This window comes from Salminus brasiliensis, chromosome 3, assembly GCF_030463535.1.
Source record: "Salminus brasiliensis chromosome 3, fSalBra1.hap2, whole genome shotgun sequence".
In the NCBI taxonomy this organism is placed as follows: Eukaryota; Metazoa; Chordata; class Actinopteri; order Characiformes; family Bryconidae; genus Salminus; species Salminus brasiliensis.
Genome location: NC_132880.1, coordinates 663,189 through 807,367, shown reverse-complemented (window position 1 = coordinate 807,367; position 144,179 = coordinate 663,189). Strand labels below are relative to the sequence as shown.

Genomic DNA, 144,179 nt, shown 5'->3' with positions numbered 1-144,179 from the left:
AATCATGCATATTAAAATGCATATTTCTATTAGAATTACCTCACTCTGGATACTGTAACCGGGAGCAATCTAACCCCTGACTATCCCTGAGATGCACAGAATAGAAAGCAGTACTGACTGATGAGGGAATTCCTAGTTATAGAATATTCACATGATCATGTTAATTAGCTAGGTTGCTAATGCTAGCATAATTAGCATGTGCTAACTGGTTTTGGTATCAACATTACTGTCTATCTGAACTACAGAGCAGGAATCAATTTTGGGATACACTACATGGACAAAAGTATTGGGACGCCTGCTGATTCACTGTTACTTCTGAAATGAAGAGTATTTAAACTCTATATTGCTTTTGTTGAGTAATTAAAGGCTGCAGATTTGCCACCTTTAAAGGATTTGCAGGCCCAGTTGAAAGGACCTGTCACAGACGATGGCCCGGCCCTCACCTTTTTGAGTGGTTGTTTACAGATGGTCTGCTGTTGTGGCTCAACTTCACTGCTAGATGCTGATTGGCTGGGTAACTTGCTGGGCGTTGACTTCAGTCTCTGGAAATCACACAGATAGGGATGTCACCGGACCAATCAAAACACTAAACATATATTTTTTTTTAACTGAGTTCGACCTCTGCCTGCTACCTGCTGAGGGACCCGATTGGCCACTTTGTTGTGAAGGCCCACGCTGGCTCGGTTATTTGTGCTGTGATTGGTCGACGCTGGCAGGAAGTGGTTTCTGTTGGCGTCCGTCAGCAGTGTTGGGTCAGAGTGAGATTTCAGACAGTGCTGTGGAGGGTGTGAGGAGGGAGGGGTGCCCAAGTGCTGGCTGATGGACACTTGAGAAACCTGTGAAGAAAATGTCAGAGGAAAATGATTAGGTGGAAAACAGAATAGAACAGAATAGAAAACAGCAGAATAGAGTTAAATAAAGCAGAAGAGAAGAGATTAGAACAGACCAGCCCAGAGTAGAATAGAGCAGACAATAAATGAGAGACATACAGTAGAATAGAGCAAAATAGAATGGAATAAAATACAGCAGAATAGAATAGAATTCAACAGAACATAATAGAAAACAACATAACAGAATTTTATAGAATAGAAGAGCAGAATGGAATATTATAGAATAGAATAAAGCAAAAAAGAATAGAGTAGAAAACTATAATAGAATAGAGCAGAATAGAATATTAAAGAATAGAATACAACAGAATATAATATTATGAAATAGAATATAGAAGAATATAATATTATAGAACAGAGCAGAATAGAAGAGAATATAATATAACATAATAGAATATTGTAGAATTGAATATTATAGAACAGAATAGAGCAGAAGTGTAAACATGTGTAAAAGTAAAGTATTAGAGAATAGAGTGTATGGGCTGACCTGTTGAGCGTTTGTTTGTTGTTGTTGTTGTTGTTGTTGTTTGGGCTGTTTGTGTGTTTTTTTGCGTCTGTTCTGGGTTTGCTTGTTCAGGTTCAGCTGGTTCTGCTGAAGGATGAACTCCTCCAAGCTGTTCTGGAGCTGCTGCTCCACCTGCATCTCCTCCACGCCTTCCATGGAAAGGTCCACAGGCTCCTCCTTCACTGTGATTGGTGGGAGGGATATGCAGGCCACCGTCTGCTGGTCGTGCAGCTGTACGCGCAGTCGCTCCACCAGCCGCTGTTTCTGCTGCAGCATGCGGGTCAGCTCTGCGATGCGCTGGTCCTTCTCCTGCAGCATCTGGTCCTTATCCACAGGAGGCGCTGTGCTCAGGGGGAGGAGGGAGCTGCGAGCTGCTGGGGGCAGGGGTGGAGCGGTTTCATCTATAATGTGGACGATGGGTGGGGTGGGTGGGGAGTGCTGGAGGGAGAGCTGGGTTAGAGGAGAACTCACCTGGAGGGGGAGAGAGAGAAAGAGAGAGGGAGATGAGTATTCTGCTGTTCTCTGTTCTATTCTGTTATGTTATATTCTATTCTGTTCTGTTCTGTTATATTCTATTCTATTCTGTTCTGTTATATTCTATTCTGTTCTGTTCTGTTATATTCTATTCTATTCTGTTCTGTTATATTCTATTCTATTCTGTTCTGTTCTGTTATATTCTATTCTATTCTATTCTGTTCTGTTATATTCTATTCTGTTCTATTTTATTCTGTTCTATTCTATTCTATTCTGTTGCACTTCTGTGAGCGTGGCTGTATAAAAGTGAACGTACCGTTTCCCCAAAGCTATCTCCGTTACAGGTGTGACCATCCGGACTCATCCCAGCCAATGAATGCTCAGAGTGGGAGGGAGATAGAGGAGGGGAGGGGCTACAACTCCCAAACTGCATCATCTGAGAATGAACAGCTGGTGGAGCTCTACCCCCGCCCACAGTGGCAACCAATGGAAGAGCTGCCACCACCATCCCGTTGTGTCCTGGTTGGTGGAGGACGGCGGTGGGAGCTTGGGATTGGACAGTCTGCTGCTGATGCAGTAGGGGTGGAGTTGGTTGGGGTGTGTTGGTGGTAGAGGCTGCAGGCACACTAGTGCCCCCTGCAGTGCTGGAGGGTGCATTGCTGTCGTTTTGCTCGTGAAAGGTTCTCAGGCGCTCTATTAGGTCATTTTTGGTCCCAGAGACGGGGAGGGCCCGGATTTTGAGTTGATGCTTCAGCTCTGCCACCTGCAGGACACAGTTAGAAATACAGGCCCTTTCATAAAGTGTCTGGTCATTAATGATCATGTTAAAAATTATATTCAGGTTTAATATAGACGAACAAGAAAATCAAATAGAATATAGTAGAGTATATCAGAGTAAAAGTTTTAATAAAATAAAAATAAAATACAGTACATTAGAATTCAGTAAAATACAATACAGAAGAGTAATAGAATAGAATAAGACCTTTAGCTCCTCCAGGTTGGGGGGCAGGGGTGGTATAGGAAAGTTTATGATGGCGTGATGACTATTTAGATTGGTGGATAGAGGCTGAGAGGGCGGGGCTTTCTTTGTTGATGAAGAGCCATTGGATGATGAAGCCTGCTGATCTCCTGGAGGCCTGAATGAATACAAATGCTTTTAAAATGCCATGTTCAATCAAATTCAGCACAAGCAGTGATGCAGGTGTAGCTCTGTTCATTAGGGAGGAAGTTAGTGTGGTGGTGTTCTTCTGTAGAGTACCTGGGTGGGGCCGGGAGGATGGTGGGGTAGTTTAAATGCTGTTGCTGGCTGATGATCTGCAGCTGTAGGTAAAGCTGCTGTTGGTTGAGAAGTCTGGAGTAGGCGGAGTCTAAAGGGGGCAGAGGGGGCAGAGTCTCTCGCTCCACTTTCTGATCTGGAGGGATGTACTGATGATACTTGAGCTTCTTTACCTTCGGCTTACTGTCTCTCTGCTTCCTGCTGCGGTCAGCGGCAACTTTACTGCCCTGAAAGAGAGAATTTACAAAACACACTGTTACACCACTGACCCCTAACACACTCCACACCGTTACACCACTGACCCCTAACATACTCCACACACTGTTACACCACTGACCCCTAACACACTCCACACACTGTTACAGCACTGACCCCTAACACACTCCACACACTGTTACACCACTGAGCCCTAACACACTCCACACTGTTACATCACTGACCCCTAACACACTCCACACACTGTTACATCACTGACCCCTAACACACTCCACACTGTTACACCACTGACTCCTAACACACACTCCACACACTGTTACACCACTGACCCCTAACACACTCCACACACTGTTACACCACTGACCCCTAACACACTCCACACACTGTTACACCACTGACCCCTAACACACTCCACACTGTTACACCACTGACTCCTAACACACACTCCACACACTGTTACACCACTGACCCCTAACACACACTCCACACTGTTACACCACTGACCCCTAACTAACACACTCCACACACTGTTACACCACTGACCCCTAACACACTCCACACTGTTACATCACTGACCCCTAACACACTCCACACACTGTTACACCACTGACCCCTAACACACTCCACACACTGTTACACCACTGACCCCTAACACACTCCACACCGTTACATCACTGACCCCTAACACACTCCACACACTGTTACACCACTGACCACAAACACACTCCACACACTGTTACACCACTGACCCCTAACACACTCCACACACTGTTACACCACTGACCCCTAACACACACTCCACACTGTTACACCACTGACCCCTAACTAACACACTCCACACACTGTTACACCACTGACCCCTAACACACTCCACACTGTTACATCACTGACCCCTAACACACTCCACACACTGTTACACCACTGACCCCTAACACACTCCACACACTGTTACACCACTGACCCCTAACATACTCCACACCGTTACATCACTGACCCCTAACACACTCCACACACTGTTACACCACTGACCACAAACACACTCCACACACTGTTACACCACTGACCCCTAACACACTCCACACACTGTTACACCACTGACCCCTAACACACACTCCACACACTGTTACACCACTGACCCCTAACACACTCCACACACTGTTACACCACTGACCCCTAACACACTCCACACACTGTTACACCACTGACTCCTAACACACTCCACACACTGTTACACCACTGACCCCTAACACACTCCACACTGTTACACCACTGACTCCTAACACACACTCCACACACTGTTACACCACTGACCCCTAACACACACTCCACACTGTTACACCACTGACCCCTAACTAACACACTCCACACACTGTTACACCACTGACCCCTAACACACTCCACACTGTTACATCACTGACCCCTAACACACTCCACACACTGTTACACCACTGACCCCTAACACACTCCACACACTGTTACACCACTGACCCCTAACACACTCCACACCGTTACATCACTGACCCCTAACACACTCCACACACTGTTACACCACTGACCACAAACACACTCCACACACTGTTACACCACTGACCCCTAACACACTCCACACACTGTTACACCACTGACCCCTAACACACTCCACACACTGTTACACCACTGACCCCTAACACACTTCACACACTGTTACACCACTGACACCTAACACACTTCACACACTGTGACATCACTGACTCCTAACACACTCCTAATACAGTCGTGCAAAACCAAACTGAGCTGAGAAGAGAAGAGACAGGGAGACAGAGAGAGAGAGGAAGTGAGTCCTCTTAATCACACTGAGCTCGCTGTTATAGAGGTGTTAATTTTATCCTCACTCTAATCGTGTGAATTTTCACCTCTAAAATAAACTCCACACTTTTCTCACAGCTTTGATTTTCTTCCTGCAGAAACTAAAAGTCGCCTCTGTGTCTTTAAAGAGCTACAGCAGGACTCAGCTCCGACACCTCGAAGCCTGCTGCTAATGAAGCTGAAGAAGCTCAGAGAAAACCTTCAAATCCGCTCACCTTTAACTGTCCACCCGCGGGCTGTTGGGCTGCTGGCGTCCCATTGGTCGATTTCTGCTGAGAGTCCGGGCTGGCGGTCGCTGGTAATGGAGGAGGCGGGGGAGGAGGTGGAGCCTAGAGGGAAATGTGAGAATGGGTCAGAATTTAGCAGTTAATATGTGTGTAGGAGAACATGCTGGTGAGTGTTTGTGTACCTGCACAGGTGAGGGGTCACTGGCAGGTTTGTCAGGTGAGGCAGATGGAGGGGTGGAGCTGAGAGAAGAGTCCTGATTGGCAGGATCCTGATTGACAGGCTGATCAGGAGATGAAGCATCACTACTGTCCTCACCACACGAAGAGTTCTCTGCATCTGAGAGAGAGAGAGAGAGAGAGAGAGAGAGAGAGAGCGAGAGAATGAGCAAGAAAGAGCGAGCGAGAGAGAGAGAGAGAGTTGAGTCTGAAGCACATGCGAGTCCAAGTATCAGGGGTGTGAGTCTGAGTTGAATCTTGAGTCTTTAGGATGGAATTAAGACTTGAGTCTTAAGTCTTTAGGGTGCAAGTCAAGAAAAGTCGAGTTTCAAGTCTAAAGTGTGAATGTGTGTGTGTGTGTGTGTGTGTGTTTGTTGCTGTACCTATGAGGGCCTGTTTGATGTTGCTGGGTACTGGGATGATGTTTTTCTGGATGAGCTCCATGGGTCCGGGTCTCTGAGACAGTTTATCGTTCAGATCATCAGCCAGACGAGCTCTCTTCAGCATCAGCTGCTTCACCTGCAGAGATGCCTCGGCACACGTCTCTACACAACACACACACACACACACACACACACACACACACACACCACATTTAGGGTAAGAGTGAGGTTTAGGGTGATGGACAAGACTTTTTTTCTCAAGTAAGCGTGAGTTTGGATCGGTAAGCGCTTACACAATATGGGCAAAAGTATTGGGACACCTGCTTATTCATTCTCTTCTCTCATATCAAGGGCACAAAAGAGTTGATCCTGCTTCTGTTGGAGTAACTGTCTCTACTGTCCAGAGAAGAAGACTTTCTACTAGATTCTGGAGGAACATTGCTGTGAGGATCTGACTGCATTCAGTGACAAATGCATTAGTGAGGTCAAGATGCTGGATGGTGATCACCACCTCATATCATCCTCAACTTCCCAACTCATCCCAAAAGTACTGGATGGAGCTCCTCCACCATCATTCCAGAGAACACAGTTCTTCCACTGCTCCACAGCTCCTCAATGCTGGGGGGGCTTTATACCCCTCTAGCCCACACTTGGCATTTTTAGGCAGCATGGAGCCAATAGGGTCATGATGTTGATCTGCTCCAGAGAGTCCTATTCTATTGGCAGTACTTCTTCTCTACAGATACTAGACAAGCTGTGGGATTAATAATGGAAAGAGGTTAATTAACTGTAAAATAATTTTAATGGCAAGGTTTAACACACACACACACACTCACACACACACATATGGTCTCATGGTCAGCAGGAAACAGTGTTTTAGGCACACACTAGGCACATTCCATCTTATCTACAGCGCAGTGGAGCTGCAGCTTCAGCAGGTCGGGGTTTATTGTATATTATCATGATTTCAGCAGCTGTGGCTTTACCATGTGTTCTCCTACACCTAAAGGAGAAGCTGCTGAGCTACAGAATCTACACTCAGGGCTTTATACAGAGCTTAGAGAGAGAGAGTCTTAAAGTCCTCATTCTTTTAAAGTGAAATTGGCATGTTGACACTCTCTCTCTCACACACACACACACACACACACACATGCATGAGCACCATCAGCAGCTTTCTGAGCTTTATCTGCAGACTGGCTAATCCAGGTGTCAGGTGTGTGGACAGGTAGTGGAGCTTCCGCCTCACACACTCTGCTGGACCAGAAAACTGGGACGTGACTCAGGACTGGACGTTATTTAGCGCTGAAACTGTTGTGTTTAATGAAGAGGAACGCCCAAAGAGGATCCGATCTTACCTAGTCCTAGAAAGCTCTCGATAGAGCTCATAGCTCTCCTGTGTGAGTCTTAACCTGTAATAATCTACATTAGTGTAAAGAAAAGCATCAGCGGAACCCTCCAAGAGGTTCTGCAGTGTTACACCATCTGTTAAACCATCAGTAGATCTCTCTGTGTGGTTCTACAATCTGTTAGCCTGTGTTACATTATGAGTAGAACCCTCTAAGAGGTTCTAAAATCTTGTCGTCTTCGGTTTCATCGCCAATAGACCTACAATCTGCTAGCCTCTGCTACAGTGTTACAGTGCAGTGTTAGTTAGAGCCCATAGGGGGCGCTGTGATAGACTCACCCTCCAGAATGTGCATCCTGACCAACTCTGAGCGAGCGGGACGATTACGGATCTTACGCTTCAGATAGTCCTCAGCCTGAGAGAGAGAGAGAGAGAGAGAGAGAGAGAGAGAGAGAGAGAGAGAGAGAGAGGGGTACAGGGTTTAGACGAGGTTCACAAGACATGGCGGACTGTTGAGGTGCATTATGGGTGATTGTCACTGACCTTGGCTCTCTCTGAACTGCGTCTCTGTTCATGGAAGGCAGCTGGACTCTTCAGCGCTGAGAGAGAGAGAGAGAGAGAGAGAGAGAGAGAGAGAGAGAGAGAGAGAGAGAGAGCTTCAGTTTCTTACATTACATTTCTTATATCAGCCATAACATTAATACCACCTGCCTAACATTGTGTAGGTCCCCCTCCTGCCACCAAGAACGAGGTATGCTGCTGTGGTCCTGTAAGGTGTGAGGTGTCCTTCCTTGGAGGACTTTTGGCAGGTGCTGACCACTGCATACTGGGAACACCCCACAAGACAGACCTGCTTGATGTTCTGGAGATGTTCTGACCCAGTCATTGTCTAGAACATCACAGCCAGGTTCTTGTGGAAGTGTCTCAGATTCTTACGCTTGTCCATTTTCATCAAAGAGAACAGGAGTTTGGGAACAGTGTAGTTCAGTCCCTGCAGTCCATATCTAGAACCTTAGCTGCGGGTTTAAAACCCGTACTCATATCAGAAGGTTCTGTACATCAGCCGGGTGGGAGAGTGTGTCCTCACACAGCGTCACCCCAACCCCAGTGACGAAACACAGTGCAGGAAGTGAAAGACGGAAGAAAAGTGAAAGCGGAGGTCAAGGACACTCTCTGAGAGAACACACACACACACACACACACACACAAAGACTGGTGTACAGTAGCCGGGGGGTGGGGGGTTACCAGTGTTGTGGTGTAAAACCATAAAACCATTATTGTAGGACACTGGATGAAATTTGGCCTCTATGCAGTGAACACACACACACACACACACACACACACACACACACACACACACACACACACACACACACACACACACACACACACACACGTCCGGGGAACAGAGAGGGTTATGGGCCTTGCTCAAGAGCTCAACAGTTGCAGCTTGTCAAACCCACAACCCTGCCATCAATGGCCCAGTTCTAAAGGTAATACATTCTAGAACCACAAAGAGGGTTCTACGGATGACTGTAGAACCACAAAGTGTCCTACTGATGATGTAATAAAGGTTAACGGGTTCTAGAACCACACAGATGGTTCTATTTCCAGTCTGAGCTCAGCAGTTTTATTAGGGACTAAGTCCAGTTACGGTTCTGCTGAAGTGCTGATGGAAAATAATACGGAAGCATTTAATTAAAACAAGAACGGTGTAAAAGTGGTCCAGCTTCAATGCGACCATCAAACACACACACACACACACACACACACACACACACACACACACACACACACACACACACACACACGACTGAACACACAGACAGAAGGAGTGAGGTTCTCTCTGCATGATTGGACTAACACTGAGCCAGCCACAGGGCCTTTTCTCTCTTTCCAGGAATACAGTGGACAGATGCCACCAAACACACTGTAGGGGACATCAGTGTAGAACTGCATGCACACACACACACACACACACACACACACACACACTTCATTGTAAAAGATTCAAATGTAAATAAAATAATACAGTGTAATGAAAGTTAAATGTAGATCAGACTAATACTGTTTAATAAAAGTTAAATGTAGATCAGACTAATACTGTTTAATAAAGTTAAATGTAGATCAGACTAATACTGTTTAATAAAGTTAAATGTAGATCAGACTAATACTGTTTAATAAAAGTTAAATGTAGATCAGACTAATACTGTTTAATAAAAGCTAAATGTAGATCAGACTAATACTGTTTAATAAAGTTAAATGTAGATCAGACTAATACTGTTTAATAAAAGTTAAATGTAGATCAGACTAATACTGTTTAATAAAAGTTAAAATAAAAGTTAAAATAAAAGTTAAATGTAGATCAGACTAATACTGTTTAATAAAAGTTAAATGTAGATCAGACTAATACTGTTTAATAAAAGTTAAATGTAGATCAGACTAATACTGTTTAATAAAAGTTAAAATAAAAGTTAAAATAAAAGTTAAATGTAGATCAGACTAATACTGTTTAATAAAAGTTAAATGTAGATCAGACTAATACTGTTTAATAAAAGTTAAAATAAAAGTTAAAATAAAATTTAAATGTAGATCAGACTAATACTGTTTAATAAAAGTTAAATGTAGATCAGATTTAATACTGTTTACATACTGGTAAATGTAGATCAGACTAATACTGTTTAATAAAGTTAAATGTAGATCAGACTAATACTGTTTAATAAAAGTTAAATGTAGATCAGACTAATACTGTTTAATAAAAGTTAAAATAAAAGTTAAAATAAAAGTTAAATGTAGATCAGACTAATACTGTTTAATAAAAGTTAAATGTAGATCAGACTAATACTGTTTAATAAAAGTTAAAATAAAAGTTAAAATAAAATTTAAATGTAGATCAGACTAATACTGTTTAATAAAAGTTAAATGTAGATCAGATTTAATACTGTTTACATACTGGTAAATGTAGATCAGACTAATACTGTTTAATAAAGTTAAATGTAGATCAGACTAATACTGTTTAATAAAAGTTAAATGTAGATCAGACTAATACTGTTTAATAAAAGTTAAATGTAGATCAGACTAATATTGTTTAATAAAGTTAAATGTAGATCAGATTTAATAGTTGAATAATGTTTATGGATTAAGCTCAGGGTCGCAGTGAGAACGAAAGTGTTGAGCTTGTTGCAGTTATCAGACGTGCTGCTGGCGTGTTCTCTGTTCTCTGTTTAACACAGATCATAGAATCGCATCATTAGATCAGATCTCATCATATTAACCCACTTTCACAAGGCTGTAGCTATAGCGTCAGATACTGGCCTAGTCACCAGTCACCCTCTAATAATCGCATACAGCTACTTTAAGCTGCACTCATTGCTGACACAAACGTGCAAATGCACACACACAGCTTGTCTAGTCCCTGTAGAAAAGTACTGCCAATAGAATAGGACTCTCTGGAGCAGATATTAAACATGACCCTATCGGCACCATGCTGCCTAATGCCAGGTGTGGGCTAGAGGGGTATAAAGCCCCCCCAGCACTGAGCTGTGGAGCAGTGGAAGAGCTGGGTTCTCTGAAACACACTTTGGCACGGGGCTGTAGATGAATAAATACTCTAATAAATGGGTTGCAGGGTTTTATTGAACACAGGAAAAGGTGCAGCGAGGTTAGAAACATGGCTGCAACCACATGCAGAAAATCTGCAGTAAAAATATCAATATTCAGCGAGTGGCTGTGCTTATTATAGCGTGTATGAGTGTTTGTGTGTATGCACCCGTCTCCAGTTCACCCTAAACCCAAGCTTGACCGGTCATGCAGTTCTACAGAGGTCCTGAACAACAGCCCTTACATGAAGCTCTACAGAAGAACACGCGGCACTGTGAGAAGGTCTTGCAGTCGGAAGGACCTGTATATGAACGCTCTCACTGCTGGGATACACAGCGCTACTGCTCAGTTATTAACTCATACAAACACACACTATATTAATGAACTCATATCTAACAGCTAAAGCCAGTCTGGAGACCCCTCTGATGTGGTCTGGGCCGAACGTGTAGGGTCTGCTCTTTCTCCACAGTTCCTCCACCTTCTGCAGTGAAACCACAGTCAGAGAGAACTCATAGTTCCACTGTCGCTGGCGATAAGACTTCTAGCATCTTAATAAAGCTCCGCAGTCTGTGCTGGGCTTCCCCGTTTGTTCCTCTGTGTTTATCGTAGTGCTATCTTTAACATGATGGGTTGGTGGGGGCATTTTAGAAAGTCTGCATTAAAAAAGTCTGGAATCAAACAAACCTCTTACTGAAATTAATGGAACTACTCAGTTAAAACAGCATCAATTCAGACCAATTATTAATACAAGTGAATAATTAAATGTTAAAATCTATAATTTTCTAGCCTAAATAAAATTCCTGGCTGTATTTAAATGTGAACACCCCCCCCTCCCCAAAAAGGGAGGGCTTTTATTGTGTATACTTTATAACACTACTGTATAAACCCTTTTCCACTAACTGAATTTTACACTGAACTGGTTTCTAGAAAACTACAGTTTAATTAAAGTTAAATGTAGATCAGATTAATACAGCATAATAAAAGTTAAATGTAGATTAGATTTATGCAGTGTAATAAAAGTTAAATGTAGATTAGATCTATGCAGTTTAATTAAAGTTAAATGTAGATCAGATTAATACAGTGTAATAGAAGTTAAATGTAGATCAGATTAATACAGTTTAATAAAAGTTAAATATAGATCAGACTAATGCAGTTTAATAAAAGTTCAATGTAGATCAGATTAATGCAGTTTAATAAAAGTTAAATGTAGATCAGATCTATGCAGTTTAATAAAAGTTCAATGTAGATCAGATTAATACAGTGTAATAAAAGTTCAATGTAGATCAGATCTATGCAGTTTAATAAAAGTTCAATGTAGATCAGATTAATGCAGTTTAATAAAAGTTAAATATAGATCAGATTAATGCAGTTTAATAAAAGTTCAATGTAGATCAGATTAATGCAGTTTAATAAAAGTTAAATGTAGATTAGATCTATGCAGTTTAATAAAAGTTCAATGTAGATCAGATTAATACAGTGTAATAAAAGTTCAATGTAGATCAGATCTATGCAGTTTAATAAAAGTTCAATGTAGATCAGATTAATACAGTTTAATAAAAGTTCAATGTAGATCAGATTAATACAGTTTAATAAAAGTACAATGTAGATCAGATTAATGCAGTTTAATAAAAGTTAAATGTAGATTAGATCTATGCAGTTTAATAAAAGTTCAATGTAGATCAGATTAATACAGTGTAATAAAAGTTAAATGTAGATCAGATTAATACAGTGTAATAAAAGTTAAATGTAGATCATATTAATGCAGTTTAATAGAAGTTAAATGTAGATCAGATTAATACAGTGTAATAGAAGTTAAATGTAGATCAGATTAATACAGTGTAATAAAAGTTAAATGTAGATCAGATTAATGCAGTTTCTAATTTTTAACTGGTTTCTAGAGAACTGCATTTATAATTAAATGTAATTGGTGTTGGAAGTTAAGCGCCTGACTAAGCAGAGGAGAGGATCTGAGATCAGAAAGGCAGGCCCAGGGTCAGTTCTGCTTTTTAGTTCACGGTCTCTGAGTTTAGAACACAGCAGAACCTGATCTCTACCTCTAAACACTCTTCACATGACCATAAGGCCAGGGTTCAGGTACGCACTGCTCAGAGAGTGCTGATCTAGCATCAGTTTATTCAGCATTAAAATGCTATATAATAAAACATGACAACATTAAAAAGTGACCAAAATTATTTATACATATAAATATACATAAATATTTATTTATATTTCTATACGCTTGGTGGCTGAGCTGCTCTCTGTGAGCTGTTCCTCCTAAACTCTTCCACTGTTCAATAATAACACCACTCACAGCTGATGGAGGAAGATCTAGGAGGGAGGAAATTTCACCAGCTGACTTGTTGTTGTTGGTGCAGCGGTGTCTCCTATTACATACAGAACCACGCTGGAGTTCAGTGAGCTCTTCAGAACCTCCCGTTCTTTCACTGATGTGTGGAGGAAAGACAGACTGCAGGACTAGAGGCTGGAGTTTATACACCTGTGGCTGAATAGGACTGAATCACACACCTGGATTTAATGATTAAAAGAAGTGTCTCAATACTTTTGTCCAAATAGTGTAAAATCCTTATATTTCCAAAACAGCAGCTTCACAGGAGAAGGAAATCCTTCTTAACTTTCAGTGGAAGTCAAAGTAATGAAATGATTAATTCCAAGTATTTTTAGAGCATTTCTATTGGTCCCATCAAATCGACCTACCGACCAATATAATAGAAACACTCCAACATGTAATGTCATTTTTTGCTTCTGCTGTAAAATTATGATTTTGGAGATACAAGGTTTTCTTCAACAGTGATGATGGCTCCCAGTGAAACAGCTTAAGAGAACGGCAATAGTGTGTAAACCTGCACCAAGGCTCAGAGCACTGTAATGAAGTCTACAATAGAGGTTAGATTGGATTTGTGTAACTCTGCTTGAGTCACTGTGTAATTCCAGAAGTGTCATTTCATAGCTCTGATATTTAGTAGAAAAATGTTCAAAAAAAAGGAACTATAGACTGGGATCATACAGACGGACTCAGATCAGCACCCCGATCCACCAGAAGCAAGAATCTGAGTAGCACAGACTTTACACCGTCTAATACCGTACACACACACACACACACACACACACACACCGTACAAGCTGCTTCAAAGCCGAGGCCAAAAATCAGCTATTTCTGCTGCCTGGAAACTCCAGCTCCACATTCTGATCCACGATACTACCACCACCAAGACATACAGGTCCAGCTCTGCTCTGAGTGCGGACTGTAATCAGACTGTAATCAGACTGTAATCAGACTATTATCAGACTATTATCAGACTATTATCAGTTAAATCAGATACGAACGCAAGAACGCAATAAAACGATCACAGACCTCTACCTTGGCCAGGATGGGGTCTAAAATCTACAGAAGGCCCGACCGAAGACCCTCCAGTAGTGTCTGCACCGTGTTCAACATGGCCGCCGCATGGTGAAGATAGCTAATAGGAAACGACGCACTTCAAACGTGTCGTCTTGCTAAAGCTGACAAGCGCTAGCCACCTCCGTCAGAGCGGAGTGTGAGGGTGTTCTCCAGCGGGCCCCCTGCCCCATCACCGCTAACACAAGACGATCTCAAATTAGCCTCGTCCTAAACGGCGGCACAGTGAGCCGACAGTCCTGCGTTTGACTCGCTCAGCCATGAAAACTCCTTTATGAGATCAGGTCCAGGCGTGCAGGCATGAGGGCACTAGTTCTGTTAGCATACGCTGCTCTGAACAGAGTCCGACTTTCATTCCTAATAGAGATGTAATTAACATCAATGCACTGAATTTGAATTCATTTAAATATGCAAATGACTTTCACATTAGAGAAATATTTGTTGATTTAAATTCTGATTATTTAGCAACACAGTTTTATAACTCTTCTCAGTAACTGATTTGGTATAGACTATATGGAAAACAAAAGTATTGGGACGCCTACACATTCCACCTACAGGAGCTTTTCTGACATCCCATCTAAACCCATAGGCATTATTAATAAGGAGCTGGTCCCCCTTTGCTCTAAGCTCTACCAGCAGCAGCAGGTCTGGAGCTCTGCTGCAGTTACTGAGTCAGTTGGAGGCTTTTCTGCACTCTGCTCTGAGCTCAGCACTCGGCCCTGACCCCGCTCTGTAACTTTACGTGGTCTGACAGACACTCGGTGGCTGAGCTGCTCTCTGTGAGCTGTTCCTCCTAAACTCTTCTACTGTTCAATAATAACACCACTCACAGCTGATGGAGGAAGATCTAGGAGGGAGGAGATTTCACCAGCTGACTTGTTGTTGTTGGTGCAGCGGTGTCTCCTATTACATACAGAACCACGCTGGAGTTCAGTGAGCTCTTCAGAACCTCCCGTTCTTTCACTGATGTGTGGAGGAAAGACAGACTGCAGGACTAGAGGCTGGAATTTATACACCTGTGGCAATGGAACTGAATCAGACACCTGGATTCAATGATGAATAAGAGCTGCCAATACTTTTGTCCATAGAGTGTATTTTATTAATGAGGGATGATTTAGCAGACTCTGGCGTGGTGATGCACTATTCTACTGTGCAGCAACATCTCCACAAACATGACATTTATGTATGTGAGTCATCAGATGAAAACCTTTCCTGTGTTCCCGTATTCAAAACAAATGAATTCAGTTCAGCCACAGCCAGAATGAAACCCCTGCTTTACTGATGTCAGTTCCTTCAGCTAACACTCAAATACTGGTCCCTGAGGCCTGCAGCTCAACCTGGACTCACCCGTCAACGTCTAACTCGTCCCCTGCGATGCAGAAACACCATCTTCTGGGTTTTTCGTCTAGAGCCAAACATGAGGGAATCATCCTCTGAAACCCAGTGACCTACTTTACCCCTATGTTCACATTTTTTTAAGGTCAGCAGAACAAGAACCGCAGCAGTTTAGCTTAAGCAGTTTAGCTTCAGTGTTATTTAGCTAAGCAGTTTTGATTTGAATGGGCAGGTATTTACTCTGAAGCAGCGGAAAAGCAACCCACAAGCAAAGGAAGTGAGTTTCACTCAATCTTACGATCTACAAACCAAACCGGTGCCAGAGAGGCAGGATGAGCTCCTCAACCTAAATCTGCTGTTTTAACCACTTGTGCACATGCATTTACCTCAGTTTAGATAGTGATGTAGATTATACAACTAGATTGTGAAAAACATATACAGAGACATGCTAAATTTCAATATCATACATTTGAGAAGTGGCAATCAAAAAGATCCTCAGAAGACACAGTTATTAAAGATCTAGAGGCCTTAGAATACACCCCTGAGGCTTTAATTATTGAAAATTGCAAATGAACACAGACAAACCAAAGACTGAGACAGTGCTAAAAAATATAGAGGCCTTAGAATACACCCCTGAGACTTTAATTTGTACACTATTATAATCAAACATAGACTAAAACAGTGCTAAAATGGGCTAAAAATGTAGAGGCCTTAAAATACACCCCATGGGCACTAATTTTCACACTATCAAAAACTAAAACTGAAAAAACTGCAAAATGAAGACTAAAACAATGCTAGAAAAAAATGCAGAGGGCCTCGAATACACCCATGGGGCACTTTTCACACTATCATTAATGAATAATTGCAAAACAAAGACTAAAACCATGCTAAACCATCTACAAGCCTTAGAATACACTTCTGTGGCACTCATTTGTACACTATTATAAGCAAAACCAGCAAACTGAAGGCTGAAACAGTGCTTAAAAAATCTAGAGGCCTTAGAATACACCTCTGTGGCACTCATTTGTACACTAGTATAAGGAAAAATTGCTAAACAAAGACTAAAACAACGCTAGAGAAAGTGCAGAGGGCCTAGAATACACCCCTGAAGCACTAATTACCTCTGCAATGAACATAGGGTAGACTATAGTAGACCAGTTTGTGGCACAAACTGCAACATACAGCACTGATTGTGTAGACACTGTGGACAGTTATGGTTTGTGGTGTGCTGTGGTACATACGTGGCATGATCCCCTGGCAGACCGGTTCCTCTCGGTTGCGCCTCTGCTGCAGTTTCAGCTGGAGCACTGCAAGAGAGGACGAACAGAACAACTCGCTGTAGTTAAACTCAGCAACAGCAACACCACACTTGAAGGTGGGGACATTTCTGCAGCATGGTGATGCAGAACTGTGCAGGTTCTAGACTCAAACTTGCTATCTGAAGTGCACTGAGACGAGAAGGAAACACCAGCAGCTATGTAAAGTCACCTATGCTCAGCTACACAAACCTGCCGTGAGATTGAGATTTCTAGACGAATTACGCTGTATTTTGCTGTTATTAGGAGATCTTTACCTTAAGAAACACTCCATTCAAACACTGCAGCGAGTCAGCAGCTCTGACCTGCTCTCATGCCTCTTCCTACACATTCGTGAGGGCGAGAGAGAATATATCACAGAGAGAAAGAGAGAGAGAGAGAGAGAGTGCAACAGACTTCCTCTTCCTGTTTCGTCTCTTTTTAAGAACAGAACTGAGCGGGTGAGATGTTTCAACAGCTCGTCGGCCTGCTGGCACGAAGCGAAGTTCCACACTGGCTCTGCCCCGACTCGAGGTTCAGCTCTCAAGCCAAGAGACTTCAGGATACCCTTAAAATTCTCCACTCCAACCCCAGAGTCTAACTTGAACCAATTAAGTGTCCATTAGGCCTATTATGGATTATATGATCTAATTATACAAAAACACAACACTCCCATAATTCTTCAAACATCCATCACCATAATTCATGCTGACCTCCAGAAAAACAACAAAAAAAACATGGCCAGGGGTAGCAGTGAGAGCTGGCAGCCAGAATCGGACTCTGACAGGATGACAGATTGTGTCCGAGACCGTGTTTGATTCTAAAGAAAGCAGCGTCTAGAACATTGCTGTTACGCAGTTCTAGGTAATAGGTCGTCATTTCAGGGCCTTCATCCCCAAGCCTCTAAGAGTAGGTACGTATGTACCAAATATCAGGAGTAGTCTTTGCAATTTTGGTACAGCAGCTTTTACAGATGCTTATGTATTTAGTGACATGACTAGAAATGAAAGCATTATTGGGATTATAGTGACATGCAAAAGTTTGGGCACAGACTGGTCAGAAATTTCTGTTAGTGTGAATAGTCAGGTGAGTCAAAAATGAGCTGATTTTAGAAAGGTCAAACATGAGATATTTTTGGGTAGTTGAAGAGATTTGAGCTCTCACTTAACTTTGACCGAGGTCTCAGACCTTAATTAACTCGTTAGGGCTAAGGCTTGTTCACCATTGTTAAGAAAGGTGACCAGGTGAAGCAAATTTCCAAGCTTTGTAAAACCTCCAACTACTCCAACAATCAGCAGCCATGGACAGCTTCACACAACCTGACCTTCAGAGAGGTCAGATGGTTGAACCTTTCACACTACACAATCGGTTGTCCTGTAATGGGGAGTCCTTTAGTGGGTGTGGTTTGCACACTACACAACTGATCAGCGACAGTAGAGTCGCAAATTACAAGACCTTTGACCAGGAGGAACCCACGAGGAGTCTGCCTACTCTCCAAAAACACCCTTTGTCACGAAAACGCAGGTGAGAGCTGATGCCTTGAGTGAGGCTCAAATGTTTTCTTTCAATGTTCGTACGAGACGAGCGATACACGTTTGCAGTGAAAACACACCAGAGACGAACCCTTCCTGAAGCCGTCCCTGATGATTTCGCATAACTCCACCCTCGGGTTCTCCTCACCCTTTGTCTTGCTCTCATTGACTGTAGCTTGTTGCTACACTAACCTTCAGCCCCAACACTTTTCACACTACCAGATTCTGAGACGCTGACAGGTCCAGATGTTAAACCTGCTGGATATTTGTTGGGGGCTTGTGAGGCATTGGCGATCATTCTGTGAGCTCTTGAATTGTATCTTTCAGCAGTTCACGCATAGTGACCGAGCCAGCGACAGAGCCAGCGACAGAGCCAGAGGCCGAGCCAGCGACCGAACCAGCGACCGAGCCAGAGGCCGAGCCAGTGATCCAGCCAGCGCTGAGTTTGCCTACAACCTGAGGCTTTTGTCAGCAATCTCCAAAAACAGCCAGCGACTCAAAAATCTGAGCTCAAAAATGTTGCCGTAATTAAGAAAGTGGAGCGGAGGTGCACTGTTCTACTGTGCAGCGACTCCTGCATGAACATGACCTCCACAGACAAGCAGAGATACAAGCAGTGATACTTGTCAGGAGGGTTACTAAGGGCTGACCATGTCGGATGCTCGACCCTTTACCTCTCTTCGTTTGTGTTGTTTGTTTGTTTTTTTTGCAGCTGTAAAAGATCTTGCTTGAAATATTAATCAGCTCATCTTTTACCCACCTAATTATTCACAGTGACAAATATCTTGACCAGGGGTGCCGAACTTCTTTGCATGCCACTGTATGTACACACACACACTGTAACAGGGAAGTGAGCTGCTTCCTCTAAAAAGCAAATAACCCGATAAGAGGCTTTGGTCTGAGGAGTGTGTGTGAGTGTGTGTGTGTGTGTGTGTGTCAGTTGTGTGTCCTGTGGTTCACAAGTGTGGCGTTCAGTAGCTGAGTGTCGGACTATTTTGACACTTCTGGTATGATAGTGCAACTTCAGTTTCTGCTTAGCATATGGCGTGTGTTTCTGCACAGCACTGCTGGGCCAGACTGAAAGTGATCAATGCATTAACAGGGTCCAGATACCAGACAGAGAGCAGTGTAGAAACACTGGTAACCAGCCTGTATAAACCCCTTAAACAGCCTGTCTAACTTCCCCGGTTTGTACAGAAGTCCCTGTAGTTACTGAGTAATGCACCTTTAGTGTGTGATGAGCCTTTCTTAGGGGTTAATGTATAACATGTAGCTAAAACATCACATCTATTCCCCACAGCACGTATCTGCGTATTACTTTCACAACCTTCGGGCGGTCACAACTGTGAGTAAATACACTTACACATGACTGCCCATTCAGCCTGCACTGCTACACATATCAGATCAGGGAAGAACCTTTTGAGGTTCTTATTGTGCTTTAAGGTTTTTAGAAGAAACACTTCCAAGGTTCTTCAAAGCACCTTAAAATGTTTCATCTTATACTTTTGACAGTATACAGCAGTTTAGCCCCTCCCATTTAGCCTACAGCAGTTTAGCCCCTCCCATTCAGCCTACAGCAGTTTAGCCCCTCCCATTCAGCCTACAGCAGTTTAACCCCACCCATTCAGCCTACAGCAGATTAGTCCCATCAATTCAGCCTACAGTGGTTTAGCCCCACCCATTCAGCCTACAGCAGTGCAGCCCCACCCATTCAGCCTACAGCAGTTTAACCCCACCCATTCAGCCTACAGCAGATTAGTCCCATCAATTCAGCCTACAGCGGTTTAGCCCTTCCCATTCAGCCTATAGCAGTTTAGCCCCACCCATTCAGCCTACAGCAGTTTAACCCCACCCATTCAGCCTACAGCAGTTTAACCCCACCCATTCAGCCTACAGCAGATTAGTCCCATCAATTCAGCCTACAGCAGTTTAGCCCCTCCCATTCAGCCTATAGCAGTTAAGCCCATAGGGCTGGATCTATTCGACAGCAGGTGAACAGTCAGTTCTTGAAGGTGATGAAGCACGAAAAATTTTCAAGTGTAAGAATCTGAGACACTTTGACAAGAACCAAACTGTGAGGTTCTAGATAAACGACTGGGCCACAACATCTCCAGAACATCAGGCAGGTCTTGGTGTGGTTGAAGACCTATTTAGAGAGAAATAATAAAATGCAAGCCCAAATTCTAGCAGCCGTGTGTGTGTGAAACAGTCGGGGGGGGGGGGGGGGGGGGTGACTCCTCACAGTCATGGCTGAAGACCAGCACTGTAAACACTGTAAGCTCTTCTAAAGCAGGAGGAAGTACGGAGCTGTTTCTGGACTTGGCTTGTGCTGCTGAAGACTGAACTTGTGTGTATATTTAATCACAGACAGCTCACAGCACCTGCTCTGGTGCTAAATGTGTGTGTATGGTGGGGGGGGGGGGATGAAGTCACCCCAGCACCTGTTGGGTTACTGGACCAGGGTCCGCCGTTGGGTCACAGCAGCAGCTGCTGTGTTGCTAAATTGTGAGCGGGTATTAATGCACTGGCGCGCCTGATGGGGGAGCTAAACTGTGGCCTGGGGCAGGATGTGTGCTCGCTTGTTATTAAGTATACAAAGTTTCTGGCTGTGAAGAGGATTTGATTGCACCCAGCCTCATGAGACCATCAGTGAGGTCAGGTTCTGATGCTGGATGTATTGTTCTGCCACTCCAACTCATCCCACAAGTATCGGGTGGAACCCCACATCCCCAAGCTTTATACCCCTCTAACCCACGCTCAGCATTGGGCACATTACCTGATTAGAGATGCTGTCTGAATACTTTTGGACATCAGAAACAAACTGTTGCTGACAGCTTCAGCTTGGTGTGTGTATGTAGGTGTGTGAAGACTGTCTTTCAGTATCAGTCATGCAAAATGACTGTAGCTTTTAACAACTTTGACTAACGCCACACACACACACACACACACACACACAACCACCCACCGACCCACCCACACACACACACACACCACCAAACCCAGCACGTCTGATGTGTTAAATGTCAGTGCACTAATTTCACTCCTCAGACAGAAGCAGTCTGGCTGGACTCGAGCATCAGAGACTCTGAGGCCTCAAGATCATTCACACGCCAATTATCTCTCCACTGTCTGCCAGTGTCGCTCGCCCAGGTGAGAGAGACACACACAGCACCAGGATGAGCAGGATGGAGGAGTGTGTACTCTCAGATTCAACAGCAGAAAAGGCTTGTTGAGGGTTAGTGAGGGAGGTCTGCAGGCACACCCACTGCTGTTCACCATCACTTTAATGATGTTCTCCAGTCCTTACAGTGTCATCTGTCAGACAATCCGGTCTGTAGCTAGTCCCTGTAGAGAAGTACTGCCAATAGAATAGGACAACATGACCCTATTTGCTCCATGATGCCTAATAATGCCAGGCGTGGGCTAGAGGGGCATAAAGCCCCCCAGCATTGAGCTGTGGAGCAGTGGAAGAACTGTGTTCTCTGGAATGATGGTGGAGCTCCATCCAGTACTTTTGGGATGAGTTGGGGATGATGAGGTGGGGTGGTGATCATCATCCAGAATCCTAACTTCATAACGCTCTTGTAATACAATCACAGCAAAGCTCCTCCAGAATCTAGTAGAAAGTCTTCTCCTCTGGACAGTAGAGACAGTTACTCCAACAGAAGCAGGATCAGCTCTTTTTATTTCCCGTGATTCCAGAAGAAGCGTTAAACGAGCAGGTGTCCCAATACTTTTGTAAAATAGACTATAATAGTGCAACCCCCCCCCCCCCCCCCCCCACACACACACACACACACATACACACACACCAGGGTCTCTGAGTTCATGTCCATTAGGCCAGGGTCTCTGGCGCAGTTAAGGGGTCAGTGGCTATCTGAGGGTCCATGCCTGGTCTAGAGCTAAAACTACATCTGATATTCACACACACACACACACACACACACACACACACACACACACACTGTGTGACTGGGGATTTTTGGCAGGTTGCACTTTGAAAGGGGTCATAATTTACATACATGCACTTATTATAGAACATAAATAAAAGTACAAATAGAGAGAGGGGGGAGGGCAAGAGAGGGGCCGAGAGAGAGGCCGAGAGAGAGGCCGAGAGAGAAAGAGAGAGAGGGAGAGAGAGAGGGAGAGAGAGAGAAAGAGAGAAAGAGAGAGAGAGAGAGAGAGAGAGAGAGAGAGAGAAAGAGAGAGAGAAAGAGAAAGAGAGAGAGAGAGAGAGAGAGAAAGAGAGAGAGAAAGAGAAAGAGAGAGAGAGAGAGAGAGAGAGAGAGAGGGAGGGAGAGAGCGAGAGAGAGAGAAAGAGAGAGAGAAAGAGAGAGAGGTATGACTTGGCCAGTACAACCAGTATGTTGAGGTCCACCAGTATGACTTAAATGGGTTGACCCAGAGCAGAGCTCAGAGACCAGCGAAGGAGGGAGAGCTAAACAGCAGAAGAACCCAGAGAACCCTGAGAGAAGAACCCTGAGAACCCTGAGAGATGGTTCTTCATCTAATCGTTCATGAAGTTCATTACCGTGTGTGTTTGTTAGTGTGTGTGTTTGTTAGTGTGTGTGTGTTTGTTAGTATGTGTGTGTTTGTTTGTTAGTGTGTGTGTGTGTGTGTTTGTTAGTATGTGTGTGTTTGTTAGTGTGTGTGTTTGTTAGTATGTGTGTGTATGTGTTTGTTGGTGTGTGTGTGTTTGTTAGTATGTGTTTGTGTGTTTGTTAGTATGTGTGTGTTTGTTAGTATGTGTGTGTTTGTTAGTGTGTGTGTTTGTTAGTGTGTGTGTTTGCGCACAGCATCTCCCCACCTTCTCTGAGGTTCTGGCAGGCTCGTCTCTCCAGCTCCAATCCGACCCCTTGTTTCTCCAGGCTGCTGCTGATGATTGGAGGAGAATCAAAAGGGGTGGAGTCAATGTGTAGGTGTGGGCTGGTGTCCAGCATGACCTCTGTTTATGAACAGAACAAATCAGACCAAACTAAACAATCAACTACTGACAAATCAGACCAAACTAAACGATCAACTACTGACAAATCAGACCAAACTAAACGATCAACTACTGACAAATCAGACCAAACTAAACAATCAATTACTGACAAATCAGACCAAACTAAACGATCAACTACTGACAAATCAGACCAAACTAAACGATCAACTACTGACAAATCAGACCAAACTAAACAATCAATTACTGACAAATCAGACCAAACTAAACGATCAATTACTGACAAATCAGACCAAACTAAACGATCAATTACTGACAAATCAGACCAAACTAAACAATTAACTACTGACAAATCAGACCAAACTAAACGATCAATTACTGACAAATCAGACCAAACTAAACAATTAACTACTGACAAACCAGACCAAACTAATGGATGGGAGTGTGCAGTCAGTACCTGCTGCTGGACAGACAGAGGGATGTAAGGGTGGAGAATCTACAGGTGAGTGATGGAGCTGAAGACACCAGCAACCCCTGAAGAGCCCAGAGACTAGCAGGAACCTCAGAGGAAGATGAGGATTAGGAGGAAGATGAAGAGAAGGAGGAGAAGGAGGAAGATGGTGGTAAGGAGATGATCACTGAATGAAGAAGAGCAGGTAGATCTGAGCTCCTGCACCAACAGCTCACACTCACACCAACTGAGCTCTGACTGTGTGTGTGTGTGTGTAAATGTGTGAGAGCAGCAGCTGCTGTCACATTTAGCTCTTATGTCTCTTACAATCTCAGTGACACACACACACACACACACAAAGAGTACCATGCCAACTGTGAAGCATGGGAGTGCATGTGTCATGCTTTGGGGTTGTGCTGCTGCCAGTGAAATCCACCAAGAAGACGAAGAGACACAGACAGAAGGGTCTGTAGCAGAGCTGTCGCAGAGCCACCCGGGCAGCTGGAGCACAATCCTGGGCTGGATGTTTACTCTCTGGACCTGAATATTCCAGCTCTAATGGATAGACGCTGAACCTAAAGCTGTGCAGCAAGACGGCCCAAGAAGATCCCAGTAATCGAGACCTTCTGCAAAGAAGAACTGCAAGACCTGAAGGTGTTTAGCTACAGAAGGGTTTACACGTCTACAGGATTTCTGCCGGAGGGGGAGTTACTAAGTCCTGACTCTGCAAGGTGTCCAAACTTTTGCACAGGCCTGGGGGGCAGAGTAACAGTGCTCTGGGATTTGCTATTATGGTACTGTGTTACACACACACACACACACACAGAGTACACATGTACATGAACTATTGCTTACACACACACACACACACTCACACATGTGAGCTTCCTGCTGTGGATGCAGTTTTAAATAACTCGCCTGTAGAACTAAATACAGCAGCATATCACCTGCACCATCAACAGCTACAGTTACACACTCACACACACACACACACTCTTTCCATCTTGCAGCTACACTACATGAACACACACTCACCTCAGTCGCACACCTTCCCCTCCCACTCCTCTATTTCAGCTCAGTTACTGAAACACTGCGGCTCTGTCCCGCTAAATCCTCACATCTCCATTTCTGACGTTCCTCACTTTTCTCTATAGTGTGAATCAGGCAGCTGCTCTTTACACTATCAGAATGTGATGATGGATCAGCCAATAGAAACGCTCCAAAATAAAATGACCTGGAGTAAAATCTTTTACATTGACTTCCACTGAACGTTCTGGTGAATTCTCCCCCTGTAAAGCTGCGGTTTTGGAGATACAAGGTTTTCGTGGTTGACCGTCATTCTGAAGTATTCAACCCCCCAGGTCTTCAGTCGTCTGGATCATAAGCAGCACACAGAGGTTCCAGACTGTGGTCGTGGTTTTAATGAATGAACGGTTACATAAAGCTGAAAGTGCCGCTTTCACATGACTGTCCTGCAGGGCCGGCCCAAGCCTTTATGGGCCCCCATACCACAGCCTCATCACCAGATGCTTCATCATTCCATAGGCCACACTGTGTGTGTGTAACATACCCACTGTCATTAGCATTAGCAGAGTGGGGTATTAGTATGGCATATTAATTTCACTGTTTAAGAAGCAACATCGGCTGCATTTACAGTAAACAAGTTAACCAGTTTATTTTCTTTAGATATTGTGCAATACGCTGAAGCGCCCGGGCCTTTATCGACCACCCATGTGTTCATTCATATCTGCATTTGCCAACAGTGGCAGGAACTGATTAACCTGTTACAATAAATGAATATAAAAATAATACAATTTCATCTTATTTTACAAATATATCTTTTAATCATGATATCTTGGTGCTCTTGGGGCCCCCCTGGTGAAGTTGGGGCCCTAAGCGGGGGCCGGCTCCGCTGCACTGGGAGGAGGGTGACCAGACACGGTTCTCTTTTGTTGGGATTTGTAACGCTCCGATTTTACATCAGCGTTTGCTTCTACGGTCGCCACAAAGCGAAGGCTGCGGCCAAGGCAGGCCGGGTCCTCAGCGGGACTGTCCTGTGACACCCATGGGTCAGTCAAACCAGATTAACCTTATCAATGTCTGGGTAACCTTTAGATACACACCCTTAGATACATTTACTATAATTCTAACTGTGATTAGTGCGCTCTGTGTGTGTGTGTGCAGGAAGTGGTGATGAGATTTTTTTTTTCACACTGGAAAATAACACACTGCACATGTGGTTAGACTCCAGAAATACACACTTCCACACACACGCCTCATCTTTTCAGCCTCTCTGCAGCAACTATTAATGAGCACAAGATTAAAGATAATCAAACTGCAGGAGAGAGAGAGAGAGAGAGAGAGAGACAGAGAAAGACAGAGAGAGAGAGTGTGTCCAAAGTGCTCACAGGGGGCGCTCATCACTTCCTCCAGCCCAGCTCTGAGTAACGGGACAGGGCCTGAGAGTGCAGCCAGAGCCTGAAAAATGAGGCGTTCATTTACTGCCACCTGCTGGTCACGTATTTAATCCCCGTACATGCAGTGAACTCTGCCTGAGTCTGTATATAACACACCTGTAACACACCTGCAGTCTGCTAGTGTGACTGCACTCAGATTCGGCACCTGAAAAGAGTCTAGATCACAGAGAACGGAGGTTAGCCAAGTTTACGAACTCCAGCACAGACTAAAGTCTAAAGTGGCCAAACACTCTCTCGTCTTTGTGATGTCACAAACAACAGTGCATTTACATTTATCCACATACTCCGCCCACAGCAGCTTAGCCCCTCCCACATGCTGTGAGTTAGTTGCTGCATTCCAAAACCCAAGGCTAGAACCATCCCGTGTGTGAGCACTCCATCTTAGCAGCCTACTGGTCGCACAGATGCGACAGTCTAATGAGGAAGCGTGGTGATGTCACCAGCTGCGCTGTGCCGCTCGCTTTTTTCATTTCTAGGGAAAAAAATATGGGAATAAAATAAATAAATAAATAAATAAATAAATAAATATGCATGCTCTGGGGACTTCCCTCTGTGTTGTACATGTGCAGAGAACTGTGGGTAAACCAGAGCTAGCTATGATAAATCAGTTGCTAAGAAGTGGGGCAACTAAGGCAGCCAATCAGAACAGAGCTCATTTCCTTAGATCAGCTTTAAAGGCACAGTAACAGAAACACTCTGCTTAGCTCCAAGGAATAAAGACCAGAGCCTCATTTGAGCCTTTTCCCTTCCTATACCTCACCAGCGAGTCAGAAGGAGGCAGAAGACTGTGGCTGTAATTTATTTATTGAAAATCAAACAATCCAACCATCATCAACCATCTAAACACCTGCATCAGCCATTATACGCCCTCCTGGCATTACAGCCACCCGCTAATCACAGCTGTGCACCTGCTTCCCGACTTAATTAAGTCACATTCAAATACACTGAGAGTTTTATTCAAGGTACTGATTCCAGATTATAGGTTTACATCCAGTACCAGAACTGTACAGTTCCACTTATTCACCATTCAGCTCATACCACCCACCCCCCCATAGTTCAATATCAGCCTGCTAAAGTAAATTAGCTACAGTGATGTAAACAGCAGAGGCTGAGACAGATTTAGATGTAATTGTTTAGAGAAGACCACTTCACTGACCCACTTCACCTCTCCTAGGTTTACTGACTTTACTTTCTGCAGTTCCACATCTGTGATGCTGGACCACCACTGTCCGTTATATTAGCAATTAAGTCATCTACTGAGAACGTAAATAAATTAATAGTCAATTATTTAAATATTACATTCTTTAAAAAAATGGCATGAACCTATAGATTCATATGCAAAAGTTTTGGCACCCTGCAAATTACATGTATAGTTAATGCGGTAAGTGCAAATTAGTCACATGCTCTACAGAGACTCACTTCTGTAAATTCTGAAGCACAATTAAACAGTAATCATGGATTTAACAGACTGGGGGAAGTACAAGATATCAGAGTTATTTAATGACTTATTAACATTTGAATACGGGGTGCCCAAACCTCTGCAGGATAGTGTAATCTTGATACAGCAGTGCTTACAGTACAAACCTTCACTCTGCAAGTAGCCGGAGCACCACTGCTACACTGGACCCTTCAGTAAAGCCTAGCTGAAGCTTATTATCCTGCTAGTTGACCGGCTCACTGTCCTCCGTTATCAGAAACTGTAGTTAAAACAGAGCCAAACCAGCTCTGCCTGGGCAGCTCCAGTGGGTTTTAAATCACCACCACCACCACCACCACCACCATCATCATCGTCATCATCATAGTCATCATCATGATTTTAATTCCAGTCTAGCTCCAGAGCTCAGCGGGACGCCAAAGGCTGCTTGACCCCCATCACCCTGAAGGTGGCAGCAGCGATCTTCTCGTACAGCAGGAACATGAGGGCAGCAGTGAGGACCGTTTGGAGCAGTTTAGCCTCCAGGCCTTTAAACAGCCCCAGTATACCAGACCTCCTAGAACACAGAACCAAAGCCCAGTTATCCAGGTTCTCACACAGATGTTGATAAGTCTGGAAACTTCAAACACTCCACCGGTTAGCATGATGGTAACTGCAGGCCTAAATGACCTGCTTACTGTCCTCAGTGTGTGTGGAGGTGTTCAGTAAGTGTTCGGACAGTGTCCGATGTGTGTGTGTGTGTTTTTACCTGACTCTGTTGATAAGCAGGTATGTGACGCTCCTCAGGCTACTCAGTAGTTTAGACTGTTCTCTCGGCTGCCTGTGCTGACCAAACTGACCAACACACAGAAAACAGAGACAGGTCACCAACACACACACACACTCACTCACACACACACACTCACACTTAACCTATAATCTTACCCGTAGGATGGACTGTACTGTCTGCAGTGGGTAGGTCATTGTAGTGGCCACAGCCTTCGCCACGGCTCCAATAACAAACACCTCCAATGACGACAGCTGTGGAGTTAGAACCCAACCAGACGTTTAACCAGGTTTCCTTTGATGAAGACACTGAACACAAGCACTGATCAACAGATCCAGGATATTAGATTTAGCATAATTTAGCTTACATGAATCACAATCACTTGATCCATAATAATAAACATTTAAATTCATGTGTAATTTAATACAAATCAGATTTAATTAATTCATATCTACACTTCAAACACGTCCAGTGTTTTTAAAGAAATCTGACATGTGGAAATAAATTGAAATAAAGAGTGGACGCTAGTGGTTTTAACTGGAGGACCATGGCACCCCCCAGTGGACCATGGCGGTACTGCTAGAGAGCAGTTTCCCATCCGTGGTTCTTTCACACAGAAGAATTCCACACAGACCGTGGATCGATTTGGAACGCCACTTGTCTGAGCCCATTTTTACGGTTCAAAGATAGCTACTAGAGTCGAAACCCCAGACCACTGATTACGGGAGGACCAGAGATTGGTTCTCTGGACCACTCCCAGGCTCCAAAACAGATTTCATGCTTGACCAAGCGTACCGAACTCTCAGAGCAGGCGCTCTCGGCCCGGAAAAACACTTTACATCCAGTGTGCTCCTGTTCTTGGTAGTGTGTGTGTGGTGCTGGTAGGAGCGTATGAGGCACATCAGGGGGGTTCATTACTAAATTGAACAGATTGGACAAAAATGACTTTAATAGAAACTCACACTCCACTGTACAGAGGGTTTGTGGTGCACAGTGGGACTGCCTAAAATGATTCAAACTGGTCACTCAGGGTGGTCTGTGGTTAGTGTGTGTAGTAGCCCCACCTCTCTGAGCACTCCTCTCCGTAGCTGCCTCTTCAGAGCCTCGTAGATCATGAACTGGATGCCGGGGTTCAGCACCAGCAGCAGAGAGGGACACGTCCCGTTCCACAGCGCAGACACTCCCTCCCTCCGCACTATCTGCACTAATGCATCTGTAAATACACACACACACAGTGTTTAGGTTTGTGTGCCAGTTCATATGAACAGCAGGAGTCCGGTTTGCACTGGAAACTGCAGCACCGACACACACACACGCCTCTTACCCGTAATTCCCCGGTAGTGTGTAGGTTGTATGTCTGCGTTTCTGAACTTCACCCCCTGCAGTTTGAGCCTGGTATTGACGACCCAGAGTGGTGTAGTTACAAGAACATTCACAACACCTGGACACACACACACACACACAAAATAAGACATGAGTGTGTGTCTTTTAAAGCAACATTATGTGAAGATTAGTATTTCTTGCTCCCTGACTCCCCCTTAAAGCATAAGATCCTTGAGGAACTTTTTAAGGTTCTTCAATTTCAAACTGTGGAGGAACCTCCTGCTTTGGTGCTTTGAGGAACCTTTAAGAAAAGGTTTATAGAAGAAAAGTTTCTCAAAGCATCTAAAGATGTTCCTCCACAGACTGAGGAACCTCCAAAAGTTCCTTGTGGAGCTCTTTATACAGTGTGTGGACTGAGGCGGAGGAGTAACACTGTTCCACAGTGCAGCAACAGCAGAGGCACCATTCTCCTTCTTAAAGTTAACGAAGCAACAGCATTTAAGACAGTCCTACAGAATCCTTAAGGGATAATGAGTGGGCTCCCCACCTTTTTTCCAGGTGTCCTGCGCCAGGGATTAATAAAGCTCTGTCTCTCTGTCTGCCTGTCTAAAGTTACGCAGAAATTCATGTAGAATGACTTCCTCAACAGCTACACTGGGCTGAACCGCGGACGGAGCTGACCTGCGGCAATGCCGATGATAAGGTCTTTCCCTGGGGTTGGCCTCTGACCCCGGAGCCATGTGGCCTTCAGACTGTGGAAGCAGTAGAAGTAGACGAAGTTGGAGCAGCAGAGACTGCAGATGACTGGAAACCAGCCTCTGTAGGGAGCCAACCTAGAGAGGAGGAGAGTCAATATCTGGTCATTTTCTCTTTATGATCTGAATCTGCAGTTGTTCTTTACACCATATCAGAATTTCATGAGGAATGGACCAATAGAAATGCTCCAAAATGACCTGGAAGTTGTTTTTTTTCTTTGAAAGTTAAAAGGTTTTTTCCCCTTTTCCTGTAAAGTAACAGAAACAACATATCGTAGCTGTTCAATGAAAACCACGTATCTCCAAAATGGTGATTTTTTCCAGGCTCTGAATGGAAGTCAATGTAAAATAAGAGTTTAATCCAGGTAATGTAGAGTTTACAGATCCCTTCTACTGGTCCATTCATCCAAAATTATTAGAAAACTAAAAATTGAACTTTTCATGGGACAACAGTGACTATATATATAAATTCCTTGACACTATTTGGTGCTATATATAAATAAATACTACACACCGTGTCTGAACTTCATTTCCAATAGCAATAGTGTGTGGGTGATTTTTGTGGGACAGGCAGTAGAACCCTTGCTGTTCTAGACAGCGAGACACTGCTTATGAAAGGACAGCACCTTTACTGTGAGCTGTGCAGGTGCTCCCACTAATAACCCTGCAGTGTGGATCTGCCACAGTAGCACAGGGACGAGCGTTAACGTCTGAGAGAACCTCCCCACACCTCTCCAGATCTGGACCCCCACACGGTCAGACTTACAGCCCCTCTTCCTTAACGATCTCGACCAGGATAGCTGGAGTGGACCTGGCCGTCCGCTTCTCGTCCACTGCAGGACAGAACAGCAGACAATCACAGTAAAACACTGACACGCATGGCTGAGGCGACGCGTTAGACATATATGGACATGGATATATGGACATATGGACAAAAGTATTGGGACACCTGCTCATTCTTAGTTTCTTTCTGAATTCAAGGCTATTAAAGAGTTGATCCTGCTTCTGTTGGAGTAACTGTCTCTACTGTCCAGAGAAGAAGACTTTCTACTAGATTCTGGAGGAGCATTGCTGTGAGGATTTGATTGTGTTCAGTGACAAGAGCATTATTGAGGTCAGGATGTTGGCTGATCACCACCCCAACTCATCCACTGATGGAGCTCCAGAGAACACAGTTCTTCCACTGCTCCACAGCTCCTCAATGCTGGGGGGCTTTATACCCCTCTAGCCCACACCTGGTATTAGGCAGCATGGTGCTGATAGGGTCATGATGATGATCTGCTCCAGAGAGTCCTATTCTATTGGCAGTACTTCTTCTTCTACAGGGACTAGACAAGCTGTGTGTGTGCATTTGCACATCTGTGTCAACAATGGGTCTTCATTTTGGAATTATTATAGTGAATCACACAGTTTGGGGGACAGTTTAGAGGGACAATTTTGGGGACAGCGTGTCAGTATGAGCTGAATCACTGCAGTACCTTGCAGCCGAAGCCTCGCTGTGTCCAGAGGAAAGAAAACTGTCATTGCGGTCACACTGCCCTACACACACACACACACACACACACACACACACACACACACACACACACAGTGATGATAGTGACACAATAGTGAATCAACACAAAACAGTTCCACGCTGAGTGCAACCACAAGGTGGGTGTTTCTAATAAAGTGGCCAGTGAGTGGAAGCACAAGGTGGGTGTTTCTAATAAAGTGGCCAGTGAGTGGAAGCACAAGGTGGGTGTTTCTAATAAAGTGGCCAGTGAGTGGAAGCACAAGGTGGGTGTTTCTAATAAAGTGGCCAGTGAGTGGAAGCACAAGGTGGGTGTTTCTAATAAAGTGGCCTTTAACCCCAGCGATACAACACACAGCCATACTCTTAAGTGAGAGTGAGTGAGTGTGTGTGTGTGTGTGTGTGTGTGTGTGTGTGTGTGTGTGTGTGTGTTTACCATCGCTCCGGCCACTGCATGAACGAGACTTTCGTAGGAAAAAACCTCCGCGAGCTGGAAGCCCTGTGAACCCATCTGTGGACCGGGGTGTGAAGCAGCTCCTCGGTGTGTGTGAGCTGCAGTTCAGTCGCTGGAGGATCCGGTACCTTCTCTCTCACACACACACCTAACACACACACCTAACACACACCTTACACACAGCTACTGTTTCAACCCGGTCACTTCTGAGCGCTGCACGTTCACAATTGTAGCCAATGAGAGCGCGCCATCAGATTCTAAAGCTGATTGGACAAAGGATCGAAAGCTCGGAAATACTGACACGTGATTGGCTATTTGATGGATCAGTCATTTAAATGCCACGCCTTTCAAGCAGCAGTATCAAAGCTCATCTGCAGAGGGTGTGTGTGTGTGTGTGTGTGTGTGTGTGTGTGTGTGTGTGTGTGTGTGTGTGTGTGTGTGTGCGCGCGCGCGCATACTTTTATATATCAGCCAAAACATTAAAACCACCGCCAGGTGAAGGGAATAACATTCAGATGCTTAAAGGGGTCTTTACCTTTCCAGGGAACCTTTTGTAGATGACTCTAAAAGAATCTTTGAAAGAAATGGTTCTAAACAGCACCAGCAAGGGTTCCACTATTATTACAAGCCAAAAAAAACAGGTCCATAAAGTCTAAACCAACAGAGTTTTTTATCATACTGAACTGTTTTTATTGCTGCAAAGAACCATTTAGAACCAATTAACCAGGCAAAGACCCGTTGAAATGGTTCTTTGGGTTGGCATGGTTCTCTATAGTTCTAATCATTGTACTGGCTCCTGGAGAACCACGTTTTTGAGGATGTGGGTGTTTTTAAGCTTTTGCACAGTACAGACATGTTCTAGATCGGTTCTGGAGGATATTTAACATCATTTAATGATGATCCATCCAGGTGTGAGCGTATCTCAGGTATCTCAGGTTGGGTTTTTTGATGTTAGTTTATCAGTGCTTATATAAAGTCCTTCTCCCTGGTCTTCTGCAGGTGTGTGGGTGCTGGTTGACCTTTAGGCTGCTGTGTGTTTCTGAAGGTCAGCTCCGTGTTGCTCTCGGTGGCACTCTGTAAACAAAATTTCTTTAATTTCCGTGTTGCTCTTATGAGGAAGAGATTCTTCGGAAGATTTCCAGGTTAGATAAACCCAAACTTTTCTTTAATCTGATAATAGAGAATCCTGGTGAACGTTTCAGATGTTTATCTGCTGGTACGTGCCACCAAGCCTGGAGCCATACACCCACACTTACACACAGGTAACATGCAGAGGTCTTAGACACCTAATCCCATTATTCCAAGCCCTGTCTCTCAGCGGTGAGAGAGTTTTTACTGTAGAGACTCCAGATCCCATTAAAACAGAGACAGGTTTCTCATTCTGAAGAAAGTGGAGATCTTTACATTTTTATTAGAGGTTTCATTCATTAAAATGATATTAAAAAAGCATGAGCATACACAAATGAGTGTAAAGCAGGGTTCTTTAGGTCCGGTTCTGGAGGGCACAGTTTGGGGGTTTGTCTCAAAACACCTGATTCAACTCATTGGTTAAACTAGGACCGCTGTTTTCCTGTTAGACTGCATGCCACTGCAATCAGCGCTTTGCTGCCTAACCCATAAAAAGCAGTTCAGCCAACTACCCTTTATTCACCAGATCAAGGACTGCACAGAAAGACTACAATCCAGCTGAAACATCTCATTTAATGCAGCGCATTATCCTCAGTGAGCTTAAAGTGTCTCCACGGCTTGCCCAAAGCACCTCCTAGATGTCCATGTAGGGCCTGTATGGGTAGCCCAGCTGGAAACCAAAAAGCTTTGTCCATTGGTCCATGTAGGACCCGCATATGTATGCCCACCAGGGTCAGTGATGGGACCAGGATTAGGCCTCATATGGGTTGTACACTCCACATGGGGCCTAGATGGGACCCATGTGAGATGGGCTATAAAATGATGGAGTTTATTTGGGAAGCACAACTGGGTCCCAGTAACAACACAAGTAGAAATCCACTCAGAGGCCATGACCACCTGGAACCCATCTAGCCCAAGTTCCACCCATTTGAGCCCCACATGAGCATGTCGGCTAGGCTATGAGCATCCTCTGACGTACTCTGATGCAGTCTGAAGGTGACAATTTTAAAAACAACAGAAATGATGTGCTTGAACTGGATTTTAATAGAAGTTAGTAGTAATTCAGCCCACTGTTTAGATAAAGCACCTTCAGTGTATATAAGTAGGTATATACGTGTTTACAGGTACAGGCGGTTTGAGTGACAGAGGTGTCCTTAAGATCTAAGAGTATAACAAACTGAAAGCAGTAGGTGGGAGGTTAGAAGACAGCACTAAATTTAGCTCTTTGGTCTGGTTTCCTGGATCCTGCTGATTACAGCCTAAAGCGTAATGATAAGTGCACAGATTAACTCCTCACACTGTCCAACACCAGGCTGGAAAGAAGGCTGAATATGAAGATTTAACTGGTAGAATGAAATTAAACGCAAGGCTTGTACACTGGGTTTGGTGTTCACTGATGTTCGTTTATTATTCTACCTTCATCTCCCTGAAAAAACAATTTCTAACATATTGAAAAGACATTTATTATTAATACTAATCTCATTTAAACAGACTTTACATTAAATGTTAAATCAAAAAAGTGCTGCAGCTCTGGAGATAGACAGGCTGCTGTTATGTGAAATCACTGCTTTTTAAGGTTTTAATACAACAACAACGTAGTAGCAGGAACTTAATAAATACTAAAACCCCATAATAATGTGAAATATGGCTTTACTTGATTTTAACTATGCTTTACATGACTCGTCATCATTGGCAGGAAAAAACGAACACAGGTGTTGAGTGAGGAGCAGGTTGTCTGTAATAGGGTAATGTAGTTGCATAGGCTGAGTTCTGAGGTGGGAGGTTTGCACTGTATTGAGGATTCTGCTGTATATCAGTAAGTCTTGTCCTCGGGTACTCTACCCACAGAAACTCAGACAATCTGCTACCTAAACCTGCCTGCTAAAACTGCTCTCAGCTCTCAGAACCTCACTGAAAATTGAGTTATCCGCGGGTCTGTGCACCGTGGCATCAGTCTGATGAAAACAAACTATTGTTTCTGAAGCTAAATTTATGTTTTAGCAATGGTGACCTGAGATACGCTCACTGAACTGGAAAACAATCCCACTCCCAGATTTAAAAGTGACTGCCGACTATTTAGTTTGATAGTCTCCAATTAGCATTAGCAATAGCATATGCACCATGACATTAGTTATATCAGCCATTATATTGGCACCACTGACAGGTGGTGTGAAAAAAAATGGTTTTCCATGGTGGCATCTGGCAAGAGGAAAATCCATAGGCTGCGAGTGAACGATCAGTTCTTGAAGGTGATGAAGGTCAAGCATAAGAATCTGAGACACTTTGACAAGAACCAAACTGTGATGTTCTAGATAAATGACTGGGTCAGAACATCTCCAGAACATCAGCGGTCAGTACTTACTAACATTGCTCCAAGAAAAGGACAACCAGCGCCCCGGGCGCCCATGGCTCATGGATGTCCCACCTCACAATTTAGATGACTTGCTGGAACTGGACAGGATCTGCTGCTAATGTTAGTCTTGGTGCCAGATAGCACAGGAGGACACCTTTAGAGGTCTTGTGGAGTCCAGGACTCGGGTCTGAGCTGTTGTGAAAGCATGAGGGGGACCTACTCAATGTTAATGTTGGTGCTAATGTTATGGCTGATAAGACCATGCAACTAGGTGGCAACTAGACACTTTATTCACTACAAATTGAATACTGTTTTAACCGAGGCAATAACACATCTGGCGAGATGTCCACTCCTTGATTAAACATCTAATGAAGGTCGCTATAAGACTGCTTCGCTTATGACCCGTCCACTACTAGATAAACAGAATCGGTCACTTTGTAAATCACAGAGACAGAAAGACCATTTTTCACAACAGTCATCATGGGAACTGTAAACCTTTGCATTCAGAGGAGCATTTAAAGATTAGCACTGTTTACTGAACCCTAGGCCAGCGTTCAGCCGGTCAGTTTAGTGAGTCAGTCTGTCAAGGTTGAGGAATGTATAGAATTCACCATGTGTACTTCCATGTGTGTTTGTATCCAGCAGTGGCCTCTCAGTACAACACATATTTAATGTACACCCAGAGACCATTATGGCTGCGTGGTCTTTCTGTAGGCCATGTCTCCTGGATGTCACTGGATATCCTCAATTAGAGGTCATTAATGAGTTAATTAGGAGCGTTGCTACATGAAAAGACCACAATGTCCCAAACAAGCCAGCAGACCTTTTCCAATGTGGTAGATAAGCCTCTTTAGCAGCTTTAGGCTCCAGCTTGTTGTTAAGGTGTTAAAGCAGTGTTAACCTGCTTGTTGCAATGTTAATATTAGATAATGCTGGATGGATATGGTCACCACCCCACCTCACTTCCATCTCCCCAACTTCTCATTCCCGAGAACACAGTTCTTCCTCTGCTCCACAGCTCGATGCTGGGGGGCTTTATACCCCTCCTATAGCCCATGCCTGGCATTATTAGACAGCATGGTGCCAATAGGGTCATCATGTTGATCTGCTCCAGAGTCCTATTCTATTGGCAGTATTTCTTCTCTACAGGGACTAGACAAGCTCTGTGTGTGCATTTGTACATCTGTGTCAGCAGCAATGGGTGCAGCTTAAGTAGCTGAATACATTCATTAGAAGGGGTGTCCACAAACATTTGGACATTTGGAGTGTATCTACCCCTGCCTTCAAGGTGCTTGTGGGTTGTCAGTAGGTCCTTCACACCTCATCAGAGGCTGTAGGCAGGGAGAGTGTAGGCCTGATGGTAAGTGATAGAAAGTGATGTCCGGAGTGCTCCTTCCTGACTGGCTGACTCACTTTGAAATCGCAGCTAGTTTAGTGGTGCTGAAAGAGTGAGCCTTCCCTAGGCTGACCTTGCGCTTTTGTTGAACCTCTGCTTGGTTCCTTGCTTCCTCCTCTTCCTCCCTCCACAACTCCTGCTTTTGCTTCTCCAGGTCTTCTTTATCATAGAAATTCTCTGCCAGCTCTCGTTCTTTCCTCAGGATTTCCTCCTGCCTTTCCTCCAGGATCTTCTCCTGCCTCTCTCGTATCTTTCTCTCGGCTGGTGGGTACAGCTCTGTGGTGTAACAGCCCCTGCCGTTGATGGCCACTAAAGTCTCGATCTTCTCCAGGAGTTTGGTCACCTGCGCTCGGTCCTCCATATTCTTGTTGTTGAAAAACAGAAACCCACCGCTGCACTTGCGGATAAAATCCCGTAGGTCCTTGTCGGAGCTGGCGATGATGTCGTTCGGCGTCTTCCCCTCCAGGCGGTCTCCGTGCGTGAAGAGGACGATGGTGTACATCCAGATGCTCTTCCCAAACATGTTCTCAATCAGCTTGTGCATGTCCTTGTCCTCTTTGGTGAGGTTCCCCACAGGAAGCACCAGCAGGAACACGTGGGGTCCAGGCTTGTACAACGAGACAGACTTCAGGATGTCTCGGATCACCTCCTTCTCCATGCACTTGGCCTTGTTCAGCCCGGGCGTGTCGATCACGGCCACAGGCCTGCCGTCGATGTTCCCCTGCACCTTCTCACAGAACTGCGTGACCCGGGCAAGCTGCATATCGGTGTTGAAGGTGTGGCAGCCCAGGATGGTGTTGCCTGCAGAGCTCTTCCCTGCTCCCCTGCGGCCCAGCAGCATGATACGCCACTCATCCATATCCCCTAAGATGCACAATGCAACAACAAACAAGGTTTTGGCAAAAAAACAAACAAAAAAAAAACAACAGGGCTAACTAAAATGTCGGGTTGTCACAATACCAGATTTGACCAGAATTTTAGTTTTTGATACAAATAGCAAGTGTCAGAAATCTCAAAACCAACCCCAGGGAGAGGTTGCTGAAGCACTGTTTAAGCATACCCTCTTAAAATGTGGGCTCTTTATCAAAGGGAGGGATTTGCATTGACACCACGATCCCACTGGAACACGCCCCCTTTAGTCAGACTGAGTGGCAAAACATTCTGCAGCTATCTGCTGAAGTTAAAAGCAGCTGGACTCGACAGCTATCCATCCACATTACTAAAGAAGAAGTGGTGCATGGACAGCAAGGTGTAGCCAGGAACGTCCGGCTAACTGGGGCTCAAACCACACTCATTTAGAGGATAAAGCCTCATACCTGAGAGCACAGGGAGTCCAGGGAACGGTCTTAGGAGTGTTTTCCACCGTTTTCAGGAACACTTAGTAAACTGACTCATCCAGGTTTTTGCTAACTTTCGCTTTTAAGGGAACTTTGGTGAGCTTGTTTTCCCCCACCTGTGTTATCAAGTGCCTGAATTCCAGCAATCCATTAGTTTCTCTGGTCTTTAGCTTTCAGCGGTCTGTCAGTCGCACAACAGCTCAGGCATTCACACCAAATCGGGCATCTTTATTTGTGTAATGAACACATCACAAACCCACTGCTCCACAATTTAACGCTCTATACGCCTCTATCCCACGCCTGGCATTAGGCAGCATGGTGTCAATAGGTTAATCTTGAGTCCTATTCTATTGGCAGTACGTCTCTACAGGGACTAGACAAGCTGTGCAATGGGTGCAACTTAAAGTATATGCATGCACTAATTAGAAGGTGTTCACAAACATTTGGACATGGAGTGTAGCCACAAAAAAGCATTCCTTTCAAAGAACCCCTTCAAAGATGAGTAAGTCAGCCTGGACCATAAACTGAGCCTCAATCTAGGTCTTGGAAACCGACTCCAAGGGCCAGTGTCCTGAACAGAGATTGAGCCTAATCCCTGCCTGAGACACTGGCCCCACTATAGACAGAAGCATGTCCAGTTCATTGACAGGCCTGTTTTCAGCTCCTCTAGCTCAATAAACTGAAGTCCAGACAGTTCAGAGAGCGTTGATATCCGGGGAGCTCTACTTGCTAACTGTCACTCCTCACTGGGAACAGGTTTCGTCTCAATCACTCATGGCCTGAAGCTTTCAGCCCGACAGGAAGACATGCTTCCGTCAGTCAGCTCCACTGCTGTACTCACCCTGAGAGAGCGACGGAGATCGGGTAAAACCGTTCAGGGCTTTCACGTTTTCATAAATCTCTCCATCTGACCCGGCTGGGGAGGAAAGAGGCATGCAGTTGTTTAATCCTTTAATAATTTATTTAAATTAAACATGATGTACGTTAAAAATGTTCAACAGATAATAAATAGGAACAGCGTAGAAGTTTGAGACGAGAGGGCTTTTGCTCCTCGGAAGTCATATCTCAGAGTTTTGGAATGCAGTCAGGAATGTTAACCACGAGGGGAAGTTCAAGTGGCTTCATTATTCAGACTGGTTATGAGCACAAGTGTGTAGCGTAGCCAAACCCAAAACAGTGTAAATGAGAATAATTTGTCTATATATTGTTGCTGTTGCACAAAAAAAAACAAAAAACTCTGATCTCAATAGAAATGCTCTAAAATGACTCGGAATAAAACCTTTTTCACTGAATTTGTCCTTCTTCTGTAAAGCTGCCACACTTTACCTCAACTAAAATCAATTTAACTTTAACTTTAAACAAATGTGATTCAATTTGCTAAGCAAGGAAATTAGTTTAACAGCTTGTATTCACACTTTACCAGGGTATTGCAGCGTACACAGTCCCAGAAAGGTTTCTTTTGGTAAAAAAAGGGGTAGTAAAATATTACATGCATGTTCTAAATGGTTCTAAAGTTTTTGTTATCAGAACATTTAATAGATCAAATGTCTTTATTTTTTGCATGTATTTGTTTATTCTCACTGTTGAATCCAGGCTTTTTATTAGTATATTAAGCATATATAAAAGTAATGAAAGTTTATAATTTATACTATTTTATTGTATAAAGTGATCTACAGTAAAGCAGCAGCTCCAGAGTGAGAGGAGGAGTGATCTACAGTAGAGCAGCTCCAGAGTGAGAGGAGTGATCTACAGTAAAGCAACCCAAGGAGCTTAACCAACAAACCCAGAGAAGAGTCTCAGCAGCTCAGTGTTAATGACTGAAATGACTGAACTGAGGAGAAGGTCCTCGCTGATAGGCCCGAGTAGAGGTGTAGGTTTGGAAAGGCTCAGGAAAGTATAAATTCATCAACATTTAAACCGAGTTCGTGAAGCTTGGAGTTGAGTAGTTGAGTGCGTACTGAACTAGGCCTGTTATCAACTTGTCTATTGACATGATCTCATGATCTATTTTTTGCTGACTTCCATATTGCCCATTGTGTTTACTTAGCATTGAGAGCTCAATAATGTGAAATAGCCAGGATGTCAACTTTGTCTAAAAACAGTGGTTTTATTTTTTTAATTTAGTTTTATTTATTTAGGATATTTAAACATGTTTGTAATCCAATTCCAGTTTCTGAATATTCTTAATAATTCATGTTAAAGTTCATAACTCATAACTTAAAAATATTGAATTGCATTATTAATGAAACATTTAGCATTTACATTTTTGTAAAACAAGGTGTTTAGCAGACACTCTTCTCCAGAGCAACTTACAAAAGTGCTTTACTGTTTATTCAGAAAATACCCTTAAATAGTTTAAGCAGCCTAGGATCCAAAAGATCCCTCTATGCTTAGATACTACTAAATACAGGAGTCAGTGTGGAGACCACAATACTCAAGCCCAAGTATTCTAGGACGAGGTGGGTCTTCAGCGAGCGACTTTGCTGTTCGGACACCCAGGTGAAGTTCGTCCACCACTTCGGTAAAGTATGATATCTCAGAGAACTCTAGACCTGACTGTTCCTTTGAGCCAGTCAGTAAAATCTAATATGAAAATATGAAAACAGTACAGATGTATAATTTGCTCAGTTTACTAGCAGGTGGTGTTGAGTCAGTGTGAGATGTTGAGCAAGAGTCTGACTCACAGTTGATTGGAGTGGCTGACAGAGAGTCGACATCTCCCACTTCAAACTTGACCCCGTTCCACACACTATACTCTTCGGTCATTCTCTCCTCTTCTAGAAGATACTTCAACAGTGTGGAAATGAATAGCTGGTTATTCCAACACTGGTTAGTCCAGTAGTTTCCAGTCCTGTTCCTGGAGAACCCCCTGCTCTGTTATTTTTACTGTTTATCCTGCTCCCTATGAGCTAATCAGCTCATTTACAAGCCCTCCCTGGGTTGAAGATGGTGTGTTAGAGCAGGAGACCATTGGGGGTTCTATAGGACCAGGAATGGAGCCTCTGGGTTAGTCCATTCACATTGTAAAGAAATAAACACTTACCACAAGCACACTCCTCTGGTCCACATCTGAAATACTCTATTTGGGTTCCTCTGTTGTGTACCTGGAGTCTCAGCAGTGTCTACAGTGCTGCCGTCCGGCTGAAGGAGAGCATGCTATCCTGAATCTGTTGCCCAGCATGCAGCTGATAAAGACAGGTGTGTGTGTCAGGTGGCAAACATGTGGACGAACAAGTGAAACGACTTAACAGTTTCTGAGTCTACAGTGGCAGAAGTACAAATAGCTTATCAGAGAGGGGGTGGGTTTAGTGTATAATGCAAGCGACTCCCTCCACAGGGGTGCTAGTCAGTGGTACGGAAGTCCCGGCCTGAAGCTCAGGTCTGCTGTGACTTGGTATGTGTGGTATGCAGACTTAGGAAGAATGACCCTGAAGAAACACCTGCATAAAGTCTGTGTCCTGCAGCCGTATCACACAAACAAACAAACAAGCTCTACCACAGAAACCACCTGAGACACCATAGAAACTGCATGTCAACCACTTAACAACTCAATAACAACCACCTAGCGGCCACTAAGCCAAGTCCATAGCAACCACTTGGGAGACCACCATAGCCAACCCCTGAAATACTCCAGTGACCACTTCGTAACAGGGTGGTGTTACACACACACACACCATTTGCATTAAACCACATTACTGGGCCAATCCTGATGACATGACACCATCTGACTGTTAGCATTACAACTTGTTTTGCTTTCTAATAGGAATTGGCTTAGTGGTCACCATTAGAGACCACCAGGTTTCTGCACGACCCAATCAGAAAAGCATTAAAAGTGTCTAGAATCAGTCGGGGGTCACTGGTTCAAGCTTTAGCATTGTTTACACTTCATATCAGCTCATTAGGAAAAGCATGTGGAGTATACTGGTGTATATAAGTGTGTAGACTTGTAATTTCTCCTAAATGGCCACTGCATGCTGTGCAAAATGAGGGACATCTTGTGGTCATATGCTGGTACCACATCATTCTGGCAGAGATTCAGCAGATTTTCTACACATTGTTTCTTTCTTTTTAACTGTCCGGACAAACTGGAGGGCTGTTGTGATCCTAATCACTCAACAACCTGTTGAGTCGTCAATGTATTTTGTTACATATACATCAAAGCATTTAGCGGATGTGACTTACAAAAGTGCCTCACTGTTTACTCAGAAAATATCCTTCGATAGTTTAGCAACAGAGTTAGTTTCACATTCATGGTTTGATTTGAACAACTTTTGATCCAAATTGGAAAGTCTGAGATGTTGGAAAGACAGACTGGTCAAAAGTGGAGGTACATTTTCACAAGCCACTTGTGAAAAGGCTAGTCCTAAAGGAAGTGTAAGGTCACCTACAACCCTGGACTCACCATCAACACACTGTTGCACTGCTGCAGTTCCGATTCAAAGATGAGAATTTGAGCAGAAGAATCTTCCCCAACTGCTGCACAGCCTCCAAGACGGAGGTCTGAGGGGTTTATCAGCTCTCCACTTCCAAACAAATCCTTCTGAACTTCCACATGCACAGCGCTCTCTCCACACTCAGCTGCAACACTGCTAACTCGAACAGGCTGCCGCCTCTCAAAATGCACCACAGGCTGCTTAGGCCTCTCTGGAGCTTGGGGGAAATGCCAAGTGAGCTTCTTCATTGGACCCTGCATCAACTGTTTGAACTGGACAGCCAGGGAGTCTTCAAGAGGATTGAAGAGCCCTCCTAAAGCAGGGTTCTGCACAGAGCCCCTTCTTGGCGTTTGTCAAGGCTGTGCATTACAAAGTCCAAACACAGCAAGCAATAAAATCCTCAAACCAGTTTTGTGTTTCAGTTCCATGTAAACAACCACCACACAGTCTGGGAATTACTCAGGTGCTTTGACAGATGTTTATATTTAGAAGTAGGTGACGGTAGCTCCACCTCCTTTTAGGCAATTAAATGTGCCTTTGGACTGCCTCACAGGTAAGATCAGTTCAAGCGTTCCCTCTTGATACAGTAACGTGATGTTCATCTCATAGGTTTACAATTTGACAATGAAGTCCTAGAAACAACAAATATCATCAATATTCAATATATATAATATCATCAATATGTATAGGTGGTGCAGGACATGGCCCATAAACAATAGGCAGTAGGGCAAGCGGGTGTGTGGTGTTGTGACTAATACACCGTACTGTTTCCTTATACAGAAATAAATGGACACAGATGTGGTCTTTTATCACACATATTATTAATTTGATTGGATGCAAAAATAAAATATATGTTTTAACTAAACCAATTTATAAAGATTTTTAATGAGATATTTGTTTGTTTAAAGCTTGATATCTTGATTTAGGGCAGAAGAATCAAATTTCACTAAGCAAAGTCAAATTGTAGGTGACTGGGGTCTGCATTCACACCTGTATTCACCTCAAAAGGTGTTCCAGTCAACATCTTAGCACAAAGATGGCCCTGAGTAGCAGGAATAGTGATCTAAGTTTTTTTTAGAAGGTTTCTGATTTAAGATCAGCCCTCGCTCTCACTACTGCTCCATGAATACTCCCACTAGCTATTGCTTCAACTGATCTCACCTGTGACACTTACCCAACAGGTCCAGAGGCATATGTAACCTTCGTAAATGAGGGGCGGAGCCACCGATGGTGCTGTGATATAAAAGCCATCGTCAAGTAGCATCACTATCTTTCAAAACGTCAGGACTGTGTCATGGAGCTAAGGCAAGCTGGGTTTGAGCTTTTACTGCTATGTTTATTTGGACTTTGTAATGCACAGCCTCAGCAAATGCCAAGAAGGGGCTCTGTGCAGAACCCTGCTTTAGGAGGGCTCTTCAATCCTCTTGAAGACTCCCTGGCTGTCCAGTTCAAACAGTTGATGCAGGGTCCAGTGAAGAAGCTTACTTGGCATTTCCCCCAAGCTCCAGAGAGGCCTAAGCAGCCTGTGGTGCATTTTGAGAGGCGGCAGCCTGTTCGAGTTAGCAGTGTTGCAGCTGAGTGTGGAGAGAGCGCTGTGCATGTGGAAGTTCAGAAGGATTTGTTTGGAAGTGGAGAGCTGATAAACCCCTCAGACCTCCGTCTAGGACGCTGTTCAGCAGTTGGGGAAGATTCTTCTGCTCAAATTCTCATCTTTGAATCGGAACTGCAGCAGTGCAACGGTGTGTTGATGGTGAGTCCAGGGTTGTAGTGACCTTACACTTCCTTTGGGACTAGCCTTTTCACAAGTGGCTTGTTGCTCTACAAAATCTCTCCCTCACTCTTCTTCCAGTTGACTGATTATGAGCTGGTCTACACCTTCGCTCTCCACTATACCCCGAAAACATTAGATGGGATGCCAGTTGTCAGGACTGGTAGTGCTGTGATTGCTGTGGAGTGCCACTATCCAAGGCAAGGGCCAGTTTGTGGTACTGGTGTTGGCTCCTGCTTCAGTCTATGACTTGCAGCTGTCTGGAAGGTGTGTTGTAATGTGGTGTCTTTTCCAGGTTACATAATGTAAGCAGCAATGCCCTCCTGCCCCTCTGGATACCTTATGCTGCTACCATGGTTGCTGAAGAACGTCTGGTGTTCTCCCTCAGGCTCATGATGGGTTTGTAACATGATCATGTTGAAGTAGTTTAAGGCTTGGTAAAGTGTCTACCTGACCTGGTGCACTCGTTCTCGCCCTTCAGATGACTGGCAGTTCGAAAGGCCGTCTAACCAGTATTTCCTGGGTGACGTCATGAACATTGAAGCATCTGTGATGCAGTACAACCATGTGCCTCTAAGGATATTTGTGGACAGCTGTGTAGCCACGGCTGTGCCTGACATGAATTCTGTCCCGAGATATTCCTTTATTGAGAACTTTGGGTGAGGATGCCTCCTTCATGACCTTGTCCAGCTTGTTCAGCTTCAGCCTAATCCTGTGACTGGTTCTAGGTGCCTGGCGGATGCTAAGCTTACAGACTCCACATCTCACTTCATGCCCCGAGCTCAAGGAGACAAGCTCCAGTTTCAGCTGGAAGCCTTTGTATTTCAGGAGCAGAGAAGTGGCTTGGTAAGAAACAGCTTGCTTTCGAAGCTCTGCAGTTGTGTTGTGGTCTAATGGTTTTTGCTTTGCTGTGTGTCAGATCTACTTCACCTGCTTCTTGAAGGCGACTGCCGCTTCTGTTCCCACTGATTCTGTGCACAAGGCTTGTTCCTTCGCTGCAAATCGGTCAGTTTCTGTTCTCTAGGTTGAAATGCTTGGGTTCTGTGGTAGTTGAAGGTATTAACTGAGACTTTACTTCCTCAGGTGGACTACAGCAGACGACGATGACCGGGTTTGTAGCTGTTGTGACTCAAACTGTGGTCTCGGGGATGGTGGACGTATGCCCCCTGTGCCAGGTAAGTGTGGTTGGTGTAAAGGGTTTCTGTGTGAGGTTCTGAGGTCTCTGTGGCTTGTGTATCTAAATGGCTTCATCTTGCATGGTTTCAGGTCCTCAGTGGGAAGGAAGGGTCTCTTTTGGTCCAGTCTGGGTTGAGGAGAAACTACCGGTGTGGCAGCAAGGATATGTAAATTAGGCTGTGACAAAATAAAAAGAAATATTAAAAGTATTGATTTCTTTTATTTTTTATTTATTTAATTGTGTTGTAATGTAACCCTGACCAATGTCTTGTAACTTGGAGGGTGCTTTGTTTGCTGTGCTGGAGGGGTTTAAGTAAATTCCATTTAGCTGAATTCATCTTCATGAGTGATGCATTGAACCTACATTGCAGAAAGTTTGCACGTGGCTTGTAGGGGTTGTGTCCCAATCCCATAACTAGTGCCTTTTTCTCATTTTCGCTCAGGCTGTGTCTCTAAGTAACACATACTCTGCTCATATCCAGCTGGGTCTGTACAGGCCATCAGTCTACACAACACACTGGCCTAACCCAACTGGCTCAATGTGCTGCTTATTTATTGGGACTTAAAATATAATTAACATAATTCTGATGTTTGAACATTGGAGCCTGGAGAAGCAGCTTGTTTTGCTATGCACTTCTGCTAGGTGGCCTAAAAATTCACTTTTGCTAATAGGACATTGCTCTCAATCTGCACACTGCTGCAGATGAGTGGCAATGTTGCCTTCAGGCTCCATAACTCCACTTGAGTTTAGTTTAGGTACCCACCTATGAAATTTTTTTTTTTTTTAATTATTTTGCTATGGTGAAATACACAGAACTGATCCTATGTGGCTAACAAAAGAGGATTGCTTAGTCAGAAAGAGAGAAGGGTATAGAAAAAGTCTGGTGGTGTATTTATGAACGTGTCTGGTGTTTGGAGGTCTAACAACTTCATAGGCTGTCCGGTCAACATGACCCACTATGGTTTTGACCAGCAAGCGCAGAGCTTCGCATGAAAAAACATCTTATAGAAGCCTAATTAGTTTTTCTCAGTAGTGTAAAATACAAGACTGGACATTTATGGCCTTCACAATTATAAAAAGTTTGACTGCCAGCTTGATCCGAGAACACTAACTCCAGTTCTGTCAGAAATCAGAGGGCTACAGTGGACAAGTCACTTGGGCGAATCACAGGCTTGGATGAACCAATCTGGTGTCTGAGACTTTGGCAATAAAATGAGTACATAGAGAACTGGGGTACGAGCAGGTCCCTGATCTTAAATAGAACATCTAGATCATGACTGACCATTTTTATAGTTGTTGAATTACATACAGTTGAAAGAAGATACATGAGTAATGCTTAAAGGTGTAATTTATTGAAAAAGAAGGTCTAACAGTTAATTTTTAAAGGAAGTGAAGTAAGACATGCAATATTAATCTGAAAGACAACCACATTTCACACACCATCATTCTCACCAGCACCCAGTATTCATTTTCATTCAATTTGCAATCTGCGATTCTCAGAGAATGTTCTGTATGTAGTATTCAGTGAGTGTTATGTCTGTATTTTGACCAGCTAAATATTCTCACCCGCTGGGTTGATGGAGACTGGATTAAATGCTGATTAGATTTGATTAAATTGATTTAATTATAGAAAATATTCATGTTAAATGATTGTCTTCAGGATGATATAAGAAAAAAAGTTCTTAGTGGTCAGGAGAGACGCCATTAGAATGACCGAAGATCCACACATAGCCAGGGCTTCTGATGCCTTCACTGATCTGTTAACACAAAATGAAGAACAAATATGAGAGTGCAACAAAGCAGATAAACACTGAACAGTGTCACGTGCCAGCAGACATACGAACAAAGCACAATACAGACTTAAAATAAAAGCAAAAATAATAATATAAAATGTTGAATGTAAGAATAAAAATAGCATATGTCAATATGACTTAAAATCAGGGGCACAGACAATTTTGGGTTCGAGTTTAGATTCTCGGGTCGAGATTTCCCACCACTGTCCTCGAGCCCTGTCGGGTCGGGCTCGAGCAAACGGCCTACGTTTTTAATTAATTATTTTATTTATTTGAAGCTGTGGTGTGTTAATCACAACATAGACAAGTAACAAATCACACCGTGAACGTAAAAAGGACCGGAGCGCGCAGCGCGCACACCTGAGCTCCTCCACCTGTCCGCATTGCACTTCACCTGAAGCGCCGCTAAACGTCATTTATTTTTGATCTTATGTTTTGATCTAAATGCAGAATGAATATGTGCGACAGCGTCATTCGTTTACAGCAACCTGAGCATTCGCACCAGCCTGTAGCCAATTACATTCGCTTTGATTAGACTACGGATCGTTTGATTGGCTATTATAGGTCTTTATTATTAAAATTATATCCGACGTTATTTTGGTTTATTTTGCATGTAAATGATGAGAGAGAGAAGGGTATAGAAAAAGTCTGGTGGTGTATTTATGAACGTGTCTGGTGTTTGGAGGTCTAACAACTTCATAGGCTGTCCGGTCAACATGACCCACTATGGTTTTGACCAGCAGGCGCAGAGCTTCACATGAGAAATCATCTTATAGAAGCCTAATTAGTTTTTCTCAGTAGTGTAAAATACAAGACTGGACATGTTTGACTGCCAGCTTGATCCGAGAACACTAACTCCAGTTGTTGGGCTATTGTAGTTTATTGATTGTGCAATACCCCCAATAGCCTTATTGCTGTTTTTTGCGTGTTTGCACTTTTGCACTGTATCAAGGCCACACCCTTAATATAAAAACGTTTGTTCAGAAAGTATTTTATATTCTTAAACCTTGTTAAATTCTATTAGAGTAGAGGAAAGTCATTCAGACATCATTCTTGTAGCACGTTTTGCCGATGTTCAGGCCTGTGGGTCATTGTTGGCATTGTCGGTGTTTTAATAATTTGAAGTTCCATTCTTAATAAACTTTACCTTTTTAATAACACGCTTCTTCCGTGTTGAGCTGTTCATTAACATCATTTAAACAGATTTCGGTCATTCAAACAAATGAGAATTGCAGTGAAAAGGTGAGTTTTAAAGCTCTACTCACTAAAATAATGTCGGGTTTATGTTCAGTAATGACGGGGCGCTCCGGGTCTGGCTCGGACAGAACGTGTACGGGCTCGGGTATAGTGGGGCTGGATTTTTTGGGCCTGATGTAAGCTCTATTTTGGGCCCCATGAAAATATCTTACACTTGCCTCTACAACTCAAATAATTCTGACAAAATACTCCAATAATACTGTAATAATTAGAATAATACTCCAATAATACTGTAATAATTAGAATAATACTCCAATAATACTGTAATAATTAGAATAATACTCCAATAATACTATAATAATTAGAATAATACTCCAATAATACTTTTGTACACCACAGTATTTTATTCATCAGTAACAGACCGCCTGGAGTTCCTGCTTAAAATAAATAACTAAACATTTTTTAAACTAAACATTTGGCCAAATTACTTAAGATAAATCCATGAAAAACGAGTAAATCAAGTATTTCTGTTTGCCTCTTGAATAGACTTTTTTTTTTGCGTCAGTCACAGATGGAGTAGTTGGAGTAATTGGGAGGAGGAACTCCACTTCTTCACTCCACGCTGGTTGCGATTGGCTCAAAAACATCCTTGTTTGGTATAAATGTTCGCAGTCTTTTCCCTTATTTTAGGCTGAACATATTCATTGATGAATATGTGCAGCATCTCCAGTGAATATATGATCATTTCATATATATCATATTTTGTACACTCACCTGTGCTTCCAGCAGTCCAGGTAAAAGGCCCCACAGAGATAGCCGCCCTGTCATGGATGTCCAGCACAGACCGTCCAGCTCTTTGCTGGTGACCAGGGGAACAGTTCTGCAATAGACGACACTGATAATCAGGGTTGGTAAAGGGTTGAGCACTCTCTCTACCAGTTAAGATGCTTTTGGGAAACTGGGCTCTATTCAGGTAAGACACTTGCAGCACCACTAGAGGGAGACACAGCCAAACAGATACTCTGAAAGCAATGACGTCATGTATAGCTGTATGAGAATAAAATAAAACTCATGACTCTAACAGTGTGTAGGTCAGTAGGTTTTACTGCAGTCTACATTAAAAGTACATGTATCGTTCAGTTGTGCTTTTAGAGCATCATGAAGAGGGGGCTGAAGAACCCTTGTACAGACGCATTTGAATGACAGTGGCTAAGAAATGTAGGCCACTTTTTATGGTGGATGTATTGTGAAATCTGACCGCTGCACAGTTGTTGCTCTGCAGAAGGCACAGGTGAATGGAGCAGTGCAGGAAAACTCTGCGGCTGTCGCTGTTAAAGGCGAACATCCTGAGGGAGAAACTGCCGGTGGTGGAGACGCCATTCTGTAGGACTTTCACCGTCTTATCAGCTGGGTTAGGACACCTGGGGATATTTAACAGTGTTTGAGCTTCAAGCAGAGCAGGCCTCAGAGGATAATATGAGGATAAATAACTGTGATGTCTCCATGGCTGTTCCTTACCCTTTAACGATGAGGTCCCAGCGGACAGCGTAATGCTGGTCTTTCTCAGGAGTGGCCCAACAGGAGTCGATCACTGTGGCAATCTGGCGGCTGTCCACCCCCTGAACAAACACTCCCACATAGATCCGCTGGTTCACCTTTAAGTTCACACTACCATTGTAGGGGTGGGAGAGGCCAGCATCCTGATAGGGAATCATCCTGACCTGATACATCCCCTGACCATCTGGAAGGGTCTTGTGGATTATGCTGTTGGAATCACAGGTTGATCAGTGGTACACTGCATGTACATGTAGAGTTTCTATATTTCTTTAAAACAATGCTGAGACTTAGGGAAGACTTGCATATATCCCACCTCTCCAGAGGGTTTAATTCAATGTCCATGGTTAGAGTCTGGCTGATCTGATAAACGCAGGAGAAATTCAGTTTCAGAGAGTTCTTTCTGTTGATGGGCCCCTCTGCTGAGTCTTCTACCCCCTGGATAGCGTTCTCATAGATGAAGTGGGTACCGTTGGCCTGTAGATGAATAAATCACATCACATTTTATGATCATGTATTGTTGTTCATGAGAGTTTATTAGTCTGGATGGTTTCTGTTCACTGTACCGTGAGGTTGGTGCCACAGATGTGGTCATTGTTATCAAAGTGGAACACCAGTCTGCCGTTTTGGAGAGTTCCTGTGCAGTTGGGGTCACTCAGGTGCAGGACGTCAGCAGAGAAACCAGCTTCAAAGAGCTGACAGCGGGACAGAGACATGGTGCCAGAGCTGCTCTCACACTGTTCTCTGGAGTCTGTGACGAATAGAGAATATAAAAGGTCAGCTGGTGCTCTGAACACTGTGTGAACTTCCAGATATTCACATTTGATTTTGGTGTTTCTACCAAAGGACTCTTGATCCGTTCTGGTGCGACTCTCATTACAGAAGCATCCATAGACTCCATCTCTCTCCCCACACCACTCATCCACAGTGCAGTTCAGCTCCTTGCAGGGGTCCACAGTGGCTGAAGAGAAAAAGGTTTGAGGGGCAGATTTATTAATAGTTTGTGCTGTTAGATCCTGCAGTATTATCAATTGGGTTGGTACTGCTCCTTGGCGCTTTCCGTATACTCCCAAATACTGTGAGGATGTTATTATTATAAACCACCTACTGCTGTTCATATAGGTGTGCTTTTAAACAGAGCCTTAACTGACACTCTGAACACCTGGAAAAAAGATTGGTAATAACACGGTTGCCCGTAGCTATAGTTTTACTAATAACATATTTGCTTAACTTATTATTAATAATAATAACAATATTATATTATGATTCATTATATATGATAACATTTGTTTATAATACACACTGAATAAGTATTTCCAGTTTGGCTTGCCATAAGATATACAGTCATTTAAGGCTCATTTAAATTTCTCCACTTTCTTTACAGTCTGGTAAATCTGGGGATTATTCGTTATATATATATGAAAGAAAGCTTATAGAAGTATAGAAGATCACTTTACATTCAACATAGCTCAGAGTGATCAAACAACACATGCAATATGCATATATAGAGCCAACAAGCTTTAATAAGTTTGCATTGACCAAACAAACAACTAATCATTAATTATTACAAAGGATGATTTTTTTTAATATGCCACATTCAGTGGGAGCTAACTGCATTTACATTTAAATTGTGTTGAGTGCTGCTAATAGCTAAGCAAAAAACATCCACAAAATCATACATTATAGTGACCTTTTAAGAGAGTTCTGGCTTTACTTATGGACTAATATTAGTAGTTTACTTCGTATTCCCATTGAAGGCATGGGGCTACCTCGGTACACAGAGTTCTTGTGCATGCATAATTTACAGGAAGTGGAAATGATTTCTGGTAATTACCAGGTAATTGTTCTTTAAAACTGGCACTATCATTACTAAGCTTCATAAAAAGCTTACCTGTAGTAGTGGTGGTGGCCACAGTTGTTTCTGGAACAGTTATTGGGGAAATGCTATCAGCATCTGAAAGGAGGATTTTTTTTAAACATTAGTCAATACTATGAGAAATAAATGTATAATATAATAAGAAACCTAAAATTATGACATTTCAGAGATGGAATATCATAACAGTAATCATACACACCTGCACAGTAAGCTGATGCACAGGTGACGGGACTGACAAACTCATATACGTAGTAATTTCCTGGACAAGCTTTCACTTGAATGGGGAAAGATTTAAAATAACAGCAGTCACCATACCAGCTCCCGCAGACCTGCCGAGTGACCACTCCATCTTCCAGTCGTGGATGAGAACCATTGAGCCAGAGAGGGATATCAGTGCCACACCTGCCTTGAGTGACACAAGTTTCTGGCATCCGGATGTTATTGCCATCATAGAGAAGACGATACCAGCCGTTCCAGCTGATGGCAGTGTCACACCACCACCACCAGTAGTTTGTCTGGTTTGTTGATCTCTGTGGGTCGTCCAGTGTATCGTAGTTGTAGCAGGGGTCATCACTTGGTTTGGTGAAAGTAACTGTTATAGAGTTGGCAGTAAAGTTTTTGCTCAGTGATTCAGTGATTTCTCCTCTGCTCTTTACACTCTGATGTAACAATAAGTTGACCTGGAACTTAACACTGTTATTTTCCCAATTTGGTTTATGTGCGGCACTTTGTAGCACTTTGGTTGACATTGTAAGTGTGCTATGTAAATAAAGTTGTCTTATTAAGAATACTAAGATTTTTTTCTCATAGTTTAGTTGCTCAAAAAAACACCCAATGACAGAACACGACATAAGTAACATAGCTTTATTACCTGTACAGTATGTTGGCATTGGTAGTGATACGTCTGGTTTGACGAGTTTGTAGACGTAGTAGTCTCCTGGACAGGCCTTCACCTGGATGGGTTTGGATAATCTGTTATTATAACACTGATAGTCTTGATCGATTCTGGATCCATAGATTTCTCGGGTGACGATGCCGTCTCCAAGCCGTGGATGAGATCCACCAAGCCAGAGTGCTGTAAAGCCACCACATCCTGTGTAGCTCACACACCCCTCAAAAATCTGAGCACTTGCTCCATGAAAGTAGAACCGATACCAACCGTTCCATTCAACAACAGTGTCGTCATGACCTCTGTTTTTGTACCAGTACCAGTAATCCCAGCTGCTTATGTTTCTCCAGTCATCATCAACTGCAGTGTAGTCATGGCAGGGGTCAAAGGTATAGTCTGTTGGTGTAGTTAACAGATAAACATAGATAACAGTTCTAATTAGCAAAAGGAGCAAGTTGTCTACATGTGCATTTCCATTGAAATTTCCAAATGAAATATTCTATCAAAATAGTCTACGTACTTGCTAAATCTACCTAATAAGTTTATAAACAAACAAGCATAAGAGCACCTACTTGTGGTGATGTTGAATCCTGAAGCAGTGGTTGCAGTTGTTGAGGCATTAGTGGGAGTTATGGTGCTAACATCTGAAAAGAGGAGCATTTTAAAATAAACATGTAAAAATAAAATAAACCATTGCAACATTCAACATTAAGGACATGTATTACCTGTACAGTAGGTCATGTGGTATAACGGACTGACAAGCTCATAGACATAGTAGTTTCCAGGGCAGGCCTTTATCCGAATTGGGTTAGAACGGAAATAACAGCAGTCATTTCCATTCTTCCCACAGATCTGACGAGTGACCACTCCATCCTCTATCTGAGGATGAGATCCATTGAGCCACAGAGTGTTATAAGAACCACATCTGTTCACATCAACACAGCTCTCTGACATACGGATGTTCATCCCATAGTAATACAGACGGTACCAGCCGTTCCAGTAGAAGTCACTGTCAGAAATCTGCCATGTAACACTCTCATTATTGGCTCTCCAGGGTTGGTCCAGTGAGACATAGTTGAAGCAGGGGTCAGTTACGTTGTCAAAAGCAACTGGATCATGGAAAGAAGTGTTTTGTTAGTTTCAACATTTAAGTTTTAGTAAAGATGACCATAAAACATGAAATGGTTTTGTTTAATTTGGATCATTTTACTTTAAAAGAAAAAAAAAACATTATTAAACATGATATGAATCATACAATATACATACAATATATTGTAGCTTGAGCCATTGTTACATGGTTAAACTATGAACATTAATACTCTCAACAATTTTCATGTTTACATAAATGGATTAAATCTGAAATATTTGATATAAGCAAAATTATTTTGTAGTATCTGATAGACCATAACAAGCAGCATCACTTCTTGTAGAGCTATAATTTTTCACTAAAGCAGGTAAGGTTTAAAAAGAGTCTGAATTGTGTTATTAACAACAACAACAACAACAACAACAACAATAATAATAATAATAATAATAATATATTGTTAACATATGTAACATATACATGAAAACAACATTTTGGTAGTAAAAAAATGAAAAAAAGATTTCTGTACCTGCACAGTATGAAGGCACTGGATTGGAAAGTTTTGGTCTAACCAGTTTGTAGACATAGTACTGTCCTGGACAGGCCTTCACCTTGATTGGGTTAGATGTGTAGCTGTAGCTACACTGGTTATAATTGTAATTGTTGTAGTAGTAGTAGTAGTAGTAGTAGTAGTAGTAGTAGTAGTTGTTGTAGTCATTCACATGATTGGTTCCATAGATGTCTCGGGTGACGATGCCGTCCTCCACTTGTGGATGAGATCCATTGAGCCAGAGCGGGGTGTAACCACCACATGTTGTAGAGCTCACACACCACTCAGAAATCTGGGCACTTTTCCCCTGCAGATACAGCCGATACCAGCCGTTCCACTCAACAAGGGTGTCATCATGACGCTTGGAAGCCATGGTATAGAAAGTGTGTGTATTTCTCCAGTTGTCATCAAGAACATTATAGTTGTTGCAGGGGTCAGTGTTATTTGTTGGAGAAGGTGCTGTGAGAACAGATCAATAACAAACAACCAATAATCAAAGTTCAGTAAAGAAGTCTGATTGCATCAGCACAGCTGTAGCTTTTATAGTTTTGCGTTTTAAAGTTTGTGGAAAGGTTATGGTGGGTCTGAACTAAATGCAGAATATAAAGTTTCACTTAAAACACATTTGTTTTTGCTTTACATCAAGATGTAGTGCATGGTTGCGCTAGAGCTACACAGTGTATTGTTTCAGCATCATTATTGCAATTTGCATATGTTCAATGGCCACATCACAGAAAGAGCAAAGTCTTGTGCAAAGTCAGATTCATTTTTTTTCAATGTTTGTAATTCTTTACCTTTTTGCTGCTTGACACGAAAGGAAAATTCACACCAATTTAGTCCCAATGATATATCTGTCTTCTAATCTACTCCTCTCATTATATAATTACATTTTTCATCATCATTATTGTCACAGTTATATAGTGCTATAAATCTTGTGCAATTTTGTACTCTTGCTGAAATGCACTTTAGTTGCCTTTTGTGAGTTTGGACAATTATATGGTTGTAGTATAAAAAGTGACTACACGACAATGGGGTGAGAGACCTCTGACATAGGAGACGGACAGAGGTATGCCTGAGGAAAAGGGGCGCAAAACTTAAATATAAAAATATGAGACAGATAGAACTTCATAAGACAGACATGGTTCTCCTTTCAAACATAAATTTTAAATCAATTTTGTCAGTTCTAATCATGCATTTCATAAATGACTGTGGTCCTGAGTTAAACAGGTACATTTTCATTAGTCAAATCAATTTAATTATTTAATTTAAGGAGTTTGGAAATACTTTTATTAATACATCATTATTAACCAATATTAGCTATGAATAAACATATGGATGTTTATACAAGACTATTCATTTTCATTAATTAGTTCATCTTTTCAGGGTTTTATCAAATGATTAAGATGTTTCTAACACTGATACATGCTTTTCGTATTTTATGTTTGATGTGTATACAAACATCAAACAGCCAGTATATTAAAACCAGCTCCCTAATGTTGTTTTGGTCTGCCAAAACATGACTTTCAAGAACGGATTGCTAACTTTCTAATATAAAAAAATGAATCAAGATTATTCACTCCCACTGCGAATTGAACTGTATGTTTTTTTGTGGTTCATTTTTATAAAGCAGTATCAGTGTATCTTAGAGTTCAGAAGTGTTTCCATAGCGGTGTAAATTGCATTCTGAGTGTGTGTGCATGCAGGATACCTACTTGTGGTTAAGTTGATTGCTGATTCTAAAGCCGGGGTTATGCTGCTGACATCTAAGAGACAAAATATTTGAAACATCCTGAATTTAGGATTTGCAATATACACAAAAAATTTAGTAAAAAACAAGCAGTACCTGTACAGTAGGCCGTATTGCAGTATTGTTCAGGATTGACAAGCTCATAGACGTAGTAGTTTCCTGGACATGCTTTTACTCGGATTGGAGTGGATCTGAAATAACAGCAGTCGTATCCTGCATTTGCACAAACCTGACGAGTGACCACTCCATCCTCTACCTGAGGATGAGGACCGTTGAGCCACAGAGTATAATACGAACCACATCTGTTTACATCAACACAGCTCTCTGCCATATGGATGTTCATCCCATAATAGAATAGCCGGTACCAGCCGTTCCAGTTGAAGTCTTGATCACAGACGTTCAGTCCAGTCGCATTATTGGCTCTCCAGGGTTGGTCCAGTGAGATGTAGTTGTGACATGGATCATAGGTCAGTCTGTTGAAAACAACTGTCATCAGAAAGAAAAGTTTAAAATAATTCAGTGTTTTTATTAAATACATAAATATTCTTGTATATTTATTTTGCAAATGTGATTTCTTTAGAGGAGATCTAGAATCAGGGATAGGTTAAAATGTACCTGCACAGTATGTTGGCATTGGGAGTGACACGTCTGGCCTGACGAGCCTGTAGACGTAGTAATCTCCTGGACAGGCCTTCACTTGGACTGAGTTAGATCTGCTGAAAGTGCACTGGTTACCATAGTACCAGTAGTAGCTGTAGGATCCGTAAATTTCCTTTGTAACAATGCCGTCTTCTAGTCTTGGGTGAGAGCCGTTGAGCCACAGTGCAGTGTAACCACCACATGTTGTATAGCTCCCACACCAATTAGTATCAGCAATCTGAGCACTTTTACCCTCAATATACAGCCTGTACCAGCCCTTCCATTCAACAACAGTGTCATCATGGCCCTGATAGAAGTAGCCATTGAAGCTTGGTTTTCTCCAATAGTTGCCAGCAATACTGTAGTTTTTGCAGGGGTCAAAGCTGTGGTTGGTGGGACCGGACGCTGTGAAAGTAAGATTCTGTAAGTGAGATTTAAAGCTACTTTAACAGAGATTGACTGTGCTTTTGAATTTCTGTTTATTCAAATGTCCATTGATTGCAGTAAAATACTATAAATGTAGTAGATGTTGTTTTTGTCTCTCCTGCGATGAAGGAAAATAGCTCCTCACTTTCAGTTCCACCAAATGCACCAACTGTCAAGAACTACTATGAATCTGATGGAAAGCTGTGAAAATGGCATTGATGCAATGATGTCTGAAAACTGTAGTTCCACAATCGTTATTCAACCAACCTGAACAACCTGCTGCAGATCTGCGATAGAATGGGCAAAAATCACTTTCAAAGAGTAGGTAATGTGTAAAAAAACTCACCCCAAAAAACTAAAGCTCTCATTGCAGAAAAAAAATAAAATAAAATGGTGCTTGTACCAAGTCTTCAGGTTTTTATTTGAATCTGCTGAGCTGTAATGAATTTTGATACAAGTAAACACTGTCTGGAAGAATCTGTTTAAGAGTCATTTGTATTTGAATAATTTTGCAAGGCACAGTGTACAATGTGTTTTTTGATCCTGAAGATGGATTCTCACTTGAATGCATTTTGAATGTATTTGTCTAGTTGTTTTAATGAGTGCAGTGAATAAGATATTTTGTGTTCGCCTGGTTCTCTTTCTTGTATAAAATATGCATCGATTGTTGATACAGTTTGTCTTGTACCTGTAGAGAAGTACTGCTAATAGAATAGGATTCTCTGGGGCATTTAAACATGTACCTATCGGCACCATGTCAGGGGTTGGTTAAAGGGGTATAGAGCCCCCCAGCATTGAGCTGTGGAGCAGTGGAAGAACTGTGTTTTCTGCAATGATGGTGGTGGTGCTCCATTCAGTACTTTTGGGATCAGGTGAGGATTTCAGGGAGAGGATTTTGGGATGGGGTGGGGGTGATTATCCAACATCCTGACCTCACTAACGCTCTTGTGGATAAATGCAATCACATTGTCACAGCAATTATCTGAAATCTAGTAAAAAAACCTTCCCTGGACAGTAGAGACAGTTACTCCAAGCAGGAAAACTCTTTCAAAAACTCTCTTTTAATAACCTTGATTTAGGAAGAAACAATAAATAAGCAGATGTCCCAATACTTATGTATGTATAAAATGTACAATAAATAGTTTTCAAAAAACATTATTCAGTAGGCTACTAGCCCAACAAGGCACTTATAATAGGGAGCTCTTAAAGTACATCGTTGTTAAAGCAGTCAGATGACCAAATTTGAGCATTTTTCACCCACAACCAAAATCATACACTTGCTATTTACACATGTAATCTAACTTAATAATAATAATGCTCAATGCAAATGCAATCATGGCATGTTTAGCGGACCGGTTCACTAAATCTTTCCAAATGGTTCAAAGACAGCAAAAAGTCTTGACGTGCAGTGAAACGGGGCAAGTTAATGTTCAACACTGACACATATCTATATGACTTCTCTGAAAAACACCATAGAAGTAATGAAGATGTGTAGATAATGAACATGGACGCCACCGTAATCCCTACAGGAGACTTTTAATCTACAGGCCTATTTTAATATTTTAAATTCAGTCATTTATTAAGAGAGTAAATGGATCTGAAAAATGTGTAAACTTACTTGTGTTGAGTTCTGAACCAGTGGTTGAGGCCAGGTTTGGAGTTATAGTGCTGACATCTGGAAACAGGACATTTTAAAATCAAACATGACAACACACTCCATATAGCTGGGTCATGAATCATACTAATAATTATTCATAAGGAGAAGACAGGTCTAAATGTACTTGTGCAGTAAGCCATGTTGCAGTAGTAGGCTGGTTTGATGATCTTGTAGACGTAGTAGTTTCCTGGACATGCTTTCACTTGTATTGAGGTGGAACCAAAGAAACAGCAGTCATATCCTGCATTTGCACAGACCTGACGAGTGACCACTCCATCCTCTATCTGAGGATGAGAACCGTTAAGCCAGAGAGTGTAATAAGTACCACAACTGTATGCAGGAACACAGCTGTCTGCCATACGGATGTTCATCCCATAATAGAACAGCCGGTACCAGCCGTTCCAGTTGAAGAATTTGTCACAGATTCCCATTCCTGTCTCATTATTGCCTCTCCAGGGTTGATCCAGGGAGGTGTAAGTCTTGCAGGGATCGGAAAAGATAGTATTCGATGTCGCTGAAACAGAATTTTTTTTTCAATAAAAATATTTACGTATTTGATTTTACTTGTTAATGTTAGTCAGATACCACAGTCTTGGTAGATGATAAAATCTCTGCTGATGATCGTTAGTACACTGCGTGTAGAAGCTTTTTTCTCATTCCATCTGAGAAGAAGTACACAGTGGAGCGAAGGTACGTTCCTCCAGGACCATGGTGCAACACAGTACAGACAATACTGATATTAAGCGTTTCTGTAGGTTAAAAGGACTATGACAATTCTATGTTTTCTATGAAATCTGTTTAATTTTACATTTCAGTACGGATGAATAGAAACAATGTGACACTCCTATTATGGATGATTATATATTACAAATGATCAAAAACATTTACCATTACATATGACTTGATCTTGTGTTATCTTATGTGTTTTGATCTCAACAGGAGATACACACTGGCTACCGCTGGTATGTTCTGGGCAACCCTGGACTAACTGGTTTTGTAGGGCTTTTGTACACAATGAGATTTCAGTTCAAGTTCAGCGTTTCAAACTGTGTGAACTTTTGTTCACAACTTCGCACGCACTTTCAAAATCTCTTCAGGTGATAAATCAGACAATGACATTTATGTAGACATTATAGTATTCCTGCATTACTGATAAAAGACACACAGACAAATTCATTTACACATTGCAACTTTTTTTCCATGTCTGCTGCTGCTGCCTACTAGTGCATCTCAGGAAATTAGAATAGATTTTGTCCATATTTTAATTTAAAGGGTGAACTTTCTAATTTTCAAGCAGTTTCTATTTTAATGCTATGTTATGGTAAAATAGCAAATAATGTAAATAAATGTATGTAATTTATATACATTAAATAGTGTCAGATACTAAATATCTGTTTATCTCTTTGAATTAAATTATTAAATTGACTTTTTCATGATGTTCTAATTCCCCAGCACTAAGGCACTACACTAAGCACTAGTGTATTAATAGTTACATTATTAATAATTAATTAATAGTTACATTATTGCTATGAAAGTCAACTTAATTAAAATGCCAAAAAAAGTTAATATAGTCTGAGCAGGAGAAATAATAGGTAAAACTAGAATAAAATAATAAAGCACTGATTACCTTCTGACTGTCCTATGTTCACTCCTCCTGTGAAAGAAAGATCATTGATCATCTTTATTAGAATACCAGGGTTTAATGTTGGGGAAAAGGTTATTGTTGATCATTTCAGTTTGTTGTTAATAATTTCCTTTTTTGGCAGTTCAGCTCTTTGAGAACATTTATTAAATCTTACCACTGATCAGCAGCAGTAGAGGAACACACAGTGGGATTAAAAACCCCATTGTGACAACCTGCCCACAAACCTGTAAAAACAATGAGCATGACAGACCATGTTTCCACTGTATATGTATAAGTGTTTACAATATCGTAAAATATTTACATTTTACTTTTTAGCTTTGTAATATGTTCTTTGTTATTGTTTTTGTGTTGTAATTTTTATTTTAAGTTTCCTAAAATGTTTTAAAATGTATTCAATTGAATGTGTAAATCTGTTAGTTCTGTAAATTATTAAGATACATAAAATTAAAATGTAGATTTTCTCCATTTGCTTTGAAGCTACAGCATTCTTTAGATAAAGTGTTGTTGTTTGTGAAAAAAAATGTTTTTTTGTTTTTTGCAGTGTGGGTTTTGGTGTTTAAAGGTATTTAATATTTGAGATCATTCATTCTTTATTTTTTTTATTTGCAACAATACTTATCTTGCAAATTTTCTCAGAACATCAATAAATTAATACATACCACAAAAACATGTTATTTTTCCAAAGAATCCACAAAAATATAAATCTATGAAATGTGTGAGTTCCATTAATGAATATTAAAGATGACTTACCTGAGAAAACACTTCAGTAGCAGTGAGAAGCCAGCAGATATATCTGTGTTTAAAGATTCTGTATCTGTTGGATCTTTTCACTCCACATTATATTAATACCTGTGTTTAAGAATGTGGGTGGGACATAACTGATCCATTATCTAAACCAGTTCTGTAGATATATACGTCAATTATCCACTAGGCTGTTGTGTACTCAGGAGTGTACAAAATGGTTAGAAGAACATTTTTCTTTGCCAATAATGTGTTTAATTCTTTAATGAAACACTGCTGCTGACTGGCTGATGCCAGAAAAGCCTTGTAGAAACAAAGACAGTAAAGACAGTTAACTAATAAGTGGCTGGTGTAATGAAGTGGCAAGACACCTAAACAACATTTAATGTAATATTTTGTTGCACAACCTTTTGAGGCAATTACTGCAATCAAATGATTTCTGTAACTGTCAATGAGACTTCTGCACCTCTCAGCAGGTATTTTGGCCCACTCCTCATGAGCTAACTGCTCCAGCTATCTCAGGTTTGAAGGGTGCCTTCTCCAGACGGCATGTTTCAGCTCCTTCTAAATATGCTCAATAGGATTTAGGTCAGGGCTCATAGAAGGCCACTTCAGAATAGTCCAATATTTTCCTCTTAGCTATTCTTGGGTGTTTTTAGCTGTGTGTTTTGTTATTATTCTGTTGCAAGACCCATGACCTGCGACTGAGATCAAGCTTTCTGACACTGGGCAGCACATTTCTCTGTAGAATCCCTTGCTAGTCTTGGGATTTCATTGTACCCTGCACAGATTCAAGACACCCTGTTCCAGATGAAGCAAAGCAGCCCCAGTACATAACAGAGCCTCCTCCATGTTTCACAGTAGGGACAGTGTTCTTTTCTTGATATGCTTCATTTTTCCATCTGTGAACATAGATCTGATGTACCTTGGCAAAAAGTTAAATTTGTGTCTCATTTGTCCATAGGACATTCTCCCATAAGCTTTGGGGCTTGTCAACATGTAGTTTGGCATTTCAGTCTGGCTTTTTTATGATTTGTTTTCAACAATGGTGTCCTCCTTGGTCATCTCCCATGAAGTCCACTTTGGCTCAAACAACGACGGATGGTGCAATCTGACACTGATGTTCCTTGAGGTTAAAGTTCACCTTTAATCTCTTTAGAAGTTTTTCTGGGCAAAAAAACCAAAAAAACAACCCAAAGCATGAAGCTACCACCACTATGCTTAACAGTTGGCACAGTGTTCTTGGAGTTAAATATCTCACCTTTTTCTTTGTCCACATGTTTTGCTGCGCACTTTGTTAACCTCGAATGTGTAATTTTTGAAGCATAGCCTTCTTTCTTGAATAGCAGCCGACTGAACACACTAGTGTTCCAGCAGCTTTCAGTTTTTGTCAAGCCAGTGCCTTGGTGGTTCTTCGGCTGTTCCCATTGTACCGAGTGTTGGTCAAGCCAATGAGTGATGTCAAACAAACCATTTTATGTGGGCACAGATAAGCTAACAGCTGTAGTTGAGAAAGTTGAGACGCTGAATTATTAACATTAAGTGGGTGCATGTTTGCTTTTTTTTGCCCTGTATGTGTGTTGATTTAAAAAAAGTCAGGATAATTAAAATAAGATATGTGTTGTATCTTATTCTGCACCAGAAAAAAATAGTTTTCAATTCCATTTCCCCAATATTTCCCAATATTGCCATGACCTTCATCTAGAATTAAATTTACTTTTGCCATTTAAGGGTCCAATAAGTACTAAATGACAGCAATCATATAAAATGGCTCCTGCAGACTAATTTCAAAACACTGGAGAGAGTTGTCTGTCCTTTTATCCTGAAAACAAAAGCCCACTGCTCCTAAAATACAATTGGGAGTTGAAGTAACTACTTTTTTTAAAGATCCCCACAACATACTGCTCAGTTTGACAGATATCGAATACATATTTTTTTTTTGAGTAGTAGCCTGCTGTTTTTCCTTGCTACTGTGTTCTGTACCTGGCAACCTGGGTGTGGCAATAGGACTGATGAGCTACAACACAACCAGAGTTCTGCATCATACCTGACCATTCAAAGACGAAAATACAGGCTGAAGCACTGCTGTCAAGAAAAGCTAGTGCTTAAACATGTATGCTTCTTTAATACCCGGTGACACATCCACATTATTTTATGAGTTAGTACAGAACATTTAATAAATAATGTTTGGCAGTACAAGAAAAAGAGGAAGAAAACCTAAACTGTGTGCTGATGTCCCTGAGCAACTGGTCAGCCCTTCTTAAACTGTGCAATGGGGTTATGGTTTGGTACGATGAATTTTAGTTTCTATTTTGAGTTATTGTTAATGCACTTCTGGAATTTGAGGACAATAGAGATGTCCAACTGCATTCCAGCGCTGATGCTTGGGGCTGATTGTTGGCATTGTACTCAGTTGGCATTGTGCAGCAGGGCTGAACTTCATCATCTCTGTTTCTGTTTATAATATTCATGGGCAGGACAGCAAGGTGTAGCAAGGGGAAAGAGGGGTTCTGGAATGGGGACCAGGAGGTTGTGTCTGTCAAATAATGTTGTCCTACTGGCCTCCATGTGAGGCGGCCACCAGTGCACACTTAAAAGGTTTGCAATGAATGTATAGTGGTTGGAATAAGAATTAGGACCTCCAAGTTTGAGGCCATGGTGGTGTTCTGGAGAATGATAGCATGCTCCCTCCAAGTATGGGCTGTGATAAGCAAGTGATAAGACTGTGAAATGATTTATTGTATAAATACAGGAACTAGGAGAATTAAATTTTTTGGATGATTTGTAAATAAAGCTTATTAAGATGATGAAAGTGAAAGTGTTTATTGTTTCTACATGGAACAATAACAGGAACTACAATTTTAATAATAGATATTATTAAGAAATAACAGGTAAATAGAACAACAAGACAAGACAACCATATTTACCATTTGTGTCAGACGGAGGTGAATTTTGACTTCTGCCTTTAACCCATCCATGCAGTAAACTCACACACACACACACACACACACCAGTGAAACACAAGTAAATCACATTTCCACCAAACAACCTGTTCGACACCTAGTACTCATCATTTGTCTCACCCAGACAGTATGAAAAAAATAAAGTCTATTTTTATAGAATGTACTAAAGTTTGACCTAATTTGACCCACCGTATATTCTCCCTCATATTATGCAATAATAACATCCATAATATTCTGCTCTATTTTGATTTACAGTTCTCTTCATGATCAGAAAAAACAGTGATTCTCCAGTGTTAAAGATTTGATTTGTGTAACATCTTCAAGATCTTCAGGTCAGGAGAAACACGAGCGTAATGACCAGAGATCGACTCGAAGCAGGAGCTTCTGATGCCTTCACTCATCTGTTAGCACAGAATAGGACAATTATGGAAGAAGTAGTGCCACAAAAATAGCATCCAATATTGTATTCTTTTCATATCAGTAAAGCTAAAGATGTGGACAGTAAATATACTGCTGAAATATACTAAAACCTAGACTCTGCTAGTGTCTGTTTAATATTTTATTAGTAAACTGTGCTGTCAGGAGCATGATGGCCTCCAAACTCAGGGAACATCCTTAGTTAGGAATTTGTTTATGTAACTTTAATTACACTTCACCTTAACAGAGTTAACAGAGCTAGAGCTATTTTCAGTTCTACTAATAATTTTAAGTAAATACCATCCCTGTGGACCTGTTGTTGTTAAAATCACATAAACCTGATGAAAAGAATGACATTGATGTTATTTTAATTACAATGTCATTTCATAGTGCTGTTTTCAAAGTAAAGAAGAAGCCCACAGACAGAGAATCTTCTGTCAGAAGATTTTTGAGCATCAGGATTACATCTGGATAAATCAACATAGAAATGCATGTGTAAACTCATCCAAGACTCATTTAAATCAAACACAAATCCCATCATTCCTAACCACTTCAGAACATTTGAGCTACATGTTATAGCGGTGTCCAAGTCCAAGGCACTTTCCACGAATAAAACTTGAATTTGCAAATTCCACCGCACACAGCAAGGGGCAAATAAGAGCAACAGTGATGTAATGATGTAACAGTAATGATGACAAAATGCATTTTTCAGCAGCCATGGCTTTCAGTACTGGATCTGGAGAACCATTTCTCTGCAGGTTGTTTTTCAGCTCAGCAATGCTATAGTAAGGAATTCCAGTGGCTAGCCTGCTGTAGATGCTATCCTTGTCTTTAATATTTACATGTTTCAGAGCTTCTGCATGTTTGTTATAATATCTCTACTACCCTGAGAGATAACCTTTAGGTTCACGTATCTCAAAAATTTGTTTAAAACATAAAATAGAATACTGAACTGAGTGTTCACCTGTGCTTCTGGTAGTCCAAATAAAAGGCCCTACAGAGATGGACGCTCTGTCGTGGATGTCCACAGATCGTCCAACTCTGTGCGATCCTGAGTAACAGCTCTGAAAAAAAAAGCAAGTCATTGGTTCAGTTGAGAAGATCGTAACACCACTAGAGGGAGAAATCTACTTTTAATAGACATCTAAGGATAAGGATAAAGGTGCACGTATTCGTCACTGTACAGTGTGGACTGTACAGCAAAATGTGTCCTCCGCATTTAACCCATCTGGTAGTGAACACACTCACACACACACACGTGTTAGGGGCAGTGAGTACACACACACACCCAGAGCGGTGGGCAGCCAACTCCAGCGCCCGGGGAGCAGAGAGGGTAAAGGGCCTTGCTCAAGGGCCCAACAGTGGCAGCTTGCCGAGCCCGGGAATCGAACCCACAACCCTGTTATCGATATCCCGGCGCTCTAACCGCTGAGCCACCACTGCCCCATCTTGTGAGTCTCCAGTTGATTTAAAGAGACTATTAAAAAAAACTCATACAAATGAAATGATCTTAAGACCTTTCCTACTTTCTAGATTGTCAGAATTATATTCTGGATTATTTGACCGGTCAAATAATATGTTTGCATTCTTGATTCATTCCTGATTCCTAAATCATGGAAAAGTATGAGCATCATTAGGAGCATTATTAATAAGAAATAGGGAATTCTAGTGAGAGCCCATGAGGAATGGATGGATGAATGAAGTTGTTAAATTCACTGTTAAGTGAAGATCATGTCTGAATGTGGAGTCAGAGTTTAAGCTTTTGATCATGCTGCTGTGTGACTGGATGAGAGGTTTGTGAACTGACCGCTGCACAGTTGTTGCCCCGCAGAAGGCACAGGTGAATGGAGCAGTGGAGGAAAACCTTTTGGTCGTCTCCGTTAAAGGCAAACATCTTGAAGGAGAAACGTCCGGTTGTGGAGACACCATTCTGTAGGACTTTCACCGTCTTATCGGCTGGGTTGGGACACCTGGGAGTAATTTATAGTGTTTCAGTCTAAAGCTATATATATATATATATATATATATTGAATGTATTATATGTATATATTGAATATGGCTTGAATGAGGACATTAATGAAGACATCAGATACACTGACCTGTTAACAATGAGGTCCCAGCGGACAGCGTGCCGGTGGTCATTCACAGGAGTGGCCCAGGAGTGGTCCTGCTCACATTGCCGTTGTAAGGGCGGGAGAGGCCAGCATCCTGATAGGGAATCATCCTGACCTGGTACATCCCCTGACCATCTGGAAGGATCTTGCGGATTATGCTGTTAAAATGGTCACAATCGCAGGTTGATCAGTGGACAACACTGGACTCATGTATGGTTTAAACAGAGTTAGGAGACATTCCTATAAACTGTTATTCCATAGTTCTTTGTGGATAGATTTATAGAGGTCATCTAAAGTAGATTTACAGAAGATTTTAGAAGATTTCTAGTCGTCCCACCTCTGCAGAGGGTGTAACTCTGTGTCCATGGTTAGAGTCTGGCTGATCTGATAAATGCAGGAGAAATTCAGTTCCAGATATTTCTTTCTGTGGATTGGTCCTCCTGCTGAATCTGCTCCCCCCTGGATAGTGTTGGTGTAGATGAAGTGGGTACCGTTGGCCTGCAGACAGTTACATTTTTCAGACAGAGGCTCTTCAGAATAAGTTGATGTTTTACATAATAGAATAATTTAGGAGCTCTGTTTGTAAACACTTTGCCCTACAGTGTTTTTTTTTTTTTACTGTACCATTAGGTTGGTGCCACAGATGTGGTCATCGTTATCAAAGTGGAACACCAGTCTGCCATTTCGGAGAGTTCCTGTGCAGTTGGGGTCACTCAGGTGCAGGACGTCAGCAGAGAATCCAGCTTCAAAGAGCTGACAGCAGGACAGAGACATGGTGCCAGAGCTGCTCTCACACTGTTCTCTGGAGTCTGTGATGAATAGAGAATATAGAAGGTCAGCTGGTGCTCTGAACACTGTGTGAACTTCCAGATATTCACATTTGATTTTGGTGTTTCTACCAAAGGACTCTTGATCCGTTCTGGTGCGACTCTCATTACAGAAGCATCCATAGACTCCATCTCTCTCCCCACACCACTCATCCACAGTGCAGTTCAGCTCCTTGCAGGGGTCCACAGTGGCTGAAGAAAAAAAGGTTTGAGGGGCAGATTTATTAATAGTTTGTGCTGTTAGATCCTGCAGTATTATCAATTGGGTTGGTAATGCTCCTTGGCGCTTTCCGAATACTCCCAAATACTGTGAGGATGTTATTATTATAAACCACCTACTGCTGTTCACATAGGTGTGCTTTTAAACAAAGCCTTAACTGACACTCTGAACACCTGGAAACAAGCTCACCAAACTTATTTTGGTGATAACACAGTTGCCTGTGTCTTTAGTTTTACTAATATATTTGCTTTACCTTAATAATAATAAAAAAGTAATATTATTGTTATAATTCACAATATATATTAACATTTGTTTATAATATACACTAAATGAGTATTTTCAGTTTGGATTGCTGTAAGATATACAGTCATTCAAGGCATTTCTCAAAATCTAAAATTTCTCATATATATATCTATGTGAACTTGCAAATATAACCAAGAGAATCCCTATGACTTACTTGAGGTCATACTGGTGTCTAAACCCCTCGGTGGTGTTGTCATGTTGGCATCCTGGATTACTGTACTACGTTCTAAAAATAGAACAAAAACATAAAAATAAATATATAGATTCCAAACACATGACACTGTCGGAAAGTGTTCAGTCCACCATATAAAAATGCATGCAAACAATTATGGTTTTGAAGCTTGCAGTCTGAGAGTATGTCCTTATATGGTCAAGTGCCCCCTATTCCTCTGACCTTCTTTACTGCTACTCGTTTATGTTCCAGTCTGATTGTGTTATGTCATGTTCACACTACAAGCTCTGATATCTGGAGATCCCTGACAATGATTTCAGCAACAAATCAGCGTTTGCTAAGCTGATAACTCACAAGCCCCGACAAATATCCAGCAGGTTTAATATCCAGAGTTGCCTGCGAATCTGCTAGTGTGAAAAGTGGAAGCTAGTGCAGCGACTACCTACAGCTAATGAGAGCAAGGCACAGGGTGAGGAGAAAGCCAAGGGTGGAGTTATTCAACATCATCAGGTACAGCTACAAGTAACATTTCCTTCAGTGTGTTTTCACTGCAAATCACCACAGTTACATTGTGTATCGCTTCTCTCATACGAAAATCCTTTTTAGAAGAAAAAAAATCAGGCCTCAGTTATGGCATCACATCAGCCCTATAGTGTGCAAACCACACCCACTAAGACTCAACACTACAAGACAACAGGTTGTTAAGTGTGAAATGTACACTGATCAGACGACTCTGAAAGTCATGAACATAAAAGATTTCTTCTAACAAGGTTCTTTGTAACATCACCACAACATCGACCTGTGATAAATAAAATGAAAGACCCTACCTGCACAGTAAGAAGGCATTGGAACGGATAAACTTGGTTTGACGAGCTTGTAGACAAAGTAATGTCCTGGGCAGGCTTTAACTTGGATTGGGATGGATCTGCGCTGATTGCACTTGAAATTATAGGTTCCCCAGACTTCTCGGGTCACAATGCCGTCCTTCAGAAGTGGGTGAGGACCAGCAAGCACAAGTGGTGTGTATCCACCACATCTTGCATAACGCTCACACCACTCAGGAATCTGAGCATCTTGGCCCTGTAGAAACAGCCGATACCAGCCATTCCATTCGAGAAGAGTGTCATCGTTATCTACATTGTTTGAGGCCGTGGCTCTCCAGATGTTGTCAAGAACAGTATAGTTGTTGCACAGATCAAATGAGGAGTTGGTTGGAGTGGTTGCTGTGGGAATAGTGAAATTGCAGACAGAATTTTGATACTGTTTGTACAGAAAAGGCTAAAAAGATCACTTATTTATCTAACCTATCTATGCCTTTTCATTCATACAGCTTTTCAATTTCATTCATACAGCTTTTCAATTTTAATTCTTCATGAGTCCACTGCAAATATGATTTTCCTTCTGCCTAGTCCTCTATACTCTCTATGGTAACCTACTCATGGTCAGGTTGAATCCTCCATCATTCACTGCAGTTGTTGTGGTGTTGGTCTGAAGTATTGTGCTTTTATCTAAAGAGAGATAAATGTAATCAAATTCAGTGATGATTTAATGGATCATGGAATTGTGCTATATTTGAGTAAAAGAAAGGGAGTACCTATACAGTAAGCCATGGGGCAAATTGTTGTGCGGACCAACTTATAGACATAGTAGTTTCCTGGGCACGCTTTAATGTCAACTGGGTGTGACCCGTAAAAGCAGCAGCCCTGATTTGCACTTCCACAGACCTGGCGAGTGACCACTCCATCCTCTATCTGAGGATGAGGACCGTTGAGCCACAGAGTGTAATAAGTACCACAACTGTATGCAGCAACACAGCTGTCTGCCATACGGATGTCCATTCCATAGTAGAACAGCCAGTACCATCCGTTCCAGTTGAAGAATCTGTCACAAATCCACATAGCAGGAGTCAATTCATTGACTCTCCAGGGTTGGTCCAGAGGAGTGTAGTCATAGCAGGGATCAAAGGTGGTACTTCTGTAAAAAAAAAAAAAAAAACGAAGCAACATATTTAGTATTGAAACCTAATAGTTAGTGCTACATTGGCACAGGCAGCTCAGCTAGATTCACATTAAATGCTTACTACACTACTACATTTGTTCAGCTATAAATCCAGGCTTTTTTATATCCAAAAGAACAGGGTGAACAGTGTAAAAATTATGACTAGTATTAAACCTTTGGCTTGAAGTTAAGGTTAGTATTAGGTCCAGAGTTAGATTTACAGAATCTACTACATTTAATTTAGAGTCTAGTTGCATTTAAACATCAACAGTGAGTTGATCATCTACAAAACATCTACAGGAATGTAATTTAATCCAGACTGATGGGAAGCATTTTAGGAATGCTGCCTGGGTGCCATTTACAGTCAAATGAACTGCGACTGCATGTGTTCCAGGAATCAGACTTTGACTTCCTCCTGTCCTCACCGCATCCATTACAGTGTGGGGCAGCTCAGCCACTAAACACAACACCCACAGACTGCAGTGCATCATCAGGTCTGCAGAGAGAACCATCGGTGTGAAGTTACCCTCCCTACCGGACCTGCACATGGCCAGAACCAGGAAGCGTGCAGAGAACATCGTCCGTGATCCGTCACACCCTGGACATCACCTGTTCCAGTATCTTGCCTCAGATCAGCGTTTCAGCCAGTTGAGGATTAAGACCTCCAGGCTACAGAGAAGCTTCTTCCCACACGCCATCACACTCATGAACAGCTGAACATTACAACACTACATTCTGAATACAGTCTACTACATATATACATCCTATCAAGATGTTCTCTCACTCTCCTTTCTCTGTACTGCACTTTATTTATCTGATAGTGTCTCAGAACAATCTGTACTACCGTCTCAACCAGTGACTCCTCTGTTCTCCATATTTATATCTATTTAATTCAGTCTGCACTTTTCTTTACTGCTGCACTTAGCACTTTACTTTAAATATACAACTCTGCACACGTTAAGTTTACAGGTGTGTTTGTGCGTATATGTCACTGTGTGGGTGTGTGTGTGTGTTTGTGTGAAGGTTGGGTGTGTTTGTTACTTCTGTAAAAGTTATCATGCACTGTGAGCTACTGTAACCAAAAACAAATTCCTTGTATGTGTAAGCATACTTGGCCAATAAAGTCAGATTCTGATTCTGATTCTGATTCTGGTCTCTAATTGGCTTGTATCACAAGCCCCTACTTATATTTATTGCTGGCTATCAAATGGCATTATTGATATGTACTGCACAGCAGGCCTGTGTACAGGTAAAAGATCAGTTAGTCTGTAGAATTCCAGAGGATTTGCTTAATTATGAGAATCGTCACAGAAAACTTTTGAAGTAGTGTTTTGTAATGCTCAAAAGTTGACATCCACAGAATGGATGGCAACAAGGATGTGGATCCTTATTCTTATAGCTTTAGGAAGGGACTTCACTGCATTTTAAACCAAGCAGAAGAAAAGTAAGGTTCTCTTTTTCTCTAATACTTAATCTGAGTCTGACAATGGGTAGAAGACTTCTGCTATAGAGTTTTGAGTATAGAGTACAGAGCTGAGGAAGCTGCGCTTGTGTCGTCATTGAAAGAATTTCTCCCTGCCAGATGGAAACTGTATGTGTGTGTTTTGTTTCTTGTATTTAGCTTTTTTGTGCTTTAGATTTGAGAATAGTGATACACATTATGTATAATTACTTTTATAATTTTCCATCTTTTCTGATTTGCATCTTTCTCTGATGCTGGGTGTCTGCTATCATTGACCATTCTAAAATGCTTTAAACCACACTTGTATTCCATACATTGTTTTAATTGTACGTTTAATTGGAATGCAGTTGGACCAGTGGCTAGAACTCATTACAGCAAGGTTTTAATCTTCTGATGATGTTTGTTTTAGTAAGTTCCCACAGCTCACACAATGAACTCACACAAACACTCATACAAGGTGGACCAGTTGTGAAAACCCTGTTTAAGCTACACAGCATTGAATGTCAAGCAAATTACCTGTTGTTTGTCCCTTGATAAGTCCACCTGTGCAGAAATGTGAAAGGTGAGATTATGTGCACTGAGATAATGGGGCCATTGTGTCTTGAAATTCAGCCTTATAATTGAAAGCACAAACTCTGAGCTTACCATTGATAAGCAACAGCAGAGGCAAACACAGTGGGCTTAGAAATCCCATTGTGACAAACAGCTCCCAAACAACTCCAAACTCAGACTGCTGCTTAAAATTTGAGGACATTGTTACATACATTGTCATACATTGTTATATATCCAAAATGCAGCTTTACAGAAGGAAAAGAACTTCTCAACTTTGAATAGAAGTCAATGTAAAAATATTTGATTCCATATATATTAAGTAAATACTTAAACATATATGCACTATACAGAAAATCAGAGTGTAAAGTTGCTGAACTTATGACTGAAAAGCTATAATTGATACATTTAACTGCAGGTAAAATACTTTTATTTCATGATTTTAAACTTTTGAAAGCTAAGCACTCAAACAAATATGGTAATATTGTTCAAAAGTATCCATATTACCTGTGCTGGAACCAGTCTTTACCAAACTCAGGATCTCTCTGCAAATACTGATCTGTCTCCTACTGCTTGTAATTCAATAGCACTGAACCACCAAAAAACCACCAGAACCAGTTTCAATCATTTATTCACATCTTTTTTTCCGCATACACCTGCCAATAATAGCTCAGAGGGCTTAGTAAAAAGACAGTTGAGGCCAGTGGTGATCTGTCCTACACGCAATCCTTTTATGTCCATTGTTTTCCTTTTTTCACTTTTTGACATGCTGATTTAAAACACTGCTGGTTTGGTACTTCATTTTGTGCCAGAATTTCCTGCTGAAAGGACCAATAGAAATGCTCTATTTATGATCTTCATTATGAAGAATGAGGAAAAGCATGTGAGAATTTCTGCAGTTAACTAAGGAGAATTTAGATCAGCATCTGATTAGCAGCCAAGTGAACTATTCAGCCATCACCATTATTTCCTTTTTACATGTAAGATTGCAGGATAAACTTTAGATCCTACAACCTGTGATAATTTCTTGCACCGGGTAAATGAAGAGGATGAGTGTGGTGGAGTGTGTTCTTAGCATGTAATTTGTGGAATCAGAGAAATAATACCCTCTGCAAAAGGAGTCATGCTAGACAGATAAATTTATTGACAAATACCGTCAAAAAGTAATTACCTCAAGAAACACCTCGAACCAGAGTAGTAATTTCACACCAAGCAATAAAATGAAAACACCCAAAATTCACTTTATCATCTTTTGCAATTTCACAGACTGTATTCGTATTATATATATTTTTACAATTGCAGAAACTGATTCTCATACTAAATGTCTGAGTAAAATAAAAAAAAAGTGGTGAATGAATTAATCCAAGAAATCCATGCAGTGTGGCACTAGGGGCACATTTATTAAAACGAGATTGGATCAGGGTTGTGTAAAATCTTTCCTCATAAGAGTCTGTAGAGCCAGGAGATCCAGACCTTTAACATATGTTTAATTTACACACCTGTAAACACAAAATAAGAAGATTAGATGCTAAAAATCAGATGTAAATGTGCATTTAAATCACAGTGAATTACTTTAACTGATATATTACAGTGCAAATATCCAGACTAGAGTAGGTAATCAGGAGGTTTGTGAGAATTCCTGGCGGACTGGTAATATTTTGGGCTGGTTACTGGAATCTTTGTTATTATTACCATTCATCACAGTCAGGCTCTGGAACTGGTACTGTGGGTTTTGGTTGCTTCATAACAGGTTTAGTAAAAAATAAAAAACAGAAAACATTGAGGTAAATTCAGTTGAACTGTTTACCTGTGCTTTAGGCTGTCCAGACAAAGGGCCCCACAGAGATGGAGGCCATATCATGAATGTCCATAGACCGCCCAATTCTGCGGTGATATCCAGGGAAACATCGCTGCAACACACACACACAAGATAAATGAGACTTTATGAGATTTAAGTGATTTGCTGTCACTCGAGGAAGACAAACTCAAGTGCTTCTCATTTCAAGTTTTGTAATGAGAAAGCTATCCACCAGGGGGAGCCAGAGGGGAGACCCAGATAGCAGTCTCTGATTGTCATTTGTCCTGATGGAGTATACCACCAGGATGGACCAGGAAGTAGATATGGTGTTTTTGCAGGGAACTAGGTTCAAACCTGGGCTGTTTGTGTGAAAGGCTGGGTGTAATCCAGTGGACTATGGGAGAGAGTGGGAGAGAGTTTTTAGTGACTGTGGGTGTTCTAACCCTGGGATACGGGTCGGAACACCAAATATAAATGATAAAAAAATGAAGGGTGTTTAGGAGGGAAAGAAAGGTATTGCTTCTTGAGGATGCTGTTGTGAAATGAGAGGAATAACTAACCCAAAACAGCAGTAAGGTGTTCTAAAATGAAATAAAAGGAGTAAAACAAAAGTGCTGGGAGCAGGGCTCGAACATCAGCAAGAACTGAATGGGTAAATCATTACATCTGACAAATGCGTGAAGGGGAAAAGTTAACTGAACTTAGCGAGAATAGAGGGTGGAAGAATGATCCCTCTAATGCTAAAAGCAGAAGAGAAGTTTTTTGTTTTGTTTTATTTTTAACAAAGGGAGAAAGAGAGAGAGAGAGAGAGAGAGAGAGAGAGGGGTAAGCCTTGTGGCAACCAAGACCAGTGACACAGATATCAGAGAGCCTTATGGGTACAATGTGCTCTAAGAGGCAGATAGAGTGAACAAGCTTTAGAGTAAACAACTACAATACTGATACCGACGTGGTCTAGCTTTCACATAGAAAAACTTAAGACTCCATGCCGAGGAATTGGAAGGAAGTCCTTATAAAGGATTGCCACCAGCTGTTGTCAATCGGGCTGATCACTAGGTGGTATGTATTTACGTATTTGCACGTATTTGTCACTGTACACTGTACAGTGTACACTGTCCTCCGCATTTAACCCATCTGGTAGTGAACACACACTCACACACACACATGTGTTAGGGGCAGTGAGTACACACACACCCAGAGCGGTGGGCAGCCAACTCCAGCACCCGGAGAGCAGAGAGGGTAAACGGCCTTGCTCAATGGCCCAACAGTGGCAGCTGGCCGAGCCCGGGAATCGAACCCACAACCCTGTTATCGATATCCCGGTGCTCTAACCGCTGAGCCACCACTGCCCATGGAGTGGAGTGTGATAGAGTACTATGGAGTACTATTGTCTTGTGTTAGTAATGTCTAAGCTTAGAGGTATCTTTGAACTATTAGTCTATTCTAACTAGTTAAGGTTTTCTTGTGTAAATAGCAAAGCACTTTTTGTAAGTCGCTCTGGATAAGAGCGTCTGCTAAATGCCGTAAATGTAAATGTAAATGTAAATCTCCTTCTGGTGGTGTGAAGGCCATGGCTTGGACAACCACTTACAGGACCCTCCCCTTTGAGGGGTGGCTCCAGAAGGTCAACATGTTCTTTAGGGTTTTTGCTGCAGATGAGAATGTCGTCCAGCTAGATGAAAGCATAGAGGCTAAGAGTCTCATGTAGGACCTCATGGATAAGCTGCTAATAGATGGCTGGTGCGTTAATAAGGCCGAATGGCATTACAAGGTACTCATAGTGACCTATAGGAGTGACAAAAGCTGTCCTCAATTTGTCACCTGGTTGAATCCGCACCAAGTTGTAGGCATGTGGCTGTGGTCATCAAAGGCAAGAGGTAGTGGTCCTGTTGAGGCCTCTAGTCCATACGAGGCCGTATCCCGACAACCCATCCTTTACAAAAAAGAAGCTCACTCCTGCAGGAGATATTGAGGGCCAGATAAACCCCTCACCAGGGCTTTTTTAAAGTAGTCTTCCATTGCCTTTTTCCCAGGCCATGACAGAGAAAAAAGATGCCCCCTAGGGGTACAGAGCCAGACATCAGCTCAATGGCGCAGTCAAAGGTCCGATGAGGTAGTAGGACCTTTGTTTACTAAAAACCTCCTGGAGGTCATGGTAAGCCTTAGGTACCTTACTTATGTCAATGGGATTTAGGTTAGGTGTACCAGGAATCTCCAGGAGGCCAGAGCGTAAACATGAGGGTTTACAGTGGGGTCTCCACTGAAGGATGCTTTTGAAAAGTCAGTCAATATGTGGGTTGTGCCTTTGCAACCAAGAGTATAGAATAAAAAGAATAGAAAAATAAAAGAATAATATTTGTCCAGTATGTTGACCCATTTTCATAATTACTGGTATGGTCGGTTGGTTGATGGCTCTTGATCTGAGTGGTGAGCCATCAATGGCCGACACTGGAAGGGGAGTGATTAGGGATTCCAAGGGTGATCCAAGTTGGCAAGCTGTTAAAATGTCCACGAAGTCGCCTGCTGCCCCAGAGTTAACATGGGCAGTCATGTGTTCCTCCTTAGGTGGTGCTCCCCTTATCAAAGTGACGGGGAGAAACAGTCCACTTAAATGGGGACTAAGGAGAGAGCCTGCCCTAGGGCCTCTACCATCCAGTCTAATCTCTATTGTCCCATCAAATCCCACTGGTTCTATCCTGGCTTATCTTCTAGGTAATTTTTCTTCCTTGGCTTTGATTGTGATTTTGCCACTCTGGAGTGTAGTTTTGTGTCTCTTTTTGGCACCAAACTCTTATCTGGTGATGATGGGTGGATGTTTCTTCTATCGGGTGAAGCCTATATAAACTTTATTGGATCTTAAGGTTAATAAAGATCAAAATGGTATTTCACAAGTCTACTTTCTATTCAGCAAGGAACTGTTTGTGACGGGATGGAAGAAGGTTATTAAACTCACCGCTGCACAATTGTTGCCCCTCAGAAGGCAAAGGTGAATGGAGCAGTGAAGGAAAACTTTGCGGTAGTCCCCATTAAAGGCAAACATCTTAAAGGAGAAATGGCCAGTTGTGGAGGCACCATTCTGAAGAACTTCCACTGTCTTATCAGCTGGATTAGGGCACCTGAAAATCATAATGTAAGTAAATTGTAAACATTGTGGAGACATGTAAACAAAAAAAAGTACAGTGAACATATTATGACAGGTTTATACCAACATATGGACTGGCAGGAACAAAAAAAAAACCCTGACCTATTAACGATGAGGTCCCAGTGGACAGCATGGTGCTGGTCATTCTCAGGAGTGGCCCAACATGAATCTATCACTGTGGCAATTTGACGGCTGTCCACCCCCTGAACAAACACTCCCACATAGATCCGCTGGTCCACCACTATGCTCACACTGCCATTGTAGGGGTGAGAGAGACCAGCATCCTGATAGGGAATTATCCTGACCTGGTACATCCCCTGACCTGGAAGGGTCTTGCGCACAATGCTGTGTAAACATAAAAAACGGTCTGGTAAGATCACTGAGTAAATACCATATGCAAATGTTATCCATAAAATGTAACTACATTCCAGTAAATATATCTGAGCATATTTAATTAGAATACACACATTAAAGCTGTTCAACAGTTCAAGCAAGTAGGATATTAGTGAAGATTTATAAGAACACAAGCGGATCTCCCCCACCTTTGAAGAGGGTTTAATTCAGTGTCCATTGTTAGTGTCTGGCTGATCTGATAAATGCAGGAGAACCGCAGTTCTAGATATTTCTTTCTGTGGATGGGTCCTCCTGCTGAGTCTGCTGCCCCCTGGATTGTGTTTTCATAGATGAAGTGGGTACCATTGGCCTGTAGATATTGCAAATTCAGTCAACAATTTGTTAGCAGCTGAATATGATGGAAATAAATTAAGACCAACTTAAGGGTAAAGAACTTAGGTTACATTTAGGACTCAGATTACATTAGGTTTCAGGTGTCATCATAACACATATACAGTACACTGATATACCAAGTCATGGGATAGGAACTATTTCTTTGTAGGATCATTTCTAGCCCAGTGAAGTTCATCAATTTTACATGACATTGGTTCCCCAAGTGGAAGGAAGATGTTTGAAGAGATTTAGAGCCATGCTTACCCACAGCTCTGTGGTATTTGTTAGGTGCAGGATCTTGGGTGCAAATGGACCTCACCGCCACATCCCATAAACACTTGATTGGGCTCATGTTGGGCAAACATGCAGGCCGCATCATTTATTCAGAATTCTCTAGAATGCTCCTGGAATCAATTCGGGACAACTTGAGCCTGATGGCACAGTGCATGGTGGGGTGTATATGTAGTCCATAAAAGGCTGCAAATGGTCTCCAAGCACTGAAATGTTGTGTGCTCCAGCCAATGACATGTTTAGGCAGACCACTGGACCCATTTCATGCCATGAGAATTTACCTCACACCACTATGGAAGCACCATCATGCACAGTGCCTTGTTGACAACTGGGGTTCAAGGCTTTATGGGGTTGGCACGATACATGAACCCTACCATCAGCCCAAAACAATTGGTCCCATGTCTCATTAAACCATGGCACATGTTGACAGTCCTCTAGGTTCCAGTGAGCAACCTCAAGAGCCCAGGTAAAGTGCTGTCTGTGGCACTCTGATTGGTCTTCTGATCCCAAATCCTATGGAAGCTAAAGAATGCTGCACTGGCCTGTAGGATATGGGTGTGGGGCCTCCTGCATTGAATGTGGATCTGATTTCTGCCACATGTCAATTCTACACATGGTCTATTCTAGTCAGACAACACATATGGGTGGCTGCTGCTCTGTCCACTGTGGGTGAAAACGCCTTCTATGATGTATTCCTGGTACATAGCAATTAGCTATGAATCAAGGAATGTTAACTATCATGCTTCATGTGAACTTGATAATTCACATTGCCATGCAATGATCAATGTTCAACCTCCCTCACAAGACAACACCTCACAACTTACACAGAGATGGATGATCGCAAGCCATCGCTTAAGGTAACGCTTAATGAACAATTTACATACTGCTATCCCATTCTGGCATGTCAGTCAATATTCATTGGCAAAAACAAATAGCAGATGAAAATGAACTCAATCTGTATTAGTATTTGTTACTGTACCATGAGGTTGGTTCCACAGATGTGGTCATCGTTATCAAAACGGAACACCAGTCTGCCATTTTGGAGAGTTCCTGTGCAGTTGGGATCACTCAGGTGCAGGACATCAGCAGAGAATCCAGCTTCAAAGAGCTGACAGCGGGACAGAGACATGGTGCCAGAGCTGCTCTCACACTGTTCTTTGGAGTCTGGAACCAAGAAAGAGAAAAAATGGAAGGAGATGAGTAACCATTTTAGTGATCTGTAAAGGTGAGTGTCTTAAAAAGTCTTTGTACCATAAGACTCGATCCTCAGTCTAGGATGATTCTCATTACAGAAGCAGCCATAGATGTTGTCTTTCTCCCCACACCATTCATCGGCAGTGCAGTTCAGCTCTGCACAGGGGTCCACCCTCGCTAAAGAGAGAGAAAAAGTAACAATACAATAAACACTTTACAATAACATAATTAATCAGTAAAATGTGAACTAAATCTAATCCTGAGACAGATCCATAAATAAAGCCGACTTACAGCAACCTAGATCAGAGCGCCAGTCTGAGATCTGAAGGCCCATCGTGGTGCAAGCAACCTCATAGGCCTCCAGAGCAGAACACAACATGCCATTGGCTGACGAATAGACACATAGGTCATACACACAGGAGTTGAAGTAAACTACAGGGTTGACATGAACATGGCAGAGCTGGAAGGGTCCACTGGTGTTGGTGATGATGCTGCAGACTTCAGAGTACTCCTGTCTGAAGGGGCAGTCATTCACATCAACTCTCTGGTCATTAGTTCCACATCTGAAAAGGACAATCAGGGATAGTGTCAGGAAGTGTAAATTGTTGGTTTTAAAAGTATTTTTAAAAGAAAAAAAAGAAACGTAGAAAAAAACAGTTGTTGTCTAAATTCTAAATGAAGTGTATAATTATTATTTAGATAGATTTGGGTCACACTCAGCTCTTTCACTTATTTTTGTATCTATTTTAATTGAATTCAAGATAGAGGTAACTACCCTGGGGTACTCATAGCTGATTTCCAGCTGTTGCCAAGAATATCATCACTGGGTGCAAGAACTCCATTTGGCATAGCTTTGTCATCTGCAGGGTCTCCATTATTGTTGCCACACATTCCACAGACAGATCCATGGAAGCTTGGACCCAGCCTCACCAAAAGTGTGAAATGGCCATCAAAGTAGACCATTAGCTCACTGGATGCATTAACAACCACAAAATCTTGCTCCCGATATACTTCTGCAAGCTGTCCGATTCCAAAAGCAGATGAGTCCACGTCTGTCCCATCAACCTGCAGCGAGATCAGAACACAAACTGATGAAGGAAAGAAAGAATGACAAGATTCCCACACTTCTCATTCCCAACAGGAAAGATGGATACCTTGACTCTCTTGTTCTGTCCAATAGTAATCTGTTTCTGCTGTCCCCATTTAGTAAGCCATATGTCGACTGTAGATGCAAAGGACACAGCCTTGTTCTCACGGTGCATGTTGGTTGCCACCACTACGAATTCCAGGCCGCTGTCTGAGACATTCCTGCAGGTCTTCGATATCTCATATGAGCAAGTGCCCTGAAAAGGTTTCATGAAATATCAACATCTGAAAACCTTTGTGAGACACTTGAGATCTTGTCTCATTAATTCAAAGACCAGCATTTTAATTGAGTTCACTGAATCTATACTTGCCTGGAAGGTGGCTACAGCTCCATCAAAGGTAAGGTAATGGGGATCACCCCAGACCATGCATGAGGGCATTGTGCTATAGCAGCCACGTTGTCCATTCCTGATGGTACACTCTTGGGAGGGAGAGCAGGATGAGGCGGTGCAGCGCAGGTCATTGGGAGCAAAGCACTCACAGCGTTGTGAACATTCTGGGGTCCAGAACTTCTCACCAATCTGCAAAAGCAAAGTATATGAGGACATTATAGTTTTTGAATATTAACAATAAAAACAATGCCTATTTTTATTGAGGCTCTGCACTTTACTATATGGATGGAAAGTTGTTGAACTCACATTGAAATAGAATCCATTGTACAGGCAGCCACATTGTTCCACTGGTACACAGACTCCTCCACTTCTTACAAAGCCTTCATTACAGAAGCAGCCCTCTGAGCATGTATGCTTGCATACAGCATCAATGCTGCTTGCACAGGTATGCCCACAGTCTGTGCCACAAAGCTCATAGTGGCTGTTCACGGGACAGTCCATGCCTGTGAATTTACGAAATGCAACAAGGTCACACAGTCACTTAACTTTAGTTCAACAACAAGTATTTTTGTTTGCTTATAAACCTGTGGGGATCAATTCTACACTGCTATATGGTAGTGAAACTAGAACTCTTTAAAACATAAAACCTCAAATTTATATTCTTTCACCATTTAAGAACTTCAGATTCCAGTGAATCACTTACGGCAGGTTGTGTTCTGCCTCCAGGGGAAGATCGGGGCATTGGCAGACTGGCAAGCACTTACATATGTTTGGATAGAACGGCACAGTACATCATGTCGGTTCCCAAAAAGGCATAAGTCAAATGCACAGTCATCAAAATAGGCCTGGGGGTCCACGTGGGAATGGCAGAAACTCACGGGACCCTGTCTGTCCCTGAGGATCTCACACTGAGCCTGTGCTGCAACTGGGTTTTGACATGTTGAACAGGAGTCTCCACATCCGTCACTGCATGAAGTGTCGTTCTCAACCTTCCAGTCAGCTCCAAACTGAAAAGCTGAAGGAACCAGTGCACCCGAGCGAATGCGGAAATCGTCATTCTTCTGGCCATTGAAGTTACCACAAAGGCCACATGTCGCTCCGCTGTAATTAGCTGGGACAGTGATGCGCACTACCCAGGAGCCATCGTAACTGACACTTAGGCCAAAGTCAGTTGTAATGAATGTGTTCTGCCCGCTGGAGTAAACAGAGACACGGCCAGAATCGAGGAGGACCGGAAGATTCTTGGTCTCACTGTCAATCTAATGGAAACAAACAGGAATCATGCAGTAGTCTTTAAAATCCTATTGATTTTATTCTTTGAAGATATTTTTTGGGCTAACATAATTCAACACCAAATTGTAATACAATCTTTAACTTTGTAGTGGTTGCTTGATCCTACAGAGTTTATATTTGTTGCTTACCTCAGCAGTGCCACGCATGTTGCGTGAGACGTGAACAAGATGTCCTGAGACATTAACATACACTTCAACAGTGATTGACACCGGGAGTCCGTTCCATGCTTCATTTCTTGCAACAACCTGGAAATACGGTAGCCCTCGAGTGTTATTGCATACAGTTGCCAGGATGTATCTGCAGGTGCCCTGGAAGTCAAACGTGCGTCCATCGAAAGAGGTGTAGTGGGGATCTCCTGAAGCAGAGCATGTGGCATGGGGTTGAGAGTGGCAGCCATATTCTCCCCCAACAATTCGACAGGTTTCCTGCTCACTGCACGATGATGGGCTGCAGCGGACAAAACCTGTAGTTCCATCACAGACACACTGGGACTGGCACTGCTCACCATGCCAGAACCGCTCTCCACCCTGCCTATAGTGCCCTTCATGGAGACAGCCACAGCCCATAGGAGGCACACAGCGGTCTCCACTTAGAAGTAGCCCATCATTACACTGGCATCCTTCCTGGCAGTTTTGGCTGCACAGAAAGGGGAATGAGAGACTAGGGCAGGCTGCCGGGCAGGAAGTACCACACAGCTGATAGTGGCTGTTGGCTGGGCAGGGGAACTCTGTAGTAGAAAAAGGAAAAAGTACTTGTTGATGTTGTCTATATTTGAAAGTTTATACAATGACAAATCTAATGAAAATATTTTTCAGCACTCACCACAGTCAGTGATGTTTCTCCATTCTTGCACAACACTGCCAGTTTGCTGACAGAGCACAGCGTACCCTCGCAGGGCCTCACACAAGGCCTCCTTTGCCCCATCTGTCTGTTGCAGGGAACTGATGCAATCTTCTACCCTTATCAAGGGATCCAGGCTGCTGTGGCATTGAGCAAATGGTCCAAATGGTGAGGCCATGATACTGCATTGCTGTCTGAACTGGCTGCTGTTCCGATAATATCCTCGTTGCCAGATGTCGGTTGATTCTTCACAGAAGGCTGAGAGGGATCCATCCCGCCAGCTATCCCCAAACATCCGGGAGTCATTCATCAAGACTCCAATGGGACTGAGGAACTCATCTTCACGGTATCCATTCAGATTTCCACACAGCCCACCGAGTGTGCCATTGTAGGTACTGGGGGCAGTGATTCGGATGAGGTGTGGCCAGTCAGCTCGCACAGTTACCCCAAAGGTGGTTTCCATGATTATACCCTTCACACTGCTGTGGTAGATATGGATTCGACCACTGCCAACACTAAACGGCAGAGCAACTACCTGACCATCAACCTGAAAAAAATACAACCTTAAACTTTGAGATCAGTGATTGAACCACATTTACCCATAAAGCTGTGCACTGTTTAGTGAAGAAGTGATTGAAAAGATAGCTTACTGTTGCTGTTCCTCCTTCTCCCATCTTTATAGAAACATGAGTTCCCTCTGCCTGAAATGTCAGCACTCTGGAAAAGTTCTGAGGGCCTCTAGGCTGTTTCTGAACTGTTACTGCAAAGTTAGGTCGTGAAGAAAGTCCCATTACCCTAGCGAGAGTAAGCTCACAGGCTCCTGGGTAGCTAAACATCAGTCCATCAAAGGTGTGATATGAGCCTGGTCCTTCAACCCAACAGGTGGAATAACCTATTGGTCTGCAGCCTCTCACACCATTATGGATTGCACACATCTCCTGTGGACCACACTGGAAGGTTTGGCAGCTCATTCCTCCATTGAGGCAAGAACACTGCCTCCCACAATTCTCGTCCAAAACCACTGACTGACCACTGGCATAGTAGAGCCCTTCAAAGGTACAGCCACAGTTAGCTTGAGGAACACATTCCCCAGCACTTAGGACATATCCTGCATCACAGATGCAGCTCTGCTGGTTTGGCAAGGGGCAGTTTAAAGGTGAGGAGGGGTTACTGCAAGTTGCAGGGCAGCTTGTTCCATTGGACTCAAAGTGACTGTGCCTGGGACATGAGATTTCTGAAAGTAAATGGTGAGAAAAGGATGGTTAAGTTTATGATTTCCTGATTATCTAAGACTTTTCCATTATTAGCTTTATCATAAAGGAACACTTTTAACCCGTACCACAGAATCCTTGTCTCCGCCACTGGCCAAGCTGAATGCCTTGTTGCTGGCACTGAGCAGCATACACGTTGAGGGCCTGGCACAGGATTGGCTGGTATCCTCCTCCCACACAAAGATCATAGATACAGTTCTCTATGAAGGTCTGGGGAGCCAGACTTGAATGGCAAGAGGTAAAAGGACCAGCAGAATCTGCCAGGATTCCACAGTAGTCTGAATTACTGTAGAGATTCCTCTGAACTGTAGTACAAGCAGCACATCTCAGGCCTGAGCAGTGGGTATTCTGGCAGCCAGGATCGGTGTCCCCTGATGCTTTCCAAGAATTTGCAAAGTCAACATCTGAACTCAAGACATCTCCTAAAGGTGTGCGGAAGTCATCATCTGGGTGGTAGTTGAAATTGCCACACAGGCCACACGTGGCATTCTGGTAGTCATAAGGCACACTGATGGTCACATAGGAATATGCATCATATGTGACAACCAAGCCAAAATCTGTACTGATGGCCACTGAGAAACCTGACTGGTAGACTTGAATGGAGCCATTGCGGAGGCTGAATGGTGTTGCTGCAAAACTCCCATTCACCTGAACAGGCAACAGAAAAACATGTCATGGAAAGGAATTCATAAAACCGAATTTCACTGAACTACTGCAGTGGTGCTTACCTTAGCCTCATATTGATGATCTTTCACCAGTTCCAGTTCTTCATCATAGACAAATACTCTGACTAAGCGTGTCCATGACACATGGGTGCTGCCTCTGTGCTCATTCTTCCCTTCAATACGGTAGTATGGCAACCCATCCCCACAAGCCTGTACAGAAGGTTCAAAATCAGGCAGGTTTGATCTTTCAGAGATTATCTTGAATATGCCAATCATAAATTCTACAGCAATGACTGAAACACAGTGTAAGACTGTACCTCAGACAGGACATAGGTGCAAGTGCCTTGAAAGTGGAAGATCTGATTATCGAAGGTGTAGTAGTGGGGGTCTCCAGAGATGGTGCAGGTTTTGCGCTGAATATTCTGGCAGCTATACTGGAAGGCGGCAGGCCGGCATGCTTGAGAGAAGGTGCAAGGCTGTAAGCTGCATTGGAGACCCCTGCGGGTGCAGGTGCACCTCTGCCAGCATGAAGAATCTGTCCAGAATGTGGTTCCCTGAGGCACGTTGTTGCCTGAGAAGAGTTAAGAGTCAGATTAATTTAACTGTGCAATCTTAAATCTGATGCTGATTCTCAAAAACATGTAGCTGGAAGTGACATTACCATTAAATTCACATCTTTGTAAACCATGATCAACACGGAAGGCCCATCTGCCTGTGACATTCACATTACTGCTGTATGTGAAGACATTGTAGTTGTATTGAAATGACCCAGGAATTGAGAAATAGTAGCTGGAGTCATCTGTGTCATAACCAGCCTAGTAATCAAAAACAAAGCCATACCCAATTTTAAATACAATAATATATATTTGTCCATATAGTAAACAAATTTACCACAGTTGATTCATATTTACCTGTACACTTCGGCTTGTTGGAGCAATTTCACCATAATTTATCAGCAAGAAACAGAGATGCTCATCTGAAATCAAGACCACTTGGAAAGATGTTTCCTGAAAGTTTTTGTGAAAGTAAGTAAGGTACAACTAAAAAACACTTTATTATATCATAAGATTGCAAAATTTAAGGCCCTGGTTTTCAAACTGTGGGCCATGTGGGGATTGCATGCTAGCATGGATTCTTTTTCCATTTGACATGATAATGAGTAAATTCTCTCACTTTAATTATGGTATTTTTCTGGGACCTTTTTCACTTAGTTAGCAGGTAGTGTGCAAAAATAAATACATGCTTCACTTGTCACTACTGGCAATAAAGAAATGGCAACTCCAGGTTTAATGTATTTTAGCAAACAAGACTCTTACCGTGCCTGAGTAAGGGAAGTATGCTACCCTATCCCACGTTGCAACAAAGACCCAAGTTGCATTGAAACGCAGCTGAGGGAAATACTGGTTAATGTCCTGGGTAGCCTGTGAGAGAACACTACCAGAAGTGTATTGCTGATAGGAGATGACACCATTTCCACGATTGTCAATGTCTGTCCAGAATGCAGCAACGATGTCTCGTCCACCGCTAGCAGGGAACTGATAGGGGGTGAAGCTGTACCATCCCTGATCAAAGGTTAAGTCTCCATTGTTGTTCACCTACAGAAAACAAAGAGAATAAACTTCAGTAAAGCTAAAACTGGTCAGAATATTCTAAATGATCTTTTAAAGAATACGTTAAGAATGTATTTTAGATGCATTAGATCCAAACTCCATGTTAATGTACTTGTTAGTGTGAATGATCAGAATGTAATTTAAAATATTGCTCTCTAAAGACATGAACTGACTTACATATACTTGACTGTATGTTTTTCCAAAGAAAGTAAAGGGTCTTGTGAGAGATATAGCAGGTGAACCTCCGTCATCACTTCGCTCGTTCTCTATGTCTCCAACTCCGACACCAAATTGATAGAAATTACCTAATAGACAGCAATAGAGTTATTAGCATAAAACAGACTCCTCTCAGTATAAAGCTGCACTACATTAGTGTATTGGCTTTGTCCTCTCATTTGTGCCCTTACATTGAGTCATCTTGCTCTTATGTTTAGTTTTGAAGGTTTTAAGGATCTTACCAACTAAGTATGCTTTTTGTACAATGTGTACTTTCTGTTTTTATCCTTTATTCTTTTTATCCATAATATTTCCCACTATAGTCTTTCTGTTAATGCATGGATATAAAATATTCCATCAAACATTTAATTTAATCTGTTTTCGCCTCTGCTAGTAAAATGCTCCATCTGACACTGGCTGCAACACAAGCACAAAGCATGACCAATCCACCCATTGATTAACATTTGTGGAGGTACTCCCTTTTTCTCCAAAGACACCTTTGTTCTTTGTTTCTATTTTAACTTCATCTGGATTTGTTTTCATGCATTCTACTTGTTTGGGCATTTGTTTGGATTCTTTCAAGTAGGTCATATTAGTGCAGGTGTTGCACCATCACTCCAGAGTCTGCTAAATATTCCTGAAGGTCTTTTGCCACCAAACAGTTGCCTTGTAAGGAATTCTACAAACAGTTTTTTCTGAATGTTTTTATTTATCTTCCAGACTCCTGCCCATTTTTTAAATACCCCTAGTGGTCATTACATAGTAAAACAGTGTGAAGAAACAATCTGTGAGCTACCATGTTTTTACTGCTGTATAAAAAATAGACCAGGCTTTCAGAACAAACATGTCTGATTGCTGGGCTTTGTTAGATCATCTTCATTACAGATCAAGTAATGTAATTACATTATACACTAAGGGAATGGAGATCTGAAAATACTTTGCTATCTTCTTATAGTTTTCTACTGCTGTGCTGTAGTCATCATCTATTTTCAACATTTTAGGTTGCTTAGAATGAGCCTGTGGCTGCTGATTGTTGCATCAATTGGACTTTCCTAACAATAAACAAGCCATAGAACTAAAAATCTAATTAAGGTCTGAGAGTTAAGTGAGAGCTCAAATTGGGTGTCCAAACTTTTTTTTACTTTCAAAAAAATAATGTTGAAAAGAATGTTTCATCTTTAACTTTATGTCTTGGAAGATCAGTTCATCTAATATTTACAATAACGGAAATACCCAGTGCCCAAAGTTTTGCATGCCACTGTATATATATTAGTGAGAGAAAGTGAATGTAAGTTGTTTACCTCTAGTGGGAGTGGTAGGACTGGTGGCCATAGTTGATCTCACTGTAGTGGGAGTGGTGGCCACAGTTGAACTCACTGTAGTGGGAGTGGTGGCCACGGTTGATCTCACTGTGGTGGGAGTGGTGGCCACAGTTGAACTCACTGTAGTGGGAGTGGTGGCCACGGTTGATCTCACTGTGGTGGGAGTGGTGGCCACAGTTGAACTCACTGTAGTGGGAGTGGTGGCCACAGTTGATCTCACTGTAGTGGGAGTGGCGGCCACAGTTGATCTCACTGTAGTGGGAGTGGTGGCCACGGTTGAACTCACTGTAGTGGGAGTGGTGGCCACAGTTGATCTCATTGTAGTGGGAGTGGTGGCCACAGTCGATCTTACTGTAGTAGTCTGTTGTATTTCTGGTGGGGTAATGCTGCCAAAATCTTTAAAAGAGCATTTATAAAGTTAGTATAGTTAGACTTTAATGGCTTGCACATCAGTAAGATCAGTAAGAGTTTATTATTTTCCAATCAGAGAAAGAGTAAACGCAGTTCATGTGTCTGATATTCCTCTTCATGTTTGTTATTCAGAATGAGAGTTTCTGACACTGACAGAATAAACATCTCTAAATGTTCAGGCTTTGTTGGATCACTTTCATTACTGATCAAGTAAATGCAGAGATATAATTGAGGCCTTATTTATGGACGAAAGCAGAACCAGGAAGAAGAGTAATCATACACACCTGCACAGTAAGCTGATGAACAGACGAATGGAGTGATGAACTCATAAACATAGTAATTTCCTGGACAAGCTTTCACTTGAATGGGGAAGGATTTGAAATAACAGCAGTCACCGCTCCAGCTACCGCAGACCTTCCGGTTGACCACTCCATCTTCAAGTCGTGGGTGAGAACCATTGAGCCAGAGAGGGACTGTAGTTCCACACATACCTTGATTGACACATGATTCTGGCATCCTTGTGCTATTGCCTTGATACAGAAGACGATACCAGCCATTCCAGTTGATAGAGCCATCGCACTGTGTATGCCTAACTGCATTGTTTGTGGATCTCCAGGGCTGGTCCAGTGCATTGTAGTTATTGCAGGGGTCAGTGCTTGGGTTAATAAAGGCCACTGTAAGAGCAACATAAAAAGAATGATTTTACCTGTACATGTCTTTTTACGATAACAGAAAAGGATTGTGAAATAAACAGGTCACGAATGAGTTACCAAGTTAAGTGTGAGGAGAAGCAGAAACCAGCAGAACATGCTATTTTTTAATACAAAGAGACAAAGAAAACCAACGTCCACAATATGTGGTCCATCCATGCAGTAAACACATACTGTACACACAGCATGTGCTCAGAGCGGTGGCCAGTCTTCGCTGTGGCTGCCCAGGGAGCAGGCAGGGTTAAGGGCCAGCTCATCAGTTCTCTAATGTGTTTTCATGACAAATGGACAGACACGTTTGGGGTTCCTCCTGGTGAACGATCTTGTAATTCCTGAACCCGTGTCACTGATGAGTTGTGTAGTGTACAACACCCCCCCCCCCCCCCCCGCCAACCCTCAGAACTTTAAACTTGTGTAGTTAGGGTGAAGCCATTACTAAAATTAACTGAACTTGATCTCTGAGAATGCTGCTGTTATTCAAACCCAATGAGCTTTATATATCATTGAGTACTGTGTATTAGTATACTACTGTATCAGTAAATTATTATTTACCTTTAGTCAACTTTGACATCTTTAGGTAGGTATTACTTATTCTACAGTTAGTGTTGAAGAACTGTTCTACTGTTCTAACTGTGTAAATTTTACATTTTGTAAATTGTATTAAAAGGTTTTAAATAAGGATTAAAGTTATGAGTATCAAGAGATTGCACAGCATCAATTCCTTTTTTGACTTTTGCTGTTGCTCAGTGCTTGCTATAGTACTCCAGGTGGTTGTTATGCTGTTGCCTTGCAAGGCAGTTGCTGTGTCATTCAAAGTCATTACTATTTCTTGGGTGTCACAGTTGGTTGCTGTGTAGTTGCTAGCCTGCTGTCATGATGTTCCAGGTGATTGTTATGCTGGTTCTAGGCAGTTGCTGGAGTATCCCAGTAAACTCCCAGTATATTCATACTACCCCCATGTGTTGCCATAGTATGATGCCCAGGTGATTACTATGTGGCTGCTAGATGGTTGTTATCCTGCTGCTAAGCAGTTGATATGGTGCCCAATGTTGTAACAATATGTTACATCAAAAATCTGCGGCTAAGCACACTATTCCTGATCAGATAACAATATTCAGAAAAGTAACCGCAGAGTAACCATTGAAAATCTGGGAGAACGAAGAAAAAGCAGAGCAATTCCTAGGTCTATTCTGCTACAAGTGGTTGCTTCATGCAGGTTGATATGGTATGCTATAGAAGTGCTAGATGGTTGCAACCATGTTATAGAGCAGGTGTTATGCTTTATTAAAAGAGTAAGTAAATATACATATATTACTGTACCTGCGCAGTATGTGGGCATTGGAACAGAAACATCTGGTTTGACTAGTTTGTAGACGTAGTAATGTCCCGGACAGGCCTTCACCTGGATTGGGTTGGACCTGGAGACTGAATTGCACTGTCTATCTGAGTATGCATAAACACTTCGGGTAACGATGCCATCCTGTTCGCGTGGGTGAGAGCCACCAAGCACCAGGTTAGTGTAACCCCCACACGTTCTGTAGCTCACACACCACTCAAGCATCTGAGCACTTCTCCCCTGGAGATACAGCCGATACCAGCCATTCCACTCAGTAATGGTGTCGTCATAACCAGTGTAGGAATTGTACATGTTCCTCCAGTCTTCATTAAGAACAGTGTGGTTGTAACAGGGGTCAAAGTTATAATCATTAGATGAGATTGCTGTGGAGGAAATTTAAGATTAATTTGTCAGATTTTTTTGTTTGGGAGCATTTAGAGGAAAATACTTTAGAATAGAGCTCTGAATGTAGTAGATGATATAAATATATTGTGTAAGTATTGTATTGTAACAAACTCAGTCATGAAGCAGGAGTGTTTAAATTACAAGAGAGAGTGTACAGTACTTATTAATGTCCTAGATAATGATGAAAATATATTTGAACAGTGAAAGCTTTATTCAATTATACTTACTCATTGTCATGTTGGATTCAATGCCTGCAGTCGTTGGAGTAGAGATCTGTGTTACGGTGCTGACATCTGAGAAGAGACCATTACAACCACCATGAAAGATGATAGAACATTACTATGATCTCACAAACCAGAGTGTTCTCCAAAAAATAAACAAACAACAAACAAACAAAACAATTCTTTACCTGTACAGTAAGTAATGGGATTGTAGTTCCTGTAGATGTAGTGATAGTTCGGATTGGTGAACTTATAAACATAGTAGTTGCCAGGACAAGCTTTCACTTGAATTGCATGGTAACTGAAGTAACAGCAATCACTTCCAGAGTTTCCACAGACCTGACGAGCAACCACTCCATCCTCTATCTGAGGATGAGGACCATTGAGCCACAGAGTGTTATAACCACCACATCTGTACGTAGGAACACAGCTGTCTGCCATACGGATGTTCATCCCATAATAGAACAGTCGGTACCAGCCATTCCAGATAAAGTTACTGTCATAAATATCCAATCCAGTTGCATTATTGGCTCTCCAGGGTTGGTCCAGGGAAGTGTACTTAGTACAGGGGTCATAACTGGTGGAGCTGAAACTCACTGTCATGGAAACAAAATATATAAAAATAAACCAGTCTGGTAAAGTCTGACACGTCTTTCATTAAATTACAGCCACAGATACTGAATGGACCAGAGAGAAAGGGAACATTACCTGCACAGTATGTTGGCATGGGGATCGAAACATCTGGCCTGACAAGTTTATAGACATAGTATTGTCCAGGACAGGCTTTGACTTGGACTGAGTTGGATGTGTAGAATCTGCACTGGCTACCACTGGACCCATAGACTTCTCGGGTCACAATGCCGTCCTGTAGTCGTGGGTGAGAGCCATTAAGCAGAAGTGGAGTGTAACCACCACATGACATGGAGCTCCCACACCACTCTGGAAGCTGAGCACTGTTACCCTCAAGATACAGTCGATACCAGCCGTTCCACTCAACAAGGGTGTCATCATGACTGTTGTCACCATAGTAACTGCGTGCGGTTCTCCATTGATCATTAAGAGCAGTGTAGTTCTCACAGGGATCGAAGCTGTTTACTGCTGTAGAGTTGGCTGTAAATAATATAATATATAATTATATAAATATGTAAATATAATGATTCCAAACCTCAGAAATGACCAAAATACTAATCAGTTTAAGAGATGACTAAATGTAATTGAAGATAACATGAGCACCACTGACTGAGGGCGTAGTGAATATTACCCTATTTGTTTTAAATGAAAAATTACACATTACTAACTTTGCATCTTTGTCCAATAAAAGAGATCATTAAGCTGGTCATCAGATCCAGTGTAGACAGTTTTCAAAAGCCATGTCAAATCTGAATGTTTCTAGTCAAAATAATATCTGTGACTATCTGATGTTTGTTTTGTTGTTTTGAAAGTGTGTGAAAGTGAGAACAGTCAATAAATCAAATATGAGTTTTTACATATAAATATTGTTCCATAAAATGTACAATTTCTTTGTGCCTTTGTGCCTAAACAGTTTGATCCTAAAACACTGTCTGTATGAACTATCAAGGGAGGATAAATGTAAACTGTCTGTGAACACTTACTCGAGTTCCTGCTAAATTCTACACGTGTGGCGGCAGTTGTTGGAGCTGAGGTTGGTGTTATGTAGCTGGCATCTGAAAAAATTTAAGAGAAGTTTTACCTGCAGTGGTGAAATTTCACTGAGTCTTTTTAAAGGAAAGATCTCTACCTGTACAGTAAGCCATGTTGCAGTAATCTGGCTGGAGAAGCTCATAGACATAATAGTTTCCTGGGCATGCCTTGACTTGAATTGTGGTAGTCCTGAAAAAATAGCAGTCATTTCCTGCATTCCCACAGAGCTGGCGAGTGACCACTCCGTCCCCAATCTGAGGATGAGGACCGTTGAGCCATAGAGTGTAATAAGAACCACATCTGGATGTAGGAACACAGCTCTCTGGCATACGGGTGTTCATCCCATGATTGAACAGTCGGTACCAGCCGTTCCAGTTGAAGTAGTGGTCACAAATGTTCAGTCCAGTCACATTATTGGCTCTCCAGGGTTGATCCAGAGAAGTGTAGGTGTTACATGGATCAAAACTGGGTTGGTTAACAGTAACTGTCAGGAGAAATAGTACACTTAGAGTACAAATAGTGATGTTTACTTTATTTTAATTTGGATAAAATAATCAAAGCATGATTAAGATAAAGTGTTGAGGTGATGTACCTGCACAGTAGGAAGGCATTGGGATTGATACATCTGGCTTCACTAACTTATAGACGTAGTAATTTCCTGGACAGGCTTTGACTTGGATTGGTTTGGATCTGTAGGCTGTGCACTGGCTACCACTGGACCCATAAACGTCTCTGGTGACAATTCCATCCTGAATCTGTGGGTGAGAACCTCCAAGTGCAAGTGGTGTGTAACCCCCACATGGCATGTAGCTCACACACCACTCAGGAATCTGAGCGCTTGCTCCCTGCAGGAAGAGCCGATACCAACCATTCCATTCAATAACAGTATCATCATGACCTCTGTAATTGTCCTTGATGGTTCTCCAGTAGTCATTAAGGACGTTGTAGTTGTTGCAGGGATCAAACGTGGCACTGTTTGGTGTGGTCACTGTTCAGAAGAGATAATAGTAAATTCCATCACTATAATCCACAGTTTTCTTTTTAAATATGCTTCCATTGGATACAGGGGTTAGTGTTCAATGCCCTACTGATGACACACAACCCTATATTACACAAAAAAAACACTCATCTTAGTAAGACTGTGGACTATGTTAAGCAACTTTTTTTTGGTAAATTCATAAAATATATATGATTCCATTTATTGAAGCAATAAAGAGGGTGAATACCTTTTATATGCACATCTAGAGGCTGACTGTTTTAGGGACATGTTAACAAAGGTTTACAAGGTTTTCAAAGTGATTTGTGCACTGTTATTTACAAAAGAGAGTAAAAGGACCAAAGCATTGATGGCAACCTACCTGGGGTCAAGTCAGGTTGTGCAGTTGGTGGGGCAGGAGTTGGAGTAATGGTGCTGCTATCTGAGGAGTTGAAAAAAATAAAATGTTCAAAACATATATATGTTCCATATACAGTCATGCCCGAAAGTATTCATACCCCTGGCAAAGTTTGACTTAAATTTACTTTTATTTAACCAGAAATTATATTTTTGCCTTGAAACGACACAGGCATCTCCCAGGAGATAACATGATGATGTACAAGAGGCATCATTGTGGGAAAAAGTTTTTCTCAGCTTTTACACACATTTGAACAAAAAGTGGCATGTCCAAAATTATTCATACCCTTCTCAATAATTAATAGAAAAGCCTTTATTGGCTATTACAGCAATCAAACGCTTCCTGTAATTGCTGACCAGCTTTTTGCATGTCTCCACTGGTATTTTTGCCCATTCATCTTTAGTGATGAGCTCCAACTCTTTGAGGTTCGAGGGTCTCCTTGCCATCACCCTGATCTTTAGCTCCCTCCACAGATTCTCAATTGGATTCAAGTCAGGACTCTGGCTGGGCCACTGCAAAACATTAATGTTTTTGTCTGCTAACCATTTCTTCACCACTTTGGCTGTGTGTTTTGGGTCGTTGTCGTGCTGAAATGTCCACCGGTTCCCAAGGCCAAGTTTCTCTGCAGACTGCCTGATGTTGTTGTTGAGAATCTTGATGTATTGCTCTTTTTTCATGGTGCCATTTACTGCGATCAAGTTCCCTGGTCCATTGGCTGAAAAACACCCCCAAAACATTAGGTTCCCACCACCATGTTTGACAGTGGGGATGGTGTTCTTAGGGTTGAAGGCTTCTCCTTTTTTACGCCAAATGGTGCACACATCATTGTGGCCAAACAATTCAATTTTTCTTTCATCTGACCATAAAACAGAACACCAGAAGTCTTCTTCTTTGTCCAGATGAGCATTTGCAAAGGTCAAGCGGGCTTTTGTGTGCCTTTTCTGGAGAAGTGGTGTCCTCCTTGGCCTGCGTCCGTGGAACCCAGCAGTGTGCAGTGTCCGTTGAACTGTCTGCCTTGAGATGTCGCCACCAGCAGAGTCCAGATTCACCAGGATGGCCTTGGTGGTGATCCTTGGATTTTTCTTCACCTCTCTCACTATTCTCCTGGCCAGCACAGGTGTCACTTTTGGCTTCCGACCACATCTTCTGAGATTTTCCACAGTGCGGAACTTCTTGTATTTTTTAATAATACTTTGCACTGTAGCCACTGGAACTTGAAAACATTTTGATATGGCTTTATAGCCCTTTCCTGACTTGTGAGCGGCCACAATGCACAGCCGCAGGTCCTTAGTGAGCTCCTTTGTCTTAGCCATGACTGTCCACAAACCAACTGCAGAGAGCTGCTGTTTTTCTCCTGTTGAGTTGATTAAAACAGCTGTTCCCAATGAATCAGGGTAATTAGGATGCTTTAATACAGCTTGGACTATTTGGAATGGTATAGAACTTTGGATTTTCCCATATACTGTGACAGTTTTCAAAGGGTATGAATAATTTTGGACATGCCACTTTTTGTTCAAATGTGTATAAAAGCTGAGAAATACTTTTTCCCACAATGATGCCTCTTGTACATCATCGTGTTATCTCCTGGGAGATGCCTGTGTCGTTTCAAGGCAAAAATATAACTTCTGGTTAAATAAAAGTAAATTTAAGTCAAACTTTGCCAGGGGTATGAATACTTTCGGGCATGACTGTATGTAGTACATATAGTGGTGTAGATCAAATTCTGTACCTGAGCAGTAAGCCATATTGCAGGTCATGGGACTGACAATCTCATACACATAGTAGTTTCCTGGGCAGGCTTTCACTCGTATTGGAGGAGATTTGTAGTAGCAGCAGTCAAATCCAGCACTTCCACAGACCTGGCGAATGACCACCCCATCCTCTATCTGAGGGTGAGGACCGTTGAGCCACAGAGTGTAATAAGTTCCACATCTGTTCACATCAACACAGCTCTCTGGCATGCGGATGTTCATCCCATAATAGAACAGCCGGTACCAGCTATTCCAGTTGAAGTCTCTGTCACAGATTGCCAACCCACTTTTATTGTTGGCTCTCCAGGGTTGATCCAGGGAGACATAGTTACTGCAGGGGTCATAACTGGGACTGTTTGTAGCAACTGTAATGTATTAAAAGGGGAAAAAATACATTAATACATATTAATTTTATTTTAAAGATGAACTAAATCTACATCTCATGACTTTTGGACTGTTAATATACTGCACATTACTCTGTCAAACAGTGTTCTACTTTGCTTATTTAAGTCTATTTGTATGTTTAATGAGCATTGTTTAGCCTAATGAATTCTGACTCTAAAGCTGTGATTACACTAGACATTTGCAGTTATTGTTGCCTTTTGAACTGGGGCTTGACTGGAAACCTGTTCACAAACAAGTCCCCCTTTTTGGTGTTGTTAGCATGCTAATGTTTGCTAACATACCAACTACAAAAACACAAAGTAAATAATAATATCTGATCACTTGATACTGGTGAGAGCTCAGAGCCTTCCACCCAGTCACAGCTAAACAGTGTATAACTGCTGTGTTTGGATCTATGTGTTGAGCTGCGCTTAGCTTGGAATTAATCAGAAATTAGTCAGCTACCGTTATTACATAATTAAGCCATTTCATTATATACACACATGGACAAAATTGTTGGTACCCCTTGGGTAATGAAAGAAAAACCCAAAATGGTCACAGAAAAATCTTGAATCTGACAAAAGTAATAATAAATACAAATTCTATGAAAATTAACAAATGAAAATCTGACATTGATTTTCAACCATGCTTCAACAGAATTATAAAAAAAAAAACATGAAACAGGCCTGGAAAAAAATGATGGTACCCCTGAAAATAATGTGACCAAAGGGACAGGTGTCTACAATCTCGTAATCAGTCATTGGGCCTATATATAGGGCTGCAGGTAGTCACTGTGCTATTTGGTGGTGTGTACCACACTCAACATGGACCAGAGGAAGCAAAGGAAAGAGTTGTCTCAGGAGATTAGAAAGAAAATTATAGACAAGCATGTTAAAGGTAAAGGTTATAAGATCATCTCCAAGCAGCTTGGTGTTCCTGTGACTACAGTTGCACATATTATTCTGAAATTTAAGATCCATGGGACTGTAGCCAGCCTCCCTGGACGTGGCCACAGGAGGAAAATTGATGACAAATCAAGGAGATGGATATTACGAATTTTAACAAAAGAGCCCAGAAAAACTTCTAAAGAGATTAAAGGTGAACTTCAAGCTCACATCCGGCGTTGTTTGAAGCAAAGTAGACTTCATGGGAGACGACCAAGGAGGACACCATTGTTGAAAACAAATAATAAAAAAGCCAGACTGGAATTTGTCAAACTATGTTGACAAGCCCCAAAGCTTCTGGGAGAATGTCCTATAAACAGATCAGACAAAAATGGAACTTTTTGCCAAGGCACATCAGCTCTATGTTCACAGACGGAAAAATGAAGCATATAAAGAAGAGAGCACTGTTCCTACTGTGAAACATGGAGGAGGCTCTGTGATATTCTGGGGCTACGTTGCTGCATCTGGCACAAAGTGTCTTAAATCTGTGCAGGGTACAATGAAATCTCAAGACTATTGAGGGGTTCTAGAGAGAAATGTGCTGCCCAGTGTCAGAAAACTTGGTCTCGGTCGCAGGTCATGGGTCTTGCAACAGGATAATGACCCAAATCACACAGCTAAAAAACACCCAAAAATGGCTAAGAGGAAAACATTGGACTATTCTGAGTGGCCTTCCATGAGCCCTGACCTAAACCCTATTGAGCATCTTTGGAAGGAGCTGAAACATGCTGTCTGGAAAAGGCACACTTCAAACCTGAGACTGGAGCAGTTTGCTCATGAGGAGTGGGCCAAAATACCTGCTGAGAGGTGCAGAAGTCTCATTGACTTTCATTAACTGAGAGGTATCAACAATTTTGTCAATGTGTGTACGCAGTACACAATAGAGTACTACACACCGAACATATAAAAATATCACAAATATAGTGGCCAGATTATACTGACCAACTAAACAAAGTAGCATTACTGGGTTTGCCTGCTGAATGCCCACTCTGTAAACAAGAGAATACCTCATGTATAAAATAAACTTTGTAAAATTTTGTGCCACCTCCAGCTCTCAACAAAACTCTAACATGTGTCTTAATAAAAAAAAGATAGTGATTCACTCGATGGATAGATATTTTAACACACAGGCTGCATTTCAAAGCCTAGGCTGCGGGTGTTACATCACAGAGGCCTGCTCCAAAGTGAAAGACCCTTCATATACAGCCTAGAAATGCAGCCAACAAACCCTTCCCTTACCCACAATGCTCTGCACACATACAACATAGGAAACAAAATGTAAAACAGAACCACGAAAACGTCTGAAAGGACACAAGTTTCACCTTTCCGGTGATGTCATCACACAGGCTGTCAGGACTATTCCCTCTACGTGACCAATAGGTTAAGTAGGAGGAAGGAGTCTTCACAGGACAGCCCTACCTTAGCTGCAGCCTAGGCTTTCAGACACTTGTGGAGCTGTGTCTCTAAAAGCAGTTCAAGCCTCAAAATTAACTTCAGGTAAACAGGCATGCGAGCTGTGAGCAAAAACACTCATAAAGTTTCATTTCTGAAATTCTGCTTTTCCGCCAAGTCCCTTCAGAGGTCAGCACATTCATGGCAGGAGCATTATTTAGTCATGGAAGGAGTTTGCATGTAAAAGTTCACCAAAGTTAAAAACTGATGTGACGCTTCACAGACAAAATTTATTCACATCACATGGCGAATTCCATGGAAATGAAAGTAATTAATCTCAGGAAAATCCTGGTCCAATGTGACCTTGGCTTAATGCTAGACTTCTACTCTAAGAGTGCAGTTGTTGCTATATATCATCCACTCAACTCATAATGAGAAACACTGTACCTGCAGTGTAAGTGGGCGCTGGTATTGACACTTCTGGCTTGACCAGTTTGTAGACATAATAATTTCCTGGACAGGCCTTCACTTGGATTGGGTTGGACCTGTAGTAATAGCACTGTTCACTGTAGTATCCATAGTTGTAGGGTCCATAAATGTCTCGGGTCACAATTCCGTCATTTATATGAGGATGAGAGCCATCAAGCAGAAGTGGTGTGTAACCACCAGAGGTCATGTAGTACACACACCACTCAGGAATCTGTGCATTTTCACCCTGAAGGTACAGTCGATACCAGCCATCCCACTCAGTAGTGGTGTCATCATGACTACTGTAGTAGCTGGAGTAACCGTAAGGGTAGTAGCTATAGCCATGGTAACTGTACACTTTTCTCCAGATGTCATCAAGAACAGTGTAGTTGTAACAGGGGTCAAAGGTGGAGTTGGCTGGACTGGTTGCTGTGGAAATAATTGTGTTACAGATTATTAATAGTTCAACCAGAAACAATTTTTTTTCAAAACATACCCAGAGGAATCCTGCAGCCTGAGGTCGTGTTAACCAAATATTCTTTTTATCAGTAATGGAAACATCTAAAGGCCATCGGTCATTTTGACAGAACACTAAGGGTTATCTCCTGTAAATTAAAGCAAGGGTGTATGATACCACCATAAATAATACACACACATTGGTGCAGAAGCAGCACCTGCTGTGTGATTTCCTCCTGGTGAAGCAAGTTTTTTGCAGAATCAGGAAATCCCTTGTTCAAAGAGTCTTACTGACTTCTGGTCACTTCCCTGGGAGGAATGTTTGCCATCTGAAGCTTTGCTGATAATTCCAGTCTCTAGTGAAGCAGCAGACTGGGTGATCAGCCTTCAGAACTATATACAAATAGCCATGAGATGTTGCCTGTCTCAGGTCAAGAGGCAATGATAGTCGATGCAGAGGTGATACCCTTCATAAGTTTGATTCCACACAATTGAGCTCTCAGTTTAAATCAATTCAGACCAGGAGTCATGATTATTTTCAGACTAGGCTACAGCAGAAAACTGCTCTGAGTTGTGTTGACATTAACAGTGACTACATGGTCAGAGTCTCTTTTCATCTCTGCTCACTGTACTTATACAAATGCATCATCTGTATGCATGTTCTGCACAATAATCATTAAAATGAATGAAAACGTCTCACTATTATTAAAGAAATAAAGTTAAAATAATGGGTATAATGGATTATGACAGAATTTTTAGATCCCTTTCCATCAAAATGATAGACATTGACAATCTTTGACTGCAGTATTCCATTCCAAAAGTAATTCTAGAAAAAATCTAAAAATTAAATAAATAAAAAAAATCAATTATAATGTAAACTGTTTTTAAAAGTGTCCAAAATAAAAACAAGCAACTAAAAATGGAAATTTATGGTTTTGTTGGTTTCTATTAAATTGTCAGTTATATCATCACTCATGTATGATATTTCCTTTTGCACAGAGCAATGTCAGACATACACTTTTTACACATTTTTACTACTCTGAAAAAGTAGTATCAGCTGATTAAACATATTAAATGTTATATTAATACATATTATTTAAAACCACATTTTATTGGGCAATTATCTGCTTTTGCTGGGCAGGTTTTAAGCAAAATCATAATCTGTCAAACCAGGCCGGGTTCAGACAAACTGTTTTGTTTCCCTGTTAGCATTCAAATAAAAAACTCCTGGAAACGTACTTTTGGAATCGACTGATTCTGTACTGGTGAGCAGTGTTGAAGCAGTGGTCAGGTTCAATGTACTCGTATCTGTAGAGATCACATTTTTAAACAAGCATGATGAGTGGAAAGGTTTAGCTCAGGAAAATGCAATAAAGAAGGCACTGACAGTACAATAAACAAATACCTGTACAGTATGCAGAAGGGCAGTAGGCTGGCTTGACAAACTCATAGACATAATAGTTTCCTGGACATGCTTTCAGTCGTATTGAGGTGAAATTGTAGTTACAGCAATCATTTTCCGCACTCCCACAGATCTGGCGAGTGACCACTCCATCCTCTATCTGAGGATGAGGACCATTGAGCCACAGAGCGAGGTAAGTACCACAACTGGATGCAGGAACACAGCTCTCTGGCATGCGGACATCTATACCATTATAGAGCAGTCGGTACCAGCCGTTCCAGTCTGAGTAATGGTCACAAAATCCAGATCCAGCTGCACTGTTGGATCTCCAGGGTTGATCCAGAGAAGTGTAGTTATCGCAAGGATCATAACCAGACACATTGAAAACAACTGTAAGGAAATCCAGAAAATGCTTTACTCACTAATGCATTATGCGATCTTAAGATGCACAGGCATATACAGGATCCTGTCCTGGTACCAGTGCAGAAAACATATGAGTAAGAAAGAGACTAAAGAGACTGTTCAAAGACCAGCAGCTTTCAAAGCATTTTACAAAAAAAAGCTTTTATGTATTTCTGTCACTTGTTCAAGTTACCAAATGTCATTTGAACTACACAGAGGATAAAGTGTGTATATATTAAATCAATAGTATTAATGCCTTGAGGTGTATCTGGGTCCCTAACATTACAGTGTACATGAAGCCTACCTTCAGTAGTGGTCTCTGCTGTGGTTGTAGTGTCAGCTTCCGTAAAAGTTGTGATAACAAGTGCAGGAACTTCTATGCAGAAAATATAATGCAAATTTAGCAGAAAACTAATGTTTTATGTTACATTTCTATGGTACATTTTGTATCTTTATGCATTAAATAAATGAATTGTCCACATATGTAAATTTGAAAACAGAAGTATAAGGTGTCTGACCTGCTAATCGTTTGTAGTGTGTTTTTACACATATTGTTTTACACATATAAGCTTGTAAATCATCTTAATTCTAGTCCATATCTCTGTTGTTTCATTAAGCAAATGTTTATGAAGTAGATCAATTAATTAAAAATCAATTAAGTCCATAAACAGATAATTTAGCAAATTGGGCATACATTTGAAGAAATGGCTGTAATCCTGAAAAGGGTACTGCACTATTATTGTTAAACTGCTGGAATTAAAGCTGTAAGTCTGAACTTCAGTCAGATTATGGTTTATTCACAGAGGTGATGTACAAAAGCAAAATCACCACTGTCACTGTCCAAATACTTATGATCATTTGTGACACTTCGTATATGACATTCTTTAAAACTGTTTTGTTCTCAGCAGAGGACGGAAACTGGTGGTATCGCTGTTGTGCCCTGGGTGCCACTAGGCTGACTGAGCTGGTTTTGTTAGGATTTCCCCAGTTGTAGATGATTGACATGAATTGACTCCCAAAGCACTTTCGAGATCACATTTAAGGTGAGATAATGACTGATGACTCATAATCACGTGGTTAATAAGGTGTGGATACAAAGAAGGAAGATATTTAGCATATACTTAGATGTAAGATAACAGAAAATGAGGGGAAGTCTTTACAAGTGTATTTCCCAAGTAGTGCACTGGTAGTATACTTGTATATGTACTAATTCAGTACTTAATGGGACTGAATTGTCCAAATTAGTACACTTGAACAATTACAAACTATTAGAATCAATACCAGTACCACATGTACACAGTACAAATTTATAAGGCATACTCAGGGTTAAGAACAATGTGTTCTTGTCTTAAGTCTGATATCCTTAAGTATAAGTACAAAAGCTTTTATGTATTTCTGTCACTTGATCAAGTTAGCAAATGTAATTTGAAATGCACTAAAGATATAGTGTGCTTATGCTAAATTAATAGTAATAATGCTTTGAGGTGTATCTGGGTCCCTAACATTACAGTGTCCCAATGTAGCCTACCTTCAGTAGTGGTCTCTGTTGTGGTTGTAGTGTCAACTTCAGGAAAAGTTGTGATAAAACCTGTAGGAAGGAATTTTATGCAGAATATATATATATATATATATATATATATATATATATATATATATATATGTAATAATGGATAATTTATTTTGTTAATGCATACAGATTCAAAACATACCCAAAAACATGGGGAAATGTACAATATTCAGTTGCGAAATATTTATTTTATAATATATATATATATTATAAAATAAAGATTTCGCAACTGAATATTGTACGTTTCCCCATGTTTTTGGTTATGTTTTGAATCTGTATGCATTAACAAAATAAATTATCCACATATGTGAACAGATACAAAGAAGTAATGTGTCTGAAATTTCAGAAGACATACTCAGGATTAAGAATAAATATTGTATTGGATACCAAAATATAAGAGCAATAGCAGATACATTTATGTTCAAACCAAAACACCACAAATACACAGTCCTTAGGGGAGGTTACTACAATTTTGGAATTTATGCCATGCATCCTTTATGAAATCTGGTCCACCCCAAACAACAAGTCTTTAAGTATCCTAAAATGTATAGATTAATATCAGCGGTCCAAAGGTTTAGCTTGCCTGCTTTCTTTTATATGGACATTGTACTGTAGTACATTTTAAATGACTTGTGATGTTCATTTACACGTTTAACTAATTGCCCACTGTTACTGCTGTTTCTGTCTGTATTAATCATAAATAACAAAAATATGATTTGGAGAAACTAGAATCAGAAAAAAACATTGATCTACCATCTGACTGTCCTTTGGTCACTCCTCCTGTAAAAGAAAGATTATTGATCATCTGTATATGAACAACAGTGATTATCGGAAATGTTATTTAACAGCAGTTTGTAGTTCATTATCTTGTATTCTGCAGTTCAGCTTTGAGAATCTTCAGCTCTTTAAGAATATTTACAAAATCTTACCATTGATTAGCAGCAGTAGAGGAACACACAGTGGGATTATAAATCCCATTGTGACTACCTGCCCCAAAATTCAACCCTGTAGAAACAATAAGCATTACATACCAATTTTACACTGTGTATGTATAATATAATATAATAAAAGTATAATATAATAGCAATATAATAAGACAAATTGACATTTTACTCTTACTACTTACTACTTAGTTTATAAATGAATCCCTTAAACAGTCAGGAATAGAGAGAATAGCCCTGTAGTTACTGAATAATACACCATAGTGTCTAATAAACTGATTAATATTCAATTAATAAGAATGTATTACTGTTGTGTTGACAAATATATTTATTATATACATTTTTAAAGCACATGAAATTAATATTTTGCTCATTATTTACTTTCCTTCAGTCATCATTGTTATCAACATGTTGTATTTTAATAATATGAATAACTCAGTGTTGATTTGCATTTGTAAAATAAATGGTCACATGGTTTACAGTGACAGCAATCAACAGCAATTTTTTAAAGATCCCACCAGAAATTCAAGTACTGTTATTAAACATTACTGATGATTTACCTGAGAAAGCACTTCAGTAGCAGTGAGAGGACAGCAGATATATCAGTGTTTTTCTGCACCTGCTGGTCTCTTTACTCCACATTATATTTGTACCTTTGTTTAGGAATGTGGGTGGGTGATAAATGATCATAAGAGATTTATGTAAACCAGTTCTGTAGAGATAGTCTAACACATGTCAATCATGGCACCAGATTATTTCCTTCCCAGAAGTGTACAGGATATAATTAGAAGCAGATTATTTGCAAGTATCCAGAGTTTAAATGGACAAAATTGAATATTATTGATTCTCTTCATTTAAAATAGCTCAATTCAAGGGTGGATATATTAGGCAGCAACAGAACAGACAGTTCTTGAAAGTAATGTGTAAAAGCCAGAAAAATGTGTAAGCATAAGAATCTCAGACACTGTGACAAAAAACAAATAATCTTGGTCTGAATATATATATATATATATATATATATATATATATATATATATATATATGAAATATGAGTGAATATGAGATTCACTTTACCTGGCAGTGGTTTCAATGTTATGGCTGATTGGGGTTTATATAAAGGCTTTACCAGGCTGAAAGTTTCAAATAATAAAAAAATAAATATATAAGGATTGGGCTGGACCACTTTTAGCAGATTTTATACTAATTCAGAAATTATGTCAAATTCAACTGTTACCAAGGAGTGGTCTTCTATCAAATATCACTCCAAGGACTCCAAGTACTATGAGATGCCGCAAAGAATCCCAGGGTCATTTCTAAGCATATACAGGCCTATAAGTAAAGTCAGGGTAATGGGTATACCACCAAGCATACACTGAACAAAAACAGTGCACACAAACTCTGCAGGGAAATGTCAGAAGATCTGTCTATGAACTCTAACTATACAGGAGTCATGTAGCAAGACTATGAACCTAAGCACCCTAATTCACCAACATTACTGACAATACAGTTTTCTCAACCAAAACCACTCCAACTTGTTCTACAGGGCTTATCATCAGTTACAGGAAAGACGTTATTGCATCTCAAGGGGATCACACTAGTTACTGAAAGCATGATCATGTTGAACGTGCTGAAATATGAGGACAGTACAGTTGTCAAACTGCATACCAGTGCTGAGGCCCTTCAATGCTCAGCTCATTTACAGACTTACAGATCAGCTTTTGTCTGTTTTATATTTGAATATTACTTTGTTGATTTGTTTTCAGTGGTGTCTGCTTGTTGTGTATGATTGATTGTGATGATGCAAAGTACACATTTTTGTTAAATATATATTTATCCTGAATATCCTTGTAAATACTGACACTGTAAACATGTCAGCGCTGCATTCCAGTATTGAGGTATAGCTCTAGATAATCATAACTGTAAAAACTCTTCATCATCAAATAATAAAATGCTGAGGGAGCTAGTACTTGTAGAAACCTGTATTTGTACAGAAATGAATACTACATATCCATATGTAGCCTGAGTAGACAGATATACACAAACTATTATGTACAGAAAGTTACAGATGATATAAACATTTACAGAAAATGAATATCTGTACAGCTGTGCCAATAATCATAGATGCCTGAACCACCTCAGCTAGCTGCTCACAAAAAGACAAGCAGAGCTCCATGCTCTATCATGAAGAGTGAGCCCAGCTACATGACAAAGAAAACTCATTTTGGCTGGCTTGCATTTACAGCACACTCCCTGGCACTGGCCCAACAGGAGTAGGCTATTTCCCTGTCAAGACCAGAGTGTCAGGCAATGGAGGACTATGGCTAGGATGTTGGGGTTTATCTGACCATCCACTTTCCCGACCAGAGCCAGCTTCTTCTTTGTGGGAAAGAAATATGGGGGCTGAAACCTTGTATTGACTCTCAGGGTCTCATCAAGATAACCACCAAGGACCATTACCTGTTGCCTCTCATGACCTCAGCCTTTGTGGCACAGCAGCAGGCCTCCATCTCCATCAAAAGAGTGGAAGATGGTGTTCATCACCCCTTCTGGGCACTACGAGTACCTCATCATGCCATTCTGGTTACTGAATGTACCTGATGTATTCCAGTCCTCATGGAGGCCTTGGACAATCAAACTATACTTGAATGTACATGTATCTAATGTCTACATGTATATAATAATGTATACATACTAAGTCTTTTGATTCTACACAGTAAAAGCATTTTTTTCTATTTAGGTGCAATACATTTTGTGTAGTTTCAGTTTTACATTCCTGTTGAATGTGCTCCTGACATATGAGAACAACCAAGTGCTAAAACATGAGAACAGTCAAGAGCATTTCAAATCTGAGGCCACACCACTGCATAGCTCTGGACCAGGAAACTGCTGCACTTTATTTAGGCAGTTATTTATTGATTTATTTATTTTCAATCAATAGATTAACTGACTAATTTTTCATTCATTTATTCACTGAAAGCAGAAGCAATAAATCTGAATCTTTCATGTTGAACTACATGTTGAACTACTACAAATTAAAAACATGTCAAACTGCATTCTTGAACTGTGGCCACATTCCAGAACTACACTGTTCTCTACAGGGAAACTGCTGTTTCTTGTAAGGGCATTTATTTATTGATTGATTGATTGTAATAGATATTATTATGATTTATTTTATAAATAAAAAAATCAGAAGACATATAATAACAATATATTTCTACCATATATGACTTGTAATTAATACACTTTAACCCATTAATTTCTAGGTACTTACTATACCATTAGTGAAGTGCCAATGAGACCATTTCTTTAGTTGAATAAAATAAACTGAAACATTTTTACCATGTATTTTTTTAAAGCTGAACAGACAAAACATTTTCTTCATGAGCAAAAGTGAACTTACAAACTAGAATCACAAAATCTGACTTTTGATCATGCAGAGTATTTTTATTTTGAAAATGTAAAAGATGATACATTAATCAGCTGAGCATGCATATGAATATCTTTCCTAAATGTTACTGCAGCACTATTTACACTTCATGTTACAAATGCTCTTGTACTGTGGAACTTGCACTATAACATGGACTGATATCTATATCTATGATTTCTATCTGCTCTGGCTTTTCCATTTCTTTGAACAATATGAAGGTCAGGGAGAGCCTGGCTGTTGAATTGTCTTAGCAGGAAGTATCAGTTTACACTTCTTTACAGTTCATCTTTACAGCACAGTGTGTATTCCAGCAGCAGCCCAGTGACCTGTTCTACCACTACCATTATTTATCCTCAACAAAGAAACAGTACAACAAATAAAATAAATCATGTCAGACAGAGAAATTTACTGAGAAATTAAAAAGTAAAATCATGACAGAGACATCATATTCATTCTTTCAAATTCACATTTAGAAAAAAAATACAATTTAATGACTCTCAGGACTTTTCAGGAATTATGGAGAAACACGACAACATAGTTACAGATTTCAGATTCTGAATAATCCTGACTATGCTGATTATCTGAGTCAAGGAAAGGCTGATGAATGAATTAAACAAAGAAATCCACATCATGTAGCACTAGTGGCACATTAAATAAAAATTAGATTAGATCAGGGTTGTGCAATTTCTTTCTTCATTATGGTCTGTGGAGCCAGTGAAGCCATACCTTCATCTGTACAATCTACACTCCTGTAAACACAGAATGGAAAGATTAGTGTTGAAAATAAACATTTAGAAACATTCATTGTATTTACAAATGTAATTACATGTTTCCTAATTGTTATTATTATTATTATTATTATTATTATTATTATTTTATTATTATTATTATAAGCATACTTTTTGTGGCAACAATGACAACTTTAACAAAGCAATAACCCATGGCATTTGATTGCTCAGTGCGAATAATAATTGAAATATCCTAACAGATGTGTGGATGTGGCTGTGCTATGAAATTCACTATCAGAGATTGTTAATTGATGAGATGATGACCTGTGCTTCAAGCTGTCCATATGAAGGGCCCCACAGAGATGGAGGCCATGTCATGGATGTCCACAGATCTGCCAACTCTGCGGTGAAATCCAGGGAAACAGCGCTGCAAAACACAAAATATTCATTTATAAAATTTATTAACTTCAGATGAGTGATTCACTGTCACTAGAGGACGACATATCCAGGTGCTGCACACCTGAACTGCAAATGAAGGTTATAAACCTAATATTGCAATTTCTAATGAACTTGACATAAATTATTTTAATGTTATTGCTTTAGAGAAAATCAACCTGTTTCTCACTGAGATTAGAAAATAAGATCAATACATTATGAGCAATACTTTCTATTCAGCATGGTACTGTGTGTGACAAGATAAGAGAAGGTTACTAAACTCACCGCTGCACAGTTGTTGCCCCGCAGAAGGCAAAGGTGAATGGAGCAGTGAAGGTAAACTTTGTCGTAGTGGCCATTAAAGGCGAACATCTTGAAGGAGAAAAGGCCAGATGTGGCGACACCATTCTGGAGAACCTTCACTGTTTTATCAGCTGGATTAGGGCACCTGAAAATATATATTTGCTCTTTAAATGTTACAGATTAAGATGACAAAATAAGGCACAGGGCACTACCCTTCTCAGAGTTTCCAATCACCCAGTACCCTGAAAGCTCCTCGTCGCAGTCAGTAGTCCCCTCCTTTCATCAGTGTTTCTCTAATTAACAATACCTCCAGAATGTTAAACAGTGAGTTCTAACAACTCAAACCCACCTCCTTTCAAACTCACTTAGTATAAATATACATCCCTGTAATACATAAAAATCTACAAATCCACATAGACCTCCTTGATGACTCAGGCCAAACCTAGGCAAACTGACAACATTAATGCATGTTCAGTACCAGCATATTATTAACCTGCACTTGTTCTCCATTACATTGCAGTAGGGCTGTATGATATTAGGAAAAACTGGCATTGCAATATTTTGTTGTGATATAACATGTATCCACAACTGGAGTAAAATAAATTATTTTTGGCAGATATAACTTAGATATATTATAGAAAATAGGAACAGTACAAATTTTCCTTTTTTATCAAGCAAGTTCTAGCATGACCTGTATGATTTAATTTTCCTTACATGTGTAGCAACCCTGCAATAAAAACTAAAGAGATTTTTAATATCCTATTCCAGAACCATGCCTTACTACTTATTCAACATGGCATCCCTGGTCATTTCCTAATACTGTCATTCATAATACTTTCTAGCCTCCCCACTTTAGTTCCCCCCACTTCATTTTACCTGACATAAAGACATTTCAGTGTTATTAGATCAAAGCTTCTACTAGCTATTTCTTCAGCTCCACAACTTGTTTGATACCGATCAGTGCTACAATATACCATCTACCTAAACTCTTCCCAGGCTTCTCCAATATAAAATATATTGATTTTGACTCCATCAAAAGCTTTCTTGCACGTTAGCTTTCACAGTTGACAAAACTCAAGACCCTGCCCACCTAAAATTATCATTCATTTTATCTAGTAGCTTCTAAGAACATGGAAGGGTAACTGTATACATTGTTTTGTCAACCATGTATGTCCTAATTGGAGGAAACCCAGTTACCAACCTGCAGCCTCTCTTTAATACACAGTGGAATGGTACAACACAACCCTTGATTGAGCTAAACCTTCTTGCAGGTTCTAATAATCATATAAGGATATTGATTAGACTTTATTATCAGCATATAAGCAGTTCTCCTTTGGAGTTTTCTCGGTTTCCAGATCTCATCTTGACCTCTACAGTTCTCCTGAACTGTCATTTCTTAATAATAATTTACACTGTAGAAACTAAAAGCTGAAACACTTGGATGTTTTCTAAAACCATTCTCCTGACTTTTCTAACTCTTCATCTATTAATGTAAGACATTGGCAAACAGTTTTACCCACTCCCGCCATCTAAAGCATGTTTTTGAATCAGTTTGAGTGAGCATCAACAGGAAGACCAATAAAAGAAAAAGATTCTGACCTATTAACAATAAGGTCCCAGCGGACATCGTAACTCTGGTCATTCACAGGAGTGGCCCAACAGGAGTCGATCACTGTTGCAATCTGACGGCTGTCCACCCCCCCAACAAACACTCCCACATAGATCCACTGGTTCACCACTACGCTCACATTGCCATTATAGGGGTGGGAGAGGGCAGCATCCTGATAGGGAATCATCCTGACCTGGTACATCCCCTGACCATCTGGAAGGGTCTTGCGCACAATGCTGTGTAAACATGAAACACACTGGTTAATTCAAAGCCATGTACAAATGTTTTCCAAGCTATGTAACTTCACCCCCTGATTACTGCTGAGCTTTTTTATCATAAATTAAAGCTGTTCAGGCATTCATTTTAGTAGCCCTCCTTCTCACCTTTGCAAGGGGTTTAATTCAGTGTCCATGGAAAGAGTCTGGCTAAGCTGATAAATGCAGGAGAAACTCAGCTCCAGATATTTCTTTCTGTGGATTGATCCTCCTGCTGAGTCTGTTACTCCCCGGATGGCATTGGTGTAGATGAAGTGTGTGCCGTTGGCCTGTAGATATCAATATAGAATAATTTACAATTGATAATTAGTCACCACCTGAATGTGATTAAATGCCAAATATAGAATAAAGTACTTAGCAGTGTGGATGTACTGTAAATAAAGATTTATGCAAAGCTTTTGCACCTTTGGTGAAATCAAACTCATTTGCAGCTTCAAAAATTAAAGACAATATTTTAAAAAATCAAAAATGTGTCCTGTGTGAATGGTTGGACAAGCAAAATCCTTGTTACAAAGTCTCATATTTCTTTGGTGGGTTTAGTTCATAATTGGCATATCAGATCAAAGGCATGTTCCTGTAATTAGGAACAGTCAACTGAATCAGGTTTGTGAGCATTGTGAATTGTGTAAGTCTTCAGACCATGTCCAAATACTCAACCCTCATATGCTGCTCGGACATGCTGAAAGGACAACAGGCTAATGATGCAAAACACACCTCAAAATCCATCTATGTAATATCTATGTAATCCATCTATGGACTACATGAAGAGACACACACTGAAACTTTTAGAATGGCTCTTACAGTCCCCTGACCTAAATATCATAAAAAAAATGTGTGGATAGTTTTAACAATGATTATGAAAGACAGATATTTGTGTTTGCATGTCTATTGCATGTAACAGTTTAAGCTTAAACAGTGCTTGAACTCAATCTGTATGGGCATTTTTCAGTGTACCGTGAGGTTGGTTCCGCAGATGTGGTGATCGTTATCAAAACGGAACACCAGTCTGCCATTTTGGAGAGTTCCTGTACAGTTGGGGTCACTCAGGTGCAGGATGTCAGCAGAGAATCCAGCTTCAAAGAGCTGACAGCGGGACAGAGACATGGTGCCAGAGCTGCTCTCACACTGTTCTTTGGAGTCTGGAACCAAGAAAGAGAAAAAATGGAAGGAGGTGAGTAACCATTTTAGTGATCTGTAAAGGTGAGTGTCTTAAAAAGTCTTTGTACCATAAGACTCGATCCTCAGTCTAGGATGATTCTCATTACAGAAGCAGCCATAGATGTTGTCTTTCTTCCCACACCATTCATCGGCAGTGCAGTTCAGCTCTGCACAGGGGTCCACCCTCGCTAAAGAGAGAGAAAAAGTAACAATGGACAATAAACACTTTACAATAACATAATTAATCAGTAAAATGTGAACTAAATCTAATCCTGAGACAGATCCATAAATAAAGCTGACTTACAGCAACCTAGATCAGAGCGCCAGTCTGAGATCTGAAGGCCCATCGTGGTGCAAGCAACCTCATAGGCCTCCAGAGCTGAACACAGCATGCCATTGGCTGACGAGTAGACACATAGGTCATACACACAGGAGTTGAAGTAAACTACAGGGTTGACATGAACATGGCAGAGCTGGAAGGGTCCACTGGTGTTGGTGATGATGCTACAGACTTCAGAGTACTCCTGTCTGAAGGGGCAGTCATTCACATCAACTCTCTGGTCATTAGTTCCACATCTGAAAAGGATATAGGACAATCAGGGATAGTGTCAGGAAGAGTACTTTTGGTGTTATTTACCAAAAGTATTTATAAATTATAAAAGTTCACAGAAGAAAAAACAGTTGTTGACTAAATTCTAAATGAAGTGTGTTATTTTTGCTTTGAAATAGATTTGGGTCATACTCAGTTCTTTCACTTATTCACACACATGGACAAAATTGTTGGTAGCCCTCGGTTAATGATAGAAAAACTCACAATGGTCACAGAAATAACTTGAATCTGACAAAAGTAATAATAAATAAAAATGCTATGAAAAGTAACCAGTGAAAGTCAGACATTGCTTTTCAACCATGCTTCAAAATAATTATTTAAAAAATAAAAACTCATGAAACTGGACAGAAATGATGGTACCCTTAACTGAATATTTTGAGGCAATCACTGCAATGAAACGATTTCTGTAACTGTCAAAGAGACACCTCTCAGCAGGTATTTTGGTCCATTCCTCATGAGCAAACTGCTCTAGTTGTGTCAGGTTTGAAGGGTGCCTTTTCCAGACGGCATGTTTTGAGGGCTCATAGAAGGACATTTCAGAATTGTCCAATGTTTTCCTCTTAGCCATTCTTGGGTGTTTTTAGCTGTGTTTTGGGCATTATCCTGTTGTAAAACCCATGAAACCTGCGACTGAGACCAAGCTTTCTGGCGCTGGGCAGCACATTTCTCTCTAGAATCCCTTGATAATCTTGAGATTTCATTGTACCCTGCACAGATTCAAGACACCCTGTGTCAGATGCAGCAAAGCAGTCCCAGAACATAACAGAGCCTCCTCTGTGTTTCACAGTAGGGACAGTGTTCTTTTCTTGATATGCTTCATTTTTCCATCTGTGAACAAAGAGCTGATGTTCCTTGGAAAAAAGTTCCATTGTTGTCTCATCTGTCCATAGGACATTCTCCCATAAGCTTTGGGGCTTGTCAACATGTAGTTTGACAAATTCCAATCTGGCTTTTTATGATTTGTTTTCAACAATGGTGTCCTCCTTGGTCTTTTCCCACTTTGGCTGAAAAAACGACGGATGGTGCGATCTGACTCTGATGTTCCTTGAGATTGAAGTTCACCTGTTAATCTCTTTAGAAGTTTTTCTGGGCTCTTTTGTTACAATTCGTAATATCCGTCTCCTTGATTTGTCATCAATTTTCCTCCTGCGGCCAAATCCAAGGAGGTTGGCTACAGTCCCATGGATCTTAAATTTCAGAATAATATGTGCAAGGGTAGTCACATGAACATCAAGTTGCTTGGAGATGGTCTTATAACCTTTAACATGCTTGTCTATAATTTTCTTTCTAATCTCCTTTGCTTCCTCTGGTCCATACTGAGTTTGGTACACACCATGTCACCAAACAGAACAGTGACTACCTGTAGCCCTATATATAGGCCCACTGACTGAATACAAGATTGTACCAACAGTTTTGTCCACATGTGAATGTATCTATAAAATTTTTTTTATCAAGATAGAGGTAACTACCCTGGGGTACTCATAGCTGATCTCCAGCTGTTGCCAAAAATATCATCACTGGGTGCAAGAACTCCATTTGGCATTGTTTTGTCATCTGCAGGGTCTCCATTATTGTTGCCACACATTCCACAGACAGATCCATGGAAGCTTGGACCCAGCCTCACCAAAAGTGTGAAACGGCCATCAAAGTAGACCATTAGCTCACTGGATGCATTAACAACCACAAAATCTTGCTCCCGATATACTTCTGCAAGCTGTCCGATTTCAAAAGCAGATGAGTCCACATCCATTCCATCAACCTGCAGAGAGATAAGAACACAAACTGATGAAGGAAAGAAAGAATGACAAGCTTACCACACTTCTTATTCCCAACAGGAAAGATGGATACCTTGACTCTCTTGTTCTGTCCAATAGTAATCTGTTTCTGCTGTCCCCATTTAGTAAGCCATATGTCGACTGCAGATGCAAAGGACACAGCCTTGTTCTCACGGTGCATGTTGGTTGCCACCACTACGAATTCCAGGCCGCTGTCTGAGACATTCCTGCAGGTCTTCGATATCTCATATGAGCAAGTGCCCTGAAAAGGTTTCATGAAATATCAACATTTGAAAACCTTTGTGAGACACTTGAGATCTTGTCCCATTAATCTTGTCCCAAAAGATCAGCATTTTAACTGTGTTAACTGAATCTATGCTTGCCTGGAAGGTGGCTACAGCTCCATCAAAGGTGAGGTAATGGGGATCACCCCAGACCATGCATGAGGGCATTGTGCTATAGCATCCACGTTGTCCATTCCTGATGGTACACTCTTGCGAAGGAGAGCAAGAGGAAGCGGTGCAGCGCAGGTCATTGGGAGCAAAGCACTCACAGCGTTGTGAACATTCTGGGGTCCAGAACTTCTCACCAATCTGCAAAACCAAAGTATATGAGGACATTACCAAAAAGAAATGACTGTAATGAGTTTTTGAATATTAACAATAAAACAATGCCTATTTTTATTGAGGCTCTGCACTTTACTATATGAATGGAAAGTTGTTGGGAACTCACATTGAAATAGAATCCATTGTACAGGCAGCCACATTGTTCTACTGGTACACAGACTCCTCCACTTCTTACAAAGCCTTCATTACAGAAGCAGCCCTCTGAGCATGTATGCTTGCATACAGCATCAATGCTGTTTGCACAGGTATGCCCACAGTCTGTGCCACAAAGCTCATAGTGGCTGTTCACGGGACAGTCCATGCCTGTGAATTTACGAAATGCAACATGGTCACACAGTCACTTAACTTTAGTTCAACAACAAGTATTTTTGTTTGCTTATAAACCTGTGAGGATCAATTCTACACTGCTACATGATAGTGAAACTAGAACGCTTTAAAACATAAAACCTCAAATTTATACTATTTCACCATTTAAGAACTTCAGATTCCAGTGAATCACTTACGGCAGGTTGTGTTCTGCCTCCAGGGGAAGATCGGGGCATTGGCAGACTGGCAAGCACCCACATATGTTTTGATAGAACGGCACAGTACATCATGTCGGTTCCCAGAAAGGCATAAGTCAAATGCACAGTCATCAAAGTAGGCCTGGGGGTCCACATGAGAATGGCAGAAACTCACGGGACCCTGTCTGTCCCTGAGGATCTCACACTGAGCCTGTGCTGCAACTGGGTTTTGACACGTTGAACAGGAGTCTCCACATCCATCACTACATGAAGTATCGTTCTCAACCTTCCAGTCAGCTCCAAACTGAAAAGCTGAAGGAGCCAGTGCACCCGAGCGAATGCGGAAATCGTCATTCTTCTGGCCATTAAAGTTACCACACAGGCCACATGTCGCTCCGCTGTAATTAGCTGGGACAGTGATGCGCACTACCCAGGAGCCATCGTAACTGACACTTAGGCCAAAGTCAGTTGTAATGAATGTGTTCTGCCCGCTGGAGTAAACAGAGACACGGCCAGAATCGAGGAGGACCGGAAGATTCTTGGTCTCACTGTCAATCTAATAAAAGCAAACAAGAATCATGCAGTAGTCTTTAAAATCCTATTGATTTTATTCTTTGAAGAAATCTTTTGTGCTAACAAAATTCAACACCATCTTGTAATACAATCTTTAACTTTGTAGTGGTTGCTTGATCCTACAGAGTTTATATTTGTTGCTTACCTCAGCAGTGCCACGCATGTTGCGTGAGACGTGAACAAGATGTCCCGAAACATTAACGTACACTTCAACAGTGATTGACACCGGGAGTCCGTTCCATGCTTCATTTCTTGCAACAACCTGGAAATACGGTAGCCCTCGAGTGTTATTGCATACAGTTGCCAGGATGTATCTGCAGGTGCCCTGGAAGTCAAATGTGCGTCCATCGAAAGAGGTGTAGTGGGGATCTCCTGAAGCAGAGCATGTGGCATGGGGTTGAGGGTGGCAGCCATATTCTCCCCCAACAATTCGACAGGTTTCCTGCTCACTGCAAGATGATGGGCTGCAGCGGACAAAACCTGTAGTTCCATCACAGACACACTGGGACTGGCACTGCTCACCATGCCAGAACCGCTCTCCACCCTGCCTGTAGTGCCCTTCATGGAGACAGCCACAGCCCATAGGAGGCACACAGCGGTCTCCACTTAGAAGTAGCCCATCATTACACTGGCATCCTTCCTGGCAGTTTTGGCTGCACAGAAAGGGGAATGAGAGACTAGGGCAGGCTGCCGGGCAGGAAGTACCACACAGCTGATAGTGGCTGTTGGCTGGGCAGGGGAACTCTGTAGTAGAAAAAGGAAAAAGTACTTGTTGATGTTGTCTATATTTGAAAGTTTATACAATGACAAATCTAATGAAAATATTTTTCAGCACTCACCACAGTCAGTGATGTTTCTCCATTCTTGCACAACACTGCCAGTTTGCTGACAGAGCACAGCGTACCCTCGCAGGGCCTCACACAAGGCCTCCTTTGCCCCATCTGTCTGTTGCAGGGAACTGATGCAATCTTCTACCCTTATCAAGGGATCCAGGCTGCTGTGGCATTGAGCAAATGGTCCAAATGGTGAGGCCATGATACTGCATTGCTGTCTGAACTGGCTGCTGTTCCGATAATATCCTCGTTGCCAGATGTCGGTAGATTCTTCACAGAAGGCTGAGAAGGATCCATCCCGCCAGCTATCCCCAAACATCCGGGAGTCATTCATCAAGACTCCAATGGGACTGAGGAACTCATCTTCACGGTATCCATTCAGATTTCCACACAGCCCACCGAGTGTGCCATTGTAGGTACTGGGGGCAGTGATTCGGATGAGGTGTGGCCAGTCAGCTCGCACAGTTACCCCAAAGGTGGTTTCCATGATTATACCCTTCACACTGCTGTGGTAGATATGGATTCGACCACTGCCAACACTAAACGGCAGAGCAACTACCTGACCATCCACCTGAAAGAAAAATTACAACCTGGACTTAAAGTTTGAGATCAGTGATTGAACCACATTTACCCATAAAGCTGTGCACTGTTTAGTGAAGAAGTGATTGAAAAGATAGCTTACCATTGCTGTTCCTCCTTCTCCCATCTTTATAGAAACATTAGTTCCCTCTGCCTGAAATGTCAGCACTCTGGAAAAGTTCTGAGGGCCTCTAGGCTGTTTCTGAACTGTTACTGCAAAGTTAGGTTGTGAAGAAAGTCCCATTACCCTAGCGAGAGTAAGCTCACAGGCTCCTGGGTAGCTGAACATCAGTCCATCAAAGGTGTGATATGAGCCTGGTCCTTCAACCCAACAGGTGGAATAACCTATTGGTCTGCAGCCTTTCACACCATTATGGATTGCACACATCTCCTGTGGACCACACTGGAAGGTTTGGCAGCTCATTCCTCTGTTGAGGCAGGAACACTGCCTCCCACAATTCTCGTCCAATACCACTGACTGACCACTGGCATAGTAGAGCCCTTCAAAGGTACAGCCACAGTTAGCTTGAGGAACACATTCCCCAGCACTTAGGACATATCCTGCATCACAGATGCAGCTCTGCTGGTTTGGCAAGGGGCAATTTAAAGGTGAGGAGGGGTTACTGCAAGTTGCAGGGCAGCTTGTTCCATTGGATTCAAAGTGACTATGCCTGGGACATGAGATTTCTGAAAGTAAATGGTGAGAAAAGGATGGTTAAGTTTATGATTTCCTAAGTAAGACTTTTCCATTATTAGCTTTATCATAAAGGAACACTTTTAACCCGTACCACAGAATCCTTGTCTCCGCCACTGGCCAAGCTGAATGCCTTGTTGCTGGCACTGAGCAGCATACACGTTGAGAGCCTGGCACAGGATTGGCTGGTATCCTCCTCCCACACAAAGATCATAGATACAGTTCTCTATGAAGGTCTGGGGAGCCAGACTTGAATGGCAAGAGGTAAAAGGACCAGCAGAATCTGCCAGGATTCCACAGTAGTCTGAATTACTGTAGAGATTCCTCTGAACTGTAGTACAAGCAGCACATCTCAGGCCTGAGCAGTGGGTATTCTGGCAGCCAGGATCGGTGTCCCCTGATGCTTTCCAAGAATTTGCAAAGTCAACATCTGAACTCAAGACATCTCCTAAAGGTGTGCGGAAGTCATCATCTGGGTGGTGGTTGAAATTGCCACACAGGCCACAAGTGGCATTCTGGTAGTCATAAGGCACACTGATGGTCACATAGGAATATGCATCATATGTGACAACCAAGCCAAAATCTGTACTGATTGCCACTGAAAAACCTGACTGGTAGACTTGAATGGAGCCATTGCGGAGGCTAATTGGCGTTGCTGCAAAACTCCCATTCACCTGAACAGGCAACAGAAAAACAGGTCATGGAAAGGAATTCATAAAACCGAATTTCACTGAACTACTGCTGTGGTGCTTACCTTAGCCTCATATCGATGATCTTTCACCAGTTCCAGTTCTTCATCATAGACAAATACTCTGACTAAGCGTGTCCATGACACATGGGTGCTGCCTCTGTGCTCATTCTTTCCTTCAATACGGTAGTATGGCAACCCATCCCCACAAGCCTGTACAGAAGGTTCAAAATCAGGCAGGTTTGATCTTTCAGAGATTATCTTGAATATGCCAATCATAAATTCTATAGCAATAACTGAAACACTGTGTAAGACTGTACCTCAGACAGGACATAGGTGCAAGTGCCTTGAAAGTGGAAGATCTGATTATCGAAGGTGTAGTAGTGGGGGTCTCCAGAGATGGTGCAGGTTTTGCGCTGAATATTCTGGCAGCTATACTGGAAGGCGGCAGGCCGGCAGGCTTGAGAGAAGGTGCAAGGCTGTGAGCTGCATTGGAGACCCCTGCGGGTGCAGGTGCACCTCTGCCAGCATGAAGAATCTGTCCAGAATGTGGTTCCCTGAGGCACGTTGTTGCCTGAGAAGAGTTAAGAGTCTGATTAATTTAACTGTGTAATCTTAAATCTGATGCTGATTCTCAAACACATGTAGCTGGAAGTGACATTACCATTAAATTCACATCTTTGTGAACCATGATCGACACGGAAGGCCCATCTGCCTGTGACATTCACATTACTGCTGTATGTGAAGACGTTGTAGTTGTATTGAAATGACCCAGGAATTGAGAAATAGTAGCTGGAGTCATCTGTGTCATAACCAGCCTAGCAATAAAAAATAGCAATGAATCCCAAATTTAAAAAAGTATTTTTTCTACACTTTCCAATTAAAAGTAATATAGTGAATAATCTATAACAAATTCCCACCTGTACACTCCGCCTTGTTGGAGAAATTTGACCATAGTTCATCAGAATGAAAGAGAGACGTCCATCTGAAATCAAGACCGCTTGGAAGGATGTTTCCTATAAATTGTTAATTATAATTAAGATAACTTAGAACAGTTTAAGGTACTGGTGTATGGGGATCACATGATGAGTAATTGAGGCTCTAATGTTAATTATAGTATGTTACTGTGTTTGCCATTGGAAAAGTACGGTTAATGAAGTAAAATGGGAACTGATGAATTAACATATGATTTCCATTTTAAGCATGTGGGGGAAGACTCTTACCGTGCCAGAGTAAGGGTAGTATGCTACTTTATCCCATGTTGCAACAAGGACCCAAGTTGCATTGAAACGCAGCTGAGGAAAATACTGGTTAATGTCCTGGGTAGCCTGTGAGAGAACACTACCAGAAGTGTATTGCTGATAGGAGATGACACCATTTCCACGATTGTCAATGTCTGTCCAGAATGCAGCAATGAGGTCTCGTCCTCCATTAGCAGGGAACTGATAGGGGGTGTAGCTGTACCATCCCTGATCAAAGGTTAAGTGTCCATTGTTGTTCACCTACAGAAAACAAAGATAAACTCACATAACTGTAGATATGAAAAATGTATTTAATATAAGTGCTTTGAATCCAAATTCAGTGAATGGAGGAACAATCTGACTCTCAGAGTGTTCAATCCAGTTAGGATGTAAGATACAAGATGAGATCTAAACATTAAAGGTAATATAATCAGCATTACAAATGACACTCTTGATATTGACCTTGCAAACTAATTGGCTTTTAAAGTCATTTGTAAAGTCAAATAAAAAAAATAGAAATAACTAAAAAATGAAAACTTATGTTTGTATAAATATTCAATCATGTCTAATTTAACAGAATACTTTGTAGAACCACATTAACTGCAATAACATTTTTAAAGTGTTTATTTCATCCATTCCTCCTGCAGATCTGCTCCAGTCCTTTAGGTTGGTTGCATGATGCTTGTGGACTGACAATTGTGATTTTCACAGTGATTTTCAATTGGACGGAGATTTGATTTCACAAGTTTCCTGTTGTTTAACCACTCTTGTTTTGTTGTTCTCACCATCCATCTGTTTTTTAGTTTAAATAAGATGAAAAGCATCTCCATAACATGTTTCACGTCTACAGCTTTAGAATTTTTTAATGCTCTTTTCTTGGGTCTTTTATCCAGAAAAGCGTATTATTGATCACAAGGAGAGGTCAGGTGTAAGACAGGTGTGTCTTTGTTAGGGTGAAATCTTTCATAGGTGTAAACATTGAGATTCCAAAACCAAGGGTTTAATAACAAGCTTTTTCAGTTAGTATTTTTGTCACAGAATATTTTATTTGATTTGCTTGATTTTGGAAGGCAATGCAGAAAAAAAGACAGACAGACAGACAGACAGATACAGTAGACAGACAAATGTTAGTTTGATGTTAGTACAGGTATATATTCTAATTGGGGTATACACGAATGTCAGTATGAATACAGAAAAAATTGTATATAGAATGTGAAAGTCTCAAGACATGAAAATACAGACTGACTTACAAATACTTGATTGTATGTTTTTCCAAAGAATGTAAAGGATTGTAGAAGAGAGATAACTGGTGAACCTCCATCATCAATTTTTCCATTCACTATGTCTCCAGCTCTTACTCCAAACGGGTAGAAAGGTCCTAACAGATATAACAGATACTGAAATTAGCAGAAACTTTACTATGTTTTTGCCTTAAACTTTATCTGGATTTGTGTAGTGTGAGTCTACTGATGTGCCAAATCTTAAGAATAACATATGAAACTAATTATTATTCAAGTTTTAATATTAAAATTGCAATGTAGTAACTACTTTTTAATTACAGTAATACATAATATAAAAACAATGAGTGTGTGTGACCCAGACTGCAAAATAGAAAAAAGAAAGGAATGGCTCTACATGACGGACATACCGGTCGTAGTATTGACTTGTACAGTCGTTGTCTCAGGTGTATTCGTCTGAGTGGTCGTGATCTCTGAATAAGTCAGAAAATACATAAAAGATTACATCACATAGTTTGGGGACACCTGGTCAGATGAATAAAAAAAACTAACTGATCTCCAAAAGTTAAACATGAAACATTTCTTAAGATTTCCCCCCCCCCCCCCCCCCACATATTTAACACTTTAAAATAACAAAAAAAAAAAAAAAAAGAAAATGGGCCAGAAGCAAATCTTTGGAATCTCTGCATGGTCAGTACTACCCACAGTAATTGTAAACTGCTTGTAAACTGTACTTCCTGCAAAATACTTCTTAAAGGTGCTTAAAGGTGCACGTATTTGTCACTGTACAGCGAAATGTGTCCTCCGCATTTAACCCATCTGGTAGTGAACACACACTCACACACACACACACACACACACACACACACACACACACACACACACACACACACACACACACCAGCCAGGACTAGAATTTCAGCTTGTGCTCCTAGAAGGCCACTTGAAAATAGTCCAATGTTTCCTCTTAGCCATTCTTGGGTGTTTTTAGCTGTGTGTTTTGGGTCATTATCCTGTTGCAAAACCCATGACCTGCGACTGTGACCAAGCTTTCTTTTTCATTTTCATAGAACTTTTATTTATTATTACTTTTGTCAGATTCAAGTTATTTTTGTGACCATTGTGGGTTTTTCTTTCATTAACCGAGGGGCACCAACAATTTTGTCTACATGTGTATGAACACGGATGGAGCTACGCATCATATAGTTTTTTTCACAGTCAGCCACCATGCAGGGGGGAATATTTTGCTATCACATATTTTCTATTGTATATTTTAATGTATTGTTGACATTACTTTGTAGAAATCTGTTTGCACGTTGACAGTTTATTTTATGAACACTTTTTGCAAACAAGTGAATTGATTTTGATCAAGGAGCAATCAAGGGAATATCAAGAAATAGCATACGCAGGAAAAAGTTATAGTATGCAAAGAAAAACAGACGATAAAACCTGCAATAAAGTATTTTCTAAAGAAAATTTCATATAGATATTATACATTATGAGCATGTAATACAATGTAAATAATTATTTTATAGGATGCAACAAGGTCCCGAATATTATAAAGTTTGTAGCCTACCTTCAGTAGTGGTCTCTGTTGTGGTTGTAGTCTCAACTTCAGGAGAAGACTCAATAAAGCCTACAGTGAGGTATTTTATGAAGAACATAAGATAATCCTTTATTACTCCCACAGTGGGGAAATTCACAGATATTATATGATAGATATGACAGAGATATCATGATGATATTATATAATACATATGATACAGATATTATAATTCATGTGCAAAAAATATGCATATTATTTAATGCACATTAAAGAAAGGTATTTGATAAAGAATATATGATACAGATATTATAAACTATATGCAATACAATTATTTTATAGGATGCAACAAGGTCCCCAATATTATAAAGTTTGTAGCCTACCTTCAGTAGTGGTCTCTGTTGTGGTTGTAGTCTTAACTTCAGGAAAAGACTCAATAAAGCCTGCAGTGAGGTATTTTATAAAGAACATAAGATAATCCTTTATTACTCCCACAGTGAGGAATTCACAGATATTATTTGATAGATATGACAGAGATATTATCATGATATTATATAATACATATGATACAGATATTATAATCCACGTGTAAAAATATGCATATTATTTAATTCACATTGAAGAAAGGTATTTGATAAAGAATATATGATACAGATATTATAAACTACATGCAATACAATTATTTTATAGGATGCAACAAGGTCCCGAATATTATAAAGTTTGTAGCCTACCTTCAGTAGTGGTCTCTGTTGTGGTTGTAGTCTCAACTTCAGGAGAAGACTCAATAAAGCCTACAGTGAGGTAATTTATAAAGAACAGAAGATAATCCTTTATGACTCCCACAGTGGGGAAATTCACGGATATTATATGATAGATATGACAGAGATATTATCATGATATTATATAATACATATGATACAGATATTATAATCCACGTGTAAAAAATATGCATATTATTTAATGCACATTGAAGTAAGGTATTTTATAAAGAATAAATGATACAAATAATAAAAACTACATGCAATACACTTATTTTATAGGATGCAACAAGGTCCCCAATATTATCAAGTTTATAGACTACCTTCAGTAGTGGTCTCTGTTGTGGTTGTAGTCTCAACTTCAGGAGAAGACTCAATAAAGCCTGCAGTGAGGTATTTTATAAAGAACATAAGATAATCCTTTATGACTCCCACAGTGGGGAATTCACAGATATTATTTGATAGATATGACAGAGATATTATCATGATATTATATAATACATATGATACAGATATTATAATCCACGTGTAAAAATATGCATATTATTTAATTCACATTGAAGAAAGGTATTTGATAAAGAATATATGATACAGATATTATAAACTACATGCAATACAATTATTTTATAGGATGCAACAAGGTCCCGAATATTATAAAGTTTGTAGCCTACCTTCAGTAGTGGTCTCTGTTGTGGTTGTAGTCTCAACTTCAGGAGAAGACTCAATAAAGCCTACAGTGAGGTAATTTATAAAGAACAGAAGATAATCCTTTATGACTCCCACAGTGGGGAAATTCACGGATATTATATGATAGATATGACAGAGATATTATCATGATATTATATAATACATATGATACAGATATTATAATCCACGTGTAAAAAATATGCATATTATTTAATGCACATTGAAGTAAGGTATTTTATAAAGAATAAATGATACAAATAATAAAAACTACATGCAATACACTTATTTTATAGGATGCAACAAGGTCCCAAATATTATAAAGTTTGTAGCCTACCTTCAGTAGTGGTCTCTGTTGTGGTTGTAGTCTCAACTTCAGGAGAAGACTCAATAAAGCCTGCAGTGAGGTATTTTATAAAGAACATAAGATAATCATTTATTACTCCCACAGTGGGGAATTCACAGATATTATATGATAGATATGACAGAGATATTATCATGATATGATATCATACATATGATACAGATATTATAATCCACGTGTAAAAAATATGCATATTATTTCATGCACATTGAAGAAAGGTATTTGATAAAGAATATATGACACAGATATTATAAACTACATGCAATACAATTATTTTATAGGATGCAACAAGGTCCCCAATATTATCAAGTTTATAGACTACCTTCAGTAGTGGTCTCTGTTGTGGTTGTAGTCTCAACTTCAGGAGAAGACTCAATAAAGCCTGCAGTGAGGTATTTTATAAAGAACATAAGATAATCCTTTATGACTCCCACAGTGGGGAATTCACAGATATTATTTGATAGATATGACAGAGATATTATCATGATATTATATAATACATATGATACAGATATTATAATCCACGTGTAAAAATATGCATATTATTTAATGCACATTGAAGTAAGGTATTTTATAAAGAATAAATTATACAAATAATAAAAACTACATGCAATACACTTATTTTATAGGATGCAACAAGGTCCCCAATATTATAAAGTTTGTAGCCTACCTTCAGTAGTGGTCTCTGTTGTGGTTGTAGTCTCAACTTCAGGAGAAGACTCAATAAAGCCTACAGTGAGGTATTTTATAAAGAACATAAGATAATCCTTTATGACTCCCACAGTGGGGAAATTCACGGATATTATATGATAGATATGACAGAGATATTATGATGATATTATATAATACATATGATACAGATATTATAATCCATGTGTAAAAAATATGCATATTATTTAATGCACATTGAAGAAAGGTATTTGATAAAGAATATATGATACAGATATTATAAACTATATGCAATAGAATTATTTCATAGGATGCAACAAGGTCCCGAATATTATAAAGTTTGTAGCCTACCTTCAGTAGTGGTCTCTGTTGTGGTTGTAGTCTCAACTTCAGGAGAAGACTCAATAAAGCCTGAAGTGAGGTATTTATATAAAGAACATAAAATAATCCTTTATTACTCCCACAGTGGGGGAATTCACAGATATTATATGATAGATGTGACAGAGATATTATGATGATATTATATAATACATATGATACAGACATTATAATCCATGTGTAAAAAATATGCTTATTATTTAATGCACATTGAAGTAAGGTATTTGATAAAGAATATATGATACAGATATTATAAACTACATGCAATACACTTATTTTATAGGATGCAACAAGGTCCCAAATATTATAAAGTTTGTAGCCTACCTTCAGTAGTGGTCTCTGTTGTGGTTGTAGTCTCAACTTCAGGAGAAGACTCAATAAAGCCTGCAGTGAGGTATTTTATAAAGAACATAAGATAATCATTTATTACTCCCAAAGTGGGGAATTCACAGATATTATATGATAGATATGACAGAGATATTATCATGATATTATGTAATACATATGATACAGATATTATAATCCACATGTAAAAAATATGCATATTATTTAATGCACATTGAAGAAAGGTATTTGATAAAGAATATATGATACAGATATTATAAACTACATGCAATACAATTATTTTATAGGATGCAACAAGGTCCCCAATATTATAAAGTTTGTAGCCTACCTTCAGTAGTGGTCTCTGTTGTGGTTGTAGTCTCAACTTCAGGAGAAGACTCAATAAAGCCTGCATTGAGGTATTTTATAAAGAACATAAGATAATCCTTTATTACTCCCACAGTGGGGAAATTCACAGATATTATATGATAGATATGACAGAGATATTATGATGATATTATATAATACATATGATACAGATATTATAATCCAAGTGTAAAAAATATGCATATTATTTAATGTATATTGAAGTAAGGTATTTGATAAAGAATATATGATACAGATATTATAAACTACATGCAAAACACTTATTTTATAGGATGCAACAAGGTCCCCAATATTATAAAGTTTATAGCCTACCTTCAGTAGTGGTCTCTGTTGTGGTTGTAGTCTCAACTTCAGGAGAAGACTCAATAAAGCCTGCAGTGAGGTATTTTATAAAGAACATAAGATAATCCTTTATGACTCCCACAGTGGGGAAATTCACAGATATTATATGATAGATATGACAGAGATATTATGATGATATTATATAATACATATGATACAGATATTATAATCCACATGTAAAAAATATGCACATTATTTAATGCACATTGAAGTAAGGTATTTTATGAAGAATATATGATACAGATATTATAAACTACATGTAATACACTTATTTTATAGGATGCAACAAGGTCCCCAATATTATAAAGTTTGTAGCCTACCTTCAGTAGTGGTCTCTGTTGTGGTTGTAGTCTCAACTTCAGGAGAAGACTCAATAAAGCCTGCAGTGAGGTATTTTATAAAGAACATAAGATAATCCTTTATTACTCCCACAGTGGGGGAATTCACAGATATTATATGATAGATATGACAGAGATATTATGATGATATTATATAATACATATGATACAGATATTATAATCCACATTGAAGTAAGGTATTTGATAAAGAATATTTGATACAGATATTATAAACTACATGCAATACATTTATTTTATAGGATGCAACAAGGTCCCAAATATTATAAAGTTTGTAGCCTACCTTCAGTAGTGGTCTCTGTTGTGGTTGTAGTCTCAACTTCAGGAGAAGACTCAATAAAGCCTGCAGTGAGGTATTTTATAAAGAACATAAGATAATCCTTTATTACTCCCACAGTGGGGAAATTCACAGATATTATCTGATAGATATGACAGAGATATTATGATGATATTATATAATACATATGATACAGATATTATAATCCACATGTAAAAAATATGAACATTATTTAATGCACATTGAAGTAAGGTATTTGATAAAGAATATATGATATAGATATTATAAACTACATGCAATACAATTATTTTATAGGATGCAACAAGGTCCCAAATATTATAAAGTTTATAGCCTACCTTCAGTAGTGGTCTCTGTTGTGGTTGTAGTCTCAACTTCAGGAGAAGACTCAATAAAGCCTGCAGTGAGGTATTTTATAAAGAACATAAGATAATCCTTTATGACTCCCACAGTGGGGAAATTCACAGATATTATATGATAGATATGACAGAGATATTATGATGATATTATATAATACATATGATACAGATATTATAATCCACATGTAAAAAATATGCACATTATTTAATGCACATTGAAGTAAGGTATTTTATGAAGAATATATGATACAGATATTATAAACTACATGTAATACACTTATTTTATAGGATGCAACAAGGTCCCCAATATTATAAAGTTTGTAGCCTACCTTCAGTAGTGGTCTCTGTTGTGGTTGTAGTCTCAACTTCAGGAGAAGACTCAATAAAGCCTGCAGTGAGGTATTTTATAAAGAACATAAGATAATCCTTTATTACTCCCACAGTGGGGGAATTCACAGATATTATATGATAGATATGACAGAGATATTATGATGATATTATATAATACATATGATACAGATATTATAATCCACATGTAAAAAATATGCATATTATTTTATGCACATTGAAGAAAGGTATTTGATAAAGAATATATGTTACAGATATTATAAACTACATGCAATACAATTATTTTATAGGATGCAACAAGGTCCCGAATATTATAAAGTTTGTAGCCTACCTTCAGTAGTGGTCTCTGTTGTGGTTGTAGTCTCAATTTCAGGAGAAGACTCAATAAAGCCTGCAGTGAGGTATTTTATAAAGAACATAAGATAATCCTTTATTGCTCCCACAGTGGGGAATTCACAGATATTATTTGATAGATATGACAGAGATATTATGATGATATTATATAATACATATGATACAGATATTATAATCCAAGTGTAAAAAATATGCATATTATTTAATGCACATTGAAGTAAGGTATTTGATAAAGAAAATATGATACAGATATTATAAACTACATGCAATACACTTATTTTATAGGATGCAACAAGGTCCCAAATATTATAAAGTTTGTAGCCTACCTTCAGTAGTGGTCTCTGTTGTGGTTGTAGTCTCAACTTCAGGAGAAGACTCAATAAAGCCTGCAGTGAGGTATTTTATAAAGAACATAAGATAATCCTTTATTACTCCCACAGTGGGGAAATTCACAGATATTATATGATAGATATGACAGAGATATTATGATGATATTATATAATACATATGATACAGATATTATAATCCACGTGTAAAAAATATGCATATTATTTAATGCACATTGAAGAAAGGTATTTGATAAAGAATATATGACACAGATATTATATACTACATGCAATACAATTATTTTATAGGATGCAACAAGGTCCCCAATATTATAAAGTTTGTAGCCTACCTTCAGTAGTGGTCTCTGTTGTGGTTGTAGTCTCAACTTCAGGAGAAGACTCAATAAAGCCTGCAGTGAGGTATTTTATAAAGAACATAAGATAATCCTTTATTACTCCCACAGTGGGGAAATTCACAGATATTATATGATAGATATGACAGAGATATTATGATGATATTATATAATACATATGATACAGATATTATAATCCACGTGTAAAAAATATGCACATTATTTAATGCACATTGAAGAAAGGTATTTGATAAAGAATATATGATACAGATATTATAAACTACATGCAATACAATTATTTTATTGGATGCAACAAGGTCCCAAATATTATAAAGTTTGTAGCCTAGTGGTCTCTGTTGTGGTTGTAGTCTCAACTTCAGGAGAAGACTCAATAAAGCCTGAAGTGAGGTATTTTATTAAGAACAGAAGATAATCCTTTATTTTTCCCACAGTGGGGAAATTCATAGATATTATATGATAGATATGACAGAGATATTATGATGATATTATATAATACATATGATACAGATATTATAATCCAAGTGTAAAAAATATGCATATTATTTAATGCACATTGAAGTAAGGTATTTGATAAAGAATATATGATACAGATATTATAAACTACATGCAATACACTTATTTTATAGGATGCAACAAGGTCCCAAATATTATAAAGTTTGTAGCCTACCTTCAGTAGTGGTCTCTGTTGTGGTTGTAGTCTCAACTTCAGGAGAAGACTCAATAAAGCCTGCAGTGAGGTATTTTATAAAGAACATAAGATAATCCTTTATGACTCCCACAGTGGGGAAATTCACAGATATTATATGATAGATATGACAGAGATATTATGATGACATTATATAATACATATGATACAGATATTATAATCCACATTGAAGTAAGGTATTTGATAAAGAATATTTGATACAGATATTATAAACTACATGCAATACATTTATTTTATAGGATGCACCAAGGTCCCAAATATTATAAAGTTTGTAGCCTACCTTCAGTAGTGGTCTCTGTTGTGGTTGTAGTCTCAACTTCAGGAGAAGACTCAATAAAGCCTGCAGTGAGGTATTTTATAAAGAACATAAGATAATCCTTTATTACTCCCACAGTGGGGAAATTCACAGATATTATATGATAGATATGACAGAGATATTATGATGATATTATATAATACATATGATACAGATATTATAATCCACATGTAAAAAATATGAACATTATTTAATGCACATTGAAGTAAGGTATTTGATAAAGAATATATGATATAGATATTATAAACTACATGCAATACAATTATTTTATAGGATGCAACAAGGTCCCAAATATTATAAAGTTTATAGCCTACCTTCAGTAGTGGTCTCTGTTGTGGTTGTAGTCTCAACTTCAGGAGAAGACTCAATAAAGCCTGAAGTGAGGTATTTTATTAAGAACAGAAGATAATCCTTTATTTTTCCCACAGTGGGGAAATTCATAGATATTATATGATAGATATGACAGAGATATTATGATGATATTATATAATACATATGATACAGATATTATAATCCAAGTGTAAAAAATATGCATATTATTTAATGCACATTGAAGTAAGGTATTTGATAAAGAATATATGATACAGATATTATAAACTACATGCAATACACTTATTTTATAGGATGCAACAAGGTCCCAAATATTATAAAGTTTGTAGCCTACCTTCAGTAGTGGTCTCTGTTGTGGTTGTAGTCTCAACTTCAGGAGAAGACTCAATAAAGCCTGCAGTGAGGTATTTTATAAAGAACATAAGATAATCCTTTATGACTCCCACAGTGGGGAAATTCACAGATATTATATGATAGATATGACAGAGATATTATGATGACATTATATAATACATATGATACAGATATTATAATCCACATTGAAGTAAGGTATTTGATAAAGAATATTTGATACAGATATTATAAACTACATGCAATACATTTATTTTATAGGATGCACCAAGGTCCCAAATATTATAAAGTTTGTAGCCTACCTTCAGTAGTGGTCTCTGTTGTGGTTGTAGTCTCAACTTCAGGAGAAGACTCAATAAAGCCTGCAGTGAGGTATTTTATAAAGAACATAAGATAATCCTTTATTACTCCCACAGTGGGGAAATTCACAGATATTATATGATAGATATGACAGAGATATTATGATGATATTATATAATACATATGATACAGATATTATAATCCACATGTAAAAAATATGAACATTATTTAATGCACATTGAAGTAAGGTATTTGATAAAGAATATATGATATAGATATTATAAACTACATGCAATACAATTATTTTATAGGATGCAACAAGGTCCCAAATATTATAAAGTTTATAGCCTACCTTCAGTAGTGGTCTCTGTTGTGGTTGTAGTCTCAACTTCAGGAGAAGACTCAATAAAGCCTGAAGTGAGGTATTTTATTAAGAACAGAAGATAATCCTTTATTTTTCCCACAGTGGGGAAATTCATAGATATTATATGATAGATATGACAGAGATATTATGATGATATTATATAATACATATGATACAGATATTATAATCCAAGTGTAAAAAATATGCATATTATTTAATGCACATTGAAGTAAGGTATTTGATAAAGAATATATGATACAGATATTATAAACTACATGCAATACACTTATTTTATAGGATGCAACAAGGTCCCAAATATTATAAAGTTTGTAGCCTACCTTCAGTAGTGGTCTCTGTTGTGGTTGTAGTCTCAACTTCAGGAGAAGACTCAATAAAGCCTGCAGTGAGGTATTTTATAAAGAACATAAGATAATCCTTTATTACTCCCACAGTGGGGGAATTCACAGATATTATATGATAGATATGACAGAGATATTATGATGATATTATATAATACATATGATACAGATATTATAATCCACATGTAAAAAATATGAACATTATTTAATGCACATTGAAGTAAGGTATTTGATAAAGAATATATGATATAGATATTATAAACTACATGCAATACAATTATTTTATAGGATGCAACAAGGTCCCAAATATTATAAAGTTTATAGCCTACCTTCAGTAGTGGTCTCTGTTGTGGTTGTAGTCTCAACTTCAGGAGAAGACTCAATAAAGCCTGAAGTGAGGTATTTTATTAAGAACAGAAGATAATCCTTTATTTTTCCCACAGTGGGGAAATTCATAGATATTATATGATAGATATGACAGAGATATTATGATGATATTATATAATACATATGATACAGATATTATAATCCAAGTGTAAAAAATATGCATATTATTTAATGCACATTGAAGTAAGGTATTTGATAAAGAATATATGATACAGATATTATAAACTACATGCAATACACTTATTTTATAGGATGCAACAAGGTCCCAAATATTATAAAGTTTGTAGCCTACCTTCAGTAGTGGTCTCTGTTGTGGTTGTAGTCTCAACTTCAGGAGAAGACTCAATAAAGCCTGCAGTGAGGTATTTTATAAAGAACATAAGATAATCCTTTATTACTCCCACAGTGGGGAAATTCACAGATATTATATGATAGATATGACAGAGATATTATGATGATATTATATAATACATATGATACAGATATTATAATCCACATGTAAAAAATATGAACATTATTTAATGCACATTGAAGTAAGGTATTTGATAAAGAATATATGATATAGATATTATAAACTACATGCAATACAATTATTTTATAGGATGCAACAAGGTCCCAAATATTATAAAGTTTATAGCCTACCTTCAGTAGTGGTCTCTGTTGTGGTTGTAGTCTCAACTTCAGGAGAAGACTCAATAAAGCCTGAAGTGAGGTATTTTATTAAGAACAGAAGATAATCCTTTATTTTTCCCACAGTGGGGAAATTCACAGATATTATATGATAGATATGACAGAGATATTATGATGATATTATATAATACATATGATACAGATATTATAATCCAAGTGTAAAAAATATGCATATTATTTAATGCACATTGAAGTAAGGTATTTGATAAAGAATATATGATACAGATATTATAAACTACATGCAATACACTTATTTTATAGGATGCAACAAGGTCCCAAATATTATAAAGTTTGTAGCCTACCTTCAGTAGTGGTCTCTGTTGTGGTTGTAGTCTCAACTTCAGGAGAAGACTCAATAAAGCCTGCAGTGAGGTATTTTATAAAGAACATAAGATAATCCTTTATTACTCCCACAGTGGGGAAATTCACAGATATTATATGATAGATATGACAGAGATATTATGATGATATTATATAATACATATGATACAGATATTATAATCCACATGTAAAAAATATGCACATTATTTAATGCACATTGAAGTAAGGTATTTTATGAAGAATATATGATACAGATATTATAAACTACATGTAATACACTTATTTTATAGGATGCAACAAGGTCCCCAATATTATAAAGTTTGTAGCCTACCTTCAGTAGTGGTCTCTGTTGTGGTTGTAGTCTCAACTTCAGGAGAAGACTCAATAAAGCCTGCAGTGAGGTATTTTATAAAGAACATAAGATAATCCTTTATTACTCCCACAGTGGGGAAATTCACAGATATTATATGATAGATATGACAGAGATATTATGATGATATTATATAATACATATGATACAGATATTATAATCCACATGTAAAAAATATGCACATTATTTAATGCATATTGAAGTAAGGTATTTTATGAAGAATATATGATACAGATATTATAAACTACATGTAATACACTTATTTTATAGGATGCAACAAGGTCCCCAATATTATAAAGTTTGTAGCCTACCTTCAGTAGTGGTCTCTGTTGTGGTTGTAGTCTCAACTTCAGGAGAAGACTCAATAAAGCCTGCAGTGAGGTATTTTATAAAGAACATAAGATAATCCTTTATTACTCCCACAGTGGGGGAATTCACAGATATTATATGATAGATATGACAGAGATATTATGATGATATTATATAATACATATGATACAGATATTATAATCCACATGTAAAAAATATGCATATTATTTTATGCACATTGAAGAAAGGTATTTGATAAAGAATATATGTTACAGATATTATAAACTACATGCAATACAATTATTTTATAGGATGCAACAAGGTCCCGAATATTATAAAGTTTGTAGCCTACCTTCAGTAGTGGTCTCTGTTGTGGTTGTAGTCTCAATTTCAGGAGAAGACTCAATAAAGCCTGCAGTGAGGTATTTTATAAAGAACATAAGATAATCCTTTATTACTCCCACAGTGGGGAATTCACAGATATTATTTGATAGATATGACAGAGATATTATGATGATATTATATAATACATATGATACAGATATTATACTCCAAGTTTAAAAAATATGCATATTATTTAATGCACATTGAAGTAAGGTATTTGATAAAGAATATATGATACAGATATTATAAACTACATGCAATACACTTATTTTATAGGATGCAACAAGGTCCCCAATATTATAAAGTTTGTAGCCTACCTTCAGTAGTGGTCTCTGTTGTGGTTGTAGTCTCAACTTCAGGAGAAGACTCAATAAAGCCTGCAGTGAGGTATTTTATAAAGAACATAAGATAATCCTTTATTACTCCCACAGTGGGGAAATTCACAGATATTATATGATAGATATGACAGAGATATTATGATGATATTATATAATACATATGATACAGATATTATAATCCACGCGTAAAAAATATGCATATTATTTAATGCACATTGAAGAAAGGTATTTGATAAAGAATATATGACACAGATATTATATACTACATGCAATACAATTATTTTATAGGATGCAACAAGGTCCCCAATATTATAAAGTTTGTAGCCTACCTTCAGTAGTGGTCTCTGTTGTGGTTGTAGTCTCAACTTCAGGAGAAGACTCAATAAAGCCTGCAGTGAGGTATTTTATAAAGAACATAAGATAATCCTTTATTACTCCCACAGTGGGGAAATTCACAGATATTATATGATAGATATGACAGAGATATTATGATGATATTATATAATACATATGATACAGATATTATAATCCACGTGTAAAAAATATGCACATTATTTAATGCACATTGAAGAAAGGTATTTGATAAAGAATATATGATACAGATATTATAAACTACATGCAATACACTTATTTTATAGGATGCAACAAGGTCCCCAATATTATAAAGTTTGTAGCCTACCTTCAGTAGTGGTCTCTGTTGTGGTTGTAGTCTCAACTTCAGGAAAAGACTCAATAAAGCCTGCAGTGAGGTATTTTATAAAGAACATAAGATAATCCTTTATTACTCCCACAGTGGGGAAATTCACAGATATTATATGATAGATATGACAGAGATATTATGATGATATTATATAATACATATGATACAGATATTATAATCCATGTGTAAAAAATATGCATATTATTTAATGCACATTGAAGTAAGGTATTTGATATAGAATATATGATACAGATATTATAAACTACATGCAATACACTTATTTTATAGGATGCAACAAGGTCCCAAATATTATAAAGTTTGTAGCCTACCTTCAGTAGTGGTCTCTGTTGTGGTTGTAGTCTCAACTTCAGGAGAAGACTCAATAAAGCCTGCAGTGAGGTATTTTATAAAGAACATAAGATAATCATTTATTACTCCCACAGTGGGGAAATTCACAGATATTATATGATAGATATGACAGAGATATTATGATGATATTATATAATACATATGATACAGATATTATAACCCACGTGTAAAAAATATGCATATTATTTAATGCACATTGAAGAAAGGTATTTGATAAAGCATATATGATACAGATATTATAAACTACATGCAATACAATTATTTTATAGGATGCAACAAGGTCCCCAATATTATCAAGTTTGTAGCCTACCTTCAGTAGTGGTCTCTGTTGTGGTTGTAGTCTTAACTTCAGGAAAAGACTCAATAAAGCCTGCAGTGAGGTATTTTATAAAGAACATAAGATAATCCTTTATTACTCCCACAGTGGGGAAATTCACAGATATTATATGATAGATATGACAGAGATATTATGATGATATTATATAATACATATGATACAGATATTATAATCCACATGTAAAAAATATGCATATTATTTTATGCACATTGAAGAAACGTATTTGATAAAGAATATATGACACAGATATTATAAACTACATGCAATACAATTATTTTATAGGATGCAACAAGGTCCCCAATATTATAAAGTTTGTAGCCTACCTTCAGTAGTGGTCTCTGTTGTGGTTGTAGTCTCAACTTCAGGAGAAGACTCAATAAAGCCTGCAGTGAGGTATTTTATAAAGAACATAAGATAATCCTTTATTACTCCCACAGTGGGGAAATTCACAGATATTATATGATAGATATGACAGAGATATCATGATGATATTATATAATACATATGATACAGATATTATAACCCACGTGTAAAAAATATGCATATTATTTAATGCACATTGAAGAAAGGTATTTGATAAAGAATATATGATACAGATATTATAAACTACATGCAATACAATTATTTTATAGGATGCAACAAGGTCCCGAATATTATAAAGTTTGTAGCCTACCTTCAGTAGTGGTCTCTGTTGTGGTTGTAGTCTCAACTTCAGGAAAAGACTCAATAAAGCCTGCAGTGAGGTATTTTATAAAGAACATAAGATAATCCTTTATTACTCCCACAGTGGGGAAATTCACAGATATTATATGATAGATATGACAGAGATATTATGATGATATTATATAATACATATGATACAGATATTATAATCCACGTGTAAAAAATATGCATATGATTTAATGCACATTGAAGAAAGGTATTTGATAAAGAATATATGATACAGATATTATAAACTACATGCAATACACTTATTTTATAGGATGCAACAAGGTCCCGAATATTATAAAGTTTGTAGCCTACCTTCAGTAGTGGTCTCTGTTGTGGTTGTAGTCTCAACTTCAGGAAAAGACTCAATAAAGCCTGCAGTGAGGTATTTTATAAAGAACATAAGATAATCCTTTATTACTCCCACAGTGGGGAAATTCACAGATATTATATGATAGATATGACAGAGATATTATGATGATATTATATAATACATATGATACAGATATTATAATCCATGTGTAAAAAATATGCATATTATTTAATGCACATTGAAGTAAGGTATTTGATATAGAATATATGATACAGATATTATAAACTACATGCAATACACTTATTTTATAGGATGCAACAAGGTCCCAAATATTATAAAGTTTGTAGCCTACCTTCAGTAGTGGTCTCTGTTGTGGTTGTAGTCTCAACTTCAGGAGAAGACTCAATAAAGCCTGCAGTGAGGTATTTTATAAAGAACATAAGATAATCATTTATTACTCCCACAGTGGGGAAATTCACAGATATTATATGATAGATATGACAGAGATATTATGATGATATTATATAATACATATGATACAGATATTATAACCCACGTGTAAAAAATATGCATATTATTTAATGCACATTGAAGAAAGGTATTTGATAAAGAATATATGATACAGATATTATAAACTACATGCAATACAATTATTTTATAGGATGCAACAAGGTCCCCAATATTATAAAGTTTGTAGCCTACCTTCAGTAGTGGTCTCTGTTGTGGTTGTAGTCTCAACTTCAGGAGAAGACTCAATAAAGCCTGCAATGAGGTATTTTATAAAGAACATAAGATAATCCTTTATTACTCCCACAGTGGGGAAATTCACAGATATTATATGATAGATATGACAGAGATATTATGATGATATTATATAATACATATGATACAGATATTATAATCCACATGTTAAAAATATGCACATTATTTAATGCACATTGAAGTAAGGTATTTTATGAAGAATATATGATACAGATATTATAAACTACATGCAATACACTTATTTTATAGGATGCAACAAGGTCCCAAATGTTATAAAGTTTGTAGCCTACTTTCAGTAGTGGTCTCTGTTGTGTTGACAGGTTCAGGTAAAGGGACGATAAAGCCTGCAGTAAGATTTTTTATGAAAATTCATGACATAGATAATATAAACAACATGTATTACAAAATGCATGGTTATTGTTTTTGGGTGCATCTGGATCCCCAATATTATAAAGTAGTGGCCTCTGTGGTGGTTTTATTGGCAGCTGGAAGAAAATATATACAATCTTATACACATTTTATACAGGAAATCAACAAAAATAATCCTTTACAGAACCAAATGTTCCCAATGGCATTGCTCAAAAAGCCTTTTGTAGCACCTTTATTTTTATTTATTTTTTTACATTTATATTATTTTAGTATTCCACTTCACTTTCCTGGTCCCAGTGACTCTGAGGTTCCTCTATACCCCATTGTATGCAGTTCCAGGTTCCAGGTTTTTTTATTGACACATTCAAGCACAAGAAAGGATGAGCTACTGCTTTTCTCCTATTTGAAAGAGTGGCTGTTAGGCAGGGTTGGACTAGTAATCAGACTAGAAGTGCTGCATTCACCACTAAGATGCTCTGCAGTCCATTTGTTCTGTGCATTTTACAGACAGATGAAAAATCTGAAGTGAATATGATTGCCTTCTCCAAAGCTGAAATTCCACAGACAGCTAACCTCCTTTCAGGTCATTCAGGATCTTCAGGCTTTTTTGTAGCTCTGCAATTATTAGAACATTTCCTGTACGCCTTCAACTTCAGCATTAGAGCTAGTTCTCACAGATTGAAAATAGGGAGGAGAAGGTCATTGCATGTAAACTCAGATAGTTCAGGTAGTACTTGCCAGTTTCTCATTCCTACAAACAGCAGTCTGTCCTGGTTGTTCTACTTCAAGCATCTAGAGGGACAGCTTGCTAGGTGACTGTGGTAGTATTACTTTCTTATCTGGTGGACAGCATGGTAATGTTTATGTACTGTCAAGAAAAGGACCCGAGCTGTGACAGCTATCAGGCTAGCAGAGACCCTGCCCCGTGGAGGCTAAATCTAACTATCTAATCCCTTGCCCAGATTTTGAGTTTTTGTTTTCTGTGTTGTCACCAGACAGTAACATACTGATGACTAGATGATTATAATTGCAGTCCTGCCCTGGATGTACTAGACTGACTGTTTCTGTTTCATTTCATCTAAACAATTACATTCCTGCTGCAAAGTCAAGTGTCCTATTAACATGAATACTAGCAGGGCTTAATCACACTGCAAAATTCCTTTGAGGTTTTTGAAGGTGGAAAAAATCTGGTCACATGATTTACAGGAATACAAAGATATGTCTCCTGGTGTGCTGGCACTTTTCAATTATAGCTGTTAAAATCAAACTGAAAGTGTTTCTGAAGGATTGACTGACTCATAAGATGAAGAGACTCATGTTTTTAGAGTCAAGATTATATACATATATATATATATATATATATATATATATATATATATATATATATATATACAGTGCCCTCCATAATTATTGGCACCCCTGGTTAAGATGTATTCTTTAGCTTCTAATAAATTGAGTTTTTTTTCTAAATAATATAGGACCACGATGGAAAAAAGAGTAAAATCCAACCTTTAACTCAAGTAAATTTTAAGGGGAAAAAAAATCCCTGACTAAGAAATAATTATTCTTCATAAAATCACCTGTTCCATAATTATTGGCACCCCTAACATTTCTTAGGAAATAAATGTAATTAAAGTATTTCTGTCAATTCTACAGTAGTTTACGAAGTTGATCAGAGTATGTAGGAACATTTAATTAGTAATTCACAACTTCCTGTTTCCCTGGGGTATAAATATGACGTGACACAGAGGCCATTTCTCTTCAACATGGGAAAGACAAAGGAACATACCATTCAAGTAAGGCAGATGTGTGTTGACCTCCACAAGTCAGGCAATGGCTACAAGAAAATAGCCACTCATCTACACCTGTCCATATCTACTGTCAGAGGAATTATTAAGAAGTTTAAAACAACTGGAACAGTGGTAAACAAGCCTGGACGAGGACACAAGTTTATTTTGCCACCACGCACAGTGAGGAGGATGATAAGAGAAATAAAAAGGTCTCCAAAGCTCACTGTTACAGAATTGCAACAAATGGTAGCTTCTTGGGGTCACAAAGTCTCCAAAACAACCATCAGGCGCTATCTGCATGCCAACAAGCTGTTTGGGAGGCATGCACGGAAAAAACCTTTTCTTACTCACTATCATAAAAGCATACATTTGGAGTTTGCTAAGCAGTACTGGAACTTCAACTGGGACCGTGTGCTTTGGTCAGATGAAACTAAGATAGAGCTTTTTGGCAACAAATGCTCTAAGTGGGTCTGGCGTAACACAAGAGCTGAGTATGCAGAAAAGCACATCATGCCCACTGTGAAATATGGGGGAGGATCAGTGATGCTGTGGGCCTGTTTCTCTTCCAAAGGCCCTGGGAACCTTGTTAGGGTGCATGGCATCATGAATGCTTTGAAATACCAGGACATTTTAAAACAAAATCTGGTGGCTTCTGCTCAAAAGCTGAAGATGGGTCGTCACTGGGTCTTTCAGCAAGATAATGACCCAAAACATATGGCCAAATCTACACAGAAATGGGTCACCACACACAGAATCAAGCTCCTCCCATGGCCATCTCAGTCCCCAGACCTCAACCCCATTGAAAACCTGTGGGGTGAGCTGAAGAGGAGAGTGCAGAGGAGAGGACCCAGGTCACTGGATGATTTAGAGAGATTGTGCAAAGAGGAATGGTCAAAGATCCCTCTATCTGTATTCTCCCATCTTGTAAAATATTATAAGAAAAGATTAGGTGCTGTTTTGTTGGCAAAAGGGGGTTGTACAAAGTATTAACATCAGGGGTGCCAATAATTGTGGCACACATGATTTGATGTTAAACAATTATTTCTTAATGTGGGATTTTTTCCTACTAAATAAAAATTTACTTGAGTTAAAGGTTGGATTTTACTCTTTTTTTCCATCGTGGTCCTATATTATTTAGAAAAAAACTCAATTTATTAGAAGCTAAAGAACACATCTTAACCAGGGGTGCCAATAATTATGGAGGGCACTGTATATATATATATATATATATATATATATATATATATATATATATATATATATATATATATATATATATATATATATAAATGGTGTTATATATGGTGTTACAGCAGCGCAGTATATAACTTGAGCAGAGTTTAAGTCTGTATAGAAACTGTCACTATCATTGTGAAATGAAATGTTTTTTTTGGTCAGCTGAAGGTAACTCCACTGGAATGCTAGACTAAGCTGACAGGTTTGTTGTCTCTAAGTCTGTTCTTGTAATGAGAAAATAAAAGCTGTCAACAGATCACAGATCAGTGATCTACAAATGCCTTTTAATTGTTGTCACATCCAATTTAGGAATGATAATAGATCATCATGTGATTTACAGGAATAGTAAGCTGACTTTATGCCATTTTTTAAAATGGAGATTGAAAACACACTTCAAATTAGGATTAGCACTAAATTAAAATTAAGATTACACTTAGAAAAGATGGTGTATAGAGTTTAAAATGACTTACTAATGGACATGAAATTTCAATTAGAGGATTTGTTTTCTTCGCTATTCAAAATGCCTGCTTTCTCATTAACAAGCTCTCAACCTCCCGAAAGAGGAAATGTGGTTTCTGCACGGAGACAGAAAATCACAGTAGTTTGAATCTGTTAATTCCCCAAATCTTGACTTTATGACTGAGATCACCAGTGAGTACATGCCATGTCCCTTGAACAAGGATCATCCACCTGTAAGCAGGCTACAAAAGGCCAGTTTGGTTCAGTTACCTGTTGTTTGTGCTTTGATCGGTCCTCCTGTGAGAGAAAGATCATTTTAGAGATAGAATTAAATATTCTACTATAACAACTTGTAGCAGAACCACAACTGCACAACTATTTTATCAACTGCAGTTAGATCTCAGAACTTACCGTAGATCAGCAGCAGTAGGGGCACACACAGTGGGATCAGAAACCCCATCGTGATTAACTGCCAGAAAGTTCAAACCTGCAAGAAAAGTTTGCTTTACTTTTTTTTTGACATGCTGTGTTTGAGTAATAAGATACAAATGATATGTTTCTACTTATCTGTCTTTCATAAATTTACATATGTATTACAGGATATAGAAATTTAAGTTATGTAGTAAATTTATTTCGTGGTCCTAAAAAACTGAACCAACAGCTGATGCTGGGTATGTAAAAACTACATTTCTAAGTTGTGATAATTGTAACAAAAAATAGTGTGTCTAGTATGAATAATACAGCATTTCACTCAGGCATGTTATTGTCTATATTTAAACATAGTCAGTGTGAAAACTTGCAATATGATTCTTTTTCATTCCACTAAACTGAAAAGTAAGAACATATTGTCACTGTAATGGCAACATTTGTATCTCCAAAATAAAACCTAAAAAAGAGTATTTCTATTGGTCCATTTGTCATGAACTTTTGATGTAATGTGAAACTGCCAGATTCACATTATGTTAAAATGTGAAAAACAACAAACATTGAGATACAAGGTTTTAGCCTGACAGTGATGTTGTTTAAAGAAAATAAGCTGCATTATAAAAAAGAATGTCCTACCTGTGAAGCCACAGCAGAGCAAACTCAACGTTCAACGTGTCTCTCTTACAGTTGAGGTTATCCTTATTCCCTGCCCTATTTGTACCATTATTTAAGAATTTGGGCGGAGCATAATCTCCTCCTGCAATATTGAATTAACAGGTCATACTGAGAACATACTGAACATACCAATCAGCTCATTAAATCATTTCCTGATTTCCTGATTGAGTTGCCAGAAAAGAAAAAGAAAAAACAACTGGAACATAAGAATTGGATGTTTTAACATAAATCTGCTCATAAACTGAATCTAACTCTTACACACTCCACATACCCTTAACTATAACCTTTTTATTATAGTCATTTGCAGGTTTTATTAAAGTCATGACTTTGTGTATTTATTGAATCTAACTGATATAAAATGTTCTACAGCATGAAGCTGAAGTTTTGCTATAAAATAGCACCACATATAATAGCACCTGTAGCTTTTACATCATTTATCATAGAATGAAAAATTCAGGAAGAATCTACAGATTAACTTCAGTCTTATTGGTGCTATTGTATTTCATAAATCACCACATTCTGAATTTAAAGACATAAATGATATACTGAGGTTGTGTGATGAAGAGTGGATAAAACA

General features: G+C 40.0%; 7 protein-coding genes and 1 pseudogene across 8 annotated transcripts in view; 1 reads left to right on the top strand and 7 right to left on the bottom strand.

The window, feature by feature from the left end:
- The window catches only part of mrtfaa (myocardin related transcription factor Aa), a 27,983-nt gene extending 3,756 nt beyond the window's left edge, over positions 1 to 24,227 (bottom strand). Inside the window, exons 1-14 of one of the 2 annotated variants that reach the window (XM_072675086.1) lie at positions 23,954 to 24,227; positions 23,362 to 23,499; positions 16,969 to 17,034; positions 7,918 to 7,973; positions 7,714 to 7,789; positions 6,030 to 6,191; positions 5,613 to 5,767; positions 5,419 to 5,532; positions 3,125 to 3,369; positions 2,849 to 3,002; positions 2,183 to 2,629; positions 1,375 to 1,863; positions 633 to 836; positions 444 to 542 (exon numbers count right to left, since the gene is read on the bottom strand). In XM_072675086.1, coding sequence (XP_072531187.1) covers positions 444 to 542; positions 633 to 836; positions 1,375 to 1,863; positions 2,183 to 2,629; positions 2,849 to 3,002; positions 3,125 to 3,369; positions 5,419 to 5,532; positions 5,613 to 5,767; positions 6,030 to 6,191; positions 7,714 to 7,789; positions 7,918 to 7,973; positions 16,969 to 17,034; positions 23,362 to 23,494 — 2,400 coding nt within the window. In that variant the 5' untranslated portion in view covers positions 23,495 to 23,499; positions 23,954 to 24,227. Of the gene's footprint in view, positions 1 to 443; positions 543 to 632; positions 837 to 1,374; positions 1,864 to 2,182; positions 2,630 to 2,848; positions 3,003 to 3,124; positions 3,370 to 5,418; positions 5,533 to 5,612; positions 5,768 to 6,029; positions 6,192 to 7,713; positions 7,790 to 7,917; positions 7,974 to 16,968; positions 17,035 to 17,300; positions 17,382 to 23,361; positions 23,500 to 23,953 lie in introns of those variants that run through there. The other variant, XM_072675087.1, reaches the window with a different exon arrangement.
- A 3,024-nt stretch (positions 24,228 to 27,251) lies between these two features.
- On the bottom strand, positions 27,252 to 32,857 carry slc25a17 (solute carrier family 25 member 17). Its single transcript, XM_072674491.1, has 9 exons — positions 32,653 to 32,857; positions 32,182 to 32,242; positions 31,470 to 31,536; positions 30,630 to 30,781; positions 29,950 to 30,066; positions 29,690 to 29,838; positions 28,784 to 28,879; positions 28,608 to 28,693; positions 27,252 to 28,415 (listed from the first exon to the last, which is right to left on the bottom strand). Exons 1-9 carry the CDS (start codon positions 32,725 to 32,727, stop codon positions 28,265 to 28,267), a joined length of 954 nt encoding a protein of 317 aa, XP_072530592.1. The 5' UTR covers positions 32,728 to 32,857; the 3' UTR covers positions 27,252 to 28,264.
- A 4,703-nt stretch (positions 32,858 to 37,560) lies between these two features.
- LOC140551124 (GTPase IMAP family member 7-like) lies at positions 37,561 to 41,650 on the bottom strand. Its single transcript, XM_072674490.1, has 3 exons — positions 41,569 to 41,650; positions 39,726 to 39,800; positions 37,561 to 38,411 (listed from the first exon to the last, which is right to left on the bottom strand). The coding sequence occupies exons 1-3, from the start codon at positions 41,648 to 41,650 to the stop codon at positions 37,561 to 37,563; spliced, it is 1,008 nt and encodes a 335-aa protein (XP_072530591.1).
- A 2,961-nt stretch (positions 41,651 to 44,611) lies between these two features.
- LOC140551123 (zona pellucida sperm-binding protein 3-like) lies at positions 44,612 to 46,437 on the top strand. The gene is made up of 8 exons (XM_072674489.1): positions 44,612 to 45,067; positions 45,167 to 45,285; positions 45,381 to 45,484; positions 45,567 to 45,744; positions 45,814 to 45,931; positions 46,005 to 46,090; positions 46,169 to 46,260; positions 46,352 to 46,437. The coding sequence occupies exons 1-8, from the start codon at positions 44,612 to 44,614 to the stop codon at positions 46,435 to 46,437; spliced, it is 1,239 nt and encodes a 412-aa protein (XP_072530590.1).
- Positions 46,438 to 47,944: 1,507 nt separating this feature from the next.
- Positions 47,945 to 60,105, bottom strand: LOC140551023 (uncharacterized). The gene is made up of 19 exons (XM_072674392.1): positions 59,799 to 60,105; positions 59,636 to 59,692; positions 57,568 to 57,996; positions 57,049 to 57,438; positions 55,378 to 55,664; positions 55,185 to 55,299; positions 54,297 to 54,680; positions 54,144 to 54,215; positions 53,585 to 53,967; positions 52,880 to 53,341; positions 51,884 to 51,910; positions 51,648 to 51,822; positions 51,373 to 51,557; positions 51,123 to 51,283; positions 50,771 to 51,016; positions 50,511 to 50,673; positions 50,027 to 50,132; positions 48,748 to 48,806; positions 47,945 to 48,019 (listed from the first exon to the last, which is right to left on the bottom strand). Exons 1-19 carry the CDS (start codon positions 60,103 to 60,105, stop codon positions 47,945 to 47,947), a joined length of 4,083 nt encoding a protein of 1,360 aa, XP_072530493.1.
- Positions 60,106 to 65,416: 5,311 nt separating this feature from the next.
- Positions 65,417 to 70,902, bottom strand: LOC140551022 (pancreatic secretory granule membrane major glycoprotein GP2-like; annotated as a pseudogene).
- A 3,997-nt stretch (positions 70,903 to 74,899) lies between these two features.
- LOC140551021 (alpha-tectorin-like) lies at positions 74,900 to 107,231 on the bottom strand. The gene is made up of 37 exons (XM_072674391.1): positions 107,123 to 107,231; positions 102,574 to 102,645; positions 101,871 to 102,257; positions 101,705 to 101,773; positions 99,989 to 100,438; positions 96,800 to 97,186; positions 95,035 to 95,094; positions 94,269 to 94,664; positions 93,774 to 94,160; positions 92,723 to 93,124; positions 92,203 to 92,610; positions 92,021 to 92,086; positions 91,373 to 91,771; positions 89,757 to 90,016; positions 88,987 to 89,317; positions 87,571 to 87,698; positions 87,100 to 87,378; positions 86,695 to 86,790; positions 86,445 to 86,598; positions 86,101 to 86,354; positions 85,847 to 85,993; positions 85,187 to 85,766; positions 84,498 to 85,081; positions 83,830 to 84,394; positions 83,136 to 83,734; positions 82,418 to 82,973; positions 82,021 to 82,217; positions 81,694 to 81,903; positions 81,391 to 81,579; positions 81,012 to 81,301; positions 80,528 to 80,799; positions 80,294 to 80,413; positions 80,022 to 80,206; positions 78,568 to 78,728; positions 78,128 to 78,370; positions 77,837 to 77,999; positions 74,900 to 74,995 (listed from the first exon to the last, which is right to left on the bottom strand). Exons 1-37 carry the CDS (start codon positions 107,229 to 107,231, stop codon positions 74,900 to 74,902), a joined length of 10,251 nt encoding a protein of 3,416 aa, XP_072530492.1.
- A 2,032-nt stretch (positions 107,232 to 109,263) lies between these two features.
- On the bottom strand, positions 109,264 to 142,961 carry LOC140551020 (alpha-tectorin-like). The gene is made up of 69 exons (XM_072674390.1): positions 142,913 to 142,961; positions 142,772 to 142,798; positions 138,938 to 138,991; positions 138,588 to 138,647; positions 138,238 to 138,297; positions 137,888 to 137,947; positions 137,538 to 137,597; positions 137,188 to 137,247; positions 136,838 to 136,897; positions 136,488 to 136,547; positions 136,138 to 136,197; positions 135,788 to 135,847; positions 135,438 to 135,497; positions 135,089 to 135,148; positions 134,739 to 134,798; positions 134,389 to 134,448; positions 134,039 to 134,098; positions 133,689 to 133,748; positions 133,339 to 133,398; positions 132,989 to 133,048; positions 132,639 to 132,698; positions 132,289 to 132,348; positions 131,939 to 131,998; positions 131,620 to 131,679; positions 131,270 to 131,329; positions 130,920 to 130,979; positions 130,601 to 130,660; positions 129,910 to 129,969; positions 129,560 to 129,619; positions 129,211 to 129,270; positions 128,861 to 128,920; positions 128,511 to 128,570; positions 128,161 to 128,220; positions 127,842 to 127,901; positions 127,492 to 127,551; positions 127,142 to 127,201; positions 126,793 to 126,852; positions 126,442 to 126,501; positions 126,092 to 126,151; positions 125,744 to 125,803; positions 125,395 to 125,454; positions 125,045 to 125,104; positions 124,697 to 124,756; positions 124,347 to 124,406; positions 123,999 to 124,058; positions 123,649 to 123,708; positions 122,483 to 122,545; positions 122,085 to 122,212; positions 120,817 to 121,095; positions 120,514 to 120,609; positions 120,258 to 120,411; positions 119,914 to 120,167; positions 119,660 to 119,806; positions 119,000 to 119,579; positions 118,315 to 118,898; positions 117,639 to 118,203; positions 116,945 to 117,543; positions 116,227 to 116,782; positions 115,830 to 116,026; positions 115,481 to 115,690; positions 115,171 to 115,359; positions 114,792 to 115,081; positions 113,017 to 113,288; positions 112,781 to 112,900; positions 112,509 to 112,693; positions 111,663 to 111,823; positions 111,270 to 111,515; positions 109,653 to 109,815; positions 109,264 to 109,359 (listed from the first exon to the last, which is right to left on the bottom strand). Exons 1-69 carry the CDS (start codon positions 142,959 to 142,961, stop codon positions 109,264 to 109,266), a joined length of 8,844 nt encoding a protein of 2,947 aa, XP_072530491.1.
- Positions 142,962 to 144,179: the final 1,218 nt, after the last annotated feature.

Bases quoted from the DNA above. Each gene is read 5' to 3' on its own strand.
- slc25a17 (XM_072674491.1), bottom strand. From the start codon at position 32,727: ATGGGTTCACAGGGCTTCCAGCTCGCGGAGGTTTTTTCCTACGAAAGT. The intron at 30,782-31,469 runs GTAAGTCTGACC...CCTCCTCTCTAG, and splicing joins ATCGTTAAGGAAGAGGGGCT to GTTGGCTCCCTACAGAGGCT. The intron at 28,880-29,689 runs GTGGGGCTACTA...CTAACTCCACAG, and splicing joins GGAGAGGAGTGCTCAGAGAG to CTGTCGTCATTGGAGGTGTT.
- LOC140551124 (XM_072674490.1), bottom strand. From the start codon at position 41,650: ATGACCGAAGAGTATAGTGTGTGGAACGGGGTCAAGTTTGAAGTGGGA. The intron at 39,801-41,568 runs GTGAGTCAGACT...TTTCCTCCCCAG, and splicing joins GTCAGCCACTCCAATCAACT to CCGGGTCAGATGGAGAGATT. The intron at 38,412-39,725 runs GTGAGTACAGCA...TGTGCATCTTAG, and splicing joins ATCTCCGTCGCTCTCTCAGG to GGGATATGGATGAGTGGCGT.
- LOC140551123 (XM_072674489.1), top strand. From the start codon at position 44,612: ATGGAGCTAAGGCAAGCTGGGTTTGAGCTTTTACTGCTATGTTTATTT. The intron at 45,068-45,166 runs GTGAGTCCAGGG...CTCTTCTTCCAG, and splicing joins AGTGCAACGGTGTGTTGATG to TTGACTGATTATGAGCTGGT. The intron at 45,745-45,813 runs GTGAGGATGCCT...GACTGGTTCTAG, and splicing joins TCCTTTATTGAGAACTTTGG to GTGCCTGGCGGATGCTAAGC.
- LOC140551023 (XM_072674392.1), bottom strand. From the start codon at position 60,105: ATGGGAATCTGTGACAAATTCTTCAACTGGAACGGCTGGTACCGGCTG. The intron at 51,558-51,647 runs GTAGAAACACCA...TATTCGTCACAG, and splicing joins AACGGATCAAGAGTCCTTTG to ACTCCAGAGAACAGTGTGAG. The intron at 48,807-50,026 runs GTGAGTGTACAA...TCTCATGTGAAG, and splicing joins CTGGACTGCTGGAAGCACAG to CTCTGCGCCTGCTGGTCAAA.
- LOC140551021 (XM_072674391.1), bottom strand. From the start codon at position 107,231: ATGGTCCTTGGTGGTTATCTTGATGAGACCCTGAGAGTCAATACAAGG. The intron at 102,646-107,122 runs GTCAGATAAACC...TTTTCTGCATAG, and splicing joins TCTGGTCGGGAAAGTGGATG to AAGTTCCTGCACTTGTTATC. The intron at 86,791-87,099 runs GTAAGAGTCTTG...AAAAACTTTCAG, and splicing joins ACTTCCCTTACTCAGGCACG to GAAACATCTTTCCAAGTGGT.
- LOC140551020 (XM_072674390.1), bottom strand. From the start codon at position 142,961: ATGGGGTTTCTGATCCCACTGTGTGTGCCCCTACTGCTGCTGATCTAC. The intron at 122,546-123,648 runs GTAGGCTACAAA...TGACTTATTCAG, and splicing joins AACAGAGACCACTACTGAAG to AGATCACGACCACTCAGACG. The intron at 116,027-116,226 runs GTAAGTGATTCA...GTAAATTCACAG, and splicing joins GAGGCAGAACACAACCTGCC to GCATGGACTGTCCCGTGAAC.